At 38.4% G+C, this 127,469-nt stretch overlaps 9 protein-coding genes across 19 annotated transcripts; 6 read left to right on the top strand and 3 right to left on the bottom strand.

Annotated features, from left to right (window-relative positions):
• Positions 1-10,207: 10,207 nt before the first annotated feature.
• Positions 10,208-38,490, bottom strand: mybpc2a (myosin binding protein Ca). Of its 3 annotated transcripts, XM_079457243.1 has the most exons (29): positions 35,131-35,330; positions 34,285-34,500; positions 25,872-25,923; positions 21,591-21,674; positions 21,161-21,309; positions 20,948-21,065; positions 20,001-20,049; positions 19,667-19,723; positions 19,417-19,589; positions 19,149-19,281; positions 18,922-19,046; positions 18,394-18,499; positions 17,273-17,433; positions 16,932-17,097; positions 16,611-16,717; positions 16,486-16,515; positions 16,255-16,397; positions 15,880-16,039; positions 15,502-15,606; positions 15,197-15,385; positions 14,895-15,029; positions 14,580-14,747; positions 14,329-14,417; positions 13,535-13,730; positions 12,648-12,787; positions 11,437-11,596; positions 11,134-11,270; positions 10,857-11,043; positions 10,208-10,722 (listed from the first exon to the last, which is right to left on the bottom strand). In XM_079457243.1, exons 4-29 carry the CDS (start codon positions 21,646-21,648, stop codon positions 10,691-10,693), a joined length of 3,273 nt encoding a protein of 1,090 aa, XP_079313369.1. In that variant the 5' UTR covers positions 21,649-21,674; positions 25,872-25,923; positions 34,285-34,500; positions 35,131-35,330; the 3' UTR covers positions 10,208-10,690. The 3 variants fall into 3 exon arrangements, with proteins under 3 accessions (XP_079313369.1, XP_079313371.1, XP_079313370.1); XM_079457245.1 differs by lacking the exons at positions 34,285-34,500; positions 35,131-35,330 and adding an exon at positions 38,242-38,490; XM_079457244.1 differs by lacking the exon at positions 35,131-35,330 and having other exon boundaries at positions 21,591-21,720; positions 25,884-25,923; positions 34,285-34,392.
• Positions 38,491-39,505: 1,015 nt separating this feature from the next.
• On the top strand, positions 39,506-43,419 carry emc10 (ER membrane protein complex subunit 10). Of its 2 annotated transcripts, XM_079457414.1 has the most exons (8): positions 39,506-39,658; positions 39,821-39,887; positions 39,973-40,085; positions 40,172-40,285; positions 40,492-40,676; positions 40,866-40,959; positions 41,479-41,580; positions 42,174-43,419. In XM_079457414.1, exons 1-7 carry the CDS (start codon positions 39,563-39,565, stop codon positions 41,563-41,565), a joined length of 756 nt encoding a protein of 251 aa, XP_079313540.1. In that variant the 5' UTR covers positions 39,506-39,562; the 3' UTR covers positions 41,566-41,580; positions 42,174-43,419. The 2 variants fall into 2 exon arrangements, with proteins under 2 accessions (XP_079313540.1, XP_079313539.1); XM_079457413.1 differs by lacking the exon at positions 41,479-41,580 and having other exon boundaries at positions 39,518-39,658; positions 42,174-42,911.
• A 3,239-nt stretch (positions 43,420-46,658) lies between these two features.
• LOC306894279 (tripartite motif-containing protein 16) lies at positions 46,659-54,005 on the top strand. Its single transcript, XM_079456695.1, has 5 exons — positions 46,659-46,782; positions 52,103-52,138; positions 52,681-52,743; positions 52,829-52,968; positions 53,070-54,005. The coding sequence occupies exons 1-5, from the start codon at positions 46,728-46,730 to the stop codon at positions 53,478-53,480; spliced, it is 705 nt and encodes a 234-aa protein (XP_079312821.1). The 5' UTR covers positions 46,659-46,727; the 3' UTR covers positions 53,481-54,005.
• Positions 52,276-58,402, bottom strand: akt1s1 (AKT1 substrate 1 (proline-rich)). Of its 6 annotated transcripts, none has more exons than XR_013786678.1 (7): positions 58,225-58,346; positions 56,970-57,648; positions 56,623-56,860; positions 56,449-56,532; positions 56,087-56,256; positions 55,256-55,445; positions 52,276-53,452 (listed from the first exon to the last, which is right to left on the bottom strand). XR_013786678.1 is itself a non-coding variant. In XM_079456694.1 (6 exons), exons 2-6 carry the CDS (start codon positions 57,360-57,362, stop codon positions 55,308-55,310), a joined length of 1,023 nt encoding a protein of 340 aa, XP_079312820.1. In that variant the 5' UTR covers positions 57,363-57,648; positions 58,244-58,400; the 3' UTR covers positions 54,166-55,307. The 6 variants fall into 6 exon arrangements, 2 of the variants coding, with proteins under 2 accessions (XP_079312820.1, XP_079312819.1); XR_013786676.1 differs by lacking the exon at positions 52,276-53,452 and adding an exon at positions 54,166-55,072 and having other exon boundaries at positions 58,244-58,402; XR_013786677.1 differs by lacking the exon at positions 52,276-53,452 and adding an exon at positions 54,166-54,793 and having other exon boundaries at positions 55,205-55,445; positions 58,225-58,387.
• A 510-nt stretch (positions 58,403-58,912) lies between these two features.
• tbc1d17 (TBC1 domain family, member 17) lies at positions 58,913-66,021 on the top strand. Its single transcript, XM_079457145.1, has 17 exons — positions 58,913-59,041; positions 59,722-59,817; positions 60,070-60,147; positions 60,529-60,646; positions 60,810-60,996; positions 61,103-61,214; positions 61,305-61,475; positions 61,575-61,700; positions 61,804-61,907; positions 62,140-62,234; positions 62,442-62,558; positions 62,637-62,737; positions 63,074-63,173; positions 63,340-63,437; positions 63,534-63,650; positions 63,765-63,851; positions 65,022-66,021. The coding sequence occupies exons 1-17, from the start codon at positions 59,015-59,017 to the stop codon at positions 65,205-65,207; spliced, it is 1,920 nt and encodes a 639-aa protein (XP_079313271.1). The 5' UTR covers positions 58,913-59,014; the 3' UTR covers positions 65,208-66,021.
• A 4,723-nt stretch (positions 66,022-70,744) lies between these two features.
• ccndx (cyclin Dx) lies at positions 70,745-72,907 on the top strand. The gene is made up of 4 exons (XM_079455882.1): positions 70,745-71,181; positions 71,598-71,813; positions 71,894-72,214; positions 72,353-72,907. The coding sequence occupies exons 1-4, from the start codon at positions 70,963-70,965 to the stop codon at positions 72,494-72,496; spliced, it is 900 nt and encodes a 299-aa protein (XP_079312008.1). The 5' UTR covers positions 70,745-70,962; the 3' UTR covers positions 72,497-72,907.
• Positions 72,908-74,713: 1,806 nt separating this feature from the next.
• nucb1 (nucleobindin 1) lies at positions 74,714-78,623 on the top strand. Of its 3 annotated transcripts, none has more exons than XM_079457368.1 (14): positions 74,714-74,854; positions 74,925-74,984; positions 75,084-75,208; positions 75,287-75,394; positions 75,489-75,621; positions 75,743-75,846; positions 75,938-76,123; positions 76,206-76,296; positions 76,379-76,437; positions 76,664-76,756; positions 76,984-77,073; positions 77,212-77,385; positions 77,740-77,866; positions 77,965-78,623. In XM_079457368.1, the coding sequence occupies exons 3-14, from the start codon at positions 75,095-75,097 to the stop codon at positions 78,051-78,053; spliced, it is 1,368 nt and encodes a 455-aa protein (XP_079313494.1). In that variant the 5' UTR covers positions 74,714-74,854; positions 74,925-74,984; positions 75,084-75,094; the 3' UTR covers positions 78,054-78,623. The 3 variants fall into 3 exon arrangements, with proteins under 3 accessions (XP_079313494.1, XP_079313495.1, XP_079313493.1); XM_079457369.1 differs by having other exon boundaries at positions 74,922-74,984; XM_079457367.1 differs by lacking the exon at positions 74,925-74,984.
• A 6,275-nt stretch (positions 78,624-84,898) lies between these two features.
• ppfia3 (PTPRF interacting protein alpha 3) lies at positions 84,899-113,288 on the top strand. The gene is made up of 31 exons (XM_079457454.1): positions 84,899-86,106; positions 92,603-92,704; positions 93,336-93,500; positions 93,860-93,934; positions 94,026-94,085; positions 94,172-94,300; positions 95,293-95,385; positions 96,176-96,228; positions 96,411-96,504; positions 97,196-97,330; positions 97,534-97,617; positions 98,023-98,154; positions 98,727-98,789; positions 98,896-98,975; positions 99,083-99,248; positions 99,338-99,531; positions 99,645-99,885; positions 99,983-100,116; positions 100,914-101,065; positions 101,718-101,811; positions 101,905-101,986; positions 102,253-102,453; positions 102,773-102,835; positions 103,429-103,455; positions 103,607-103,782; positions 103,984-104,081; positions 106,860-107,035; positions 107,401-107,469; positions 108,225-108,387; positions 111,434-111,492; positions 111,807-113,288. The coding sequence occupies exons 1-30, from the start codon at positions 85,774-85,776 to the stop codon at positions 111,478-111,480; spliced, it is 3,681 nt and encodes a 1,226-aa protein (XP_079313580.1). The 5' UTR covers positions 84,899-85,773; the 3' UTR covers positions 111,481-111,492; positions 111,807-113,288.
• Positions 113,289-115,027: 1,739 nt separating this feature from the next.
• On the bottom strand, positions 115,028-125,435 carry ntf4 (neurotrophin 4). The gene is made up of 3 exons (XM_079457229.1): positions 125,345-125,435; positions 125,062-125,248; positions 115,028-117,783 (listed from the first exon to the last, which is right to left on the bottom strand). The coding sequence occupies exon 3, from the start codon at positions 117,762-117,764 to the stop codon at positions 116,298-116,300; it is 1,467 nt and encodes a 488-aa protein (XP_079313355.1). The 5' UTR covers positions 117,765-117,783; positions 125,062-125,248; positions 125,345-125,435; the 3' UTR covers positions 115,028-116,297.
• Between the last annotated feature and the right edge of the window lie 2,034 nt (positions 125,436-127,469).

Genomic DNA, 127,469 nt, shown 5'->3' with positions numbered 1-127,469 from the left:
CTCCTTCCCTCTCCCTGCAAAGATTGCATTCAGATTCGATTTATTGGCAGCTTGTGTTTCCATGGCAACGGCTTGAAACCATGGCAACTATTTGAACTGAGCCAAACGCTCTTTCAGAACTGCTGCATTCATTCCCCCTCTCTCTCTGAGCATCTAGTCGGGCAGGGACCGTGTATGCATACGTCTGTGTGTATAAATGAGTATGCATCTTGGTAGCGTTTCAACACTTAAGCGTCAAGTATACTGTATGTGCTCATGCAGAGATACTACATGGATGCGTTACTGGCGCCATGTTTTGCGGAAAATGTGTTAGCCATTGAATTGCACATCATCAGGTGGATATGTGCACCCATAACCATAAAACTGAATTGAACACATATTCATAGCTCAGGATGATCATTCGCATGGGTTTATGGGCCATATTTTCCAGCTGAAAATAATTTCCATGCTGTCTTGATGCTCTGGTGAATTTGGAAACACCAGCATCTTATGCTGTGGTCTGGCATTCAGAATACAGCATTAACTTCTTCTACAGTATGCTTAACTTCACTTGGATGGTCACATGTCATACAATAGATTCAACTTATCATTTCTCATTTCATTCGTTATACTTCTGGGACAGGCCCTCTTTGCTCACTCTTGTAGTTAGTCTAATTCTGATCCACACTTCTCCTTGTACTCCCGACAACTGGATGTAAACCTGCTGTTCATGCAAAGTCACAGTGTCTGGGGAGAGGAGAGAACCAGCTATGACCCTGCCTCCTTTCTACTCATTAACATGCATGAACTCTTGCGCTACAGTATTTATGATTAAGCATGAAGGTGCACTTACTTACTTCATTTGTCCCAAAGCACGGCATAATGGATGGGAAACCGCAGAACTGTGTATTATGTTTTTGGCAGCCCAATTAGTGGAAATTTGGAGAAAATGTTGGAGTTATATTATTTAAAAAAAAAATTAAACGTACAGCTTGCAATTGTGATTTTTTACTAAATCGCACTTCTTGTGTCGGTTTGTTGAAGTGAAAATGTGCAGCCAAATTTTTTTTTTTTTAAGTATTTCAAGAGAATTTGCATACTTAGATTTCACTTTGTCTCCACATTGAATGACCTCAGTGGCAGTCTTCAGGGCGCTGGTTCTTCTAAAATCAGTTTGAAGAGCATTAAAAGATTCTAAAGTTATTTCCAAATTGCTCGTTTTTTTATATCATATTTCATGTACTTTATTTCAATCCCAACAATGACCCCGTGCACAAAACAAGGTTAAAAAGATATGGTTGATTCAGTCTAGTGTGGAAGAACATGACTGGTCTGCATAAAACCCAGACCTGAACCCAGCTATGACTTCATCACCCAAACCCATAATGACTTATGAAAAAGACCCTTCCAAAACTGTCGCAATAAAGATGGAAACAAATCAACAAATTAGGGAAGCTTTCACGTTGAACACTTTTTTGAGTATGTAACATCAGATGTCCATACATAAATATGCATTCCTGTAGCTCAAAAAGTTCAGCAGATTTGATTCCCAGAAATTACTTAATAAAATGTGTACCTTGAATGCAATGCAATTCACTTTAGATAAAAGCGTCTGCCAAAAGCATAAATGTAAACATAAATATCTCAAAAGTCACCTTTAATCTCCCAAAAAAGTGACAGTGAAAAAGAGCTGTTAGCACTTTAAGAGCATTTTGATGTGTCCCATCATTAGTGCGCTTTGAATAGGTGCAGTGTTTAAACTTGGGCTGGTACTAAATCAGACCCCCCATCTATTAGATGAGAAGCACCATGCAGACACTTTCAGCATTAGTGCAACAGACACATGTTAGAACAAATGCTTCTCTGATGTTATAGTGTCTTTGTTTGCAAGTTAAAGTGATGTAACCAAAACAAAACCTAAGATGTAGTTTCTCCGTTGAGGTAACCAATCATGAGCCACGAGGATGCAAACGCTTTTCTTTCTAACACTCTGCCAGCACTAACAGCACGGTACACAATTTACAAATTGCTCATAAGACTTGCATAAATGTATTGCTCAGCGTAATGTGCTGAGATCAGTGAATGTTAGATCCAGCCAGCAGTATTTAACAAAACAAAAGTGAGCATGAGAGACGCCAATACAGGATGTTAACTTGATGTTCTCCATTTGCACAGGTGGGGAACCCAAGTTACACGCCTTCACTCGACTGAATTTAAGCATCCTGATTCCGCTGACTGTCTATGCACACAAAACTAGACAACACTTTCTAGGTCTGGCAAGCTCTACTCGGATTGGCCGGCTTTATTCAACATCCAGGAGGGAAGGCATACAGATGTCTTTTTCATTTCATGATAGCAAGTCGTGCTTATGGGACCAGCTTGAGAAACGTTTGGCAAATTAGTTCAGTACACATTTTTTGTTTTGTTGGCAGCACTAGGAAGTTAAACAGTATGTGAAATGTTCAGTACTTATTTCTTTTGGACAGGTACAAATTCTGATCCTCGAGTCTATATACATGTTCTGCTATTTTAAATCTCCTATTATGATTACAGTTTACTTGCCAGTTTGCTGTTTTGTATTGCAAATAAACCTAACCTAAATGGGTTACCCCTTACTAGAAATCAGCGACTAAAAAGAATGATGACAGTGTACTCAAGAGGTATTATATCTGAAGATAAAGCTGAGAAAATCAGGTCAACATTAGACACAAAGCCATAATAAACCTAACATCAAATATTGTTGTGTTTTTGTATACCTTGCCTTACGATGTATCAACAGTATGTTTGTTCTTAGCTATGCACAATTCAGAAAGTTCATAATTCCTGGGGGGATATCAATAATACAACCTCTACAAGCTACTGTTTGGTTCTGAGACTTGTAGGAGTCACTTTGAGCTTAGCCACTCACCTGACATGTCTAGCTTTAGTTTCGTGCACTACAGAATTACGCTTGAATTGAGACTTGAAGGTAAAGATTAGAGTCTTGCTTGTGACTTGCATATGTGTGACTTACTCCCACCTCTGCTGTTTCCCCACTGCGCCTGTGAGTGCAGATCTAAATTGGGTCCTGAGTCCCAGCATGATGCCTGCTGAAAATGAGGATGTGCTTGTCTGTATGTACTGTGAGACATTTCTCTGAGACAGATTGAATATTTAATGATTTCTCTTTTTCTCCTTAAAATTCAAGATATCAAATATTCCCTGTGACTGTTCTGTTACGACCAAGTTTCAAGGAAACGTACAGATGTAAAATAAACTTTTAGGGACATGTTTCTTCTTTGTAATTTACAGGTAGACATTTAAGACAATATGTTTTAAAACACTATTCAATGACAGCTCATTAAATCTATTGCTTTTTGTATACTGAACAGTTCACTCAGTTTTGTTACAGGTTTAGAGGGATGACCAACGGATAACCATTGACAACATATTTTTGCATCACACCCAACTGTTTTAAAGGTTTCCTGCGTTTTGTTTTCCTTTTCTCCCACAGCCACTAAACTGTAATTAGCGTGATTCTTTTAATTAAAAGACCTCAGAGCCTTTTTAGACACTCTGTGATAGCAGATGAGCCCACACACCTAGCAGACGTGTCACTGACAATTAGACAAACACGGCACAACCACGCAGTCCTGCAGTCTTCACAAAATGGAAATGAAGAATTTCAAGGACATATGGCAAGAGAGTGAAACATTTTGAATAAGCTGATACCCCTGTTTGGAGTAAGATCTTTTCCATTTTAAAGGTCCAATGTGTCATTTTTTGGAGGATCTATTGACAGAAATCCTATATAATATAAATGTCTTCAGAGGTGTATAAAGACCTTACATAATGAAGCGTTATGTTTTTATTACCTTTGAATTAGTTATTTCTATCTACATACACCGTGGGTCCCCTTGCATGGAATTCGCCATGTTGTTTCTACAGAAGCCTTAAACGGGCAAACTGCTCTACACAGCACGTTTCGTAAATATTTAAAACAATTATCAATAATATCAAGACTATAAACAATAAAATTGTACAGATATTCCAGATATCAATAAAACATATTGCCAGGTCTCCGCTTATACCCAGCCGATATGGAAATAATCCATTTGTGCCGCAACTGACACAAGTATTAAAGATATACAGCAGTCATTTTGTATTACTAGAGTATGAAATTACGAATAAACAGATGTTGTGAGTATCCTCACCACGGTGCGTTAAGCTCTTTTTCCGGGTCATGAATTGAAGTAAAACCCAGCCACATTAATGATCAGAACAGCAGAAAGAATACATCGCACCAGCATCTAATAAATATGTGGGAAAATGTGTAAATTTTCACATAGCAGTAGCCGACTATGGGCCACTGCATGAGGCTCCAGCTCGTGCAAATACAAAAATATCTGAATGCGCGTGTGTGACTGTTTGCCACAAATGAGGTTATGAGGTGGATAATGTTACAGGGCTCAAATCCACAGTTCTCTCAAGTTTCTATACTGTAATTACATGCATGAAAATCTGCCTCTGTTCTCTCGTGAAATTCATGCATAATTACTTGCATAATTATATCTCTCCATTCTGCCGTTATGATTTTGTCTCGCTCGCCCAGGCTCTCTTTCTCCCTGTCGTTCTCTAGTTTCGCCTGGGCCGTTCTATTGCGACATTTACAGTATTGAATGGCGTACAGCGCTTCTCGTTAGACCCCTCCTGAGCACAGTCAAAATAAAGAGTGTGAGGGGCCCTGAGAGTCCCACACACTATCCGATTATATGTTTGCAACGTTTGCATGGTGCTCTGGAGTTAAGAGAGCTAAGAGAGACGCAAAGATGTCAACTTTACCCATTTAGTTTTTATGGAGGGAATGTGACATCCCAGCAGGTACAATCAGTAAGATTGCTAAGCAACAGAATGTCATTAAAGAGGGTGTAAAGGAGCATGGAAGGCTAAAGTGGAACATGGATAGGACCACCGGTTCCGTACAGATATGTTGTGCTGAATTGTTGCCTAAATATATAGTAAAACATGAAATCGCCCGGAATGCGGGACCACACAGTGTTGTGAACAGGGAATGCATACTGTATGGTCAAATTCCAAAATTGCAAACAGGTTCAAAAACAAGAGTATTGGTATAAATCCAACAAAGGTGTGTTTGTACAGATTACTATTAACCATCCTAATTTATATAATAAACAAACTAAATGAATCGTTATTAACAAATAAAAAATGCTAAAAGTTGTATGGTCATAGAGCAGGGTTAAGGGTTAGAGGATATAAAACACAGTTTGTACAGTAAGTATAAAATAAAAAGGAAATTCCCCACAATGTATGGAATAGAAACAAACTTTAGAGTGTGAGAGAGAGATGGTGGTGGGTAAAGACGTGTCATAGGCCTATGCAAATTTGTGCTCACGTGGATAGGATGCAAATGTAGGGCTTGTCTGTAGATGTGAATTCATTCCGCAACAGGTGGAATTTTGTTACCGTTTTAAAGTCTAAATAACACTTCATAATGGCTAATTATGTGAATGGCCTGAAGCTATCGGTTCACTTAGTTAGGTGCGCTATCTGCTGGTCACTCAAGGTATGTTTGTTTCGTTTCTGAGATGTCAAACTCTTTATTTTCTTCCAAGTATAATGACACGTTTAACGAGAAAAGCTTGTACTCGTTGACGAGCACACATTTTGTTCAGTGGTGTCGTCGCAAGTCGCATGGATGAGGATGTTACAGCATCATGGTCCTGGATAGAGTTAACGCGAGGTTCTCCCGGCGGAGCCGCGTCGGTGTGTTTGTTTTACGTGTGTGTAAATTAGCAGTAATTCGTTTGCTCAGTAATGACGCGGGAGCGCGCTAATTGGGGCAGTGTTGATGGGCGCGTAAATGAGCCTCTAGTGTGTTATGCTAATGAGACTCTGATTCTCCAACTCTTCTCCTGACTGAGCTGGTGCCATAAGCAGACGTAAGTAGAAATGTCAAATAAAATGTAATTTTGTACACCAGCCTGTGAACAAACGAATATAGACTGCACAATCGGGCCAGTTCGGGCGGGGCGTCGGCTCACTCGGCTGTGTTCTGGCAGTACCAAAAGTACCCAACATTTCAATTCATAAGTAATGAAATGTTAGCTGATTGAAGACTTGCGATAGTTCTAGTTATATATGTATATAGTATTAATAATTCTAAACATAACTGAGAGCAAATTTTTTTCCCATTATGAACAAGCATCAATATGATATTAAACATCCAGATTTGGAGTCATATCTACAAAAGAAAAACTCCCATAATTAATATTCAAGATTTTACATACCCAGCCTTAAAGAAATAAAAAAATAGGGACCAGGTTTTCAAATATATATTTTTTTCAATCACTGTGTTCTAATACATTTTTGATAACAATAATATTTTGGACAAATTAGAGGCTGCAAGTTTCTAGGCATGCGCACTAGGTGCGACGTAGTGACAACATTCAGCAGGCTTTTTTACTCTGGACCTAATGGGATTGCTGCAGGAATACAGCAGTGCTATTTGCTGAGGTAAGTATTTTTTGTTAATCATTTAACATGCTTTTCATACATAACATGTTTATACTCTGCACATAATGGATCAGTGTGAACTATAATATTCTATCTTATGAATATTCAACATTATGACAAGCTTATATCGACAAATATGTCATACTGTAGTGTGTCTAAATAAAATTCTTTAAGAAAAATAGATTTTTTCCCATCATATGATTACCTTTACCTTCACAATTATACTGATTTGTCAGTGCCTCTATTTGTCAATGAGGTGAGTCATGTCATGTAATTTGTAATTGTAATGTGATGACGCAAGAAACAAACGTTTTCAGCGTCTTATAATGATTCAGTTGAAGAATGAACTTTTTTTATCCTGCCCTTCAGTAAACTCAAGCCATTTGTTGTAGATTTACTCTATTTCACTATAACATACTATGTGGCATTGACTTAAGTGCGTTTATATCCTAATAAAATAAAATTTGCTTCGAATACTACCAAATGATATAGGCTAACGTTACTTGGTAATAATATTGAGTTCTTGAGTTCTTTATTTTGCTGGTATAGTATCATAAGATATGTTAGGGGTTTGACAACCCTTCTGTCCACTATACAACTTTACATCTTTTTGTGATTGTTTTTGTCACATTTAGATTTCTCAAGATCATCAGTTTTGTTGAGCATCTGGGAAAAATGTATCTGTGGCATGTAAGTAAAAGGATTTTTAAATCATATGTAAACTAAACTCAATATATTGAAACATCCGGAAAATATCAGGCTATAGGCCTACACGTCATTCCTATTTAAAATGAAAGCACGGCAACATACTGTACTTAGTAGCATATATTTAAATGCACAAATATATGTTTAATTGTGTATTAGTGTATGATGATTTTGATTTTCATCATTACATGAAACACATGTATGCTTTTGGTTATTGTTCTTTAATAAAGCAAAGGTTCTTCTTATCAGCTACTAAATAGTGGAACGATTCGCCCCTGTCTATAAGACATTCATCTTTTCTCTTTGGCTTTTAAAACATGTTGTTGACATTTTGATTGTTTTAGTGCATGTGATGTACTGTATTAATATCTCATGTTAGTGTACATTTTAATTAATTAATTTTTCTTAACAGCACTTTGTGCTTTATATATAAAGTTTGCTTGATCGCTACTTAACTGTTAATTAATATAATTATTATTTTGTAATACTTTATTAACCACTGAAGTGTCTGGAAACGCCTAGTGCTATTCGATGTGTTGATGTAATTTAAACTGCAACAGTGCAGTAAAACAGTTTTTTTTAAATCACCAATAGCGTCACAGCAAAGCTGCATACGAAATACATTTCTACTATTAAAACGAATGGTTACATTTAATAAATTCGTTTTTAAATGAGTGATTAATTACTAATAAAAACAAAATAACACTTATTTTAATCTACAGAGGCCCGCTTACTTTTCAATGACATAATATTGCACACAAAGGTCAACTGAAATGAAACACATGATATTAAAACAGTAACACTACACTGTTCTCCTGGAGATATAAAGTGATGTAATAAAATACATTTAGAAAACAATGCTATAGTAAGAAAGAAGCAGGTAATACACAATATTTGGTGTGTTTTCACACATTTTAATTTTGTTGGTCAGTAATGATACATTCATATGTACAAAATTAGAAGATTAAGAATTAATAAAACAATGTGAATTAAAAAAAATATTAAATTGAGGTTTTTTTTACTACTGGCACTCTTGGTCATGGAGGCTGTGGGTGGCAGCTTGATTGAGACAAACTGTCTGACAGTTTGTGTGTTTTAGTGGATACCTGTAAATAATAATAATTAAATAATTAATAATTATATCCCAAGCCTGATGTGTGGTTCTCTGTGTATCCTTGTAATGCATAGAAATACTATGGTTGACAATGATGTCTTAAATAATTAAAAGATAAATAAGTATTAATATTAAATAAATGTTTTCCTCAAACAGCTGCTGACAGAAATTATTTTATTTCAGTGGCAGGCTGGTGATCAGGACTTGAAAAGTATATAAACAGATGGCTTCAGCTTGCATCTAACAAGAGAGGGCCCGAAAACAAGCAAATACTTTATAAGGTATTTCAAATGCATTTACCAGTCATGCCTTCAGTCTGTCTGATGTATTGACAATGAGTCATTTTCTGTCCCCTCTCTTATCTCTTTCTGTCAGCCTGTCCTTTTAAGATACACTTACTTGAGGAGTGTCCAGATGTTTTATTGATCACTTCCATTTGTTTATGTAATGTTACAATTCAAATAAATATTTAAACTAAACTTGAAACCTCTGTGATAGTCTATTCTCAATGTTTGTGCGCTTTAAACACGTGTTTTAAGAAGGGAAAAAGTAAATTACATCTTAATAATGTTTTTTAAAATGGCTTAAAGCTGGATTTTTAAATTAAACTGAATGTCTAATACACATTTATTTTAGTAGATTTTATGAAGAGCATGATTAAGAATAAATTCTATACTTAATTTGGGCAAAAAGGCAAATTTTGCCAAAAGTTTTGTTGTTCTACCAAAACAGGTTTGCCGGCAACCGCAACTGGGCCGAGTAATTGTTTCTGGCCAGCCGATTTTGGGCAATTTTTAGGCCAAACTGTTTTGGCTACCTGTAGGGCTGTGGAATTAATCGCATTTTGATTTCGATTTCAGCTCCCAACGATCACAAAAACTATTATTTAGTTACATTCCGTTTCGCAAGCTATTTGGCCTGTGTTCTGTTCTAAATGACTCGCATGCGGACTTCGCCCCTCCCGAAGCCAGTGCTCCCTCAGCCTATACTGTCAGCGAACATGTGTGTGGTTTCTGGTGGCATTTAAAAATCAGCTCGGGTGAAGATGACAATAAAGGTAAAAGCAGTTCTGTTGTTAGGGAACATATTGGATCAAGCGCAAATGATGTGCAAGATTTGCTTCACGGTTATTATTACTGTTAGATTTTTTATTTATTTAAACAGATCGATCTATGACTAACTAAATGGTATAGAAACAGAAAGTGCAAAAAACACCACAACGACAGTCCTCCATTAAAGACACACTCTTCAGTGCAACTTCTTATCCATCAGCATAAAAAAATAACAGATGCTGTTGCATACATCTTGGCCAAAGGCATGTGCCCCCTTAGCACGGTTGAAAAAGAAGAAATTTATATCGACAATATTTCACAAGAGTTTCTCTGCCTGCTTTATATGAAAAACGCTGTGCACAAGTGGCTAGTGAAGTTTCTAAAGCAGAGTACTTCGCCGCTGCAAAATGTATGCATATAACATAAGCTTAACAATACACTACATTGACGCAGATTTCAAATTTGAACACGAAATGTCTTCAAACGGCATTTATTCCTGAAGACCTACCAGGCAACACATAGTGCATGGACTGAGTGAAGCTATAGTTGCATGGGGTTTAAAAGATAAGGGGCTTCTTTAACGTCACCACAGACAAAGCTGGAGGACCTCTTCTCAAACAGGATCAGGCCATTGCTCTTGTATCTGCAGACAGAGACACTAGATGCTGAGGAAGACCTGCTGAAGTGGCGCAGAGAATCTCAGAGGCTCTACCCACGGATTTCCAACCTGGCAAGGAAAGATCTGTGTATTCCATTATTATGATTTTCCCCATAATCGAGCAGCCCTAGCTACCTGGATAGTAACCTACTTGTTTTCTGGGGCTGGTGAAATAACACACATATTGAGTTTTATGAGCTTTTATTTCAAGCAATTTGACCCGCAAAAATCTGACATACTGTTGGCTACTCGCAAAGCCTACCTAAAGCATAAACAACTGACTACATTATACTATACGTTAGGCTTTATATTATACTATAGGCCTATGTCTTATTACTATACTCATTAGTTCAATATCACTAACACTAAAATACTAAAACACCATTGCGTTAGTTGTGGTACCGTGGTATTGTTTTAAGTGCTTTGAAGTACCATGTAAATGACAAGGTACATTAATAAGATTCATTCAGCAATACCATCTGATGCCATCCATGTACCATACAGCAGCAGTACTGTTTTGTAAGGTTTAATTTAAGAAAAGCAGAAAACTGCATAATGACTTATTTTTATGCTAAATCAATTTACTAAGTGTTGTTGCTTTCCTGATACACACTTGAAGCCCATATCACTACTGTACAGACATCTTCAGTGTCTTTCTGGGTTTTGCATTTACTTCTTCATCTCCTCTTTTTCTTTCATGACTATAATGGAAAAACAAAAATATAAATGTAATTTAAGAATGTAAAATAAACAAGGATCATGAAAAAACATAACACTAATAGTAAAGTTACAGTCGGCACTCTGGGGGTGATGAACTTGGAATTTTTGACCATACCTCGGACCTCCAGCCTGCACTCCACTTCATCCACTCCTAGGTCATTGATAGCTCTGCATGTATACTTCCCTCCATCAAACAAGCTTGGCTTACGGATGTTTAAAGTCAGCACGCCCTGGTTATTCCGCATGAGAAACTTTGGGTCCTCCCCAATAATCATCTTATTTTTCATCCAGATAATCTTTGGCTGGCAAGAGAACAAGTGAAAAAGCAGTACTGTAAAATTCCTAAAAACATATGCTAGCGTGGATGAGTATTTATAGCTACACAAACGTACTTTGGGGTAACCACGGACTGCACAGCTGATGGCGGCGCTGTAACCTGCGATGACACTTCTGTCCACAAGAGGTGCAATAAACTTGGGGGAGCTGTTCATGTCTTTTTCCTTGTAGGGCAGTTTATTGCATTTAAGTCCTAAGAGAAAGTGACAAGACATTTTGCACATCTGCACATTTTGTACAACTCCCTTGTCTAACACACCTGTCTCAACTTCACAAACTGAAAACCACTGCAATAACCATGAAGCAATGCAGTGTGAACTGTAGTGATTCACAAGAACTTTTCAAACGGTATAGCCTACCTGTTTTAGTGATGATAGCTGTGTTTTTGCTGATGCCGGCATCATCACTCAGGCCACAGATGTTCTCGCTGAACACACGGAACGAGAACTCGTTCCCCATCACCAGATCGGACACAGTGCAACTTGGTCTGCGATTGTGCTCGAGAACTGTGAACCATTCCTGAAATTCACAAGTGAGTGAATGAGAGATGATCAAGTGAATGAAGATGTGCACAGAGCTTTCTTAAAGGGGTCACAATCTGTTTCTTTATTATTATGTTGCCAGAAAAGATACAAAATGAAGAAACACATATGCTTGTGTAGTGTATATTTATTTAGTGTTATCAGTATGCTGGTTTACCTTCAGTCTTGCGCAATAAAAACTGATATGAACCATGATATGAACTGGGACAAGAATATGCATAAAATGGCCAAGCACGTCCATATTGGCCGTAACTCAAGTTGAAAGGCTTTCTGCTATATGTTGAACTTGGTACTGTACACGGCAGCAAGGATTTCATCCCATTCATCTACACGAAGTCAGGCACTGTCTGGCTAACAGTCTGTCTGGCTAACAGTCAACATTGTAATTCATCCTAAAGGCGTTTGGTAGGATTCATGTCTGGGCTTTGTGCATCCCGGTCAACTTCCTTCCCAGAAGACTCATCATTAAGTTGAACAAAATACTACTGTATGATGCGGAAGATTAGAAGGGACCACGTGCTTTTGGTCACATATGGCCACGTGCTTTTGGTCACATATGGCCCTGTAAATCTGTCTGGTGCTGTTGAAGATTTTATTAACCAAAATGTAAAGGAATCATGTACCCATTACTTTAATATTATAAATTTTTGTTAGTATATCTCTAGATGTACATAGTAGAGTCTTTGTTATCGCTTGGGGGGGGCACCAGATAGGAAAGACATCTGTTCCAAGTTATCACGAGGGCCTCATTGATAAGGCATGCTAAGGAAAGATCTGTTTCAAGTTATATGGTAACCCTCGAAATCTCAGTTTGACGTGTGTGCGGGAAGACCCCTATAAAGGTCTGCACCGCCCAGACGGAGTTCAGTTGTTCTGTTGTTGTTCTCACTTGTTCAGCAGGCAACTCGCTTTGATTGCATCTTTGATATTAAAGCCTTCTTTTGGCAATGGAACACAGAAATAAACCACAACTGCGTATATAGAAAGAAACAGAAATAAAGAAAGAGATGTTTTTAGTTCAGGTTTACCTTGGTTTTCATGTCAGCCTTTTGAATGGTATAGCCAGTGATCTCACTGTTGCCATTGTCTTTCGGTGGTTTCCATTCCAAAGCAGCATTAAAGCCCCAAACATCAGTCACAGTGACATTCATCGGCGGCCCAGGCTTGTCTTCAAGTGTATGTGTGTGAAGGAAAAAGGACAAAGGATAAAAATATGGTAGGTATTGCTCTATAGCTTGACACCGATACACTGCCCTAATTTTAGCCAAGAGACTAGTTAATGTGTGCTAATCTGAGAAGGGCAACAAGTGAGCAAGTGAAAGAATGATAAAGATGAAAGAAGTAGAGAGAGGTAGAGAAAGTGAGCTCAAGCTCCAAAGGAAAGAACAAGATTGAGAGAGAGGCAGAGTTTGCGGCTGGAAGCGTTTGGCATTAATCCTGAGCAGGCTGCTGGGATGCTGGCAGCAAACTGTGACTAAATGGATGTCTGGCTCATCTGAAGGGTTTTTGCACCCTCATTAGTTTACCTCCCAGCGGGAACACAGAGTGAGTGTCTCCTAATACTATTCTAATCCCGTTCAACACCCTGAAGAATAATCCCAGCCATCGTACTGACCTATGACACCCTCAATTTTGGTAAGAGTAAGTGTATAATTTGAAACCTTTATATCAATTAAGAAGAAAAAGCATCACATTTGAAAGTGATCCTCAGGGGTAACAAAAGACTCACAGCTAACTTCAAAGAGAAACAAACCTCTTGAACTGTACCTTTCAATCCTGTAATTTGATCCTTAAAGTTGTGTTCCCAGTGTTGTCTATAATGTTAATGTATCTCTACAGATAATTGAGCAGAATCTAGCATATTTTCGGTTACATGGAACTGTTCTATTATTCAAATCTTGCCGTTCATACTAACCCACAATCTGGATCTGAATATTCGCTTTGTCATCCATATTCTCGATCTGCACGGAGAGTGTGTACAGTCCAGAATGTTCTCTAACCGACTGCCTGATGAACAGGATGGTGTCCACCTCAGATGTGCGGATATTCACCCCTGCTTCTTCCAGAGGTGCACCATCTTTGAACCAGGTCACTACCGGACGCGGTTTGCCCTGAGAACAGAACAGACAAAATTATTTTGCAAAAGCAAACCACAACATGGTTTTATTTCATGTACAGCCACAGAAAATTTTTAAAAACATTCCAAATGTTCATTTAATGAACATTTCTAAATGTATTACGGCCGTTTCAGTCATGTGTCTGTTGAATTTCAACAAAATCAAACCTCAGGAGTGACAAAGTCATCCAACAGCAATGTGAAAGATGGACAGCATGACCAGACATGAAAACTGGCATAAAAATTCAGGTTATCAAATAAAATTAATCAATAAGCCCCAAGAAGCAGTGGGTCACAATGCATTTTATAACAGCTAAGGGCTTATTGCTCAACCAATCAGAACCAAGGACCAGAACTGACCGTTTTATAAAGTAATTTCTGAACTTTTCCTAAATGCATGTATTAATATTACTGTTATATTGGACTTATCCATATTCTCTGCAGTATTTGATGTCTGAAAATATACAGAGTAGGATTTCTGTTATTTTGACCTGTTTCTAGAAAAGTATTTTAACAAAGAGCTAAGGTGTCAATTCTCCAAAGTTGGACAACACTTCTGGCAGTGAAAGGGCGAATGATTGTGCATTACGGACCTGGAAGGGAATAACAAGGTTGATCTTCTCGCCCACCCTTTTGATGTATTTAGTCCTAAGTTGCCGGGGGAGACGGATTTTAGGGCGTTCTGAGAACCAGCAAGGTAAGAGAGGGTAAGGAAAGAGAGAAAAATTAAATGTTGAACATTACAGAAACTGAAATTGAAGTGCAGAGACAACTGTTAACGTATGTTAAATATTGTATATTTAAGTAATCAATGCACACCCTTAAGAGATGTGTGTTACCTTACCGACAATCTCCCGGATAGTGACAGCTTGCCCTGTCACAGCTGGAGGGCTACGGCCAGCAATGTTCACAGCTGTCACCCTGAACAGCATCTTCTCTCCCACAGGCAGGCCTTTGACCCTGTAACTGTTCTTCTCAACAGGGGTCTCGTTGGCCTGCACCCATTCAGTGCCTGTGAGTCCCACCGGGGACAAAGAAAGAGCCACACCAGCAAGATGTGTAAACATGTCAAAGAATGATAAAAATAATACAACTATGTGACCTCCTATAATAAAGCCATTCTTAGTCTTTAGCTTACAAGTTTGCTTTTAACGCTTACCTCCCTCAACACAATATTCAATGAAGTATCCGTCAATCCCACCGGCTCCAATCCTCTCAGGGGGAAGCCATTTCAAAGCACAGCTACCATCAGTGACGTCATCCACCAACAGTCGTGTCGGTTCACTGGTTGGAGCTAGGATGGATGAGGAAAACAAGATGAAGGCTTTAAGGTGTAAGAAAAGTCTGTGTCTATAGCCAAATCTTTTCCTGTCACGTCTAGACTGTTCTATCAAACAAAAGCTATAAAGGCCAAAAATACAACTTTTGGGTCCCAATAATAAAATCTTAATTGGGACCAACCAATGGGCATGAAGGGTTTGGAGGTGGCGCTTGGCTGGGAGATACCAATCCCGTTAACAGCAAACACCCTCATCTCATACAGCACGCCTTCAATCATCTTCTTGGCTTCGTATGTTGTGGATTCATAAATGTCAAAGTTTAGCTTAGTCCACCTGGAAGAACCCTTCTTCTTTCTTTCCATTAGGTATCCTGGAATTAAAACCAAAGCTGCAAGTCAAATTCTATAAATACATTGAGAAGACAATGCATAACTTATCCAGCTGCTGAAAAAATTAAAAAAGACAAAAGTTGATGATCTGTGTGACCTTTTACTGGAACGCCACCATCAAATTTGGGTGGCTCCCACAGGATAGAGGCAGTGTCCTCTCCCACTCCATTGCATTTCACATTCTCAGGTGGATCAGGCACATCTGAACACAATGCAGAGCTCGGTCAGATAAAGAAGAAAGAGGAGAGAATAATGGAAACAATGTGGGGTGGGGGGTGGCTCAAAGGAGAGACAAGGTTACCCTTATGAAAACAAATTACAAATTAGATCTTAATTCATGTTTCTCCTGAGAAAAATAACCTAGTCATCTCAATATAATCAAAGTATAAAGTGTAAATGTCTTTACTCTTGTCAGCAATTATTAAATATATATCTGTGACGTTATTGAAACTTGCTTTGTCCATTTTGACCCTACCAACTATCTTAACAAAGACATCAGCCTTGTCTTCTCCAGCAGGGTTGGTTACAGTGATGTGATACAGGCCCTCATCAGATCTCTCTGCCCCTTCGATAACAAAGCAGCTCAGGTTCTTCCTGGTCTCCACTCTTACGCGCCCCTCAGCCTCGCTGATCTCCTGCATCATACACACGTCACATCCAATATATACGTTTGTTTGAGAATATGTCACATTTCTTTCAAATGTTTTGCAGTGACTCTGTGTAGGAGAATCAGTAAATTTTTCAACTGGAGAAAATTTGTCTGAGCAAACGTTTGTGTCATATGCCCATATGGATCATTTGGTCCGAATTAATATGGAGGATGTGTGACAATTTGGCAGCGGTTCCGCACCGTATCTCCTTTTTTCCAGCAGACAATGGGTGCGGGATCTCCTGTGATGTCAACATCAAACCGGAGTTTGTTTCCCGCAACGACGATAATGGTGTTTTTGTTGACCATGCTGCCGGTGGTGTCCAAGTGGATTTTGGGAGGTTCTGGATGACAGAGTTCAAACAGTAAAATAATTAATACAGTCTCAAATCTACGCATAGAGAGACTTTTTAATGTAGGTGACATACTTACCCTGACGAGGAACATAATCGATCTTAATCTCTGTGGAGGAAAAGGTATAGAGCTCAGGGTCATGGTTGAAATTAACCAGGTGAAAAACAAAGAAACAAAAACATGTTTCTGATTATGTCCCTTACCCAAGAAGTTAAGTTTGGCTGAAATGGAAAGAGCGTGACCATCAGGTACGAAGGTATAATCTCCTGCATCCTCAGGCTTGACATCATCGATCACCAATTTGTGAATCCTATATGACAGCAATGAACGCTACCAGTGTTGTTTGCATATGTATCTCTCCCCAAAAAACATCTGTATTTAGAATCTCTGCCTAGTAAGGGTGAACACATTCCTAAAAACTATGTCCTGACATTAGAGAATACAAGGCTATCAGAGAAGTCAAGGTTAAGGTGAGCTTGTAAATGTGTGAATCGATAGGGACCCTAGTGAGTAGACCAATATACCTGCCAATGTGTGTCATTTTGATGCGGTCGCTGGGAATGACCTCCACTCCATCCTTGAACCATTTGCCGGTTACTTTCTCATCAGACACTTCACACTTGAAGACTGCCTGTTCTGAGGCCTTTAGTGTCAGATCAGCTATATTCTGGAGGATCTCCAGCTCCTTCTCTGAAAAAGAAAACGAGCAAAGGACAATGTACCATTACCAATACGTAAAATACACACCAAACTATTGCTGTTTGGCCTCAGAGTGGAAGAATGTAAAAACGAATCAAGAGAATAATCATGGAGCAACTGATGAATATTATCATTAGAATCACATTCCACTATTTTAAAGAAGTACCTTCCACTTCCAGCTCTCCTTTGGACTCCCCCCCACTGGTGAACACATGGTACATTCCAATGTCCTCTGAAGTCGCCTCATTGATGATGAGCCAGTGCTTCGTGCCATCTTTCTTAAAGCGATACTTTCCATCTCTACTCAGTTCCACTCCATCCTTCATCCTGAGTGAGATGAAGAGAGACAGAGGGAGAGAAAAAAAAATTGAGATTAAAAAAAATATTAATACGAAAAAGCAGAACAAGGAGATCTATCGCAGGACAACTGAATATAAAATTAGAAAGAATGGGGGCTGTGTAAAAGGGAGCAAAGAAGGACAAAAATAAAACATGAACGAAAGAGAGAGAGAGATAGAGAGATAGAGAGAGAGAGAGAGAGAGAGAGAGAGGGTGAGACAGAAAGGGGACAAGAAAAGAGAATGCATATCCAGGCTTTTGATTCAGCTAAATACTGTAGGAATGGATGGACTGATCTTGAAATACTGTATACTTAGGTATTCTATTGAGATGACTGATTCTTTAAAGGGTTTTTTCTGGTGTTTTTAACCAACATCCCGATGATGTGGTTTATAGAATAAATAGGAGTGAAAGCTTTCAAACGCATAGCATGTAACTCTCTACTTCAGCTCAGTTGAATACAAACAGAGATGCTGAAGAGCACAAGTACTCACATACTGTACTAAATATTAATCTAAATTCATCTTAATCTAAATATTTCAATCTAAATATTAATCTAAATTAATCTTAATCTAAATATTTCAATCTAAATATTAGTGCCTTTGCGTTATTGCAATTGGTATTTTTATAATTAGAATATAGTCATATTTTGGAATTTATTGTACAGGTAAAGATTAATAGCAGCAAAATAGAAAATAGAATAGAAAATAGATCATAACAAAACAATGACCAAACCTTCACAGAACATTAAACTTGCATTTGCCCTTGTATTTACAATTGTTTTTTTTAAATGTGGGTCAAGAAGTTAAACTTTTATTTTATTATTTTGTATTTGCAAACATTGTTTACATTGCTACAAGGCATTCCAGTCCAAATCGATTTGAATTAAAATGGAATTGTTCTAAATTATCTGGTCGAAAAACTGATCGGTTTGGTGTGTTGCCTCACCATTTCACATTGGCTCCTTCTTCAGACACCTCGACCTCAAACTCCACCTTCTCCCCAACAACCACATGGATGTCATCCAGCATTTTAGTGATGGTGACTGGGGGCTCTGTTGATAAAAATTCCCCAATAAGCAGCTATTATGTAAAAAAAATTAATAAGGGAACTGTGAAATTGTCATAAATGTCATTTGCATAAAAGCAGAAAATATAACACAATGGGAATTACTATGCAAGTACAGGTGGTGGCCTTAATGCTATACATTTATGAAGAACTTACACAAATCCAATAAAACATCCTTCCGAGAACTAAAACAGACAGAAGCAGATATTTTAAAATAAATAGCCAAAAGAAAACAAGGGAACGTAGGGCAGCAAAGACAGAGCTTTAAAATAATCAATAGGACGGATGGCTACCAGTCAAACCGACTGCGGGAAGAAACAAACACTGCAGACGGCAGCAGATAAGCAGACAGAATAAATGAATGAAAATGACAAACTAATGATGCCGGTGATGATGATGACAATGTACCTTGGACAAAGACCTCAGTGAAACTCTTCTCCTCCCCAATCACACATTCATATGCTGCATCGTCGGCCAGAGTGCACTTGTTAATAGTGAGCTTACGGATACCACCCACACTCTCAAAGATATATCTAACAGAGAAAGACAGATCACAAAGTATCAAAGGATCATATATGAGAACTCAAGTGCCTTACAGTCATCTCCTAACTTATACACAAGACAAAGTATCTCACTTGGCGGAGGGTTTGATCTCCTGTCCATTTTTCAGCCATTTGACTTGAGCGTTGGGATCAGTGAGCTCCACAGAAAGCAAAATTTTCTTTCCTTTCTCCACGGAATAAGATTGTTCCATTTTTCTCAGAAAGGCTGATTGAAAAATAATATATAAACACAATGGCTAAACACAGCCGTGCTTACATTAAGTATGACTGCACACCGGTACTGGTAACACTTTACATATGAATGTATGTGGAGGCATTGCGTATCTTTTGTGTATCTCACCATCGCTCTTTTTGGGCTCAACCTTCTTCATCTTCTTTAGTCTTTTGAGCATGCCCCGGAGGTCAGTGATGCCGTATTCAAATGCAATCTTCTCATAGTCGCATGGTTTAGCAGTCTTCAGGATCTCCCAAATATCTACCTCCTCCTGGGGCTGCTCCTTTTGCTTTTTCTCTCTGAGGAGCAGATCAAAATTATTCATGTTAAGACAGACTAGAAAAAAAAACATGGGGGTGTGGACATTGTACCCAACCTTTTCTTGAGTAAACCACTGAAGTCAAGCTCTCCTGCATCCTCTCCTGCATCTCCTCTGTAAATAGTTGAAGGTAAATGAAAAACAAATCAAAGAGATACCAGGATTTTGCAAGCAAAACAACAAAATTAAGATATTACATTAAGTTTATAACAAAATAAAACAATATAAGGCAAGGTTACATTATGCTTATTGCAGGACACAGATGCCCCCACACACACATAGCCTTACAAAAACACTCCAAAGAAAACTATCATAATAAATAAAAAACTACCAGTAGGCTTCAAACACACTCAAGCAGTCTCTAATGACACAGACACCCAAATAAACTCACGATCGTTTGAACGCCTCCAAAATATTTGTTTGCTGAGCATCAGGAGCAGCTGGGAAGAAGATGAAACAAATGATGATGAAAAATCTTGAGTTTTATTTGCTCACTTTGATTGCTGTCAAAGCTAATAAATGTGTAGTGCTGCCTGACTAAGTGCTGTTTATCTAACAAGGATGATCTAATCAGTAAAAATACATGCTGAATAATGAATAAGATCATAGATGTACAGTGCATACATACACTCAGGTGTGTAAACTCTTTTTATGAGTTGTCAAATTTTCTGAATGGGATTTTCAAACTGGGATCTGTAGACCCCCAGTGGGTCTCAAAGGGTAAATGTAAAACATTTCTTATTTATATCTCATTCTTTGTGAAAAAGCTTTAAATGTTCAATATAGATTTAAACGTTGGTTCATATTTTTCTTTTTAGTGTTTATATCTTATATGAGTGAAAGTGATTCAAAATGAAAGATCAGGTCACATATTGCTACTGTCCTTCTGAAACCATGTATCTCCATATTTCGTAATTTTGCCGTAAATCATTATTAGTCACACTTTAGGTTTGTGTCTGGGTTTTGCAGAAATCTAACCAATAAAACTATTGCAAAGTTCTTCATTTTAAAAATGTAATCATTTAAAATGTACAGTTTTTTCCAATTAATGAAAAGGGTCATCACACATTTGGGGGTTTTAAGCATTAAAAAAAAGTTTGTAATCCCTTTTTATCATGTATATCAATAAACATTAAAATTATAATGATGATGATTTTTATTGTTGTTGTTGAACCACATTGTACCAAAATATCCTGTAAAAATATGTAATGGCATGACAAATTGGCAGTTTATTTATTTATTTATTTACCACATATCAAAAATTTGAAAATTCTGTAAAATAAAACAGTAAAATTCCATAAAACTACAGTTTTTTAACAGTGTTGTGTGATGTTTTACCTTCAACAGTCACATCAAACGTGCAGCTGTCACACTTGTCTTTGGCTGTGACCTCACAACGATAACCTCCTGCACACCCATCCTTAGCCTTAATAATGGTCATCGTATAGGTGTATATCTGTCAAATAGAAAGTGCAGATCATTACTCTGTTTTGGAAACAAACAAAAAGTCCAGTGAATCTCCAACAACCAAAAACACAATCCCTAACTCACCTTGGTGTTCCTGTCATAGGTTTCTTTGAACTGCAGGTGTTTGCCAGCCTTGCTGCCTAAATCCAGCCATTTCCCCTTCAACCACTTCATGGTTGGCTTCCTAACCATCTGTGAGGAGTCCACCTTAGCCACAAATGCCATATCTTTCCCTATTGTCAAGTGTGCAAAGAAGAGACATGTTTATCAATATACTGTATGTGTGTCATTAAATTAAAACAATCTTTTCACTAGGACTAGGCCATGGGTCTTCAATCCAGCTCTCAGAAGAGAACTGTTACACATAATTAATGGAGCTATACTCATGAGTGGATTTGAAGAGCTTTGGACTTTGTCCTTATGTTAAAACATTTTTATACATACAGTTTAGATCCAAGTGTTTGATTAAATACAACACCGAATCTGAGGAGAGTGTTGAGTTTGAGAATCTCACCTATTTGTACCGTGGCACTCTGAGGTTTCTCCACAAACAGTCCAGTTATTTGAGACATCTCTGGCTCTTCTCCCGGGACATGTTCTACATGGGGTCAGAGAAACAGTGTAAGCTGATGCACTTCTGACAGCTTAAAAGAATAGAAATTAAAGACAGGCTAAATACACAGACAACAAGAACAGAACTAAAGCATTCATCATGATACTTGAATCAATTCTGTATTTGACATATGTAAACCAATGATAACAATGAAACAAAAGTTTGTGGCATTAAACTTTAACCCTTTCCAGTTGCACTGGGATGTGAAAGACATTCACACAATTTCCTTTTGCATGACAAATATTTGGACTTTTTTCATGTATATGTCATTGACAATACATGCTTAAGGATTTGTGTGTCTTACCATCCTCAGGCAATTCTGTATCAGAGAAAAACAGAGAGACAAACTATTAAAACTTAATAATACAGGCCAAGACGTCATTGATCTTCTAAGTTTGGCTTATTAAGAGGCATTTATAAATACTAAACATACTAACATATAAAAAAGATGTGCATAGCCATTAATTAAGTTATTTTCTTTATTAAACAGTCCTACAAATTAAAACCTAACCATATAGATTTTTCTGCAAACCATCAACAAAGTTGTATTCACAGTATGAGTATTTTAATGCTGGTTACGTTAAAGTTAAATGGATGCCTTTGATGGGTAATTATTTAAAATCAATTTTGCATTCTCTTCCCTCTCACCTTCAGCTCTTAAGAATAAAATATTGTTAAGTAAATATAAAATAGACAATATAAATAAAAAGGGTACTTTTTTAAATGCATAGCATTTTGCTGCAAAAACGGTCCGTGGTGGGACCAGGGCCATCATGCATTTCCATAAAACCAGAGAAAGAATGTTCCAGCTCATTCGCTCTCTGTTTTATGTTTATGCAGGTTAATGTGAACAGTAAAAATCACAGTGCAATACATAGTTTGGCTAATACTCAAATAAGCTGAGCAAAATTCATATTTTAATACTCTTAAAGGGATACTTCAGCCAAGAAACAAAATTTCTCCATGTTTTACTCTCCCTCAAGGCATCTCAACTGAATAAGCAGTGGGAGTTATAATACCATGTATCCTTTTTATTCCAAGTGGTAGAATGGAAGTGAATTGGGGGACATTTTTTGAAGCTCCAAAAATGTTCATCAATCGATCAAAGAATGGCTCAACATGGCTCTGTGGTCTTGACATAAGTCTTCTGAAGCAAATCGATGCGTTTTTTTAAGAGAAAGATCCCTATTGACAACTACTGGGTGAGATATTGATGATAATGTCAAACTTCTGTTATCCCTTGACAGGCTTGTTTTTCCGGCAGATGACGCAGGTAAGTTCTGGTGACGAACGTGGCATTTTTTATTTTGTTCCAATAGGATACCATCTCCTCCGTGCAGGAGCTTTCGTCACCGTCATTTGCCGGAAAAATAAGCCTGTGAATTGCGTGCAGCCGAGGGATTACGAAAGTTTGAAAACAACGTTAATAGCACTTTGAATATGGACATTTCACATTAAACAAACACATTGTTTCACTTCAGAAGACCATTCTTGAGACCAGAGAGCCGTGATGAGCAGTTCTTTGATCGATGGATACACTTATTTTGGAAATTGCCCCGCATTCACTTCCATTCTACCGCTTGGAAGAAAAAGGATATGTGGTATAACTCATTATTCATCAAGAAGAAAGTCATATTCAGATAGACTGTAAAACATTGGGAAGTTTGGTTTCTTGGCTCAAGTATCCCTTTAATGAGGTCAACAACCCAAGTATAAAGCTGGGTATATAGTTAAAATACAAAAAAATGACCTAGATACACTTAACCCAAATTTGACAGACACCTAACAGAAGTTTAACACCAATGTCAGCCACTAAACATATGCACTGTGAAAAGGCTTAAAGCTTGTGTCCAGCAACCTACATTCTAACCTCAAGTTGCTAAATGTCTTGACCTCGACACACACCCACTCCTTCAAAAACAGATCCAGACGGTGAAACATTCAGGCGGACACACTTCAGAGTATCAGTATACTACATATTCCTGGATTCTTGGGACTGGTCTACCACACCAAGAGTTTAAAAATAAAACATGGTTGCATCTGTGACATCAAAATGAGGGTTATGGTAAAAGATTCATGACAGGGTTTGTAGTCTTAACCTAAACCTATTGATATTTTAAACATCTAACAAAACATGCAAAATAAATCTTGTAAAAAGTGGCCAGAGGTGGAAACAACTTTTTGTTTATGCACGCCAGCACACATACTGTACATTGATATATACCCACCATAATAATTAAAATATATATCCAACTTATTTCACCTGAAGTAAATATTTGCTCATTTATTTGAGCAAATTCTTTATCTGAACTCAACAGTGCATCTTAAACCAAACTAAGCTGGTTTGCTGACCCTGGTTGATTTAAGCTGATTTTAGCTGGTTTAAGATGCCTAGCCAAGCTGGACTTCAGCTGGTCTCCCAGCCTGACCGGTTAAGATCTGCAAACTGAATCAAGTCAATAAATTAACAAAGTTTTGTTTTTGGTCTCATTTTAGCCAGTCAGAACCCCTGTGACAGACCTACTGTATAGGCTACCGACAGAGACAGTGACTGACGTTTGTTTATGTGCACAATCACGACGACGCAACTAGCACATTGACAAATAAGCAAACGCACACATGGCGAGACAATAGGAGGATTTCTTTCTCTTACCATCACGGCCCTCATCCGCTAAATGACAAGAAACAATGAAAGCATAATTAGGATAAAGCAGCACATAAGAGAGACGTGTTACAAACACCAACATACAACACAGCATAACTACTGTACAACAATGAAGACACTTGGTCTGGGCGTCATGTACTCAGTCAACTGATAAAGAAAAGAAAAGAAAACAACGGAAAAAAACCTGTTATGCAAACATTATGTTGAATCGTCATATTGAACCAAAGGCACTGGTTTGAAATGTCACAAAATATTTAAAATTTAATAAAATTCTGTCTGCAATATATTTTCTTCTTGAACTGTATATTTAGAGAGTCCAATGGGCCCTCGAACTTACTGAAAACGCCTGCTTAGCTTACTAAATTTCAAACTAAAATATTTTCTAGTATCTCTGTATATGTTTGAAAAGTTCCTTTGCAAAAACAGATAATTACATTTTTATTTAAATGCACAATAAAGAAATCATGATTTGTGAAAATAAATAACAACAGAGTTATCCGTTTCTGCTCTCTTCATTTATACAGTATTTCTGTTGCACACCAAAACAACACATTTAAAAGAAGAGCCCTATAGTCACACATTCACACTCACCTTCTCATTTCATCATACCATCCTACCAAGTTCTTTGGCACTGCTCCAAAACATAAAACAATATCTGCCACAATATCTTCTACAGTGCACATACTTCAACACGGTGTACACTTTTAGAACAACTGTTGCATTATCATAATCAGATTCTATGCACATTAAGTGCAAACATTACTGAATTAAATTTTATGAGCTCTAAACCTTACAGCTTAAAAAATGATCAGAATATAGTTGTGAATATATTTAACAAAAGAATGTACAAATAGCAGTGTGCAATTTAAAAAATAGATTTTTTTTAATGAATATTGCAAATATACTGTTGTTTCTTTTTGTTATCCACGCATACATTACAGCAACAAGAAGATGTCCTGCTGGTTTCACAATGTACTCGCAGCAGCAGTGAATTAAGTTTGCTCTTTTTATGATGATATGCATTATGTAGACATTACCGGTCAACCATCTGAGTACGTCTTTATGCATTTGCCATTATGTTAAGTCATTTTACTGTTGATTGACTAAATGCATTATATGAACTTTGGGAATATAGTTTGTTATTAAAAGGTTCACTTCACAGAGAATTGCGAGTTGGTTCAGGTGTGGTTGCTGAGTGATGTTTATGTATAATTAAGGGCAAATTTCAGGTCTAAGGTTTGGAACAAGTATGTTCAATTCATATATAATAACTGACTTGATGTTAACCTAATGCACACACATACAAACTCACATACAAGCAATGCAACCTCTTGTACCCCTGACAGACTGAATTAAGACAAAAGGCATCTGGAGAATACGCAGGTGACTCACCTTCTGCATGCGTATCTGTAAAAGAAGAGATACAGAGAGTGAGTCTGCCTGCTTCCAAAAAAGGAGTTAAATCTTAATGGTTAATACTGGGTGTCCTGGAGGAGTATTAAGATTGAAGAGATCACAGTTGCAGTTACTCACCAGCAGGGGGAGCCTCCTGCTTCTCTGCCTTAGCAGCTGAAAAATTAAATGTAAAATTAGTATTCAAAGGAGTCATAACATTTAGAAACAAAACAGTCCTACGATTTTTAAATAGCAATACTAAAAGACTAATGCATTTAGTCAGAGTCAATCTAAATGCAACCATCATGAACATACAGGCAACTAAACACAACAATCCTACAATATGACCCAGGGCGCTCTTATTTGCTAGCATAAGCTAGATAAAACATTAAATACTAAATTATTTATTTTAGCTGTACCTATAAACCATAACGAAAAACAATTCCATGCGCTTTTATAGCTTTTCTAGTGACTAGTAGTAGGGGTCAGGGTGGACCCCATTATGAACATGAACTGTGTTTTAAAGTGCTGATATGTTTTACAAACAGGGCATTTGAGAATCTCCTCTATCCTCTGGTTAACATTAGGTGTGAACAGCTTTGCTGCAGACTGCCAGCCTCCTCCTGCCACCTCACCATCCATGTGTCTCTCTGTCCTCAAGACACAACCTTGGCCCCAGATTGACTCCTAAAGACCTGAGGGAGGGGTCGCCCCTTTACTCTTTAGCATTAGGATATAAGACACCGCACTTGGCCTTGGCCCCCAGGGTCAGATTGCGTGACTGACCTCGGGCTCTGGTCTCTGCCGGCATACCCACGTCCCGACACGTCTATTTTTGATTAGGTTTGTCTTTCAGAGGGCAACATGTTAATGGTTCTCAAGCAGTTCTGGTATATCTCCTTGTCTCAGAGGAGTAAGATCCAGCGAGTTATAAATGCTTCTCCTGCCTCAGGATCTAAGACCCTGGCTGAGATGTCCATCCAAAAAAGGACACGGGTCACCAGAGCGCGTTGTAGGTCACTTTTTTACACGAACAGGAACATGTAACATCTTGGATAATTACTGTGAAATACACAAGTGCTCTTAGATGATATTATGGACTTGTGAGAAATAGGTCTGTCAGCTTGAATTCACTTAATAGAGTTTAGTTAAAATATGAAAATAAGACATATATCCTTAATCATTGCTAGCACTGCAATGTGTCCATGTAGCTTGCTGTTGCTATGGAAACAAATCTAATTCACACACTTGAGTAAACATCTATTAATCTTTTTTTATTTGTCTGGCCTCCTAGCCTTGCAAAAAATGTCCACGCCTCTCCACTTTGGTTTATACTCCTTTAGCTCACGGACCAGCGGAATTCAGCTGATAAAGGTCAGGCAAATGGCTGGTTGACTACGATTCTAGGCTACTTGTTTTTAGACATCATTTTAGGGACAAACATCCAAGAATATACTGGTATTAGTCAAAGGGTACGACGATAGTTGATTTATACATTTCTCTGTCCTGTTGAACAAAAAATATGATATTTTGAAGAGTGTAGGAAAGCAAACAGTTATGGGGCACTATTGACTACCATTGTAATATGTCCTACTATGGTAGTCAATGGTAGTCAAGAACTGTTCGTTTACGAGCATTCTTCCAAATAAATCTTAATCAGTGTTCTTCAACACTAAAATAATTATACAGATTTGCAACAACTCAAAGTAAATGATGACAGAATTTTACTTTTTGGGTGAACTGTCCCTTTAAGTCAATATGTCGGTCAGTTAGTTGAAAATGAAATAGCTAGTCAGCGTGACAAGCTGTTAAGACACACCTGGACCCTGGTTATGTTCTTCAGGCGCAGACAAATTTTTATGATTTTTTACATAAATTCTGTAAAGGCTTTTACTATGTCACTCCACCCTTGGTGGCTTCTTTGGTTACCATTCGTCAGCAATGCCTCTGTCATTCAAGTCTTGGTTCTGATCACTGATACACACAATCAAGGTGCTAAAACACAAACACACACACACCTTCTAAAAGTGTGAGTGGAGGCTGATGTGACCATTTATAATGTAGGCCCACTGCCTTCGCAAAACAACTGATGCACATAGATGTGGCCATATGGGACAGTTCACCCAAAAATGAAAAGTCTCAAATCATTTCTCATCATATTCACTCTCTTTTCATTTAAAACCTGTCTGACTTTCTTTCTCCTGCAGAACAAAAAAAAGATATTTTGATGAATGGTGAACAACAACTCATGGACATTTTTTAAAATATCTTCTTTGGTGTTCCACAGAAGAAAGAGTCAGGTTTTAATGATGTATATAAATGATGATTCCTTCTGAATAAGGCGAGGCACAGACCAGAGCCAAAGAGAGGCAACCAAGAGGGCTAACAAATTAAATGTGGCCATGTTAATTTAGCACAGAGAAGATTCGCGTATCTAAGTGTATGTTTCATGAACATCACATGAGAGAAGTGTAAACGAGTTGGTCTTAATCCCTCTCCTCTCCTTTGCCTCCTCTGTGGCTGCAATAACACCCCATCTTCACACATAAATCTATAAACAGACTGGAGTATATGTCTGTTTTCTTTCCTCTTCGTTTCAGAGGGATACAAATATGGAAGCGTCTGAACACTAAAGCACAATAACCATTACTGTTTCGCCTTGCACCAGGCTCATGGATCACACTGCACTGAAATTGAGAACAGGATGAAATTCCAGCATCAGCACTTTAAACTCTATCGTATATATGTGGCTGCACTCTGAATTTGCTCACTTTAGTTAAATAAACCTTCAGCGCTTCTCTCTGCTTTGCTGACACTCTCGCTCTCTCTGTTCTGTTAGGAAACCTCTGTGGAATGTTCACCGAGTAAATCTATTGTGACATTTACTTCACAACTGTCTGCATCTCTTCCTTCACCGCTGCTCCTGCAGTGGCCGTGACTGTATCGCAATAGGAAACTGCCATCTTTAAGCCATAAGCTTTCAGCACAGTGAATACAGATGCAATCAAAGATAATTTAATGGATAAGGTGTGATAAGAACAGACTCTAAGGCCTTAGAAACCATCACACTTGATATCTACAGTATAAAAGGAAAAACTCGTCCTCCTGTTTGCTGGAATCCGCGAAGTAGTTAAAGGGGTTGTTTATAAAAGAAAATTTGCATCATTTATTCACCCTTGTGACGTTCACATTTTACTTCTGCAGAACACAAAATACAATATTTGGAAAAATGTTTCATCGGTTTTGTGTACATACAATTGAAGTCAATGGGGCCAATGTTGTTGGGTTACCAACGTTCTTAAAATATCTTCTATTGTGTTCTGCAGCTTTTGGATGCCATCGAGGTGAGTAAATGATGACAGAATTTTTATTTTTGGCCAAACTATCGCTTTAATGGTGTCAAGTTTTCCAGACATCTTTGGATGTGATAACTGGGAGCAGGGGCCCTGAAGACTCTGCGTGTCTTAAGTAAACATGTCAATCCAAACTGCCCTGCATTAATGTTGACAAATATTCTTCTTATAGCACCCTATACTATATATGGTCTTGATGATTTTCGACTTGTCACATACAGTGTTATACAAACAGAATCTAAAAAGATGCTTGAAGTGTTTACAATCAGCCTGTGATGTGTTTGAGGTGAGAATAAACATGAAAACTGTGATCTCTGCCATTTGAAAGCGTAGCATAGTAAGGCCTACTGCCAACCCAATCCAAAAAGGCCTTTTAGCATGTAAAAATACATTTTTCAATGTGTGTGACATTTTTCACTGATCACATATAAACAATACAAATAAAATAAATAATATTTAAAACGTCTATGGGGTCTTGGTCTTGAGGCTTAAATTAGTTTTCCATGGGTCACAAGCTAAAAGTGATAATCACATGAATAACAGGTGTCTTCAGTGAATTTATAACAATGTCATGGCTCCTTACAGTAGTAAATGAGCGAAAAACTAGTTAAGTAAATAAAGGCTCCAATAACTTTCAGTTCATTAAGATGGGCAGACAATTCTTTGACCACCAAGAATCAGGATATGGGCCTTGAGAGGTCTAGTCTTGGTCTGAGTCTGGATTTTAAGAGGTCTACGGTCTAGTATTGCTGTGTGAGTCTTTGGTAGTCTTGTACTGTTGTTTCTAAAATTATTCCAGCAAAAAATAAGATTTCCCTTCGTTCAACAGGGATCCAGATTGAAAGCAGCTATTTTTACAAGCAGGAGTGTGATGAAGTGCCACTGGCATTAGAAACATTTGGAGTGGATACAAGCGTACGGAAGGGTCATCGGCAAATGATGAAGCTCCCTCTTTTATGGCGATGGAGAGTGATTCTTTTGGCAGAGAGGGGGAACACTTCAGTGTGATTCTGCAATAACTATCAGTCTCCCACTGTGGGTGACGGACATGATGATATGAGTTATAGACTTAGATTGTAAACATCTCCTTCCTGAATATTTGCATGAAATGATAGATGAGAGGTTGAGGACAAACATGGAGACTGGGATGAGAGAAAATGGTGACTGTGCAGGAAGAGGGATTTACACTAGTTAAGCAGGGTGAATGTTTATAATATCTGGTCATGGCTTATGTAGCCAGAGAATAAAAATAAAACCGGTTGCTATGCGTTATTATGTATGTAATTACAGTACAATCTATATAAAGCTATTAAAGATGTCAAGTTAGACTGAATATAACTTCAGCTATACTGTTATATTTGCACAACTGTCTAAAATGACCAAAAAATGCTAGTTTTCCTCTCTCTCATCTTTGATTGGTTGACCAAACAGATAGCTCCGCCCCAGACTTGTGTAATTGACAATGATGATGTATTTTGATAGTGCTACAGAGTTCAAGTTAAAAAAAATCTTTAAAAAGTCTTCAGGCTTACACATACATAAATTATAAAAAAATATTTATTCTGTTTAAAATATTATTCAAGTAACATTTATTATAACATTTTATAATAAATTAGTCTCACCAGTATTTATGAACTAAAGACAGGCTATTGTTATACAATGACAAACACTGTAGTTTATTTGATGTTGAAATGAATAACAGCAATCTCTCTCTATCACCATTGCACATAAATGGATAAGATTTATACCAAGGACACTGGGGAAGCAGGAGATGTTACGCTATGATGGAAATGTAGATGATTTAACAGAGATAAACAGATACAAATTGGCACAGTGGATGTGATTGTTCTGGTCTTATCTTCATTAAACAGGATCACGGTCCAGAGCAGGGGTGCTCAATCCTGCTCTTGGATATCTACCTTCCTGCAGAGTTTAATGAAACACTCCTGAACCAGCTAATCAAGGTCATACGGTTCTTGAATATTTTATGATGTATGATCTCCAGGAGCAGAACTAAGCAGTGCTGGTGTATGGAATATTGAATGGAAGTTATGAATACCGTCATAGCACACATAGTACGATATTAGGTCATGCAACACATATCCCGTTACGGTTATGTTGGAGGACATATTCCTGAACCTTTAAAAGTGTGTGCTCATACATCTGCGTGCGATCCATCATGAATAAGACACATGCCAAGGAGAGCATTGTGATGATGATGGAATAAGGTCAGGCTATACCAGAACAGTAAGAAATGAGACGTTGAACGCCAAGACACCCAATCCTCCCTGTCACTGTGTGTATGTGTGAAATAAAAAATTAGACGAAAACATTGAATATTTCTTAATAGTCTTTGTTTGATTATAATGGGTTGTAATGGATTATAATGAGTCAATGGGGGCCAATGTTGATTGGTTTTCCACATTCTTCAAAATATCTTCTTTTGTGTTCTACAGAACAAAAACCATCGGTAGCACTTCAGTATAGGGGGCAATTCTCACTACTAACTAGTTGTTAGTAGCATGTCTATTGTTGGCATATTGGCTTATATAGCACATATTCTGCATGACCATATTCTACATCCCTAATCCTACCCAATACCCAAACCTAACAACTACCTTACTAACTATTAATAAGCAACAAATAAGAGTTTATTGGGGGGAAAGTCGTAGTTAATGGTTTGTTAATAGCGACTGAAGTGTGACCAAACAATCATACAGACTTGGAAGGACATTTGGGTGAGTAAATGATGACAGAATTGTGACATGACCTGACACAAGCCAGTCATTTAACTGCCATGCTAAATCAAGTCTGTGCAGTCTTACTTCACTATTATAGCACTATTATTACAAAGTGTCTATTATCACAGAGCAACATGCAGGGGCACACCCGTCTCCAAACACATGACCACTGTCAACATGTCCATTTGTAAAAGTTCACACCCTACAGACTGCTCAAGGCTGCGAGGCTATTTTGGAACCTGTTTATTAAAGAATCGTGCTCCCCTACAGTCACAATGGTTCCATGAGATCCCGAAAGACTTATCTTGACATGCTTTTATTTACAGCAAAGAGGTTTGTTTGTGGGGTGGAAAGAGTGGGTTTGCTAGTGTCAAATTTAAGAATCAGTGAATTGAAATATCGTTCTTATGTGTGGTCCCTGAAGAGTGAATATGGGATAAATTAGGGAAACACATGAAATTATAAGAGATTAAAGGAGACAAAGTGGTAAGGGGGTAGCAGGTCACAGCTTACTTAAGGGGCAAGATATTTGACACTGCTGATGTCATGCTCTCAGACTGGCCGTTACCCTTAATACACCACATGTGAGGTTAGGGGGCGAAGTTACAGTAGAAGGAAAAAGGGAATCATAAGAGACACCGAAGACATGGAAGGAATGGTGACACAAGACATAACAAAAATACTGACATGATCCAGTGTTTTTAAAAGGTCATTCTGGGGAAACAACTTGCTTAAGCGTATGTTAAGTGTGTCCTATAACTTACTACTGTTGCATAGATCAGTTTGGCCAGTTTGAATGTCTCCGTTTAAAAAAAACGAATATGTTTTTGGAGCATAAAGAGCATAAATTCCTGAACATCACATGTGTAAGAATTATTGCATTTGTGTTTAACTGGCGTTTAAATGTTATCTTCCGTTTTCCACAGTTAAGCAGCTTAGTAAAAAACCACTGTATATTAATTTCCAATGCATCAAATGCATTTTCCTTACTATTCTGCTGTCATATTATAATGCTGACTTCCAATAGGAACACAAAACTTCCTGGGATGTCCAATTCTGTTCATGTAGAGCCAGTGACTTGCAGAGTTTAGCTTCCACCGTCTGGTCTATTTGGTCATCAGTCATCCTTACATCCAACCAAATACAAGCAGTAATAATATAAATATCTCAATGTCACACTGATGGGATTGATTTTGAATTGTACTGTACTGAGAGGAGTTTAAAGAATAATCAATAGTTTCCTTTTTTAAATCAGAATTTCACCCTCAGGGTAAATCAACCATTCAATGTTTACATAAAGGCCATTATTAGAAAACATCTGAAGGGCAAACACAAATTTATCTGCCACCAATGCATGTAGCTTTATGATCTATTCCGGGAGTATTCAAAGTAATGTTTATTTGTAACTGAATTTAGAATAAAATTATATGTTTTCCTTGGAAGTAAAATAAAGTTTTTCAATAAATCTATGTGTTATGCAAAGATATTTTTATCACTGCTTGATATTAGATTAGATTAGATTAGATTCAACTTTATTTTCATTTCACATATACAAGTACAGTGTAACGAAATGTAGTTTAGGTCTAACCAGAAGTGCAGTAAGCAAGTGCATGGTAAACAGTTAGAATAAATACAGAATACAATATGAGAGAATATAATACAGTGGGCATGGACTATAAAAATATTTTGCAGTAGGAATGTTCTATGAAAATATGACAGTAGGTATATACTATGAACAATATATACAGATGGCTATATACTATGAACATTAATGTACAGGTGGATATGAACAGATAATAATTTAGACTAAAATAGTGCAAGTGACTTAGGTATGCATAAATAATTGACATTGGCTATTAAAGTTGCAGTGCAATAGGTGAGTTAATGCAGATAAGTTAATGCAATTATTGAAGTTACAGTGATATTTACTGACTCAAGAAATCATAACCGAGAAATAAAACGGTTTAATATCCGGGTGTAGAGTATCACCAGTGTTTAGTCACGTTGACCCATTAACATCCACTGTTAGCTGCCAAAGTATAAAACTGACATCTCACTCCTGTTACTGCCAACCCAGCCTATAAAACTAATCTTTCACCACCTGTCAGAGCTAAGATGGTGTAACCATTTCCTTACAATAAGTAATACATTCAGACCATTGATTCAGACACCCCTAACCAGATGAAACTGTTTTTCTCAGGTTTAACAAAAAGTATCAACAAAGGATGTGATTTAATTCTTGACTGACCAGTAAATGAAATTGACAATGATCGCATCTTGTTGGAATAAACTATATTACAGAGAACACAAGTGTGGGCCATACACTTTACAATACAGCAGCAAAAAGGCATGATTTCTATAAGTGTAATGTTAATTTATTAAAAACAGTGATGATGAAGATACATTCTTGTTACAAATGCTGAATCATATGAAAGGCTTACCTGGCTTCTTTGGTTCAGGCATGGTGGTTTGTCATATGTCGGTCACTCTCACTTTTCCTTCTACTACACTTCACAAATCTGTCATCCCTTTTTATTTACTCCTCCCTTGGCAAGCTTGGCCCCACCATCCTTAAGAAACATTGAGGAGGGTGGGCAAGGAGAAAGAGAGAGTCACACAACAAGTGTCACTTGAGATCCTATGGGAATCCAATTTGTCTGTAGCAAGAAGACCAGAGTAAAGAAAGAGGCCAGAGTAAAACAAGGATAGACATTGTAATGAAGGCAAAATCTTTCTGTTTATCTTCTTAAAGGGCCAGTTCACCCCGAAATGAAAAAAAATAGTAATTTTTTTTTAAATGCATTAACCCTAAAAAAACGTTTGTATGCTCAATTTAACTTTCCTGCAGCTCACTGGTTAGAGCATGGAGCTAGCAATGCCAAGATCATGGGTTCAATCCAAGAGATTGCACATACTCAGAAGCAAATGTATAGTACAACGCAATGTAAGTCGCTTTGGATGAAGCGTCTGCCAAATGCATAAATGTACATGTTGTAAATGTACCCCTCTATGGAAATGGCAAAAGGTTGTTTGAAATGCATTACATATAAGGTTGAAGTTGTCTGACACCTGTGATCACCAATGAAGTAATTCTCAATTCGGACAAATATACTGATATAGAGATTTATTTAAGATAAGTAGGAAACCTGGACCCAGGCATGCAAAAAACATTGCTAGAATCTGACTGTCAGAGGTTAAGTGCATCTGAGAGCTGACCATTGACCCCATTACCCAATTCTCTAACCATCCATTTTATTTAAGAGAACATGAATTAGGCTGGTACTTACATTCTCAATACTGATCATGCGAAGTATGTTTATTTTTCCTTTCACACTTCCAAAACTGCAGTTTAGCAATACTTAACCAATCTTGAAACTCCAATAAACCTTCTGAATCAACTTTAATTTGAGAGGGAGAGGACTCTGCTATATTTAGCAAGTGCAACTTGAGGTGCAGGTATCAAAAGGAGCAAGAAACAAATGAGTGCAATAAGGGGATTGCTTCACAAGTCCACACAGACCCTAGAAGCTATATATAACTTCTATTTCCATCAACTGGACCTCAAAGAACTGCAAACAAATGACACACTATCTACCTCAGCAAATAATTTTATACATTGATTCATTCACTTTCATCAATATGAATTCCTGGTTTTTTTTCAAGCTATAGGATAACAATACTTGGTGTGATTTTTATATCATGTATCTTTTGCTTCTGCTTGTGAAGCACTTTGGTCAATACTTGTGTTGTTTTAAGGTGCTATAAAAATAAACCTTGACCTTGAATATTTAAGTAGTTTTGTGTGGGTTTACAGACATGTTAAAAGTTCTGTGTTTAATGTTTAGGAAGACAGAAATGCAATATAATATACATAACTATGTCTTCTACGGGTGGGAATCACAGGGTACCTCAAGATACGACACAGATCGCGATACATGGCTCATGTACAGACAAACTGCTCTACAGAGCGCATGTCGTAAATAAGTTATCCTTCAGCAAAGAAGCGAAAACGTGACAACATCCTAGTGCTGTGTCAGCCGCCGTAGTGCTTCAAAAGTCAGGAGTGAGCCGTTGGTTGCAACCGCTAGAAGCCGCTGATTTTCATACACTGGAATTTAAAGACGCATTTTTACTTGAAAATCCTCAGCAAGGACCTTGTGGAGTTTAAAATATTAGTACAACTATACTTCTTTATGCATGTTTGAACAAATTGCGTCATGAAAAGCACTAAATATTTTAAACATGACTTGGCTCCCTCATTGCCATGTATTAAATTAATTTTATTGAGTATACATTTGCTCAACCCTTTGTCTCAACCTAAACCTCAGTAATTCTACTAGTTGGTTTTGCGTCATGTTTTTCTCTATTCTTTAGAAAAGAACAGCAATGTAACAAGACACCAACTGGTTCAAAGTGCTATTCTAATCTATTTGATTTAATAACAGCTTAAAAATGGGCTTGATAGATAAAGCATGCATTAAAAAGATGCACAGCTCCTAAACAGACTATTAACAACTGGTCCATAGTGAAACATATACCGTATAAGACGTAATGCGCCTTTACATTAAAATGTCAAAGCATGAGTCTTATGACACACATGCCTTTATGATAGTGAGATGGTTAATTATAGTTATGAAGGCGTGTGTTACCATACTATTGTCTGATGGTGTGCTGACAGAGAGCAAAGGCTGGATGGAATAGATATTAGTTTCAAAGTAAGAATGCCTTGGAAATCACATGAGAGTTCATGGAGAACTTTAGCTCTCCAACTGAAATGGCCTATTAATCAAACAGGCTATCAGAGAGACATGTTTAGTTAGGGTAATGCCAATACTCCACGACATATCACTTACTCCAGTGTCATCTGATTAATGTAATGGAACGTATGTGTATGTGTGTGTGTGTGTGTGTGTGTGTGTGTGTGTGTGTCTTGCCATGGTTCTTAATGGTAGTTTGTGGGTTCCTAGATGCCTTACTGTGTGACACAGTACAGTATTGATTTGAGGGCAATGGTGTAAAGACAATTATCGACTTTGCTTTATAGAACAATAGAAATAGAGCAAGAAGTAATCGTGGGACACATATCGTAATGGATTGTTATCGATCTAAGCATTGATCAACCTTTGCCAGTAAGCGTTCATCCTGCAAATGTTTGTATGCAGTTATTATCATATTGAAAGTTAATTACATTTCTCACAAGGACTGTTTTTGGATAATTACCAAGTTGTTGGGAGGAAAATATTTGTGTAGACATATATTTTTTAAAACTCTTGAAGAACTAGAAAACATACACTACCATTGAAAACTTTCATTTGAATTTGATTTTTTTATTTCACAAAATTTAAGAATAACAGTAAACTCGTCAAAACTACAAATTGCGACAAAAGTATATTTTCAAATAAAGAAATTGCTGAAATATACTCTTGACATTTTATCAGCCAGTTTTTGAGGCATGCCATGCTATTTTAATAGGATTAAAGAGATACTCCACCCAAAAATTAACATTCTGACAAGAATTACTCCCTCCAAATTGTTTCAAACCTGTATTAATTATATTTGGAAGATTGTAAGTAACTATCAGACCTAACATAGTAGTAAAAAATGTAAGTGGTAGTCAAAGGTGCCCTAGAAATGTTTGCTTTACTAAATTCTTAAAACATCTCACTTTGTGTTCAACAGAACATCCTCAACAGAACTCCTTCCTTGTGGACGCGGTCTGGTCAACCACATCATCTCACAACCTTGAAAAAACTACTCAAAACCCACCTCTTCTGTGAATACTTGACAGACAAATGAAAAAAACAGGTAGTGGTCTAGCTTTTGTTGAAACTTAACTTTGTATTAGCACCTATTGTACTATTGCTTTTTTATGACATATCGCTTATTGCTCCCCGAACTCTTTGGATAAACGCGTCTACTAAATGACTAAATGTAAGAACAGAATATGATACAAAAATTGATGTCCCAGAAATGTCAGTTGTTATATTTTTCTCTATTAGCTTTGTTTGTGTTCACCAGAACGAAGAGATTTATACAGGTTTGAAACAACTGAGTAAATGATGACAGTGGATGGAGTATCCCTTTAAAGAACTATGCTTGACTCCTATAGGCTGCTTTTCTATATCATTTAGTCATCTATTGGAAGTGTAACCTACGAAGGAAAATGTTTACATAATAAATAAAGAAAACGATTGTATACACAAAATTCGAAAGATATGCATAGCATGACTGTGTGCTTTTCAATTGGAAATATATATTAACATAGCAGGCATGGCAAATGGGAGTAGGCAACTGTAGGTGTGCTGGCATGCGTTACTAAAGCACTCTCTAGAGTTCATGTCTTGCCATTGCATCCATTTTTGTGATTGTGACTTCTAGATGTATCAAGAGTTACTAACCTGTAACACAAACGGACAGTACTGAAGATAGGCCCACACATCCACTGAGCGTTCATGCTAATATATGCTTGTCATGAGTTTGGCCTGTGAACGTCTTCCGGAAATCATTGAATGGTGAAATCTGATTCATCTTTGCTAAATATAAGTATTTGCACACAAACGGTATCTTTTCATTTCAAAATACATCTGTTTGACGAAATTTGAGCCTCTGAGTTGGAAACGCTGTGTGGGTTATATGAAAAATTGTCAACAAAGACGTGAACAGCGGCTCCAGCTGGCAGGAAATCATGTTGCATACAATTCAGGTGTAATTTCAAGGTCAAAACAGTAGGAGGCAGTGCATTACTTATTTCCAAACGATTTTAAAGTTGTTTAAATAAACCAATTTTAGGTTATTTTATTTTTTAAATCAAGTTAATGTATTTTGAAGACATAGGACGTTGTATAATGCACCACATTGAGTTGTTGCTTAAATCAATAAGGTATAAAATCGAATATATTAATTCAATCATTTAAGTAAATCCATCTTAAAACTTAAAATGTAATGCAAAACACAAAAGACTGAGTCCCGCTGTATCGCTCAGGCTGCACTGCAGTGTCTATTCACAGGCGCGATCCCACTACTGATCGACACGGGGGCTTTGACCTGCTCCGTTTCCGACCTGGGCCGGTTCACCCCTCCTTAGACGACCTGGTAGTCCTGAGCTCCCCCAGGAGCACCATATCGATACCGAACTTAGTGCGGACACCCGATCGGCATAGTCCACAGCAGCCCAGAACCCCTGAGCTCAAGCGGTCCGCCAGCCTCAGCCTCCCAGTAGCTTGGATTACAGGCACACGCCACTGTGCCCGGCGATAGAGCGAGAGATTTGTGCTGCTCTTCAATGGAACTGTGTTCACTCACGCTCAGTGGCGCCTCTAGTGTTGAACGGATAACATTTTCACTGTTAAGAGTCTCACTTCGACACATTAATAAATATAACTTTATGTATATATTTGACTGAGATTATTTTGTTGATGGTACGATTGTAGAGAAAATAAAACAAAATATTGGATTTAACATATCTGAAGACCTTTATTGTAAATTCTACATTATCTACATATCTACTGTATTGTCTACTGAAATAAATAGTAATAAAAACTCGAAGACTTGGATAAACTAAATGAAAATACTGAGAATGTCTAGACTCTAGAATAAGAGAGAGGAAAGGGCTGCTTTGGAATGAAGTGTAGTTTAATTAAGGCACAACGTTCATGTTTCTAAGACTTTTGTTTTGAAAGACTGTAGTTCCGGCTGGAGTCTCTCAAGGCCCGCGACAAAATGGCGACGACGAGAGCCTTGTCTGTTATCCTGTCCGTGCTTTCAACTATAACGTTATTATGGCCAGAATCTGGCGAGTGCAATAATGGTCGGAGGGTGAGTTGTGCGTGTTTGCAATATCTTATGCTTATATTATTATTATTTGACACGGGCTTGCTTGCGTTTTGCGTGGTTAGCTTTCTGCGTTGCTATCAAATATGCTTGGATGCAACTGCAATTGTCACAATGGCTAAATAAGTGATGATATGTCTCTGTCAGTCAGGAGATGGCCTTGACACAGATTTCAGCGGATTGTCTGTGCCAATCGAGCACTCCTTTGAAGTGGGTGAGTAATAAGTCAATCCTTGTTTAGTTTTGAGAAGTTGACTATCTAATTGTGTTCTAAAATCATCACTGGATCTGTATGTTAGACGATGTCCCCAGATTTCGCCTTCGTGGTGCTCTACAGTTCAGGGGTGGAAGAGAGAGCAGCGTGTATCTAGCGCAAAACCAACTCTCAGAGAAGGATAGGAGTATACTAAAGGTAAGAAGATACCTCCCATTTGTAGGAACGTGAAGATGTTAATTTAATTCTGAGACGGGTTGAATAGACGTCTTTCTGTCTTTCAGGACGTGGCTGCAGTTGATGGTTTATATAGGATCCGTGTGCCTAGAGTGTCTCTGCAGGCAGATCGGCAGTCAGAGAAACAACACGATGGTCACCTCACTGCATTTGTCAGAGCTGTAAGTTAACTCTCCCTCTTTCCAAACATAAATGTTGGATTCACATTAAGTTGGTTGCACCAAAAACTAGTTCATTTTTTAAAATATGTAACTTTAGCTGTGCACTTTCATACCATTTTACTTTGATATCGATTGTTAATTATTTTTAAGCACAATAGTATATATTTCAGCTAACAGCATTGTCTCTATCTTCCCTCCTTTCAAAGTGCTCATTAGTGGAGTCCCATCTCAGTGATGTCATCACTCTTCACACTGATGTCAGCGGATATGTTATCGGTATTTCCATAGTGACCATCCCTGGGTCATGCCGGGGGATAGAGGTGGAAGATGAAGTTGACCTAGATGTCTTTAACACAACAATTGGTGTTGTGGCACCAGTCACTGCACCTGTGTAAGCGTGCACACAAACACAAACAGCTACGTTCATGCAGGAAACCTTTTTTTAGGTATTTTTTCATTAATATAAAGGCAAAATGTAGACTTAATGAGTAATTCCTACTTTTGAGAACACTGTGCTCTTGTATTGGATACATGCCAGCATTTGTGTTAAGCTTGTATGGAAATATGTTTGTTTCTTTAGACCTGAAACAGCACCTTTCATTGAGAGGATGGAACAGGAAATGGAAAAGAAAGGGAAAAACCCACAAGAGCAGAAATCCTTCTTTGCCAAATATGTGAGTATTTCTTTATTTTTGACTTATGATGAGTTCACCCACTTTAATTATTAATGAGACCTTTTCTCCCAGCTATGTAGTTAGAAAGATCCCCTCTCATCCTTTATATGACCTTCTTCTGTGGAGTAACATTTTTTCCAAAGGGCCTTTATTACTGCTACTAATTCTGTGTCTCTTTGGTATTAATCTACTTATTCTTTGTCTGATGTATTTTCCTATCAGTTATTTATCATATTGGTGGATTGCAGTTCCCAAGCTGACCAAGCTTTGATTGTTGGTGTTTTGTTTTGTGCTAACTGTTTGTTTTTTGCTGTTTTTCTTAATGTTATTGGTTAATTCTGTCCAGAGTGTCCAGTCCTGAACTGCCACAGCCTTGAGATTACTAGTACTAACATCCCTGTTTTAACTTCCTTCCTTAATTCTGCAGCAGCGTGTGTTGTGGTCTGCTTTTCTGTGTTCACCATACTGTGACTCTGCTATGTCTGTGTTGACTTTGTGCTGGTCTGTGCTGTGTTCCAGTGGTATTTGATTCTGGGAGGAGCAGTGTTCCTCATGGCCACCAATTCAGCACAAACCCCACCAGGGGGCGCCAGAGAGCAGAGCTGATTTCATTCATTTCAAGTACTGAAATCTCATTTTAGTAACTCGGTTACTCTGTCACTCCAGCTGCTTTCATTGTATCTTGGTGTGTGTGTGTATTTGAGCCTGTACACGCACCCCGGAGTCCTCTGATTTCTTCCTCTTTTTCAGCTTGATGTTCAGTTGTCTGTGTGCCTTTTTATGTAATTTTCCTTCTGGGTCATGATCAAATCAGAGGTGTCAGAATGTTAATGGTTTTAAAGATTCCTTATGGCTTCAACAATCAGGTTGTCCGGTTATATTAATCGGGTGATACAATCTCAAGCTGGTGAACAGAGCTCATTTCCACTTCATGTTCATGACCCACTCTGCCTGCTTCACTTTTACCTTTTTTTTTCAGTCTCATTTCTCCTTTCCTGTGGAAAATTATTTTTACAAATCGGCAATTGGTGGAGGTTGAACAAGAGAGTGAGGAATGATGAAACTGAAATTTGTTTGCCTGGGAAAACTTAATTCACCTATTATTGCCCTGCACCAAATTATGACACGACGGATCATAATTTAAATGCTTTTCCAACTGACGGACAGAAATGTTAAAACCCTCTTTGTTTTTCTCTGTTTTCTTTCATCACCAGTGGATGTACATCGTCCCTCTTGTTCTTTTCCTGATGATGTCTGGAGCTCAGGATCAGTCTGGAGGCGGAGGCGGAGGAGGTGCCGCCAATGGTGGAGGACGATGATTGTCATGGCAACCGAAACTTATGTGTTGTACATAATAATTTAAAACCGATTTTTGAATTCATTCACACAACTAATTACTAATTATTAAATGTAGGAAAATGGATTGTTTATGGAGAAAAGATGTTAACTTATAACTGCATTCTCGGATTGCATTTTTACTACTGATTTAATAAAACTTTTCATGACTCAAGTTGTCACCAAATTTATTTCTGTACGTATTGTAACAGAGTAGTGATAAAATATTAGAAGCATTTATAAAGCTTCTCCAGATCATCTTAGTACTGTATAGTAACAGTTTGTAATCCAATGGTCTATCTATAGCTCTGGTTTTCTGACCCAGTGACATTTGGTCTGTTTTGTTTTAAGTCATGATTATGTTGGGTATCCTATACCCCTCAACATCTTAACCCCATACATTCCAGTGTGTGCCAGAGTGATAAAGTTATCTGCTTTGTCCTAAATTAAATTTGCCTATATATATTCCTGGTGAATTTAATCAAGAATGTTCTGAATGCATTTCACAGTTAATTATTTCTACCAGTTTCACAACAAAGCTTCGGCACCATATAAATTGTATGTGTAACTAGAGGTTAATATCATGTATCACTTCTGTTTTTCCCCATAAACAAACCAACAAGAAAATCTTTTTTGTGGAAATTATTATTATGCACTGGGAGTGTCAGTAGAGTTGTATTTGTTTTGAACCGAAATCTGTGGGTTTAAAAGCATACGAAGGACAAAATGAACTTAAGCTATGCCATACAAAACAAAATATTTATTTGTTTAAACCTTCAACAATATATAGATGCTTTACAACAAATTAGATTTGGTTCTATGGCCTTTTTAAAAAAAAACACGTTTTTCAGACATAATATTGACCTTGCTAGACATGGCTCCCTTCTGAGATTTTATCGGTCATCATATTACTCAAAGTTCCCTTGATTTGGCTATTAGAACGTGTACTGTTAACATAACCGATCTGAAATTATAGAATGTATATATTCATGTGCCCTCTCTCAGTTTCTATCTTTGTCAGCTGACAGTCGTTCTCAGCTTGTGGGCCTGTTTGTCTTAGGGCTGTTCGTGTGTAACCTTGGCAGCATGCATTAAATCCGAATCTTACAAGGTTTAGTGCAGACCACACACATTCTCTGAGTTTTCATAGTCTAGTTGAGCCTCATGCCATTTCAAGCCAGTATATGTATGACACAAAAGAAGGTGTTTGATTTTTACTGGATGCTCTTGCAATTACAATGAGCTGCGAAAGAGCTCTTCAATAGCACCATGACATTTGTGCACCACAATAGGTCCAGGCATCCACCCTAGGTCTCTATGTTTATTGAAAAGTAATTATGTCTGATTCTTGAATTAATCATTTTTTAAAATCAGATTTGGTTCTGACTACAGTTATAGAGACCGTTCTGGAGAGACACAAAGTCGGTTGTATGTAAAATGATCTGCTGGCATGTGAAGGTCTTGCAGCTTTGCGCTTACAGGCCTTTGTAAATATACACAGTACACAGCAGTAGTGGTTACCTCATTTGTTTTTCAGCTTTAGGGGTGAACTAATGAGCAGTATGAATTTGTACATCTTACTAGGGATGTGAGAGTGTTTATCTTTGAATTGAATTTTTGGAATATTTCTAAAAATAGATCCTATATTCAGTGAAGAACTATCATCACAGCACTGATGAATGCCAAAAAGCACATGGTTGAAATTGAGACAGACAGCGTTGTGTGCCATGGTAAGGGCATCCCTCTCCTCTCTGTCTCTCTCTCTCTCTCTCTCTCTCGCTCTCTCTCTCTCTATCTCTCTCCCTCTGTCTGTTTTTCCTTTTTCAGTTAAAAGAAATTGGCATTCACAAAAAAGTCTAGCTCATAATTTCTCTATAGACCACTTCGGACGACGTAAAGAACGCTGGTCCAGAGGAACCTCCTGTTTCTGTTTTTAACACTACATAAATATTTTAACAAAATACAATCAACAGAGTATTTACAACCAAATTTAAATGTCGAATATCTTTAAGATTTCATTGCGTGTAAGATGTAAAAATAAAACTAAAAAAATGCTTCTGGACCACTGTTTACATCTTGCAAAGTGGTCTATAATAGTAGTAATGTAGTATAACATAAGTAATGCATTCTGGACACAAAAGAAACAATTGTTATGAAATCACATGGCATGAGACACAAGGACACATAAATATCACAGGAAAAGGAAACATAAACCTCTGTTCGGAGAGACCTCCGTGAGTGTTCAGTCATAAATCTCACATTCTGACACTGTCTGACCAGCCATTTCGTCATGACAACCAGAAACACCTTCCAGGGATGCCACTGTGATTCCGAGCTAGTGTTTACATCAGTTTTTGTGTTTGCTCTTTTAATAACAATAGAGAATATGGGTGTTATACTGTAAATGTAATTCATTCACTGCAAAACGTAACTATTGTTATTTAATATAAGCATCTTTTAAGCATATTCGGTGTGCATATTACAATATATGACTGTAACACTTTACAGTTTGTTTGTTAACTTTAGTAAAAACATTAACTAACATACACTAAAAATGAGCAATATTGTTTTTCAGGATGTATTAATCCTTTGTTAATGTCAATACAAATATGAATTATTATTAATATAATATGAATATATTAATTATGAATGGCAATTCATTAAAATACAACATATGATTTGATTGTATTGGTAAATATATTTGTAAAGGATGACATTTACATGAACTAAGATGAATAAATGCTGTAGTGTTGTTCATTGTTAGTTCATCCATTAACTAATGTGAACAAATGCAACCTTGTAAAGTGTTAGCATATGATTTAAACATATTATTAAGTTAACATAATATCCCCTTCATGTCATTGCAAACATTTATGTCTTTTTTCTGCTGCAGAACAACAAAGATCATTTTTTAACAATTCTATTTTATGGACTCAAAATCACTGAAACTTACCTTTTTTATATCACACAGAAGAAAGAGGGACATACAGGTTTTAAATAACGTGAGGATGAATAAATAAGCCATCAGTTTTGTTTTTGGATGAACTTATCCCTTTAATTATCGTTTTTTTTTTCATTGTTTACTTTTGTTTCTGCTATGCATTTTCTTTAATACTAGTTACATGTGTTTTATGTAGCTCAGACTAAAACAGTTCAACACGTCTTCAGGTTTACATGTAAATAATGTGTAATTCCATTGAGGCTATTTCAGACTTGTTAGGATGTCTCATAAAACGTCCGACACATTACTATACACACACAATATACTGCTTTAGCTAAACATAGCATACAGTTGACATCTTTCAAAATTCCACCACCTAACTTACAGATCTTCAAAGAGAGAGAAGCTAATGAAACAAGAGGACTGCGTGGAAGGGAAGCTATTTCTAATTACGATGTTAAAGAGAGAACAGACGTGTTAAGCAGAATAGTGTGAAAATAGTTAGAGGTGAGGGGACGAGGGATACACCTGTTTCATTCATCAGGAATTAGGACACACTGGATACTGACTTAATAACAACAGTCTAAGCATTGAATTGACTAGAAGCATCCTGATGTGATTGGAGATGAAGCCTTATATCTGTCTTAGGCCTTCTAGAGCTTACTATTTCTCAGACAACGCAGCCGTTGAACTCCATCAAATATCACATTTACAGGCAATTGATGTGATTAGATATTTGGAGACCCTCTAAGATTTCGCATCTAGAACTCATGACAAATGGTCTGCTGCCATGTGTCAGTACCACTTGATTTCAGTGAATCATTTATTACCTTCAACAATTAAAATGGCTCCATACCGTGAAGGTGTTTTTAGAGATATGATTACTTTAAATCTTTGGCTCCGTACAACACCCTGCACAAGGCCAAACTGTTCTTACTGTTCAAACCAAAGTTGCTGTGGATACATAACATTTGCCACAGCATAAAAGATGTGCTGAAAAAATGTCCTTCAAATGTGAGAGTAATGCGAGCCCAATGTCAAACCCTCTGCTGAGCTACGGGGTCAGAGAACCTATTCTTTCTTCTCGTGGTTTAATGTGTTTCACTTATTTAACTTTGCTTAAAGGCTTAAAGTTTTTAAGTTTCAAGGCTATAAATCACGTGCCATGTCTACTTTGAGTTTTCTTATAGATTTTGATCACAATTGTTTGTATATTTACTCTTTATCTTCAAAATAATTGTTTTATTTAAAGGTAATCAGTCAAAGATCAGATTTATATTGTATGTATAGGTTAGTAAATGTGCACTATGCAAGTAGCCCTATCCTTTTATTGACTCTTTTGATGTTAAACGCATGACATGTCAGCCACATGCTCATCACATACACCCCCCTTATATGCCGTGTGCTTGACACCCCCTGTGTCAGAGTGAATAAGAGGGAACTCTAACACTGAGAGAACCTCAGAGTCGAAAGACGCTCAAACATACCAGCAATGCCCATCATTACCCCAAGCACCAACGGAATCATGCCTGAAGTAAAGAAAGCAGGTAAGGTCCGCTGTTATTTCATCACTTGTATTTTGGATTTTTTTGGTCAGGTTCACCAGTAAACCTCTTTTTTTTGAAATAGCATTTTTAAATGAATGAAAATAAGAAGTTGAATAGCTTTAAAAGTAAGAGTAGATACTGATTTATATTTTAAATTGATAATATACTATAATAATATGCATTATATGTCAGGTTGTTTTGATTGCTATTTAAATAATAAACATAACCTGATATATCATTTATATTATAATAGTATATGATCATGAAAAGATTGACATGGAATATTTTATATGACATTACATTTTTATTCTAAAAGTACGTTTACAGTACTTTGCATAACATTCCTGATCATAACATACTATAATCCGATGTTTTACATTGGTGCAATTGAATAAAAATGGAAATTGTTTAAATCGTTTTGATGTGTTAAGGTAATGAAAAACATTTTGTCATGATTTATTGATCACATGCATCATTTTTTGCAGTGAATTTTCGTATATTGAAGCTTCATGACAAAGTATTTGTCATCTCTTCTAAAGTGATACTGAATCTCACTGACAAATTAATGAGTTTCTTAATGTAAAGATATGCACGTTCAGTAGTGTTAATACATAATAAAACATTAATCATAATTTAATTCAGACTATCATATGCACCTGACACAAACAGACATCTCAAACCCCGCAACCCCAGCTCATGATGATGTACAGTATTTACAGCTCTGGTGACAGTACCCAAACTAAAAGTGTCACCACAATGCTGATTTGATTGAAGGATATTATGACAGTTGTGTGTTCTGAATTCTCAGAGACAATCAAAAAACAGAGGGAAACAGAAAAAACAAGTGCTGGACAGCATGAGGAAAGGGCACCTTGTGCATTACTCTCATACTATTAGTCATCCAGCTCTTGTGTAGAGCATAAGGTATCACAGAAAAATAATAATAGTCTTTAAAGAGTAGCTCTTTCCAGCTGCTCCTTTCAATCTTTCATCAACAAACGGTTATAAATCAGGCGGAAAGTTGACTACACTGCACTCTCTTTTGGCCCTGAATACATTTCAGGATAAGCATGTTGTCAAATATCCTTTAGGCTTCATGAAGACTTAAAGTGTCTTTTCACCCGCGTTTTATTTCAAGTAGAACTACATCATTAGAACAGAATGTTGTATCGACACTAATACGTGTATCTATAGTACATTAATTATTACAGTTATTGCATTATTACATTAATCATTCATAAATGTAATAGTTAAATGATATGGGAGCATTGGTGAATGAAACTGACAGACACTTAAAATAAACTAATGCCACAGTGAAACGAACCATTAGCATCAGATTAGCAGATTAATTTATTATTAAATTACAGTTTTTCACATGTTGTTCTCTAAAATGATAATATTGTTGTGTCGTATCACTTTTACCCATCACCCTCAGCGTGTCTAACTCATCAGTCAACTCAACAACAATCTCATACACGCACACACAACTTCAATTTCAAGTCCAAGTTCAATTTCAGTTTACTGTTCATGAATGGAATTACAAAAAAAACATTTATAATTTGTATCTCCGAAACATTTGCAACATACCTGCGCAGAAGAACGTCTACACAAAACAAGCAATATTTAAATAAAAAAATATATTTTTCCAATGATTGCTAATGTTTAATCTCTTTGATAAGACCCTCATGCACATTTTATTTACTTATACTTATTTATAATGCCAAGGCTAGAAACCGCATGTGCATGTTACACCATGAGCGTGTAATTCTTAGCAATTTAGGTCAGCATGGAAAACCAGCTCTCTCCAATGCTAAAAGATCTGATCTAACTAATACTTGAGAACTTCTCCCATATGTCGGGATAGAGTGTCTTTCTCCCGACTGTCTCTGATAGATTACACCTCTAAAATTTCCCCTAACAGACATGAATCCCTCTATTTGTGCATCTGTCTGTTCATGTCATTTTCCGTCGGGCCTGTTTCAAGTAAGCAATCAATAGAGGGCCGACACTCACCATGGGGTTCTCAACACTTGGCAGGTATCAAAATCAAATCCATCTCCTTCATTCTTAAATCATCATGCATATCACATCGATCTAACTATCAAATGAGCGGCTGCATGGACGGAGTTGGCAAGGCGCACTACAGACCTGTCCAACCCAAAGCCTAGGAAAGACCCTGAAGTCATCAACATAGCTGCCAAAGCTAAAAAAAGTTGAAGTTCAACGGTGTTACACGACAGTCGAAGATTCTTAAGCCGATCATGGTTGTTCAGCATGTAATGCCAATATTATGTTAGGAATGGTATGAATCCGCTGAAGGTTGTTCAAGCACAAAACAACATGTCAACAACTGATCTGACTATGATTAATGTTTCGTTTACAAATTTAATTAAATAATTGCAATAGGATTTCCCATGGTGCCACATTCTGGAGAAAAATAGGGAATGTGGCATGCAATTAAATAGCAGAATATATACATAAACTCTTAATCCGTGATTTTTATATAATAACAACATTGTTGAGCTCTGTCAACAGTCTATAAGTCTAACTATTTGTCTTTTACAATGTGTTGGCATCCTCTTCTCACAAAACACCAGGGTAAAGTATCCCACAAGAAAAACGCATTTATTTACTTATACTGTTTATAATCAACCTTTTTTGTAATTATCGATTTTTTTAATACTTTTATATTTTTAAATATACATACAAATATTTTTTTAATATGTTTATGCTTTCAATATTTTACAATTCTTATATATATTTTTTAATAATATTTGAAAATATTTATATATTTATTTTGAACATTATTTTGATTATTCAGTATTTTGATTATTTTTAAATATATGTTTACATTTTTAACACATTTTTATTTTTATTTTTTTAAATAATTTTGAATGATAATAAAATCCGTTCGTGGATGGATGTAACAAAAACATTGCCTTTCAAGTCAACATATTGTATGGTTTTTGCCAATTTAATCAAACAAAATATGCCACTGCAAAATATGCCACTGCCCACATTGATTAATTTAACTTAAAAACACATCTTGAGACCCCGTGGCTTAATATTTTGTCTACACTAACTTCAATCAGTGTCCTACTTCATATGTTTGTATGTGTAATTTTGGAGCCGTGCTCCATGACCGTGAATATAGAATGTAGTATGTTGGCTGTCATGCACTGCCACCCCCCTCTTGTTCTGAATGATTCACTCCATACCAGCCCCTATAAGGAAAGTGCCCTTAGAGAGGATGAAATGGGCTATTACTGATGGAGAGACCTGTCAACAGCAGATGCTTATCTTCAGCCCTGATCTCTTTACCACCTTCAACCCATCCTGTACACCAAACCCATCCCACTATTTCGATGGAATGCACATTTGCATTTGAATTACACCTTTAGATTAACAGCATGAGCAACTGGATTAATGATCTCAGTCCATTACATGACAACGAGCCAAATTCTCTCTGTCACATTTAATTAACCTCAACTTGTACTCGGCTGTATCTCATAACTTGATGGCCTAATGTCCCTGTCATAACATGTATTGAGCGTCTCATTGATAACGGCTACCCACAGATGTTCGTCTCTCAAAGGTTTGTGACCTTGTTGAAGTTTGGGATAAAAGTGGTGACAAAAAAACAGTCTGTTCTCAGTGATTGTCAACAAGGCCACAAACCGTGGTGGAGGTCTTGAACAGGTGTAACAGCTCCCCGTCCTAAAAGCACTGCATTGCAGCTGACCATATCACTTATGGGTGTGCTCTGTCACGAAAACCCATTATACTGATGTCAGTCACCCTCACACTGTACAACTATAGTTAGTCAAGAAATAGGAACAGTTCACCCAAAAGGTAATCATGCCATTTAAAACTTGTGTGATGCTTTCTGCAGTGGAATGTAAATTTTTGTAAACACAAAACTACTAAAGCATTTCTCATACAGTAATAGACTCGAAGTCAATGGGGTCAATGTTTTTTTCAGCGTTCTTTTTAAAATATCTTCTTTTGTGTTCTGCACAAAAAATGCAGAGAATGTCATGAGGGTAAGGGGTTAATTTTTAGGTGTACTGTCCCTTTAAACACATTGCTTACGCATGACCCTTAAGATATGACTATATTCACACTATTTTGTGTGTGTTATCAGATATCACTGAAATGAATACAAACTGATAACATGCTTTTATTAGACTCTTCTGATTTAACCGTACACTTACAGTATTGCAGAAACAATCCAATATGAGGTCATAAGGGTGATAGAATGATGCACACTCTCAAAAACAGGTGTCAAGAAGAGGATATTTTTAAGTGATATAAATAAAAGAATCATTTCATATATGCTTTTTTATTATTTTCAGAGCCCTTTTTCTTAAAAAAAAAAAACGTTTCATTTGAGGTTTTTAAAGAGAAAGTTCAACCCAAATTAAAAATGCTGTAATTATTTAGCGTATTCATGCTCAAATCTGTATACATGTCTTTGTTCTGATTGACACAGTGAACGATATTTGGAAGAATGCTTCTAACCAAACAGTTCTTGGCCACCATTGGCTACCATAATAGGAACAATTACAATGGTAGTGAATGGTGCCCCAGAACTGTTTGCTTTATTACCCAAAACAACCTTGAGGCCCAATGACTTCCATTGTATGGACACAAAACCACTGAGACATTTCTCAAACTATATATTTTTTGTGTTACACAGAAGCAAGCGTCATACACAGGTTTTAAAGGACTTGTGACAAAATTCAAAAAAATTGCCAGCCAGCCCTGTGCTACACAACACATGAACACATTTGTCACACTAAAACTGACATCTTACATGGGCACCGAGAAATATTATGACCCAAGGGAGTGGTGTGACAGAGATTTACAATATCGAAATGAAAACAACAGAGCTCAGACATGATTCTGAGAATGTGCTTGACAAAACCAACTGTGGATAGAAACTTGTAATGCGTTAAACCTGTAAGCAGACTACTGGGCATAAACATGCCAACACCACTAACACTTTTGAAATGAGGCACAGCAGAAAGAAAAAGTATTCTTGGAAACTGCTGTCAGAGCCTGTGACGTGAGTAAGTTTAGGCCTAGCGTGCTTCATAGATGTAACCTAACCCTTGACAGGCATGGGTAAACTATATGATTCAGTGCTAACAACGGCAGGGGTACATAAATGACATACCTCATGGTGATAAATTACACACCAGAGGTATAGAAGGGGGATGAGAAGGTATGATGTGGAACTTAGGACACAAGGAGTTAATAAAGGACAGCACTGTTTGTTTCTTTGATTCGACTGACCTTGCTATTTTCATCTCCGCAGGAAGAAAAGGATCAAAAGCTGATATAAAACCTGAAGGTATCTGAACTATCTGACATCTTCAACATAGAGCAAGATCATTCACTCGTGAAAACGGTATTTTAAATTTGCTATAAGCAACTTTAGCTATTTTGTTAGAACAAAACTTTTAATATCATTTAGACAAACCCAAAACTATTTACAGGCCTAGTTTTTTATTGGTTAGGTTGTCGGCCGCTCCCAGATTCCAGGAGACACATTGCTTAAAGCATATTTTTTCACAAGTTAACACACTGACATACAGGGTACATAGAAAATACACTATTTTTATAATAGAACAGATGTCCCGCTTGAACTCTTGCATCAACATAACACGTAAATCTGCTAATACGGTTTGCATGTGTGATAATGGCCATGACATTTTGAAGGTGAAGGCTGCTGCTGTTTTCACAGTGATCTTAATGGTGTTAATGGGCGAGGGGGTAATAGCACAATGGACGTCGCATGAAGCCTGGGCCTCCGTTAGACATGTGCTGTCAATAAAACACAATTTTGCGCTTACAGTACACCATAGCGTGACCTCTTTCTTCTCTCCGTTACAGAAAAGGCACCGCCATATGACCCCAACATCCCAGAGCCCAATTCTAGAGATGAGCTGATGAAATGTACGTGTGGTACAAACAGACCACATCAGTTTTATTAATTGTTTTTGTTATAAAGTTGTTGGACATGTACTTTTCTCTTTTTCAGTTTGGATGAACGTCTCTCTGGATGACAGAACTGCTCAGAAAACGTTGTGGCTCTCAGAAGGTGGAGCCAAGGTGTCACGTATGTCTGAGGAAGTGTGTCCTGTTCTGGACAGACCTGAGAGATATGAATATTCACCACAGGTATATAAGAGTCCGTATTTGTCTCTACATGACATTTTATGTTTAATGTATTGTATGGATAAAATAAATATGTTGCATCTTTCTGCAATGTTCCCCTAAAGGTGCTGTGTAAGCAGGGTGTTTTGGGCAACCGTGGGTATTGGGAGGTGGACTGTGAGGGCTGGGTGGTGCTTGGAGCAGTATGTGAAAGCACAGGACGGAAAATTAAGGATGGTCCGTGTGGCATAGGAGAGAATGACCTGTCATGGGGTTTTGGCTGGGCTGGCTCCTGCTACCATGTGTGGCACAATGGAGAAAACATAGAAGTCCAAGCTCCCCTCTGTCCCACCATTGGTATCTATGCAGACCAGCCAGCTGGAATCATCAAGTTTTACATTATTGAGGACGGTGAGAACGACTCCAAGCAGGTCAGACTGATCCATCGGTTTAAAACAGCCATCAATGAGAAGCTCTACCCCGGTTTCTGGGTGGGCAGGCAATCCTCCTGTTGGATTCGGAAGAAGGATCAGTAGGAGGGTAAAATCATGAAGGGCTGGGGAATTGTTGGGAGGAAAAGGATTAGAAATACAAGGGTTATTTTCATTTGTAATATTTTAACGAACATCAGAATACTTTGCTTGTATGTAAAAGTCTAAAAGTGGTATGCTGTAATTCAGTTAACAACAATATAATGAGAAACACTTCTGTAAATCTAGACTCCTGTGCTCTAACATTTTATAATACCAATTTGAAGTTATTGCCAGCCTGTTTTAAATTCACTTTTATTACAATCAGCTGGGTTGGCAAAAAAACTAATAAACAACACTTTTGCAACAAAAACAGTCATGTATGGTGAACCTTCGGATTAAATCTCATTGTTACACCCAAATTGCTTTATTTGAACAAGTTTCTTTATTGGTGTAGTTTATACTATTGATTTGAATAGTCATTTTGTGTTTAGGATCTAAATGACTTTATATTGTTCCATAAGACAAATATATGCAAGACATTGTAGTATCTCTGTTCATAAAGTACTTAATAAAAATAACTATTTGTCTAATCGGATTATAATTTATTTATTAAACACAATTAATGTTTGGGGGATATACTACACCCATTGAAAACATTCCAAGACGGATGAGCACTGCCCTCTTCTGTGCACATGAGGCATTGTCTTTTCAAAAACAAAATGTAAGCAAGAACTTCAGAAACTTAAAAAACAAGACAATTCAACAACTGTTTTATTCAAAACGCATTTACTTAAACATCAAACAGCTGTGAAATGTTTGAGAGGGACATATAGTTCACTTTTGTAGTGTTGTAAACACTGACATTTACACATCTGTCTGTTTCAGAGAAATTATGACACTGATCAACAACATAACATTGTGCGTCCTTGCACATTAAAATGCAAAGATGCACTTACAGAGCCAGTTCACCTAAAAATGAAAATAACTGATGCGGTTTCAAATCCATAAAACTTTGGAATACAAATTGAGAGTCTTTCTTAACTTTCATTAAACGGAAAATGGGTTAATGTTTGTAAAAGCGTTATTTGGGTTCCTCAAAGTAAAGTCATACAGGTTTGAAACAACATGAAAGTGACAGAAATAGATTTAATTGGGAGAACTGTCTCTTTGTTTTACAGTTTAAGGTGTCAGTTCATTCAGAACTAAACTAAACCTGAAAAAAATCCATCCTCTCACTGTCCTTTCTTAAAAAGCATTGATTATGAAAATCTTCAGTACAGTATTTGAAATAAAGGGGAGTGCACACATGTAAAGATTACATCTTTAAGCATTTACATCTAGTCAGCTTTGGCAATCTTGCCAGGGAATATAGACTACTGAACTCACCTGAATTCAGTAGTCTATATCTCCAAGTACATGTAGTGTGCCAAATGCACCCCTGTTGATAGAAGTGTTTTGAGTGTGTAAATAAGCTCACGTACGATCAGTAAATTCCACACTGCAGAGGACAATTACTGGGAGTGGTTAGTCATGCGGTGATGTACATTTGCTCAGTTAGTGTTTCTCATAATAAAACTCCACAACTAAAGTCTGCCACAACTGTTTGATCTTAATCCACCAGAAAATACTTCGTTCAATTTCACTCACTCGTCCTGCTGCAAAAATAAACGTTTGCTATTAAAAGGTTCTGTCACTTTCAATGCGATATAAATACTGTGATATTCAAGTGAAGTTTAAGGTTTTGGCAACGTCTTTTGCTAAAAATATCCATCAATAAATTTATAGACTTCCGCTCAATTAGCTTTTACACACAAACAAGCTTACAGCTGGATACCCACCCATTCTCATGCAGACACACATTCGATCCTACATACACACAAACGTCTTCTCTCAGTGCTTGAGAGAAAAGTCTCCCGTGTTAAGGCGAGGTCGCGGCAGTGCGCCAAACATCTCTGTTCCATCGGTGGCCCCCGGGACCAGCAGAGCTTTCATACTGGCAGCTATGTGGTCTAAATCTGCACAGCCCACCTAAAAGACAAAAGCAAATTTCCATCAAACTGGACACAAGTGTAAGTGTGATTTCATGGCTACTGAATGACAGGAATACAAATCTATATACATATCAGGCATTCTGACCATTTTTTACAAAAGAGGCCAAACATCTATGTCATCATGTGAGTTGAAAGGATAGTTCACCCATTTAATCACTTTCATGTAAATCTAAACCTGTATTAATGACTTTCTTCTGCAGAACACAAAACATATTTTGAACGTTGGTGACCAAACAACACTGTTCCCCACTGACTTCCATTGTATGGATGGACACTAAACCACAGACATTTCTCAAAATATCTTCTTATGTCTTGAAGAGTCATGTACAGATTGTAAATTACATGAGGTTGAAAAAACTTTGGGTGAACTTTCCCTTTAATATATGGCAATTCTCCAGATAAACAGCACTAAGACACAACTTGAACACCTAGTTAATTCTAATATGTTTGTGACAATGCAGACAAGTCAATATAAAAAGAATAAAAATATTGATTGAAATGGTGCATTTTAATTTATATGGAAAGTCTTTACTGCCAAAAATGTTGGAGCCCATTTGGGTTCAAGACACCAAAGCTCTGTTTGTGACTGAAGACTCATGTAGTCAGTCTGTTACTGACCCGTTCTCCACTGTGGGAGTCACTTTGCGGGGCATGGTTTTTCCGGTAGCCCCACACTGGTACAGACACAGGCAAAGAACGTGCCAATGCCATGGGGTTTGAAGAACGAGATGACATGTGACCCATTGCCAAGCCACGTGAAGGGGGAGGGGCTTCTTCACTCAGTGACCCTGACAGCAGCAAAACAGATGAGATAATTAGAGAGATGAAATAATAAACAAAAAACTATTGGCCATTCAAAGAAAGAAATGTAAATGCTATAACTATCCAATCTTGCTGCTAAATCTATCTTTATCTTTTTTATTTCTTGTTCAAAACTTGTACTTATTGATTGAGCACTGAATGGTTGGTCACTTTCTTACCATCGGTGCTCTCCTCCTCTCCATCAGACTCAAAGAAGGGCTCGCACTCCCGTGACAGAGAATCCTCATCCATGGAGAAGACCCCTGAGAGCAGATGAAATTGATCTTACATTCAGATATCGCTGCAACAGTACATAACATCTCCCCATATCAGGACATGACACATTAACATACCAGCCGATTCATTTAAGTTATGGCTCCTTCCATCCTCTTCTTCCTCATCCTCTTCCTCCAAGTCCACAATGTCTGTTCTTTCTCTTGCCTTCTCACATTCCTCCATTGCTCTTTCATGTTCTCCATTCCCATGAAGCCCTACAGGCTGACCAATGGCAGCAGCTGAGCTGTAGATTGACGGGTAGCTCTGCGAATAAAGTCTTGTATTTGGACTAACACTCCCGTCACCAGTCAGGCTCTTTGTAAAAGAACAATAATAAATCATGAGTTATCATGAGTTCATTTTCTCAATTCCCACAAATCGAAATAACACTAACAGGCACTTGAAGTGAACAATCACCACTCACCAGCCTTCCAGAGGGCACGTCCACGGCCAGTTTGGCTCCTCCCTCTTCTATATTCAAACGTGCATGTCTCTGCGCCGTCAGTACAGTGGTGGAGTGCAGCACTGCGATGTCATCCATGTACCGCCGCGAAGACTCAGCCAGTGCCGCTTGACCCCAAACGTGATATGCATAATCGCACTTCCTGCTTGCAGGTGACACAATTCCTCCTCCTCCGCGATTCCTCACTCCATCCCCTTCAGCCCCAGTGGATCTGAACTTCTTGTATGCGGTCAGAATAGCCAAATCACATCCAGACTTTTGACTATAAACCTCAGCTGCAGCAAGCAGTGCCAGCCAGCTCTCCTTGTGATTATCTGGGATCTCAGGATTAGTGGATTTGGTCACCGATGCCATAGCGGGTGCAGAATAATCAAACGATTTTAGCCGTTTTTGGAATGGGGACACTGTTTGCAATGTTAAAATGCTGGTGTCAAATCAGGAAGTGTGTTATTTGCCTAGCAGCTATTTGTTTTGTCTCTCTCCTAGAATTCTTAGTTTATTATACATGTATTTAACACGCAATGGTAAAGAGAACTTGGTTTTGCTGATGGGACATCTAAACGAGGCACATTTGTAATGAAGTGACAGTGTCTGCGTGCATGAGAGAACTAGGGGAGAGAGGAACACTTGCTGGTGTTACCTAGAAGAAGAAAAAACATTAATAAATAATGTGTGAACACATATAGATGATCAAGAGTACTGTTTTTTCATGCACAATTCATATGTATTACTCATATGGGTAACTTAAACCATTTTGCTTGACACCCCCCCCCCCCCTTCACTTTGAGGGGTAAACCACACCTCCACACGTACGCGCTTTAAGAATTCTCTCGTTCAAATGCTGAGCTTTTGTGCAACGATAAAATCGATCTGTCGGCCTGTTGTGCATGCAGCCAATCCGTATGTCTCTCGCATTGTCGAAGCGACGTGATATTACACAGCCAAGTCTCCAAGAATGTTTTTTAATGGCAGCTTTTTATTATGTAACTGTCAGAATAAGCTGCAAAACAACAAGGTGTTTGCATTGCGCCATACGCTGATTTAAAGCTTGTTAAATCGCTTTACTGGAAACGTTACCAGTCAAGTCCAATTCAGGCCAGCGGGCTCCACCGTTAGCATCGCAGCTAATAGCAAATCTCGCGTTTTCTCGTCTGTTTCAACGCTTTGCATGAAGAGAAAAGCATTTGATTCATTATAAAAAGAATGAACGACTTACACTCTTAAAATCATCCCACCTCTGTCACAGTCGTCATTCAGTCCCAAACTTTATTAAGCCCTCTTTAGATCGGAGCCTCTTGCCTGTTACCGTCTCGTCTCTCCCCTAGACTCCAGCGGAGCGACGTGCACAGCGCTGTTTACAATCGAAGACGCACGAACGCGCGATGGGCGTGCGCGTCCACATGCATATTCACAAATAACTAAAGAAAGAAACATTATGTACATTTATGTCACCTGTATCCATCTAAATGCACTAATAATGATTTATATGCCATCAAATGAAAAGTATTATTTTCTGTTTTGTGGCAAACACCAAAATGTTTTCCAAGCACCTGCTGGTGTTTATGAAAATACAATTGATCCATTTCTGTCCACACAGTTTTACTCAGTCACATCAATTTTAAATTGCTTATATAGACTGTTATGATTAGTATTTTACTGTTTTGCACTGTAATGATTCTTTTGTATTACTCTTGTAATTCTGTATTTTACTTGTTTTATTTTCCGTAGCGCTTTGGGTTTTAGAAAGGCGCATTTATTATTATTATTAACGTCTAAACATTTGGCAAGTGGGATTCTTGACCTCAAAACGACCACTTTCTTTCATTGGGACAGACTAATGAAAAGACGTGTGTATGTATTAGTAAAACGAATAAAGTCACAATGGTTACAGAAAAGACAAGTTTACACGATCCGAGTAAGCGATTGGCTGCTGCAGAGGGGGGCGGTGCCCTAGAGGAAAGAACGGAAGTGAGATTGTTTTGGTCGAGCTACGTACCAGCAGAGGAATGGAGGCGAAGCCAGAGAGTCACAAGGTGAGCAGAAAAAGTCTTTGCCAGCAACATTGAGTTTATGCGGTCGTTTTATATGTGACATTATATGAGCCAACATTCTACGTAACACTTTGGTCTTTTCACGTGTTTACATTCACTAAATGTATGAGTTTTCGACAGCTTTAGCTAGTTAGCTAGTGCGCAGTCTGTTGACTGGCTTTTGACAGGGTAAGCTCGAGTTTGATGCTTTAGTCATCATTGTCATGGCTTCGTCATCATCACTGTCACAAGTGTAGCTTAGTGGAATGTTATTGATACACAAAATATATTTGTTGTTATGGAGAGTTGAGTGATCTACTGTCGATTTCTCTCTTTGTTATGCACGCTATAAATAGTGTATGTTATGTGGATATGTTTAAAACATGTGTTCATCATTAATACAAGTATATCGTTTTTACATTTGTTTTCTTTTCTAGCTTTGTGATAAAAATGCTGAAATGTCAAACAATTTAAGTATATCAGGGAATCAATAAGATATTTTAGAATTAGTGATGCCTTATTGTTGTGGTATTGGAAAACACAACATTTAAATGGTTTGATCTTTTTTTTATTCTATTAAAAGTAACAAACTATCTTATCCTCGAAGAGTTAATGTTTTAAATCCAATCTGTGTGTTTTGTTGACATTTGATCTTTAAAGTTTTGTATTGTGTCATTTATCAGCTGATTTTTGAGAAGGAGGGGGTTTATCTCCACACCAATGCCAAGCGAAGCAATCAGGACACAACCATCCCCGGCTTTATTCGGATAGTTGAGCGGGTAAGATCTGCATGTATCTGGATCAACAGTCTTTAATTAATAGTTTCCGTATGGGCATTCTGGATAAGAATCAAATATTATCATCCATGTTAGTCTGGATATAATATGACTCTAAAGGGATAAAAAATCACCACTGTTTACTGCCGTGGACGCCTTGAATAAGAGGGTTAAGAGGGTCTTTACACAATAAAAAAAGTAACTGCATTTGATTTCTTGGCTGGATATATTTATTTGACATTTGAACTCATGCAGGATGGAGAGCCAGCGTTGGAATGGAGCCCTATTGAGGATGATGGGAGAAATCCTCCTGCTGTCTTCTACACCAAAAAAGTTTGTAAATTAAGACTTACAGAATAGAACACATTTTTAGCTTGTTAGCATCAAAGTTCACATACTAGATTTGGATGGCAGTGAAGTTCATCTTAGATCAATAATAAATAAAGTTTTTTTCCATTTACTTGGAAGCACTGTCTCCTATTCCATCCTAATATTCGAGACTAGAAATAAGCTTTAGGTTGATTTCCCTAAGACTGTTGCACCACTTTGTGTTTGTTTGAGATTGGGTTAACCGGCATGTGACTATTGTGGAGGGGATTATGTTTGTACGATCGATAGCAGATTCGGGGAGTGTTTGGTTTGCCACATTTTGCAGTTCAGAGTATTGTGCTATTTTACCCAGGTATCTTGTAACTCTCATTCTGCTTTTGAAAGGATGGGGAGGGAGGTGAAGAAGAGACTAAGTTTGACCCCGGCTATGAGCCAGACTGGGCCGTCATCAGTACAGTCAAGCAGGACAGACAACAAGTCCGTCCACCAGTTATGAAAACAGGTGCTGTGTTAAACAAATATTAATCTGCAATTTAACTTCTCTTTTAGCTGATTTTTTGTGGCCATCTTTTTTCCCCCAACACACTAAATGTAGAAGAAAGTTGGTGATTTTTTTAATATGCACTTACATTTCTAAACAGTGTTGCACTTTTATCTGTTGGCAGGTCACTGGAGCTCCTTCTCCCTTCCCCTGTCAGAGCTGTCCTCCCTGCGAAGAGCGCGGTTCTCTCTAGGCAGGAACTTCTTGGTGCTGACCAGCAGAGCGGGCGATCCTCTCCCTCCACTACACTTCCATCGAGGGGGCACAAGAGAGCTGCTCTTATCCATGCAGCGGTACATCAGACTGGCCCCGTGAGTCGCATTCAAATCATTCATATTTCTCCTCCTTAGCATCAATTTTACTATCTACAAACAGGGACTTGCTTACTCAAATGTTGAATTTTGGCCCACGCTGTAGGTCTCCCCTAGATGGTAGACTCTTTCTGGCATACCCGCATGATTCTGGAGCCCTGTCGCAGTCGTTTGATGAGCTCCACCTTTTTGACGATACCAGTGCAGACCTTGTCTCTGTAAGTCTGTTGCCTGTATGTTACGAGTTAATTTTATTTTATGTGGTTTTCTAAAGCCAGAAACGTGGCTTCTGATGTTTGTACGCACAGAGGTTCATGCAAGACCCTTATGCCACCACGTTTGGGGGGTTCTCCAAAGTGACTAACTTCTTCCGGGGAGCACTCAGACCACCGGAGTCGCCCCACGGTAACCGCTCACCACAGGGTGGGCACGGTCCCCACCCGAGTGACGAGGAGCCTGGCTTTGAGCTCATCACTTGCGTGAGTCTCAGGGCGTCTCATGTGTCATCAAGTAGTGTGTGAATATAAATGTTGATTGGGTGTATAATCATAAATAATGAGCATTTGATGTTTCTCAAGGGGGCGGAGCTCGGCCCTAGACCGGTTGTCAAAAGAGGAGAACCATTGGATGATTTTGATCAGTTTTTGGATTCAGAGGGGCGTGTCACAGATCCACAGCGAGTCAAGGAGCTGGTGTTTAGGGGGGTGGGTCAATATTTCAATGCATAAATGTATAAAATAATTCTGATATGAACTAAAATGCAATATTACCCCATGAAAAATATTTCCTTCACATTTTTTTATCCAGGGCATTGTTCCATCTCTGCGGAAGGAGGTGTGGAAATTCTTACTAGGATTTTACCCATGGAATAGCACAACCAAAGAGAGAGAGGAAATTCTGATTGTCAAAACGTGAGCTTTACATTTCCGTTTTATCTTTAAAAAGGCTTCAGAATTGATAATGCATTTCTTTGCTCAATTAATTATTGTAATGTCATAGCCTTGTTTCAGCACATGACATGTATTTCTAGCAACTTGCTAAGAATACACTGATATAATATGCATTCTGTCGTGCCGTCATACAAGTGTATGTAAAAATACGTTCTTCTAAAAAGTTTAATGTTTATTATTCTGTTTTAAACAGAAATGAGTATTTTAGAATGAAGGTTCAGTGGAAATCGGTTAGTGAAGAGCAGGAGATGAGGAACTCTCTTTTCCGAGGACACCGCAGTCTCATAGGTCCGTTCATTTGTCTGTCGTGCAATGTGCTGGTCCTGTCCTAAATGTCTCAACTTGAGAATGGGTTCTGCACCAGCCTTTAAACCTGTCAAAGAACATTGATCTTTAACCTAAAATGAAGAACATAGTAGCATAATTTGTTGATTGGTTAAGTTGAAAATTACCAATTTTTGTATTTAATTTGTTGTCTTTTATTGATTTGGACAGAACGGGATGTGAACCGAACGGACAGACAGAATTCCTTCTTTTCTGGCAATGAAAACCCAGGGCTATTACTGCTACATGATGTACTGATGACATACTGCATGTTTAACTTCGATCTAGGTAAGCGGGAGTATGTCTTTCCCCCTAATATCCACAAGAGGACAGTGTTTCGTAAAATTCTGTCTTATTTTCTTCTAGGTTATGTCCAGGGGATGAGTGATCTACTATCTCCTCTCCTTTTTGTTACTCAGAATGAGGTGGAGTCATTCTGGTGTCTGACAGGCTTTATGGATCTAGTGGTCAGTAAACACTGTTGTTTAAACTGTATTGTAAAGTCAATGCAGGGCTTCTCAACCTTTTTGACCACAAGACCCCCCCCCCATTGTATTCAACACTATTCAAAGGACCCCATCCCACTCACCAAAAACTAAACATTTCTACCCAATGAAATATATTAGAGCTTGATGTTTACTGGGGAAAAAAAATTATTCGTTAAAAAATAAGAACTATATAAATGCTCATTTTAATATATTATTCATCTTGAGGCCCCCATGGAAGTCATCTGGGGTCCCCTTGTCGGCTGCGGCCCCCCCTGTTGGGAACAACTGAGTTAATGAGAGTTTCTGTGTCCTCAGCACCAAAACTTTGAAGAGTCTCAGGAGGCCATGAAACAACAACTCTTTCAGCTCAGCCTCCTACTCAGAGCAGTTGATCCAGAGCTGTGTGACTACCTGGGTAAACACAAATATTGTATATAGTACATAGTTTTATTTTATTTACATACAAAAACACACAGCCTTAAAATCCTAAAACAATTAGCATTCCTATCTTTCTCTATCTGTCAGATTCTCAGGACAGTGGCAAAACCATTAACATTCCTATCTGTCTATCTCTCTGTCAGATTCTCAGGACAGTGGCTCGCTTTGCTTTTGTTTCCGATGGTTACTGATTTGGTTTAAGAGAGAATTCTCTTTTGAAGACATACTAAGTCTCTGGGAGGTAAGAGAAGTCAGATTTGTAAACCACAACACGCTTTCACATTTTATTCACACTTTATTGTATCAGGTTTAAAGATCCTCCTACAATGTTTCTCAGGTGTTTTGGACACGTCTGCCTTGTGAAAACTTTCACTTACTAATGGCCTGCGCCATTCTTGAATCACAAAGAGGAGAGCTAATTGGCTCAAATCATGACTTTAATTCAATACTTAAGGTTTGTATAGAACTGTTTTAGTCTCTGGAATTAGAAAGCCATTGGAACATAAACAGGTGAATCAAGTTACCCAGATATAATCCTGATTCTGAGTGTGTGTATGTTTGTTTACAGCACATTAATGACCTGACCATGCAGCTGAATCTGCACACACTGCTCTGTGATGCAGAAGCTATTTATTTGCAGCTGGCCCATTGCAAGGTGATTCAACATTTCTTTGCAGACACTAAGTCCGTTAGCAAGACACAATTCACACATAATCAATACAAACACTTAAAAAGGCTTAAGGTTTGACATTAGCATTATAATGAAATTCTGTATATCATAATACATCAGATTTCTTATTACAGCCGGAAAGGACTGAATTTTTGCCTCACAAAACAGTTAATTTACACTGCTCCATTTTGGCTTTTTTTTGCAAAATCCCAAAACAGTCATTATTATAGCCATTTCCTTTATAAATTTAACCCACAAATGCACCGTATAAAGAGATGTGCTCTAAATAGGTTTATCTTTACCCATCAGAACACATATGACATTTTCTAACCAACATACTTGCAACATATAGCATATAGCGTTGCATATACATGTCATCAGGGCTCATATCATCCATAATGATGTGTCCCAGATATTTAAAATAAAAATCTGGAAATTTTAATTCAGCATTCTCTTTTGTTCTGCATATTATGGCATATTTTTTGGTATTATACAGCACATCGAATCGTACACATAATCGGAACATACTTTAGAAGTTGTTGAAAACCAGCACTGCTTGGAGGAAAAACAACTAAATCGTCGCATACATAAAAGTATTTATTAAAATGTCACCAAGGATACATCCAGTCTTACAATCACTTAATTATTCACATAATTCATATATACATTAAAAAGGGCTTTCCAAAGTAACCCCCCTGGCTCACTCCATTACCTTCTTTAAAAGCAGCTGACTTACTATTAGCCCATTTTATCGGCATACTTTGGTTGGCATACCAATATGTCTATTAGCTTAACAAACTATTAGGAACCTCCCTTTGTTTTAATTTAATAAACAACTTTTCATGATTAACTCCATCAAACGCCTTTCAGGCATCAATAAAACGTATTATGGCCGCATCATTTTGTCTTTTATAAAGTTTTACGGCTTCTTTCAGGGAATATATACACATGTCAGTACTTTAAAATCAAATTGATTATCGGTGGAACAAGATAAACAATTGGTCAACGTAGTAGTATTCTTTCCAGAACCTTAGAGAGTACACTGGCCAATGCAATTGGTAGAGATGGGACAGTGCTCAAAATAACCATATACAGTACTTATTATATATTATGTAATACATATCATTCAGTGCCTAATAGCTTCTCTTTTCTCAGGAGCTTCCTGTAAAAGTGCAGGAAGTCCTTGGATTACATGTCCCGTCAAGTTCAGCAGAAGAGAGTCCAGACTCTGAGCCAAGTGAGAATGACACCCTGCTCAGCCAATCAGAGGTCAGAGGAGCTACAGCCTGCCAGTCTGATAATGGGCAGACACCACAGCGCCCGCCTCCAACATACCCTTGATTCATGTAGTGAGCATTTCAATTTCAGTCTAATTACTATATATTCCAAAAGGATGTTAATTAACACATTAGTTTCTGAAATTTTGGTCGACGTAATCCAGAGAGAAATCTACAACTGCAGCAACCTAATTCAAAAATGAGAGTTTTATACTGTACTTTCCTGAGAAGGGCATTTTCAACGTGCTCTCTGTGGTGTGTGAATGACTGTGGACATTGCAGATAAAGTCATGAGACAGGGGAAACACATACATCCTGAAATGCTTTGAGTGTGTGCGTAATTTTGCAACTCACATATTTTCCTCATTCATATTTTCTTGATACAAAATAATTGTATATCTTATTGTGGATGTGGTTATATGTTTTTGAGTTATTTTTCTTCATGCATTTGTATGTTATTGTATATTCTAGTTTTTCTCATTACCTTTCTCACCTATTTAATTCTTCATAGAGATTGTAATGTTCACTTTTATTAACAATGTAATGCTGTGCATGTAATGTGGCTTAAACTTGTAATTATATCAAGTAAATTACATAAAGGGATTGCTTGTTGTGTTCCTTGTTTTTAACCATAGTGTGTTTTTACATGAATAAAACCTTTAACTGTTGTAACTAACGCTTTGTTGAAAAACAGCCTTGTTAAGCAAATCTGACCATTATTTTTCATGATTGATTCATGTATTTGCGCATACCATAAATCTGCTATTATATAAAGAGATTAAAAAGGATAGTTCACACTAAAAAATTAAGTCCTCATTTATTCCCCCCTAAAACCTTGAAGACAAAGTAATTGAATAAAATTAAATTTATTGCGCTTTTCACAATGTGCATTGTTTCAAAGCAGCTTTACAGGAGAAAAACACAAAAAAGGTCAAACACAGCACAGTGCATGGGGATTATAGAACAAGCAAGATTATTCTAGTAAATAATATCTAAAATATTCAGTCTCCTGCTGGTTTATTTAGCATATTATGCATTAAGTGATGGTTGGCTGAAAAGATGTGTCTTTAATCTATTTAAATTGGGAAAGTGTGTCTGACCCTCAAATAGTATCGGGAAGGCTATTCCAGAGTTTAGATGCTAAGAAAGAGTATTGAGATCTTAGCGAGCGTGATGGGTTGTAGTGTGATAGAAGCTCTGTTATGTAGGTATAGGGGCTTAACCATTTAAAGCTTTATAAATAATTAAAATAAGTCAATATGACATTTAATAGGTAGCCAGTGAAGGGTTGATAACATTGGGGTTATGTGATCGTATTGTCTGGACCTTGTAAGAACTTTGGCAGCTGCATTCTAAACTAACTGTAGTTTGTTTATTGATGATGCAGGACAACCAATAAGTATTGCATTACAGTAGTCAAGTCTTGAGGTCATAAATGCATGAATAAGCTTCTCTGCATCAGCAACAAATCGAATATTTCGTAATTTGACAACATTTATAAAGTGGAAGAATGCTGTTTTTGTGACATTTGAGATGTGATTTCGAAATGTCTGGTTGCTGTCTAATATAAAGGAAGGAATCATCTGGTCTTGATAAGATGTATAGATGAGCATCATCTGCATTACAGTGGAAGCTAATTCCATGTTTTCTAATAATGTTTCCAGCAAGGGTCTTAAAACCGATCTCTGAGGTAATCCACAATTTACTTGCGTTAGATTTGATGACTCCCCATTTAAATGGACAAATTGATGTCTGTCTGATAAGTAAGATCTGAACCATTGTAGTGCCTGTCCGTCAATACAGGTGTAATTGTGTAAGCGATCTAGAAGTATGTTATGGTCTACAGTATCGAATGCAACACTAAGGTCAAGCAGGACTAGGACTGGTACTAATTCATATAGCACAAAAACAGAGTTTTTACAAATTTGTCTTGTATGTTTTCGAAAATTTTTGAGAACATTTTTCAATTCATTGCTACCAAGGTGCGGCAGAATAACCAGGTCAGGTGATATCTGTTTGTTATTTTAGAAACTGTACTAAATAAAAAACATTGGATTGTTTTTGTTAGTTTCTATGAGGTTACGGAGGTGCTCAGCCTTTGCTGCTTTAAGTGCCTTTTTATAACAGTTTGCACTCTCTTTACACGCAATTTTAAAGGCTTCTGATAGGGTTTGTTTCCATTTGCGCTCCAGCTCACGTGTTTCTCTTTTAAGTGTATTGTGGCATGGGGCTATGTTTTTCTCATTCATCTTTTTTGATGCGACAGCTTCTAATGTATTAGAGAAAATAGTGCTGGTCATGTCATCATCACATAGAGAAGGTTTTGTGTTCATACAATGGAAGTAAATGGGGTTCAATTTGTAAGGTTATCAATATTGATTCAAATATCTTCTTCTCTGTTCTGCAGAAGAAAGTCGTACAGGTATAAAATTACACTAGGACAGTATTCTCATTTTGGTAAACTATCCCTTTAAGACTCAACCCGAAAACACCTTAGCATCACTGACAATTCAGATAAATGTAGAAGTGTAGTTTTTTTGTGGCTTTGTTTTTCATGTGCTTTTCTTTTTATACATTTGTTCCAACAGATCCTCCTCACCAGTGCGGGTGAGCAGAACTGATCTAGGCTGGGTTTCCCGAAACCTTCGTATCTCTACGTCGTTCTTAAGAATATATCGCTTCCACTCTTAAGGTAAATCATAAAAATGACGTAGTGTTAAGGTTTCGGGAAACCCGGCCCTGTTCACAGAATTTTAAATGATCTTCCGGTTACCACTGAACACATTAAGAATTAATGAACTTTTATATGTATAAGATGAGAACTTAATATTTATGAAATTTTGAAGCGTTATTTTGAAATTAATATTTAAGATGAGTGCTTTTGCGTTTTGTTAAATGTAGTAAAACTGAAAATTATTAGTATAAGTAGAAAACTCTTTTTCAATATTTGACATATGTTTTGTTAAACCATGAAAATGTATAAGTACACTAACCCTCTCTCTTCTCTCAACAGGGGTCTAGCTTTTGTTGAAACTAGTAACTTTGTATTAGCACCTATTGTACTATTGCTCTTTTATGACATATAGCTTATTGCTCCCTGAACTCTTTGTTAGTCGCTTTGGATAAAAGCGTCTGCTAAATGACTAAATGTAAATGTAATGTTTGACACTGAACGACACAGTCCATGTGTCACAAAGACAGCACCAGTGGAGTCCTCGCATAGACAAACACATTCACACACTCCATCAGCAGGTGTCTGACTGGGGTTAAAAGATCAGGCTAAACAGGGTCACTGTTCCCCACTGTCCTAGCAAATGAGGTGGAAAATGAGGGGAGGAGAACCACGCCTCTCTTTCAGAGGCCTTCTCACTGCTCTTTCTGCTGTCCATCCTCCTTTTCTCTCTCTCCATTTCTTCCTCGCCCTCTTTTTTATTTTCCCACTGTGTTTCTTTGAATACAGCTGCAGCTTATGAATTTAGCATGGCACTTAAACAGCCCTGCGATCTGCCACCCTTCATTGTCTCATACACAAACACACACTTTCACTCCTGAGACTCATCTTGTTCCTTTCATGACTAGCGTGACCTTGCTTTTACTGGGGTAAAGAAAAAAAGTCTAAGTGCCTCATTCAAACTCAATCTGCCCTGAGTTAAGCTCTAGTTTTCAGGGGATAAGACTGTTTGAACAGCTCTGTAGTCTCTCAAGTCACTCTTTGTGCATTTGAGAATTGTTTTGGAAAATAATAGATGTATGATTGAGCCTCTTTGGCTTTGGTTGAGTTAGATCTGACTGTTGACTCTTTTTTTACTCTAAGGGCCAGATTTACCAAACAGTAATTTTCACTGCGTGTCTTTAGTTAATACAGACAGTCCTTTGCGTTGCCGTAAGCTGTTAGTAACTCTGGCCCTAAATGGGGAAAATATGAGCGTGACAGAGCATAGCCATCTTTTTTGCCAAATAAATAAATTATATATATATATATAAATACATATACAAATATAAAAATCTATATTCATATTTTTTATATATATATTCTGCAATACATCCATTCAAATATATCATATATTTTATTTTAAATATTTAGTCACCTGACAAATCCAGTCCTCAGCTCTTCACTTTATGTGACCTGCTGTGACTATGAGGACCGTCCTGTGTCGAGTGTTTGTGAGTGGGAGCAGAAGGCCAGGCACTGGTGTCTGACAGTGATTTGTAAAGAGAGACAATACGCCTCATTGACATGCCTGGCTCCACTGTCTGTTGCACATATCTCGCCCAGCCCTCCCATGAGGACTCACCGTTCTTTAAACATGACACCATATTGCCACAGGGCCAGGGAGGGGCTGAATGTGTGTTGTGTGAGATTGACAATGTGATTCCTCAGAAAGTGTGTAAGTGGGGGTGTTATTGGATATTAGATGGCACGTGAGTAAGTGCCAATGAAAACAAAAGCCGCACACTTCGGTTTTACTCCTTCGTCTCAGTCTCTGTCTCACACTCCTGTGTCAGATTTCAAAGAGCTTTTCCATCTGCTCAGAGCCTGATGTCATTTATGACCTCAAAAATCAGGTGTTCTGGCTCAATTTCATTGTTCAAAAAAGTTTAGTTTGAAAGCTTTATCACACTTTCTTAAAGGGAGAGCCATCCATGAGTCAATCTTTAAAAACAATACTTGTTTAAGAAACAACAAATTCAGTTTTCAGATCAATGCGACTTGTTGTGTACATGCTTTAACTTCATTTTACTATTGTTCAAAATGAGTTTAAGTTTCTCAGAATAACCACCTTATGAACCACCCAACGATAGCATCCACCCAGCAGTACCTTAGCGACAGCATAAAGAAACACCTGTCTTAGCATCACAGTTTTAGTCGTTTATTGTGGGCATATTATTACATATCCCGCAATTTAAAATAACAATCTAGTTTAAATAACGCTGCTGTCCTTCTGAAACCTCCATATTTCTTGATTTTTCTTTTTGGTCATAAATAATTGTATTAGTCACCCTTTATGTTTGTTACTGCAATGTTGTTTTGCAGAATAAAAGTATTCAAAGTATTAAAGTGCTTGTCAACTTTGTCCTTTTAAATGATTGAATACTGGGGTGTCAGTGTTTTTTTTCCATTTCCTAAAAAACTGTGAATTTGAACATCCGAGTTTTAGACATAGCGAAGCTATATAGATCTCTCTAACAATTTTTCTTGTACCCGTAACTGTCAACAAACACCCCAATCTTTTTGTTATTCATTCTCATTGTCACAGCTTGGAGATGACCTTTTTCTCTCCTCTCTCTCTCGCTCTCGCTCTCTTTTTTCTTCGCTCACTGACGGTGACAAGCTGTTGCGCTGTCCTTCTGGGTTACTCCCTCTCTCCTCCCTCCCTCTCTCGCTCATTCTCTCTCGCTCTCTCTCTCTCTCTCTCTCTCTCTCTCTCTCTCTCTCTCTCTCTCCACCTGTTGATGCCATTGTTACTCAGCCAGCATCGAAGTCTTTTATTCTTTTACTCATCTCATTTTACACACCCCTCTTTTATTACTTCACTTTTTTCGTCAACAGTCACTCCTCCTTGAGGACGTATAAAAGAGGAAACAGGAGAGAAGAAGGGTAAGAACAACACGAGACCACAGGAGAAACACACACACCACACAGACACTAACCAGCACACATTTACATTTAAACACACAATTCAACCACTTTTAGGAGAAACTGCACTCTACATTTTATTTTAAAAAGTGTTTTTTTCTCAGGGCAGTGAAACTAACTTGATACTTACACGGTTCACTCACACTTAAAATATCTTGGAACACAACTGCTGGCAGGAGTGATGTCTGTGTCTCTGTGGTGTGAAGAGGAAGAGGTTCAGGACAGGTCTCAGGGTCGGGAGTCTTCAGTCAAAGCCCCATGGGACCCAAGCGCCTCTGGGCTGAGGGTCATTCAGAGACTTCTGCAGTCAGAGGGAAGATACCTGCCCTCTCCGCTCTATACATCACTCATCCAGAGAGATCCTCAGCGCAGAGAGGAGCTGGCTAAGTGGACCATGGAGGTAGATTTTGGATTTCTGTGATGTCTAAAATTCTTTGAAAGCTGATTAACCCAAGGATATTGAAATCTTGTTAAACTTGATTTCAGGCTTTGGCATCTGGGTACGTTTCATACATTGCTTAGATATTTTCTGAAACTCCAACCAACCTGACAGCCAAGAATAAACGAAAGAGGTTTTGTTTGTGATTTTTGGTTGCCATGGTTGTCCTTCTGACTATTCTTTAATGGTATAAATGCTATATTGTTAGATCATGTACAGCAGAGTTACTTTTTTGTAACGATTATTGAAGTATAGTTGGAGAACTAACTCGTGACAGTAACTTGGCAACAAAGATCTCCAAACCAACAATCTTCAAAAACTTCAGACTTAAAGTATTTCTGTGTTGTTTAAAAGTTTATTTTTCTATGTTTTTGTAGGTTTGCTGTGAATGTGATTGCGATGAATCTGTATTTCCCCTGGCTGTCTCACTGTTGGATCGATACCTGTCTGCCACTCTATCCCTGCCTGTCTCTCCTACTTGTTTGGCTGCTGCTTGTGTCCTGGTGGCCTCCAAACTAACAGAATGTGACACAGTTATTGCCGATACCCTGTGTGCAGCAGCTGAATATGACTTTTTGTCATCCAACCTCCGAGTGAGTTTATTACATTATATCTGTAAATATTTATTGTTTATTTGTTTGTATAAAAATCTAATCTGTGCATTTCCTAACAGGAAATGGAGCGTGTTGTCCTGGCCACTCTGCGATGGGATGTAGCAGGCGTAACTCCTCAGGACTTTATCCCACACTTCCTGCTTACTCTCGGGGAACTAAAGGATGGGGAAACACATACAGGAGACTTTATCACAACACTTCGACGCCACAGCAACACACTTGTCGCCATGTGCGTGTGTGACTCTCGTTTTCTGGGAACACCCCCATCTCTGGTAGCAGCAGCTGCGCTGAACTCTGCCCTTCGGGGGTTAAGGACCAAAAGTGCATGGGAATTGAGTGTTATGACCTCCGCTCTGGCCACGCTCTGTCAGACTGATCTGGTAAGCGAAGCGTATGTGCCTGTGTGTGTGTGTGTGTGTGTGTGTGTGTGTGTGTGTGTGTGTGTGTGTGTGTGTGTGTGTGTGTGTGTGTTTGTGTGGGGAAGTTGCTAACTACAGTATTTCTGTGTTCATCTACAGGCCGTTTTGCAGTGCTGCACTGAGCTGATAGAGGGCGCTCTCAGGGAGAGACTGAGAAATGGAGCACAGGAGGGAAAAGATGGTGTTATTGATGAAGATGAAAGAGCCAGCACTCCCACTGACTTGAGAGAAATAGACTTTTAAAACAGGGTTAATTTATGAGTAATATTTATTGTGACTGTTTGTCCGGAGTCTCCATTTTATTTATCAGTTAAACTGAGTTAAACAATGTAACATTTATGTTTTGTCTTATGTAACTTCTGAAGTGTTCTTATTTAAATTTCTATTTATTTGTTGAATTATTTACTTGTGCCATATTTATTACTTATATTGCCATAACTGTGATTTTTAATGTATTTCAGGTTTATTCCTTTCACATGTGTTACATTTTCACATTTTATACTTCATTTATTATCATATTATTTATTGTGTGCAATTTTGGTCTTTAATTTATTGTGTTTGTCAGTGTTTCAAATTTGTGTAATGTTTGTAATCGTGTTGGATAAATGAAAATCTATTTTTCGAAAAAAATTTAATAAAGCGTATATTGGTTGTAAGCATTGTGCGCATCTATAAAAAACATAACACATTTACTATATGGTATAAATAAAACTAAACTAAATTTCAACTAAATGACGTAGAGTGTATTACAATCGCTGCTTTTTATCATTTTATCAACACCCCAATTAATTTCTCGTTATTTTAACTTATTTATCATAACAAGACATTACAATGTTTAAACGATATCTACATTTTAGTAACGCATGTCACACCAAACTTTGCGAAATCAAATAAATAAAATCCTTTTCGTATGGCTGCGTCCATTGTGTCCTCCAGAGGTATCATCATTTAAAGGATGCGGTATACAGAGGATTCTTCTAGAGGACAGAAGGACACAGACCTACGAAACAATAGAGGCTGGTTGCAGCCGATGGAGAGAGTGGAGCTCCATTCACCTCCACTCGAAGCCCGAGCCCGACATACGTCACCATCCCTATTCTTTTTAAGTAATACAATACTGTGCTTAAAGCTATTCCTACAGGTCTAGTGCAACTGGTCACTTATTATACAACCAGAATGATACGAGGGTGTCGGCTTAATTATTGTATGGCATTAGCCTTTAGTATAAGAAATGCAATAATAAACATATTCGCCAGGTTCTTCAAAAAAAAGAGATCTCTGCACTAGAGGCAGATCACATTGTGCTGCCTTTATGGGCAATATGGAATGGGGAAGGTCGTGGTTATTACCACATAAATATTTTATTCCCAACAAGACCAAAAAAGTCCACGTATCTCCTGTTCGAGAGTGGAGCTCCACTGGCCCCATCGGCTGCAGACAGACCCCACCCTTTTTTTATTAATATCATATAAAAGTTTACATACAAAAAAGTCATTGAATAAACGATATTAACAGTTTACAATTCTAAACTGGTGACATATTAGCAATTACAATATGAAATACAATTTTTTACATTAACTGTATAATCATGAATATCAATGACAAAAAAAACATATATAGGCCTACAATTTAAATTATAATAACAAATAAATAAATTGAAATAAAAATTGTGAAAACATTTATAGAAAGTAAGTTCAAGGAGTAGCAAGGAGTGGCATAGCTCACTGAAGAAAATGGCTACTGTAGCTATTACATTTGAAAGGACATTAAGATAGGCCGCTAAAATGTTAAGTTCATTAGAAAAATGAGGGAAGGGTGAAGGGGTTTCCAGAAATCTGCATTTATGAATGAAGTATTTAGCAAATTCAAGATGTTGCTAATCAAGTAATCTTGTGAACAATCTTTCTTAAGCACACCAAACTTAATTAGTTTATATTCAATGGGATATAGCCTACACATGTAATTATACATGACATTTTACTGCACATGCAATTGAGTCCAAAACAACTTCGAGTAATCACAGTAAAATAAAATAACTTCAGTGGTTTCAATATCGATTTCACAGAATTGACAAGAGTTTCTTTGATAAATTCATTAGATGAGTATATATCATTTATTATTTTAAAGTGAAGATCTTTCACTATGGGGAGACTTGGAAAAGTAAGATAATTCGTTCTCGCATCCTTTACCTCCTCGGGGTTAAATTCGTTGAAAACATAATATCGTTTGAGTCTATTTGAAGGAAGTTTATATATGAAGAAAATTTTAGACCACTCTCTTTCTTATATATATATATATATATATTCTTTATTGCTTAAAACAATATACAAATGTTAACAGTCAAAAACAGAACAAGAACAGACAAGAATAAACAAACAAAAAAAAACACAAGGGGGGGAATCATGTAATTTAAACATGTTGATAGACACAGACCACTCTCTTACGAAACGACACAGCTAGTGACGTGTGCTGAAAGCGGTCGCGTCTAGAATACGTCATAAGTCGTGGCCGCCTAGTGTTGTAAGCAGCAGAGCAGAGCAATTTGTAGTCACTGTAGGTTTATTTCACTGACATTGCGCTGAAGTAGAATCTGAGCGGAGGGTAAGATGAGTCGCTAATGATTTAATGCGGATAATATATATATATTTAATACAAATTACATTATAAGCAGTGGAAGTACGTGTTGTTTTCCTTCATGCGGTTGCTTCTGTTTTGAAACGTGATCTGCCAGGTGTTTAATCTTATATAACTGTGTCTGCGTATAGAGAGCGTTTCTCACACATACCTTATGGATGAACCTCAACGTTTTGTAATTTCTGTAAAATCTCAGGGTCTACAAGAATGACAGCGGGGTTTAAAGGGCTGCTGCTTCTGTCTCTCACTCTGGTGGTGTGGACATTGCCGATAGATCGCAACGCAGATCCTCCTCAGGAAGAGAAGCTTGAGGAGAATGCTGTGAGACTTGTTTTAAATAATGTCTTCCAGACAAACGCTCGTTTGTTCCCTTATTCACTCCTGCCGCATGTTTCACAGGATACTGGTCTGTACTATGATCGATACTTGAGGGAGGTGATCGAAGTGTTGGAAACGGATCCTCACTTCCGAGAAAAACTCCAGACAGCCAACACAGAAGACATTAAGGTTAACTGCTCTCTTAGTTGTCTTTGCGCTTTTGAAGTTTGAATATGATTTCACCTGTTCACCAAGTCCCTAAGAGAAAAATAATGCCTTTTAGAGTGGACGTCTCAGTAAGGAGTTGGATTTGGTGGGCCACCACGTAAGGACTCGACTGGACGAGCTGAAGAGACAAGAAGTGTCACGCCTCAGGATGTTGCTGAAGGCGAAATTGGATAGCACGAACGCCCAGAGTGAGTGTGTTTGGCTGTGACATGCATCTCCCCTGTATTGCGCAAGTGACGCTGATGAGCAAGAAATTCTGTTGACATGACTCCCGCTTCTGTTCACTTAAATGTTTTGCTGTGATTACAGGTGTTCAGATGGATCACGCCTCCTTGTTGAGGCAGTTTGAACATCTGGATCCTCACAATCAGAACACATTCGAGTCCAAAGACCTGGAGCTGCTTATAGCCACAGTAACAAACATTCAGAGCATGCCATTATTGCAAAAGTTACCACCATAGATAGATAACTTACCTCACATTGTGTGCACATACTTATTTTCAGGCCACTAAAGATCTTGAGAATTATGATGCAGAGCGCCATGAGGAGTTTAAGCGATACGAGATGCTGAAAGAGCACGAGCGCAGGGAGTACCTGAAGAGTTTGGACCAGGAGAAGAGAGAAAAGGAGGAGAAAAGAATTGAGGAACTCAAAGATAAACACAGACAGCATCCCAAAATTAATGCTCCGGTGAGAGAGGAGATTGCGAAGAATTCCCCATTGTTGTCTTGCATTAGATATTAGTGAGTAAGGTTTGTCGCCTTCCTTTCAGGGTAGTGTGGATCAGTTACGTGAGGTGTGGGAAGAAACAGATGGTTTGGATCCGCAAGAGTTTAATCCCAAGACTTTCTTTAAACTACACGGTCAGTCTTTGTTGTTGTGTGTTTTTTTATAATCAGGCCCCTATGCTGGCAACATTAATTTAAATGATGTTTCTACCCTTAGACACAAATGGTGATGGTTTGTTGGATGAGCAAGAGCTTGAAGCCCTCTTCACAAAAGAGGTAAGGAGGACATTTCAGTGTGTAAGGCTAATAAATCATGACAGTCTGTGTATGACAGAGATGGGGCCTCTTTTCTACCTTAACTGAGTTTGTTAATACTCTTATTGGCCTCTAGTGGCTGTCCTGAGAAAAACATGCAGCCTGTAAAATTGATGTGCAATAACCGAAAAGGTACAAAATGATGTTTTTGCAACACCTGCAAATGCATGTGTTTTTGTTATCCTAGCTTGAGAAGGTCTACGATCCAAAAAATGAAGAAGATGACATGATGGAGATGGAGGAGGAGAGACTAAGGATGCGTGAACATGTCATGAAAAATGTAAAATCTCCTTTTTATTCAGCATTTTTGCCCATAATTTGGCAGTTATCAGAGATCTGGTATCTCCTTTCTGCCTTCACATTCATTTATTTCAGTTTAACACTCATTAGTTGTGCTTGCAATATGTTCATAGCGCAAGTATGTTTTTCTTTATTGCTACTTTAGTTTCTTAAGTGCTCTCTGCTGGTTTGAGTTTTTCCCATCTTTGCCGTTTTCTCACACTGCAGGTGGATCTCAATCATGACAGGCTGGTCAGTCTGGAGGAGTTTCTCAAATCAACAGAGAAGAAAGAATTTAACAACTCAAAGGAATGGGAGGTTAGAGTCAAACATGGATGAATGGTTGATATTTAAAACCTTTATTAGATTAGACAGACACTGTAGACATTCACAGTCCGAATAATGATGTTTGCTAACTGCTTACCTTTTCTTACTCTCAATAACTTGTCGTTTAAGATGTTGGATGACACAAAGCCAGTATATACAGAAGAGGAGCTACAACGCTTCGAAGCAGAACTGCGGGATAAGGAGTTGGAGCTTGGCAGAAGGGCGGATAAATTGAGACAGGAACAGGAACTTCTTTTAGAGAGAAGCAAAGCTCTGCAGGCCCAGAAACGAGAATATCAACAGGTATAGGCGATTAATACAGTGTATATTATACTTGATTCTGATTGGTGTATCACAGCATAATGTGGGCAACTATTGTTGTGCAAAACTATACTTGTTTTCCCACCAACCAATTTTCAGCATAGCTGTAATAGTTTGGTGCTAGTCTGTTGCTTTTCCACTGTTTCCACAAGTTTTATTAACGGCCGCCTTGGTTTTTCTTTTTATCCAATATTTCATATCCATTTATTGAATGATGATCAGGACCCAGACTATAAACTAATATTTATAACAGCATTGGCATGTCACAATGTTTTTACATTTTCAGGATATTATTTTCCTGCCGGAGAACTGACATCTTGTTTTACTTTCGATCAGGCAGTGATGGAGATGTCACAAAAACAAAAGGAGCAACAGGACGTCAATAGGCAACCTCCCTCGGGTCCTAATGGAGAACTCCAGTTTCAGCAAGAGATCCAGAAACTAGCAAGTGAAGATGGTCCAGGTAAGAAGAAAAAACATGAGTGCTTAAGTCTGAAGAAATGTTGCTGGACACCTTTGTGGGATTTTCGCTTGGTAAACAACAGCTGTTTTGTCTTTCAGTGGTTAAAGTCCCCGTTGATCAGAATGGAGACGTTCAGAATAATCTACCAGCTGAGCCTCCACAGAATCTGCCTCAACACACCTTATAACATACTTGCACACATGCCTTCTACCTGTTTTTAACATGAAAAGACTTTTGATCTTGCCTTTAATGTATAGTGCACATACACAACCAAACCAAACTCGACATGAACCTATCAGACCATCCTTTTCCCACTCACACAGTCATGAAACACAAACACTTGTGTTTGCCTCATCATTAACTTAATCTGCTCATAACCCTTATACCGTGGCATCAATGTAAACCATTAGCATGCTGCTACTAGGAAAACAGGCAAGTTTAGTGAATAGTAAATGTGTGGTTTGGTATGGTTGTAGTCCGTTTTTTTTCTCTGCTGAAATTATTTTATTATTGAGGTTTACTGCCTTGCTTTAAGTTACAGAGGAGCTCTTAAAGGTGTCAACATGTTATTTCTAGACAACGTGTAATAATATGGTTGTTTTCTGTAGTGAAGATTATGTTGGTAAAACCTTCTCTGATGTGAGGTTTTCTGATAGACTCGTGAATGAGCACAGATCCATAAACCAAATATAATAGATACCACAATGTGCAATAAATTCACTTAAATTTTTTCAGGCAGGCTGATATAAAATCCTGATTTTATGAGAGTATTGTATTTCTTTCTTCTTTTAGTGAAGGATATTTAAAGAATATCTTGTGTCATAGGTAGCTTTTTTGCATTATCACACACTTTAAAGTTGCAGTGTGTGAAATTTAGCGGTGAGGTTGTGAATTGGAACTTCGGCGGTAAGATATCGAAATAACGTATTTACAAACACGCTCTATAGAACAGTTTAGACCTATTGTAGAAACGACATGGTTAATTCCATGCAAGGCGACCCATGGTGTATATAGATAAAAATAGCTCATTCTGAGGTAATACAAACATTATGCTTCATTAGGTAACATATTGGACCTTAATATATTGGAAGTCCACCGCACAACTGTAAATGTTTAAAGCTGCAACATGTAACTTTTGTCTCTTTATCGCCATCTCCTTTTTGAAAATAAAATATGAGTTTACTTTGCGCACTTATATAATATATACATGTGTTTAAAAGTTTAAGTTCTCAAGTTATAAATCATTATTTTAGATTTACCCTTAGGTAGAAAAAGACAGTTTTCAACACCGATAGGTTTATGTAGTGCTCAGTAATTGTTTTTTACAGTTACAGTTTTCTGGTGTCATGACGAACAATGTGGTCAGTTTTATGTAGTGTTATAGAAGAGATTGTGTTGTTTTTAGATCACCTGATCACACAAAGAGTGAAATAACACTGGTGGATAATTCAATGATTTAAATTTGTATCTCCGTCAAATACACTCATTTGTTCCTAAACAAAAGCTATATCTCTTGGGTCCAAATGTCGTTTTCAGCTGTTCTGCATTTCTCTTTAAAAAAGTCAATACGTTTTTTTCCGCATCTCTTACCACACTCCAATTTTGAACACTCTCTGATTTGACAGTGGCATTGTTTTAAGTGTGTCCTTATCTGCACTGAAAATAGTTTGTGCACATTCTTTGCCACATGGCCCATAGTTGCTGTAAATTCCATTCCAAATCTGTCAGACACTCCCTAACCTCAGTGACCTTCTTGCTCCGCCCGCTGCAGCTGTCACCTTTCAATCACACTCTGCAGGGCACTATCATAGCATTGTAAATACTGTCAATACACTCAAGCATTGTCCATGTTTAGTTTGATTTTAGCAGGAAGAGTTTGTGCTTCAAGAGATGATCTAAAGTCTACATAAAAATGTATTTAAAACCAAGAGATGCAAAAAGTTGCAACATTTTATGGTTAAAATGTCAGTTATATTTTTTTCATAAGTAAAACATTTTTTAGTAATGTATCCAACACGATTACAAAACATTACACACATTTGAAACACTGACAAACACGATAAATTAAAGACCAAAATTGCACACGATAAATTAGTTTTAGTTTCAACTGTGAATTTTCCATGATAAAATACAAAACATTTATTATTCAAACAGAGTAAACGGGATTACAAATGTACATTAATAATGCAACTATTTAAAGTTATCTTATTTCTTATACTGTTAATAATTGATTTGTTTTATTTGTGACAAAGAAAATCTTTGCTGCTGCTTTGATGCTGTCTCTCAAAGACAAACAAATCTGAATTATGTCTTGAAAACTGTTGTTTCTAAAAGACAAGTGGTATAAAATAAAGAGCCAAGAAATATGAGTCAGATGCTGTGGGAAGAGTCTGATGAAACAAGTTCTTGATTTGGATAGTGTGAAAAGGGGCTTCTGTTCGGCTCATTTGCATCATGAAGTGGGCTGACTGCTGCTGAATCATTCACTTTTCATAGTAGTTCACATCCTTTTTGATGCTAACCCCAACAAAGCCAGTAGGTATTTTACTGTGTCTTTTGACCATTGACTGTCTGGGATCCTCATCCTGTATGTGCATACATACGCTTAAAATGAGACACAATAGAGACTCTGGCAGTGATTTCACGGTTTCACTCCTCTCTCACCCTTTACATGAGCAGGCTCACTATAGTTCAAGACTGATGTGTAGCTTAATCTCTTAGGTTCTTGCGTTAGTTTCAGCAGGATTTGTGGAACCGGCATGGAATTCTGGGAAGGAGGATGATAAATAAATATTATAGGATTGAAAATCATTTTAATAGAAAGCCAGGTATTCGTTATTGTCTGTGCTCCTTTCTCTCTCGCTCATTCTTTTGCAAGTTCTTAATGAGCTATCAATACCCTTGCTGTCTCTTCCCTTGATCTTTCCCCCTCTCTGTCTCTGTATAAGCCTATGTGGTCTGAGTGATGAAAAGAGACAACTACTATTATTCAACACTACATCACCTCTTGGTTGTGTATCTGGGCCATATTGCAGTTTCCTTGATGAACAGCAGAGGGGGCTAGAAACTCACAAACGTCTCACTGCAATCTTAAATCTGTGGCGAACATACTTGGGTTAGTTTTCTTTTCACCCCTTGTATCATAGGCACATATGCACAATCTCTGCCCTATACACTCGGAAAGTATCAATAAGAGCATTGGTTTGCAATCTGATGTATCTGGCAATTCTCAGGTGATCTAGGAGCATCATTTTGCTATCATGTGATAACCGTACAGCACTTCAAGCCACCACCAAACACAAAAAAGTAAATGTCTTTACGTTTACTCATTTTTATCTCATTTTGGTTATTAGAGCCAGGACATAGAGAGATAGAGTAAATAATGTTAATAGTATTGTACTACAAAAAGAACCAATCAAACAAAATTCATGTTTTCGAAGTGACTGTCTAATTCCATGATCTAACTGGCATAACTGAAATGATTAAAGCTTTTATACATTGACATCTGAACCTGACCTGCACCGGTTTCCACTTTTCTGAATGTACACATGTTAGGAAGGCTCTGATGCTGCAGCTCCAAAAGACACCATTAAACACCATGTTGCCTCTGTTGCCATGGTGATGGGATGTGTATTGGGTAGAGATGCTAGTACCACAAGCTATGTAAGTCACATATACATTTGCAATGCTTAAAAGCAGTGTGTTATATCTTGAAATAAAGCACATGAATAGTTTCACATTCACAATCTATTTTTTTTATTATGGATGTAAAGGTTCTCAAAGCAAGAACTGAGGGTGTTTGTTACAAATCATAATTAGTTCTCGTTAAAGGTTGCTTGACACGAACTGAGATAAAATCGTCATCCCCATTTTGCGCTTCTACAGCATTTTGCTCCAGCTGCAAGTTGCAGGCCTACAACAGCGCAGCTGTGTCTTTAAATCCTCTCCCTGTGCATAACGATGACATCATCCTCTAAAAATACATTACGTCATCTCTTTCGGGACACTTCTCATGGCTCCACCCAGTCCTGCCCCCGCTGCATTGGTTCTTATCAATGCTGGAACCATCCTCGTCGTCTGTTTTATTGGTGGAGAAGTCACCGGTGTCTGTTTTTAATTGGTTCGGCGGGCAACATTGATGCCTGTGGCCTCCACCTCTGAATGGGGATTCTCAGCTCGAGACGGGTCGCGGGTAATTTGTTTTTTTTCGCAAGCGCTCACACTACGTCAAACGGATAGCTTTTTTATGAATACTTACGTGGATGAACTGCGTATGAAATGTGTATGAGGTATGCGATTTAAAGAAGGGACCAGTGCTTTAATGCTAGCCACGTTTGTGGAGATATTTGTGTGTTCACAAAGAATAAATACTCGTTTAAATGTTTTAGCATTGCTTCATTAGGTGGAGCTATAAAAAAGGCATCATAGTATCTATTTGTTTTCAAAGTATTTTAATCCGAACAAAATCATAAATCGTGCATTAAGGAAAGCACATTAAAAATGATGCGATAATTGCTCTAACAAGGGCGTTGATTTAAGGATGGTTCATCATTGCGAAGTGCAATACCGCATGTAGCCTGTAGAGGGGGTGGATGTTGCGACAGACAGAGTGGACCGAAGTTGTCAGGTACCCACTCAGCGATGACCGTTTCGATCTTTGTCTATAAATGCTTGAGCTCTGCTTATAAAATAATACCGTTATCCCTATATGAAGGCGGGGGGAGGGAGTGGCGACGAACCGTGTAACACACGGAGGCTACCTGTTATCACGTAGTTACAGTAGCCCTAGCAACAGCCTATGTTTGTGATCCCTGTGGTGGTGAAGCAGGCGTGAATGTTTCTTTAAGAGCCAGCTCCTTTACATCGACAGAGAGAGGGAGAGGGGAGGGGGGGAAGAGAGAGAGACTGGGGTTGTCTATGGTTAGGTGTAACGTTTGCTCGCTCGGTGCCGTCGTTACATGTGTGAGGAAGAGGGAAGGGGGGAGGCTGATAACTGGGCTTTACCGCTAATTCGGCACCCGAAAGCGCCGCGCTCCGATGGGGTCGACAGGGATGAAATGACGATGTCTAACGTTTACTTCCGACGATGACAACGGTGAGCGGCGGTTAAGCCGGCGTGCATATTTCAGCATCGCATGTATTTTCTTATATATGCATGTTTGTGTGTGTGATATCGCCCAGCTGTGGAGATGAGGAGGGGGGATGGAAGGACTTGGGAGGAGGGGGCGAGGCGAAAGAAGGACGGAAATAAGAGAATAAAATAGCAACACATGATGAAAAGACACGACGTGTTATTCGTTAGATAAAAATGCGATCGTTTGATTTCGACGGCGTGTCCAGTCGCCCATCTGCAGGAGAGAGACGGTACATATATCATGGTGGAGCGGATGGAAAAGCAATACGTCAACACATACATTCAGGCTCCACCGATGCACGCTGAAACTATAAACGTCATTTTGCTTGATCGCAAAAAAGCGATGCTTATTTCATTGCGAGCCCTACATTGTTGTATTGAAGGCATGTGGGTTTTTTCTTCGAGAATTACCCTCAGATCAACAGCATCCAATGCACTCCCAATGTAATGATGGCTGCCTGGTATTTACACGCACCCGTTCCCTTTAAATGTTATTCGACCACGGACACACAAAAGCACTGGCCGGCTACATGATCGTTACACACCGTGAATTTCATTTCCGTATATCATGCGCATCCATTGGCCTCATGACTAATCGCCTCCACAAAGCGTAATGAGAAAAAACAAATAAAGCCCATCGAACTGCAAATAATACAGACGCGATATTGAATTAGTAAATCGTCTCACCTGTTCCCGCTGGGTGTCTATTTTAGTAGACAATTTGAAATAGGTGTGTATGTGTGTGTCGGGAAGAGGGAGGGAGTAAGGCAGAGAGACAAACCAAATGAAATTGGCTGTTGATTTGAATGTTCTGCATGACAGTCGTTGAAACGAGGCTTTCTCGTTGATACATTGTGTTCATTTGCCTCGACGTCGCTCGCATTGAAGACAGAGTATTTAGCACGATTTGTGGCCTGTTCAAGGAATCACTGCCTGTGTCTGAGCGCTATTGATTCTTCTAAATTCCTCTGTGTCGACATGCACTGCTTTCTCTTGTTGTTTCCTCGTTTCTGTGTGGCGGGACACCTCAATGGACATTTTTATTTTTAGTTCCATATGGTCCCCAACGTGTCTGCCACCATCTCCGGCTGACTCTTGTGGAAAAACTATTTCAAGATTACTCCCTGTCTTACAGTTTCATCTGTGTTGAGACCTTTCCTCTCACGCCGGTTTTCAGTTTTTACCTGTGTCATGATCACAGTATGTTTCAGGAAATGCAAATTTAAAGTGACAGCTGCTACCCAAAAGGACAGACGCTGCCCCACTTATCCCTCCCAAGGCAACTTCACAACTTGTATCCCAACATTTTAAGCAGTAAATGCCTGTGCTTGATGCATGATATGCTAACAATGGCAACATTGTGATATTCTAACCCTTTTCTCTCACATTTTGATATCATTGTTGTTTTGTGTGTTTTATATTCATTTTTTAAGTAGCTCTGTATTTTGTGATGTTGTATCCCTCTCAGGGTTTGTCAATAAAAAGCATGATTTTAAAATACTTGAAAATTCCCATCTAACCTCTTGAAAGCAGAGCTGTGTGTTTTCTCAGCGGATGGTGCATGCAAGTTAAAGGGACCAAAAAAATGAAAAATCAGTCATCATTTACTCACCCTCATGACATTTGAAACCTGTATGACTTTCTTTCTTCTGCAGAAGACAAAAGCGGAACATTTTTCAAAATGTTGTTAAACATTTCAGTTTCTTCAAAAATTTGGAATTGTGATTTCCAGTCCGAGATAGCAAGGGATATTTGTGAAATTTCTTTGTTACTGGAAACGGAAATTCATAGATGTAAGAGACCTGTGTTGGGTTTAATATGTGAACCAAAAAAAAAAGATTTCCTGGCCACCTTTGGCATTATGTGCTAATTCCACTTTCCTTTATTTCCCTCTTCAGCTCTCCTTTACTTGAAGTATAAACCCAGTGGGTAGAAGACTCTCCTCAATGCCCACCCTTCCTTTTACCCAATCCAGTCCCTGTAACCCGACGACTTTCCCCTCCTACTTTATCCCGCCGCTTTCACCCCTGCCGAGACCACACCCTACTGCTCCGCCCAAACGCACCCAAGCCAAGGATTTTCAACAGCACATACTAAAAGCAAATCAGGAGCCTTGAAGCCATTCGGGAATTAACAACACAACTCATAACCTACCTGAACATTGAGGAAAAAGCTGTGGATAATAAACCCACAAAGAGGAAAACAACAGAAAAATTCAGATAAACTGGCACGTGTCTACCTTTGAAGAAGAGCACAGCAATTAGGATATTCCGCCAAGGTGGAGAAGAAGGCTGAAACGATTAAATAGGGGGGGAAACAGAAAGAAAGAAGATATAAAGGAAAAGAAACGAAAAATTGCACCGTTTACACATTTTAGCTGCGTATACACACACACCAGTCACTCAAACCAGGTCTGAGCACACACATAGTATATTATAAAATATCTGCAATACTTTAAACAACATTATATGTACACATCAAACATCCACTGAACACACAATATCCATCTGTACTGCACACATTCCCACACACTATTATCACACTCTATCCGACTCCAAATGCTCATATTAACACCCGCATATGAACGACAACATTAGAATCCTGAACACGCAAACACCACCGGATCTGACGCGTAAGCAGTCCACGCTGTGAATCCCGCAAATCCCCCTTTTGGAAACTTGTGGGGACCAGACATAAAAGCTCAACCCTTAACCTCTCTCACGCTATCAGATAACAACTTCACGCACTCGTTCACACCTTCCACGGCCTCAAGATGATGTGTGAGGTGATGCCCACCATCTCAGAGGATGGACGGGGAGGCGGAGGAGGAGGCCCGTCCTCTCCTGCTGGAGGAGGTGGTGGTTTGGGGGGCGGTGCAGGGGGCATGGGTGGTGGGTATGGAGGCCGAGAGGCTCGTGGTGGGGACGAGGGAGGGAGCACTGGAAACTTGGAGTCTCTGATGGTGAACATGCTGACGGAGAGAGAGAGGCTGCTGGAGAGTCTCAGAGAGACCCAGGATAGTCTCGGCACGGCACAATTACGTCTACGAGAGCTGGGTCACGAGAAGGACTCGCTACAGAGACAACTGTCCATCGCACTGCCACAGGTACGCATCAGGGCTTTGTGTGTGCTCCAAACCGTGTTTAATGCAGAATGTCTCTTGTGGTTGTGCAGTTTTATATTGTCTTGTTAGAATGTTAGAAGATTCGTTTAAACAAAACTTGGTCACTATCTGTGTAGTTTTCTATTGTGGAGCGCAAAAGATGAAATATTTTTATGCAAATACAATGAATAGGGAATTTATGTTTTTAAGCTTCAACGAGAGTGCAAAATACCATAAAGGTTTTATAAAAGTAGTAAAATAGTAAATAGGAATGTCTTTCGTGAATTTTGTAACACTTTAGCATGAATGTGCCAAGGAGAGCAAGGGAAGATTTTTACTTATTTAATACATTAAATACTGCTATATACGACTTCAGAAGACATGGAATGTTCAGAAGACAAATTTTTGTAGCAGCTATGTTTGGGATGCTTCTGAGTCCTATTAAAAGTGCTTGAAAAGCCCCAGTCTCATTGTAATTATAGGAAAAAGCAAAAAGTATAATGTTTTCCAGTACAAATCTTGTTTTGTGTCCAACAGAAAGAAGGAAATCATACAGCTTTTTTTAATCGTTAAGATGAGTAAATAATAACAGCATTTTTATTTTTGGACAAGCTGTTTCAGACCTTAAGAATAGTCTTTTTAGATTCAGAATAGCATGTTTTAAGAATTTCTTGAATTAAATATTGGAAAATGGATGAAATCCTGTGATTGCCGGAAGCGTGAACTGCCAGTATAAGTGATGCAACAAAGAAGAAAAAGTCAGGAACAAGAGTAGGAGAGGATCATTTCAGTTGGGCTGAACTTTGGTCATAACTAAACGTCAGTTTTTTTGTCAATGCATCTCAGGCAGTCTTTACGTGTACCTGACTGATCTGGCTAACATTTAAGCCAATGTTCCAGACTAGCTAGGGGCTGATCTGATCACCTTTGCCTGAGGTTTGTCTCTTCTGATCTAATTTATGGTGTCCTGCATATCTTTTAAAAATGTCCTGAACTGTTTTTATTATTTTATGCGGTTGTCTGAGGTCAACTTATGAAGTTCAGGAAGTTTTTACATTCTTAAACATCAGAATCAATAAGTAATAGGTTCTTTTCTACCCGGGTTTTGAGGCTAGCTCGACAAACGCTCTGTTTTATGGGCGTGCCACATCGAAGACTTGGAAGTGAACGCCCACTGCTACGACGCGACTGTGTTCTTCCGCAACCAGGCAATGCACAATCTTTAGCGATCTTTTTACAGCATGTTTATTGCTTGTTCGCTCTATCTTGTGTTACTTCAGTACTGTCATTACGCAAACCAGTGGGTGGGGCTAGAGAAGTAGTCATTGATATTCTTCTGTGGAGGCGGTGTTCAATTTATCTATGGATAAGTGCATTCCAGATCCTGTCGTTCGCTGCGCCTGGTGTCAATAACAGTTCTTTTCAGTAACAAGGGAGTTTTCAGTTCTGACACTTAAAGGATCTCGCTTGAATACGACAACCTCTTATATAACAAAAGCACAGGTTAAAATGTATGTCTTAATTCATCGCCCCTTTAAAGATTATCTGGTTATCTACAATTTTGTGACCTGTTTTACACAATGGGGCTTCTTGTGATTGTGATTTCTGAACGGTATAATCTTTTGAACAGCTCTTGCACTGCTAGATTTAGTCAAATAATGAGTTTGAACCTATAATAACATCATATGAGCTTAAAGTGATGTAATGAGCTTGGGCTATGAACAGAAAGAATGCAAAATCTCTTGTTCAAAATATGTGGGGAGTTTCATTTGCATATGGGGTCAGAGAAGTATGAAAAAACGAGTATAGAATTAGAAATGTGCAACCTTATTCACATTTACAAAATATGATTCCCTAATGCGAAACACGCTTCATGAATATATAAACGTGTTCATATATATATATATTTCTTTAGGAATAGAATCTTCATTTGCAAATGATTTGTGGACATGATAGTCAATCCTTGCATGGCTACATTTAGCTCACATCAAAATGTCAATGCTGCTCTCTTTTTCTTTCATTTGTGATCAGTGAAAATGAAAAGCAGTATTTATTTAATAAATTTAAGGTATTTGCTATACCTTTATACTGACCACTTTACGTCATATACTGTTTGTTTTCTGTAGTGCTGAACAATACATCTACCACATACTGTACATGCTGAAGTTTTGAGATTGACGTATTTTAACTCAAAAATATATCCTATTTAGTGTTACCTATTTTTATGAAGATAATATTGGCAATATTAGCATAGAAATGTCTAATGTGAGTTAAAAGCAGCATAAAAATGCGAAGTTAGAATTTTGGCTTCAGAATTTCTGTAGGTTGTAAATGAAAAACAATATCATGCAAGTTTGTTTCCTTGTCATTATGACATTTCAACATGACACGAGTCATTTTCCATAGCCAAGGTATCGGGTTGAATACAGTCGCACTTTTCAGATTCACAGATTCAGTTACGTTTTGCCATCTTGAATTGTATTTTGTGAATCATAACTTGTGAATATATTTGATACTGGTAACATTTATAAATCAACTGCCATTTACATTTGGCTCAAAATAGCAGATCTTTTAGAGGCCCATTCTGTGGGAGAGGCTGGATATTTAGGGCCCATAGCATCACAGAGAAGAAGAGAATCAATATCACACATACACGCCCAAACACACACACATATGCAAACACAAGCAGACAGAGATTGAGAGGTGCGATGCATTAAAAAGGGTTCATTCGGTGCATCCCACTAGTATAGAATGTATGAGAGAAAAACAGAGAGCATTTCCAGAAGAAGACAAAGTTTCAAGCTATTAAAAAGGGGTGAAAACCCATTGTTAAGATCTTTTGTGTCAGTCGAACTAAAGCAGGAGCTTGAATGAGTGAAAGAAATAAGGCAGGACATTATCACGCAATTGTGTTTAGCATAGTTGTGCCAAACGTAATTCTGGTCCAATCTCAGCACGGTACAGTTCTAGAATGCCAAAGTCCTATGGGCCCACTGAGTTACCATCTGTGTACCACTATACCACTATACCCCACTCCCCTTTCTTTTCCTTTGCTCTATTTTTTTTCTTTCTTTACCCTAGTTTTGCTTGTTATTAAAGAAATCAACATAGATGGACACTGGAATTTTAGGTGCCCTGCAAAAAATCTGGATTGTTATTTAAAAGTATTAAATATTTTATATATAATAATATTATAGTTTTAAAAAGTATTTAATAGTTTTCTAGAAAAATATTATTAATTATAATTGCAGAAATTTGTAATATACTTTTAAGTGTATTTTTGTAATCTTGTTTTCTTGTTTTAACCAAATATAGAATAACATTACAATACGCATGATAGAAGGCATGTGACATCATATGACAACCTAGGGTGTCCGTTTTTATAAACATTAGATCCAAAATAACAAATAAATAAACAAATAAAATTCAAAGTGTTAAAATGAACCATCTGCTTGCATTTTTGCAACAACGTTTTGTACATATGAATAAAAATGTAAAATACTGTAATAAAATGTGCCACAAGTTGGTCAGCAAGTAAACTTAAAGCCAACAAAATGTTATAAATCAGATGAATGGAAACTTATTAAGTTGTACATGCATTGTGATTGGTCTAAATATTTTGCAAAGAACATGCTGTTTGATGGGTTGTGGGTTGGGTTTGCATTGCAGAGGGAACGTAATTGCTTAGCATTTTGCCACGTTGCTTAACGTTTGCAATGTCAGCTCTCACACATATTTCAACATCATCTAATAAAAAAACAAACATCTGCTGTGGATTTGAGCAAATGAACACACAATGCCTAATACATGAGTACATAGCAACATGTACATGTAGTCTGGCATGGTGACTGTCTGCGCTTGACAGAGAAGTTGTGCCGTGTGTTTCTCTATGAACAGGCCCTATCACATATAGGCAGCTGGGAAGGGATGGTGCGGTTTTAGGTGTGCTGAATTAAGCATGTCAGGCCATATGTCATCTAAGACAACATGGTGCCTTATGGCACCCAAGAATTGTTTATTGGAGTATTCAGAACGTGTTTCACACAGACACAAACTGTGGAAACCAACATTCACACGGTCATTGAATGTTTGCTTTTGTTGAGTGTGTGGATTTGTGGCAGTTTTTTTGTGCTTGTGTCGAGCGTGTCAATGTGTTATAGTGTTTGTGTGATGATGTTGAGTGTGCAGATGAGTTATAGTGTTTTTGTGAACACGTTGGGCGTGTAGTTGTGGTGTAGTGTCTGTGTGATAGTGTTGAGCGTGTAGATATATTTTATTGTTTGTGTGATGCCGTTGAGCGTGTGGTTGTGTTATAGTGTTTGTGTGATGGTGTTGAGTGTATGGATGTGTTGTATTTTTTTTGTGATGGCGTTGAGCTTGTAGATGTGTTATTGTGTTTATGAGATGCCATTGAGCGTGTGGTTGTGTTATACTGTTAGTGTAATGGTGTTGAGCGTATGGATGTGTTGTATTGTTTGTGTGATGCCGTTGAGCGTGTAGATGTGTTATTGTGTTTATGAGATGCCATTGAGCGTGTGGTTGTGTTATACTGTTAGTGTAATGGTGTTGAGCGTATGGATGTGTTGTATTGTTTGTGTGATGCCGTTGAGCGTGTAGATGTGTTATTGTGTTTGTGAGATGGAGTTGAGCGTGTGGTTGTGTTATAGTGTTTGTGTGATGGTTTTGAGTGTATGGATGTTTTGTATTTTTTTTTGTGATGGTGTTGAGCTTGTAGATGTGTTATTGTGTTTATGAGATGCCATTGAGCGTGTGGTTGTGTTATACTGTTAGTGTAATGGTGTTGAGCGTATGGATGTGTTGTATTGTTTGTGTGATGCCGTTGAGCGTGTAGATGTGTTATTGTGTTTGTGAGATGGAGTTGAGCGTGTGGTTGTGTTATAGTGTTTGTGTGATGGTTTTGAGTGTATGGAAGTGTTGTATTGTTTGTGTGATGGTGTTGAGCGTGTAGATGTGTTAGTGTGTTTGTGAGATGGTGTTGAGGATGTGTATTGGTTACAGTGTTTGTGTGATGGTGTTGAGCGTGGGATTTTTAGGATGTTTGTGTGATGGTGTTGGGTTTGTGGGTGTGTTACAGTGTTTGTGTGATGGTGTTGAGCGTGGGATTTTTAGGATGTTTGTGTGATGGTGTTGAGCGTGTAGATGTGTTAGTGTGTTTGTGAGATGGTGTTGAGGATGTGTATTGGTTACAATGTTTGTGTGATGGTGTTGAGCGTGGGATTTTTAGGATGTTTGTGTGATGGTGTTGGGTTTGTGGGTGTGTTACAGTGTTTGTGTGATGGTGTTGAGCGTGGGATTTTTAGGATGTTTGTGTGATGGTGTTGGGCTTGTGGGTGTGTTACAATGTTTGTGTGATGGTGTTGAGCGTGGGATTTTTAGGATGTTTGTGTGATGGTGTTGGGTTTGTGGGTGTGTTACAGTGTTTGTGTGATGGTGTTGAGCGTGGGATTTTTAGGATGTTTGTGTGATGGTGTTGGGCTTGTGGGTGTGTTACACTGTTTGTGTGATGGTGTTGAGCGTGGGATTTTTAGGATGTTTGTGTGATGGTGTTGGGCTTGTGGGTGTGTTACAATGTTTGTGTGATGGTGTTGAGCGTGGGATTTTTAGGATGTTTGTGTGATGGTGTTGGGCTTGTGGGTGTGTTACAGTGTTTGTGTGATGGTGTTGAGCGTGGGATTTTTAGGATGTTTGTGTGATGGTGTTGGGTTTGTGGGTGTGTTACACTGTTTGTGTGATGGTGTTGAGCGTGGGATTTTTAGGATGTTTGTGTGATGGTGTTGGGCTTGTGGGTGTGTTACAATGTTTGTGTGATGGTGTTGAGCGTGGGATTTTTAGGATGTTTGTGTGATGGTGTTGGGCTTGTGGGTGTGTTACAGTGTTTGTGTGATGGTGTTGAGCGTGGGATTTTTAGGATGTTTGTGTGATGGTGTTGGGCTTGTGGGTGTGTTACAGTGTTTGTGTGATGGTGTTGAGCGTGGGATTTTTAGGATGTTTGTGTGATGGTGTTGGGCTTGTGGGTGTGTTACAGTGTTTGTGTGATGGTGTTGAGCGTGGGATTTTTAGGATGTTTGTGTGATGGTGTTGGGCTTGTGGGTGTGTTACACTGTTTGTGTGATGGTGTTGAGCGTGGGATTTTTAGGATGTTTGTGTGATGGTGTTGGGCTTGTGGGTGTGTTACACTGTTTGTGTGATGGCGTTTAGTGTGTTGCTGTGTTGTATAGTTTGTGTGATGGTTGTGAGTATTAGATTAACAGCAAATTTATACATTTCTTAGGATTCCTAAAATCAATATGTGATGGTGTTTGTATGCTGGTTTATCGTTGACACATTATTCCACATAATGTGTGTGTGGTTTGAGAGTGTGTATGTGATGTAGCACATGTAAATATATTTTAGGCTGACCACAGCACTGGATATGCACTTTTTGGTCTAATTGTTGCGTTGATTGTCTGCTAAGATCGCGTTTTGTGTGTGTGAGCAGGAGTTTGCGGTGTTGACCAAAGAGCTGAATGTATGTCGAGAGCAGCTGCTGGAGAGAGAGGAAGAAATTGCTGAGCTCAAGGCGGAGAGGAACAACACACGGGTCAGTAACTCCATAACCATCATCTATGTGTATGTGTGTGTGGTCCTGGTAAACCCTTCAGTGTGGCGACCAAATGTCCCCACAAAGTCCAATTTTCTTTTAAAACTGCTTATTATTTAGCTTAACTTAATAATGTCTTAATAATGAAAATGTAAAAAAGTTTTCTATGAGGACTGGGAGATACATTGTACAGTTTGAATGGTATAAAAATCATTAGGTATTTGGAAATCACCATAAAACATGGAAGCCCAATATGTGTGTATAGGTGTGATTGTGCAACTTCATATGAAGAGTTTGGTTCCAAAAACAGAACTCAAAAATCATGTTTTTTATTATGTAATCATGTTTTTATTGTGTTAGTTAGCTGTACTTATGTATGAGTTATTAAGGCTTAAATCAAAACAAACCAACTGTGGTTTGATTCACTGTGTTTGTGATTTTTTAGTTTGAGGTGTTTGTTTCTTTGAATATTACAGTTGGAGTGTAAATCTTAAACCTTGCTTACATATGGGACTGATTTTCCCTATGTATATTTCGTGATTCGTGACAATGAACTCATGTGACAACTAGCCCCGGTCTCCTCTTTATATTCTCTTATCTCACTTTCTCTGTTGCGTGTCCTGCTGTCTAGCTCCTGCTGGAGCATCTGGAGTGTCTGGTGTCTCGTCACGAGCGTTCTCTGAGGATGACTGTGGTAAAGAGACAAGCTCAGTCTCCTGCAGGAGTCTCCAGTGAGGTCGAGGTTCTCAAAGCCCTCAAGTCTCTGTTTGAACATCACAAAGCCCTGGATGAAAAGGTCAGCCGCCCCATCCCTGTTCTAAAAGATGATGATGTTCATGTATTGTTCATTGTAATTTGCTAAAGTGACCACAGCTATTCGGCTCCAGAAAGTACCAAAAGTTTGTGTATTTGAATTAGTGTGTATTTTGTATTAATCGAAAGTTGAGATTTATAAATAAATTGTTTCCTGGTTCTACAAATGAAACTGGAAAAATAACAAATTACTTGTTAATAAACTGTGACTTTAAAAACTGATATTGTTCCAATGCACATTGCTAGATGTCTGTAGAGCAAGCGTGCCTGTTATAGGAAATGTTTGTTTTTTTGACAGGCTCTACCGGCTGATTCATTGTCTATTGTTTCTCTGTCCCTCAGGTGCGTGAAAGATTGCGTGTGGCTTTAGAGAGAGTTGCTGTTTTAGAAGAAGAGCTGGAGACGTCTTCGAATGAGGTGAACATCATATTATCATAATGCATGTTTGTGCCGTTTTCTCTGTCTGGTCTGTGGGTCTCGAGTGCTCAATTTTGTTTGTTGTATTTAGGTTCTATCTTTGCGGGATCAGATTAAAAGGCGAGAACGGGGTTTGGACAACGGAAAGGAAGTTAGTCAGAGCAATGATTTGAATCTTGTTTTAAATCTTTTCACGTTCATTTTCCTCATGTTTCTCTTTTGAACTGATTCACACAGCGGCTTCCCAACGGCCCCTCTTCTCTCTTGGATGAGGGAGAGATCGACAGACAGAGAGATGGAGAGATAGAGAGACAGAGAGCAGAACTTTCTCAGTTAAAGGAGAGACTGGCTCTTATGTGCAGACAGGTGAGTAGATGTGTTAATGTGTGATGTGTATGTGTATGCAGTGGGATCTGGTGAGACACATTGAAAATCATTTAAGGTTTAAATCCACTTTAAATATTGAAGAAAACAATAAACTGCTTTAGCCATACCATCACATATTTGTCATTATGTCATGTATTGTTTGAAATGAGAACAAGCAGTGAGCACGTTAGGTCAATAATAAAAAAGTACATTTGTGGTAGGAACGGTGTTAATGGTGTAGCACACAGGATGCTTTTCTACAAATCTCTAAAGCGATGTGCGTTGTCAAAGCACTATGCAAATAGAGGACTGGAACTGATGCACTTTGAAGCATTCATCATCAGGTTTTGCATGACTTACGGAGTCAATGGTGAGCTTGAGCACATGCTGTTGTTAAAGCAAACGGAGATATTGTAAAGCTAATAAGAATGTTATTAATTTTCAAATAATAAGAAGTACTTATATTAATATCACTTAGCTTCAGACTTTAAAATTAAATTGTTTTGCTGATAAAATAGTTTGTAATGAAAGAAAAATGTTTTATAAATTATTTTATAAATATAAGTGTTATGTTATATATTTAATTTAATTATAAATACATCAAACGTGGTTTGACTGGACAGCATTGCAGCTATTTCTCTTGTGGTGTATGAGTTTGGACCCCATTGTGTACGTGTTTTGTGCATTTTGTCCAGATGGAAGTAAATGAAGGCATACAGTATGATGCACTCTGTTAACTGACACATTTTGCATGAGAGGGTTCCAGTTAGCCAGGCAGATGTAGAACTGGCATTCCTGTGGTTGCCATAGAGAGAAAGGCTCAGAGATGGTCAGCAGAAGACGGTGTCACGTTTTTGCTGCCCTCTGGTGGATTTAAACAACATTGCAAGCTTGCAAAAATATCAAAAATGATTGTACGAAAAAGCATTCAAGTTTTGTCATGTATGTTTGTGTGCACATCTTAATATTTGAACCATGTCTCTGATGCACAGGTTGGCGAGATCGAGGAACAGCTCACCACGGCCCGGAGGGAATTAGCTAAATCTGAGGAAGCCAATCAGAAACTTCAGAGGGATGTAAAAGAGGTGAAATCTCATTAAACCTCTCCAAAACAAACTCAAGCACCGCACGCAATCACGGTTTCACATCGTCCCCGCCTCTTTTCTCATCTAGAAGGGTTTCCTGCTACTGTGAACAGTTAGTGGTGAAGTGCTCTGGTTGTTGATGGGTGTGCCCGTCAGCTGAATCAAGACCCATCAAACTGTCAACAAAATAATCAGCTGTCTATCTGACATTATTCAGTGGAAGAAGTCTAATTTTCAGTATAATAGAAGCATGCAGTTCTCTCCCGCGGTAACACAATGACTTGCCAACTTGGCAACAACGTCTGTTTCATGTCACCGACTCGCAACTTATGGAATTTTCCGGAATTGCCGGTAGCTGTGCTGGCTTGGCGTTCCTCTTATCTTGGATGCCTCGAGCTGATTTTTTTGTTTTTAATCTGCTCTGACTGCCGTAAAGCCCAGACCCTATAATGGAGATTGAATGGGTTTTCCTGAGTTACCAAAACAAGTCCTGTTGTTCTTCTCGATGTGCTTTTGAAGACTAATTTCCACCGCCAGTTTCTACTCCCTTAGAACAATTATGTAATGTACGAAATAGCCCTTTTTGTTTTGCAATAACTGTTTACAGTCAGCTCTGTTTCTTATTGTTACCGTTATAAATTTTTTTTGCTGCTGTCTAGACACTCGCCCATCCATAAATGTTGCTGCATGTACATAATGTTCTGTGTGCGTATTTGTATCCCGGTCTACCATACCGAACGTTCTTCCTTTTTTTTATCCCATATATTATCTACCGCTCCCTCAACCCCAGGCGTTGTGTCAAAGGGAAGACATGGAAGAACGGATCACCACTTTGGAGCGCAGGTAAACTCTCTCACCTGCTAATGATTAGACTGGATCTTTATGTGCTCTCTCTATCATATGGAATGCTTGCATTGCTCCCAGCAAGAATTCGCCCGGACGGCACTTATGAATGAGACTGTTGAAAAACAGTTTTGATTTATCAAGCGGCCCGCTTCAGTTGCTGTGTGTGCTCTTGTCTGTAGGTACCTCAGTGCCCAGAGGGAGGCAACATCTCTCCATGACATCAAAGACAAGCTGGAGAACGAGCTTGCCAGCAAAGACTCTTTATACAGACAGGTACAATAGTGAAATCATGTACACACACACACAAAATATGTTAGAGCGAGTTCAGAACCTTTTCACGGTTTTGTTCATCAGTAGGAGTCTATGGGGGCTATTGTCAGTAAATGAACATTTTAGAAATGTTACATTTCTCTGTTATTGGATATCAAAGAAATACTGTTAAACATTTTAAAAAACATTTCCCACTTCAGGCCTAAAGTAAAGATATTACCACAATGAGAAGCTTTTATAGGAGTGTATGCATCCCTTTCAATATTCAGAAAATAGACTAAATGTTCCGATAACAGTTGAGTTTTAGAGGGTCTTCAAATATTATTGACTACATATAGAACCACAGAATTATTTTAGTTTTGTATAGTTTGTGTTTCCATGGTGTTTGGTATGTCTGGACCTTGTGAGATTTCATTGGGTGGTTCCACACATTTGATCAGTATCACCAAAATGTAAAATGTCTACTTTAATGAGCCCAAATGTTCATCTCACTCAATGTGATGCTTGTTCGTTTCCTCATTATATTGTGGCATTAAATACTGAATGACTCTGCGATGCAGTGATTTACTAGGTGATTTTCTACCGAAAACTAAGCCCCTTCGCTCAGAAGACCTTGTTTATCATGGTGTTTTTTATTGTCTTGTTGCCTCATTGTTCTGTCATCCTCATCCTCTCATGCCTTGTTTCCCCGCAGAGTGAAGAAAAGAACCGGCAGCTCCAGGAGCGTCTGGATGATGCTAAGCAAAAGCTACAGCAGACCTTACAGAGGGCTGAGACGCTGCCTGAGATTGAGGCGCAGCTCGCCCAGAGGGTGGCGGCACTTAACAAGGTGTGTGCTGTCCTGTTCTTGTCTGTTTGTCAGCCTTTCTGTGATATGATTTAATGTCAGAAAGAGAATACGGTTGTAAAATGTATTCAGCAAACAGTTTAATGATGATGTAACCGCTTAGCACATTTACATGCTGAATATTTAATTTCTGAGCTATTCATTTGTCAGGAGTTGTGATCAAGCTCTCTTTTACTTTTGCTTAGGCGGAGGAACGCCACGGCAACTTTGAGGAGCGACTGAGGCAGCTGGAGGCACAACTGGAGGAGAAGAATCAGGAGTTACAGAGGGTGACTCCTTTTTTAGAAGTCTTTTTCAGAGTCTTTAATATTTGAGATTTATTAGGTGATTTTATATTTAAAAACGTGAATTTGAAACTTAATTATGGTAATTATGGTAGTAACAATAACAAAAGCTAAAATAATGTTAAAATAGATTTAAATGAGGTATAGATAAAATGTTATATAAAATGGCTTCTTATCTAAATGTTAACTTTCCTGTAGCTCAGCTCAGTAATGCAATTGAATTGTTGAACTCCCCAAAGAGAAAATTGTCTTTGGAAATATTTGCATACACTGTACACGAGATGCTCAATTCAAATATTGGCACTCTGTAGTATCAATGAACTGTATCTCATCTTCACTGTACCGTGTATGTAGTATATACTCGATATCCACTCTATGTTTGTTCTTCAGGCGAGGCAGAGGGAGCGGATGAATGACGAACACAATAAGCGTCTCTCCGACACGGTGGACAAGCTTCTGTCAGAGTCCAATGAGAGACTTCAACTGCACCTGAAGGAGAGAATGGCAGCCCTGGAGGAGAAGGTGTGATGATTTACCCTGTCACAAAACCTCTGATTCATCCTCAATCCAGCATTTTTCGCAAAACCACGACTGCGCATCGGAAATAGAAAAAAGAGCCTTGACATTTTACAACATCTTTGATGTTTCCCTCAAAATCCAGATGTTGCTTAAATTATGTCCGCCTCTATTGAAGTTCCAGGTTTCCTAAATGTGTCCTCCCTCATTATTTCAGTACAAAAGCAGGTGTTTCATGCTCATCATATTCTCACCAGGGAATCTAACACAAATAGCTGAAATACTATGTTCTTAATGTCAAAACCAGAAAGCCAAATGGTAGAGCATGATGCATGCGATACCAAGGCCATGGATTTAATTCCCATGAAGACTTCCTGTATGGTTGCTTTTTTAGTTTCTAGAATTCCTGCTTACATATAATTGCTAGCAAACTGAATTTTACGGCACTCGGTTAGTAAAGGTTTGCATAGTGACCTACAGTATTACATTTATAACATTGAAACGGTTATACAGTATGAGCTGTAGGTCACTTTGTATAATTTGAAGGAATGTAAATATGAGAGTCCGTTGTCTTTCAGAATGCTCTCTCTGAGGAGCTGGCAAATATGAAGAAGATCCAAGATGATCTCTTAGCAAACAAGGTACATTTCTCTTAAATCTATAAGGCCATTAAGCAAAAAACCCTTGGTTACTTGACTTGTTTCCAGATGGCTACATTATCTCATGCTAATGTCGTATTCCTCCCAGGATCAACTCATTGCAGAGCTGGAGAGGCTTCAGCTAGAGCTGGACCAGCTAAGAGGAAGACCCGGTTCTTCATACTCACGGTAAGCACATTTTATTTCTACTGTTTTAACCCTATAAATCATCTATGACAAGATGGGATAAGCGTGTATCTGATTCATCACTTTGACCTACACTGTTGATTTATTAGGTCTCTGCCTGGAAGTGCTCTGGAGCTCAGATACTCCCAAGGAGGTGGGTCACTTCCTGCCGGCTCCACCACCCACCTGGATCATTATGGGAACACAGGTACTGGAGGTGTGGTCAGACGGACACATCGTGGACGTTGGGGCGGGGCCCGAGAGGATGCTAGCAAAGTGAGAACATCTCAAATGAATATTCTTGCGAATGGATGAACAATAAGGTTTAATATGAAAAAACGATTTCTGCCCTCTCTCTCCTGAAGTATGGAGACTGGGACAGCGGGGCTTTGCTGGGCACTGGCTTTGAGGGCGGCGTGGAGGACAGGTGTTCTGATGATGAAGAGGATCGGGAGACGCTCTTCGGCTCAGAGCTGCTCTCACCGAGCGGCCAGACGGATGTGCAGACTCTCGCCATCATGTTGCAGGAACAGCTGGAGGCCATCAATAAAGAGATTAAGTGAGTTTACTTTACACACAGGAGGAAAAACTAGTGCATAAAAAGATTTTTCATTTAGTTTTCCATTTTAGTGTTAGGTAAACATCCCCTTATACTCCTTTTACTATGTTCAGGCTTATTCAGGAAGAGAAAGAAAGCACTGAGCTCCGTGCTGAAGAGATCGAGAGTCGGGTCAGCAGCGTGGCTATGGACGGCCCACCCATCCCTCCGACCTCTCTTGGGCGGGACAGCACAGGACGGGGCTTCATCCCCTCCTCCCTCACATCCTCCACTCTGGCATCACCGTCTCCACCCAGTTCTGGGCACACCACCCCCCGTCTGCCCCACTCCCCAGCACGCGAGACAGACAGACAGGTAGGTGCATGCGTGTGTGTGATTATACATAAGTGTTGGTCTCATACATTCAATATACGGGCGTAACCAAGTAACTCCATTCCCTTCTGCACATCAGAACAACAAAGAAGACGATAGGTCCCTGGCCCTTTTGGACTCCACCCCTCCACCCACTCCTCGCGCACTGCGATTGGACAGGATGACGCACACTCATCCCGGCGCGATGTTGGATGACAGCCGTGAGTTCCGCAGGTGAGTTAATTTAACAAACTTACAATGAACCGACGTAGTCTGTGCGACTAGTGCAGCATGTGACCGTTTAAAGTATTCTGTCTGAAGTTTAATCTCCCGCCATTATGAAAATTTATGAGGATTGGGATTAAATTTTATCGGGAGGTCGACCTCTCTCCCAGGCCTGGTTTGTAAGTTTTAGTACAGGCAATACTGTGGCATGCGGTATCCCCTTCTCATAACCGACACAGGACACTGTTTTTGGATGATGTTTTTCTTGGTCGTGGTCCTGCTCCCAATCTCATTGGTGAATAAAATCATGTAAAACTTTGCCCCATTTCTGCCTCTCTGTTCATTAAATATGTTTTTATAGTCGTGAGCATCAGCGCATACGATTAAATCCGGTTTTGTAAGGGCAGGGAATAACGGATGGCCAACTTCAAGATTATATTAAGCGAAGAAGTCAGTTTTTGCTCACATGGTACTCTTTGTTAACAGACATTTATTTTGTATAATAGATGTAGTATGATGCATGAAACATCAAAACCCTCTTTGTTCAAGTAAACTATCATGCAACTCAACCCGCCCATGTCCTCTGATATGCTGCACAGCATCAGCAATTTAGGACTGAGTAACTTAGCACTGATATTCTGTTCAGTGTTCTGTTCATATTTTGCAGTTCATACTGCAGAAAGAATTCAGAAAAAACTGTATTTTCTCACTCCCTCTTCACACGTCACTAATATCACTGACCCCTCTTGCTCTCTCACTCTCTTTGACCACACTTTCTGATTTTTACTCGGTTTATCTCTCCCCAGCCTCTCAGCTGATGGAAGCAGCTCGAACAGCAGTCAGGACTCCCTCCACAAGGCCAGCAAAAAGAAAAGCATCAAGTCTTCCATCGGCCGGCTCTTTGGAAAGAAGGAAAAGGTCAGGATGGGTCAGCCTGGACGTGAGTCAGCATCTCTGGGTGAGTGCTGCCCAAACATCTTTGTAATTGACCACAAAATAGAATATGGACAAGAATAGAAATTCAAAAGAAAATATTCATCAAATGAATGTTCCAGGTGTCAAACAGGTGTTCAATTTGCTCAAAACCAGAACGTAGAATTACCCCAAATCAAAATGAAAGAAATGAAATAGGTCTGACCAGGCCAGGAGACCTTAGTCAGGTTAAAGCCCTTTCCCTGCAAGCGTCTGTGGCATGCTGTCGATTACAAAAGAAAATAATTATAAAGAAATAAATATTATGTTTACAGTAATACACTTACTGTACAGAAGTTTAAGTAAAATTGTATTTATACAGAACTTTTTAGAAACAACCAGTGTTTGCCAAAGTTCTGTACAACCTGAGCAATACAATATCACAGACTAGAATAACAAAAACACAAGTAAAATTAAATAACTAATTCAATTTCATTAAATTAATGCTGTTTATTACTATAGTAATTGCTTTTTGAAACCCGGTGAAAGGCCCCACAGGCTACAACTGTGTGTACAGTGTATTACTGTAAACACATTTGAGTTTTTTTCCAAAATCTAATAGTTTTCTAGAATATCCGTTTTATGTTCATTTAGCCTTATATCACTTTTCTTATTTGTACCTCTTGTGTCTTTAATAGCCTCCACTCCTTCTGATGATCTGGGCTCTATGGATCCTCTTGGGCTCACTAAGATGGCCGGTCCGGTGGATAAGGACCGCCGCAGCAAGAAAAAGTAATTTTACACATCTAGGCATTTTGCCTCCCTTCTGTTTTAACTCATTTCACCTAATTCTTTGTACAAAAATTCTGTTTTGCTTTTTCTTAGGCATGAACTTTTGGAGGAGGCATGTCGACAGGGTCTGCCCTTTGCATCCTGGGATGGACCCACTGTTGTCTCCTGGCTGGAAGTATGGCTTCACTTCTGAGCATATGCAATGAATCAAAGGAGTTTGTTGAGTTCTATATTGACATAAGCTATTAGGGTTGGCCTGCAGTGGGGCTCACAATAATTCATTTAGTGTTGATGTAGGAGCCCCCGAGCTACACACAGTACAGTGAGGCTGTCTGCGACATACACATTGAAATTTAAAAATGTGACATTTTTGCAAGTTGTCTCCTCACTTATTCTCGTATATGAATTATCAGTGTTATCACCTCTCTGTATCTCTCTCAGCTGTGGGTGGGCATGCCGGCATGGTACGTGGCAGCATGTCGGGCTAACGTCAAGAGTGGAGCTATCATGGCTAACTTGTCAGATACAGAGATCCAGAGGGAGATCGGCATCAGTAACCCACTGCACCGCCTCAAACTGAGACTGGCCATTCAGGAAATGGTGTCCCTGACCAGCCCCTCCGCCCCAGCCAGCACTCGCTCCGTAAGCTCACAAACGCTCATCTGCACTATGAAACAATGAAGATTTCTTCATAAAAACTGTGGAGTACTAGTTTTCTAACATAATAATTTGTATATACATTATAAGTAATATCATAAACATATTATATCAAAAATTATACTGTGTAAATTTTAATTGAGAAAGAGTTCAAATGAATTTTTGAAGTTCTTAGTTTATATCAGCATGTTTTGAGAATGATCTTTAGAGAATGTGCTTTAATGGAAGCTTTTGTAAAATAGTTTACAAAAATAATGTCACAAAATTATCTCATCATATTTTTTGTGATAATGTCTTACCACAGTCGACCAGTAACGTGTGGATGACTCATGCTGAGATGGAGTCCCTGACCGCGGCAACCAAACCAGTTAGTAGCCGTACTTTCAGTGTTTAATGCTGATCTGATGGGTGAAGTAGATGTATCAGACCCACATACACAGTGACAGTCCATCAATCCAAAGCTACAGTTAAATTCCAGCTTTGACAAATGTTCTTAAATTTGTAAGATTCGGTATTAACCTTGAATATTGCTGCCATTTACTGAAGGTTCTCAAAGTAAAACTCTTTAATAAATTAGAAACATATATTTGGATTGTATAGCTCTCTGCCCCCTAGTGGACAATATGAGAGGCGGCATGAAAAGAGAGCTGAGTGATTAGTCGTGTGTTGATGGTCTCTCTCTTTCTCTCTTCCCCTCTGTGTGTCTGGCTAGGCTGTAGCATTGAACGTCCTCAACTTTCCCCAAACTTTTTTCTGTTTCAGTGTAAACTGCTTCCAAACTAATGACCCGGTCACTAACAAACTGTTCCTCCCTTTGTGCCTTTCTTCCTGCTTTTCCTCTCCACTCTTCTTTCCTCTTCCTGTTCAACGATGTGTCTTTCCCGCTGCCCCTCTGCTGCATTCCTTATCTCCTCTTCTTCACCTCTCCGCTCCTATCTTGCTATCGCCTGCGCACTCAAGGAGCTGAAAGAGATTAGCTGGGATCAGGTGAGTGATGTCAATACCTCCATTAAACACTTTCCAGTGCTGCTGTGAGATAGTTGGCACAGAATGAACTTATTGCAAAGCCTATATAACGTGCATATGTATCAAATGTTAATTGCATATAAACATGATTTGATTTATTTTACCGTGGTAGATCCTGGCCTATGGCGATATGAACCATGAGTGGGTGGGCAACGATTGGCTCCCCAGTCTGGGTTTGCCCCAGTACAGAAGCTACTTCATGGAGTCACTGGTGGATGCCCGGATGTTGGACCATCTGACCAAGAAAGAGCTACGTGGGCAGCTCAAGATGGTGGACAGTTTCCACAGGTCATTTATTCCCCATTCTTGGTCATTCTATTTAACACGAATCAATTATTCTCATTGGGCAGGTGTGTGTCCTTAGGCCTTTCACATCACTGATGTGCCTGGGGTCAGGTCTTTTAACATTCTGTCAGGGTGGAGCGCCCTAATGGATTTAGATAGCCCTGTGACCTCTCTCTTCATCCTTGTGACCTTTTGACCCCACAGGGTGAGCCTGCATTATGGCATCATGTGCCTGAAGCGCCTCAATTATGACCGCAAGGAGCTGGAGAGGAGGAGAGACGAGAGCCAGCACCAGAATAAAGGTATTTTAATGTCTTCCTTAATCTCTCTATTATACAATTTCCTTGGGTTGGGATCCCATTGCTTACTGAAGCATTTCACCTCGCTAAATAGCAGCATTTGTTCTCAATGTTCTTTGTGGAGGTCTGATCCCGTGGTTAAAAAATGCGTTGCTGGTCACGAATATGTTGTGTTTTGGATATAATTTCCTTGCATGGAACGTTGGTGTCATTATTTACATCACGCTAAATAGTTTTTCCGGTAAGATATCCTCAGTCAGTCAGTTTTTACTTCAAGATGCAATTGATTTATACCATTTATAATCTTTGTCTCATAAGCATATTATGTAAAAAAGAGTCACGAATGGAATGCACGGTTCATCAAAACATTGAATGCTGAATGAAAATATGGCAGGGAGGGAGGAAGGGTGTTTACACGGAGTGCATTTGTTAATAATAACATACATTACCAGCAATGACGTCTGGAAATCGTTGCGCGGCCTAGCCTTCCATTATGCACGGGATTTAAAAACACAATAGAGATTTCACATTTGTAGATGAAGTTATCACAATACGCAGATAGCATATTTCATCTGGTAGTCGTGAGTTGTTTCAAAGGTGCAGCTCTCGCTTCATTCAGTACCTTGATAAGAACCAGATGTCTTCACTGATGTAGAATTTATTCATCGCATAGCAACGCTCATGCCTGCATGCCATCTGAGGCTATATTAAGCGCCAGTGAATAGCTTATCATGCGCACGGCTCTCCCCGTTAGACTGCAAGGGCACTTCAGTGTGCTGTGTGAGTAACATGCCAGTATTTCCCTGAAGCGTGTGTGTCAGGTAGAAACAGGTGTAGTCGAACAAACATTCCTGCATTGATTTAATGAGATGAAGTCATAGTAAATACGTGTGCAAATAACGTTACGCAAATACAGTCTACGCATCTGTTTGGGGACAATTAATATGGTTACCATAGTTACCCCATCATTTGTATTAGGGAAGACATTTACAACCAATATTTGTAAAGAAATAAAACATCAGATGAGGCAAAAAATTAAGGAACAGTTTTTATTGAATTTAAATTGAGGCCGCGACTAGAATGCTCCATTCGAAAGTTATTGAAGAAAGATGAAATCAAACTTTTTTGGTATGACTGAGATGCTCGGATAGCTTCCAGCCCTCTCACAGCCCTGTAGAGGACAAACGGGTTGGAAAATTAATAATCAACCTATAAAAATGACATTAAAGTACCACCAAATAACCGCCATAGAAAATTACATGAATAAACACTTAAATTAATAGTAGAGCTGTCAATCTTTCTCTTTACACCTCGTCCGCCAATTGTAATCTATTAATAATAATACAAACCCTTTATATGCCAGCTGTTTTCAAACTAAAGACAATTTTTCCATGTTTTCAAGTTAGTCAGCAGTAATAGTTGACACTGTGGCTCTGTAAACTCTAATGAACTCTTATTGGGGGATTTATTCACTTTGTGGGGACTTGCAGAAAGCAAACCAAACTTATATTAAAGACAAACAATGTGGAAAGAATTTTTAACACAGAAGATAAATAAATACACGAATACTTCAACATCAAGAGAACAGCTGTATATAACAAACGCAGACTTAGACAGCGTGAGTTACATCGACCAACACATGGATCTGTGGTTGGGCATGGTGCTAGCAACACCAAGGTAATGGGATCGATCCAGGGAGTCTCGCGTACCACAGTTTGAAAACCACTGCTTTAGATCATTTTATGAACTTTAAAATGCTTTAATGTCTTTTTATGTATTACGATTGTTGTCATTTTGTTGTTTGGTGCCCCGAAGAAATAAATGCATTGCGATTGCATTATATAGTTTCTTAAAGGGACAGTTCACCCAAAATAAAAATTCTGTCAACATTTACTAACCCTCTTTTCATTTCAAACCTGTAGGACTTTCTTTCTTCTGTAGAACACAAAATAAGATATGCAGGTAACTGAACAACGGCGGTGCACATTCACTGCTGTTGTGAAACCAATGAGTACTGCCGTTGTTCAGTTACCAACATTCTTTGAAATATCTCCTTTTATGTTCAGCAGAAGAAAGAAAATCCTACAGGTTTGAAATGACAACAGGGTGAGTAAATGATGACAGAATATTCATATTTAAATGTAGCAGCCTATATAGCACAACCTGTTCCATTTAAATTCCAACTAATAATTTGAAAGGCAGCCAATTTTGGAATGTTTTATTTTGCCCAACCCTGTTAGAAATGAATGGGTAACTATGGCAACCAGGATTTGTTTTCCCCTACGCTTAACCACAACCCTAGCATCTGACAAGTTGCCAACTGTATCTATAGCTTTACAGCCAAGTACTGGCCGTTCTTATTCACAATACAGTCTGAGGCAGACGTCTGAAGAATACGCTGTTACCTGAAGTCAAGAAGGATGTTATTGTACCCACACCAAAGGGATTAACACCATGAATAACATGGGAGGAATGACCATTTTCCATGATTGCATGCCTCCTTTTCTTTTGATAATGTTTGAAAAGCTGACTTAAGAAATAACAAGTGCAAAATCCCATGAAGTCCCATGAAATTTCAAAGGAGAGACAAAGACTGGGTCTGAAGCGAAACACATGTGTACATCTGAAAGATCAAGAGCGATTGAAGGAGAAATGAGATCCAGAGGCATCACCCAAGATGGAATTTGTGATAGCGATCAGTGATTAATAACCTCCTGGAGCTCTTATCATTAAAGCGAGGACTTGTGTTTGATATGTGTTGTGGGTGTGCTTTCTCTGTAGATGTGATGGTGTGGTCAAATGAACGCGTGATGTGTTGGGTTCAGTCTATCGGCTTGAAGGAGTATGCAGATAATCTGACCGAGAGCGGTGTTCACGGAGCCCTGCTTGCGCTCGACGACACCTTTGATTATACTGACCTCGCCCTGCTCCTGCAAATACCCAATCAAAACACACAGGTACATCATACCAAAACCATACAGTATAAACATACGCCTAGTAACAATGAAAGTACAGCTCATAAATACAGCTGTGCAAATATGTGAATATGCAATCTGTAATTTTTATATAATTATAATGTTAAACTAATGTTATATAGTTTTATTAGAGTATATATCCTAAAGTTTTTAAATATATCAATATTTCTATAATTCTATTAATCTTTGAATCTGCTGAAATCGACTATATTAAATATATTTAATTATATATCTTTGAATATATATTTTTTACTTAACAAATTCTACTATTTAAATTGGTAAAAGCACATACTGCTCAAAACTAGTCGAAGCTGATTCCACCTAAAGTATGTTTATTTTACATCCAGGCTCGACAACTTCTGGAGAAGGAATACAACTCTCTTATCGCCATGGGAACAGAGAGGAGGCCAGACGAGGTGAGTGCTTTGGGACATGAGCACAGCTGGACATTAAAGGAACAGTTCACGCAAAAAAGAAAATTCTGTCTTCATTTACTCACACTCAAGTTGTTCCAAATCTATATTAACATCTTTGTTCTTATAAAATATATTTGGTAGAATGCATGTAACCAAACAATTCTTGGCCACTATTGACTATCATAGATAAAAAAATTGCTTTATACATTTATTCAGTCTGTTGAACACAAAAGATATTTTGAAGAATATTGGAATGTAAACAGTGCTGAGGCAACATTGACTAGCATTGTAATTTTTCCTACTATGGGAGTCAATGGTGGCCAAGAACTGTTTGCTTTCCTACATTCTTCAAAATATCTTCTTTTGCGTTCAACAGAACAAAAAATATATACAGATTTGGAACAACTTGAGGGTAAATAGAGACAGAATTTGTTTGGTTTTAATAACCATGCTTTGCCTCCTGATATACAGTAGTATAATGGCATTTCATTCTGCTATTGCCCTTAGAAAAGGTTTTTCTTCTACTTTAAACTGTATAGCCTCAGTACCAGTTATAACATGTACCTTTATAGATTCAGATATTCACATTTCAATAGTGTTTTGTGCAGAAAGGACATGGCAGATCATTTAATACATAATTATTATCTTTTGTGGTGCCTGATTGGACACGTATTAACCCTGTTTGACTTACTAACTGTATAAAAGTTAAACTCCTCAGCATGTGCTGACTTTTTTTGTACTGTCACATTATCTAGGATGGCACAAAGACGTTTACCCGCTCTCCTTCATGGAGGAAGATGTTCCGGGAGAAGGATCTGAGGGGGGTTACCTCTGACTCCTCAGAGACTCTGCCTGCTAACTTCCGTGCCTCAGCCATCTCTACTCCCTCAGTCACCCTGAGAAAGGTCCAGAGCGATGGTGAGCTTGCCTTAAAGACACCTAAATTAAAATTCATAATCCAAAGAAACAGACTAAATATATTGATGACTCACAAGTATATTGCACCATATATATATAAAAACATTAAAAAAGTTTTTATTGTGTTAGTTAGCTGAAGTTTGATTAAAATTAATTGGACTGCACATTAAAAAAAATGTGGAACCAAACTCTTCACATACATATAGCGCGGTCCAAACGGAAAAACAGAGAAAATGGCTTCAAAGTCACGTAGTGATGTCTGGCTTCACTTTGAAAAAATAGATGAATAAACAGTTCAGTGCAAAATATACAGCGCCAAGCTGTCACACAAATCTACCACAAGTACAATGCGTTATCATCTAGTATTTGTACATAAAATGTCTTCCGATAGCACCAAAGACGCAACTCAGACGAGCATCGCATCTTTTACCGTCAGCCAGAGGTGAAAAGATGACACAACTAATCACCGAAATGATAGCGAAGGATTTGCTGCCCATTCGTTTTGTCAAAGGAACAGGGTTTCAAGATCTGATGAATGATGTTGAACCCCAGTATAACGTCCCATCGCGCAAGACAGTCACGAGAAGAATAGAAGCTCTATATGAAACAACTGCTTCTTCACTGAAAGACAAACTAATAATAATAATAATAAGCTACGGCCCCCAAACACGCCCCTCCCCCCGAGTACTCGAGTTCTCGTTTTTTGAGATCTATCAATGTTCAAAATAAGTAATTGACAAAAATGCCCATCCTTAGTATAAAATAAAAAATCCTAGAAGATGTAGCACTCTGAAGTAGCTCACTGAAGTAATATTTAGTTGTATAGCCACGGTTTCTGAAAACTGCTTCGCTTCTGTGTTGCATGGAGTCGACCAACTTCTGGCACCTGTGAACAGGTATTACAGGCCAGGACAATTCCACTACCGTCAAAAATCCTCCGCATTTCTTGGTTTTGCCTCAGAAACAGCATTTTTGATGTCACCCCACAAATTGGATTAAGGTCTGGAGATTGGGCTTCAAAAAGTTAATCTTGTTGGTCTGGAACCAAGATGCTGCTCGCTTACTGGTGTGTTTGGGGTCGTTGTCTTGTTGAAACCTCTTCGGCATAAGGCAACATGAAGTATTTTAATGTACAGAAACTGATCCATGATCCCCGGAATCCGATAAATAGGCCCAACACCATAGTATGAGAAACATCCCCATATCATGATGCTTGTGCCACCTTGCGCCACACTTGTCTTCACAGTGTACTGTGGCTTGAATCCAGTGTTTGGGGGTCTTCTGACAAACTGTCTGCGTCCCCTAGACCCAAAACGAACAATCTTGCTTTCATATACAAAAAATACTGCGCCATTTCTCTTTAGGCCAGACAATGTGTTCTTTGGCAAATTGTAACCTCTTCAGCACATATTGTCTTTTCAAAAATGGGACTCTGCAGGGGCTTCTTGCCGATAGCTTGGCTTCACAGAGGCGTCTTCTATTGTTACAGTACTCACAGGTAACATCAGACTTTCTTTGATCACTCTGGAGCTGATCATTGGCTGAGTCTTTGACATTTTGCCCTTAAACAAGGGCCACTTGTTTGACACCTGTTTTTGCACAGAAGGATTTACCTCTCTATTTGAACTCCACACTGCTATTATTTAGAACACGCTCTTTACAATTAATGATTCAATTACACAGAATAGCAGCATACATGTAATGACTCTTGGGTCTGTAGGTACACCTATTATAGGTGTAAATATAATTTCTACCAAAACAGTGACTGATCTGGTTAGTGATGTTAGACTGCTATTATTTTGAACATAACTGTATATACAGTATATACGTATATGAAGAGTTTGTTTCCAAAATGAGAATTACATTTATTTGTCAAAAAACATGTTTTTTTATGATGCTATTATGTTTTTATTGTTTTATTTAGCTGTATTTTTTGTTATTATGGCTTAAATAAAAACAAACCAATTACATTTTGATTGATATTCATTGGAATGCACAATAAAAAACATAATTTTGGAACATTCTCAAAAACTGAGCTCTCATTTTGGAACCAAACTCTTCATATGTTATTAAATGCCTTTAGGAATGATGATATGCCTTATCTTTTAGAATTCCTTACTGTATACCACCAGCCAAAAAGAAGCAACTCATGGTTAATGGCTCTGTTCTAACTAAAGCCTACTGTAGATTTAAAATAGGGACCACCCGGTAAAAACACCCTACCTTAATTCCTGTTTTAATAGGAAATGTGTTAACACAGGAAAGAAACCAATTATTTATGTTAAGGTGTTTGCATTAATTGTTTAGATGTTTGTAAATGTATTACAAGTGCATCTGGAATGACATTTATCCATTCACCACCAACTTATTTTTTCTCCAGTTTCTATCAATCATGCTTGTTAATTTGAAGGACAAAGAAAATTATACTGATATGTTGAATACATTAATATATAAATAAATATATTTTAAACAAATATAAAATGATTACTATTGTTGTTATCCATAAATGTTCTAATTTTTGTTTTACAGGAAAGGCAAAAAATATTAAAGCACTATTATTCTTTTATATTCAGATGCCGTATGACAGTTATTTATATGCACTCATTAATAAAGCATTCAACATTTAACTTCTGAGAGATTTGAATGTGCCAGCTCAGATTTGGGTATAAAAACATGAAAAATACTATTTATTGTTTCATGTTATTGGTCGTGTTATTTGCCCAATATAGCAAATTTTTATACTATATTGAAAAATATTAGTTTTTTCTCTTTATTATGACAGGTGGTCAGCACTGTATGTATACATTTAATTAATAATATTTATAAAAGGCACAGGTCAGATCAATTTACAAATAATTTACAATGCAAAATACAACCTCCCAAAAAACACTTTAAGATATACAGAAGAGAAGCAAGACTTTACAGAATTAGAACAGTGTTTGTGTATGAGGCTGTTTTTTCCAAAATAAATTCAAGTGTGATATTACACAGGGCCTGTTAGAGATAACTAAACATCTTTTGTTGGTCTGGTTTTGTATCCCTTTAGCATCTCCAAGGGCAGAGTCTGGCTCAGTGAGGACGTACTCATGTTGAGACACCGCAAAGGTGAGAAATAATAGCTAGTTAGGTAACAAATAAAAATTACAAATTAAAGTTTACTCTTCGTTCTGCTTGTTTATGAGCTCTTCGCTTTTAATGTGCTGCTGGATTTTCTAATTGGGTCATAATGCATTAGGGACACAAAATTCTTTGTATGTTTGGGGTGTCGCTTTGTATGTTTTTATTGCAATTCCTGGTGTGCTTTGGGTTTTCAGTTGGTTTCTTTTGTTGTGTGTAAGTCATTATTGCTACTTTGCCTTGGGTTCATTTTAGGTCACGCAACCCTGACACTGAGCTGTAGTTCTGTCTGTCGTCCACAGGAGGTGCTGTTGTCAGAGATCTGGAATCGGCTTTACATTTCATTCACGGGGAGGAGGGGGGAATAAGCAGAAAAAAGCAATGAATATATACATTTATAAATATACTGTAACTCTACTGGTCTGACCATTCTGCAATAACAGAAGAGGAGAGGAAAAAGCGAAGGAGAAAGAAATAAAAAGAACCTACGGACAAAAGACGCAAAGAATGTACGACATGGAGAGCGGTAAAAAACGGGATGGAATGGTTGGAGGAATCGGATGACTGTTTAATTCTTTTTTCTGTCATACTCTCTTCTCTCTTCCTGTGTCTGTGCTGATGGAACATCTGTAGATGGACTCTCTTTTTGTCTTTCCGTCCTTTGTTTATATGGAGCTGCCTACAGCCCTAGTTCCTCAGAATGGGTTTTACTGACCTCGCTGACTGCCTAGAAACGTCCTCATGAAGTGGTCTTCGTTTCGAGTGAATTTCTTGATAGAAAAGAATGTTTACCGCACTAAACCCGGACTTCAGGGATGTTTATGTACAGAAATCTGTTTTAGGAAGTTAAGAGGAAATGTGCTTGAGGGCACAATCGAAGGGCCCGGGCTGCGTGCAGGTGTGCCGCAGCGAGAAGTTCGCTGTATATTTTTGCTCAGTCAAAAGGGCGAGCACAAGAGAAGAGGAAAGCTAGAGCAAGGCTACAGTGAGAGCTACATGTAAGGCATGATCAGAGAAACAGGGCACAATTCTTGTTTTATGTTCAGATATTTAGACAAAATCGCTCAATGGAGGTCATTGAAAAGGTCCGTCAGTGAATGGAAGCTGGTGGCAGGTAGATAGCAGAAAAACTAGGAGATAATGAGAAAGAGCTGCTTGCGGATGAAGCAAGTGACCAGCAGAAAGGAGTGCAGAAGTGTCCTGATGGACAGAATCATTCTAACAACGCAAGCCATAAATAAAACCAATTGGTGTACCAAGGAGGAAGAAAGGGGGCGGGAGGGTTCAGGGTTAAAACATGTGAGAGAAATTGTTTAGCTTCTGTGTTGCGATGCATGTCAAACAACCAAGACGACAACGAAAACTTTTTGGGGGAATAAGACAATATGAATTAAAAATAAAGATTATGTGTACATTAACGTATGAGGTTAAGAGCTTGGGGAACAATTTGTAAAATGTGTGTATTTTCATTTTTATTTTTTATTTTTATGATAACTATATTTATTTTCTTTATGTATGTATTGAATAACTGTATGTACATGTTCATTTAATAATTCTGACTGTAATTTAATTTGATCTAGTTTAAGGCGTAAATATGAAATATTCAGAACATGGTCATTAAAATATGCTACTTGTATGTGTAAATTTTGACAACAAAATTGTGTTATGATTTAAAAACAAACCATTACTGTTGATGAGGATGACAGTGACTCAAATTGAAAATGATGTCTGCAAAATAAACAATAATGATAATGATGATAACAAAATAAAGTGTTCCTAATGGTAATAAAGATTGCAGTGTGCTCGTGATTTTCACACAGAGCTGGAAATTATTTACCAGAAATGAAAGGTCCAACGTGTAATATTTTGGAGGATCTTTTGACATAAGTGCAATATTATATACATACCTCTATAATAATGTCTTCAGAGGTCTATAAAAGACCTTACATGCCGAAGCGTTGGCTATTTCTATCTAGTTTTTCTACAGTAGCAATAAATGGACAAACTGCTTAACAGAGTGTTTCTGAAATACAAAATGTGATGATATCTAAGTAGTTCTTTGAAAGACAGGGGGCAGGGGTGGAGTGATGCAGCTTTCACATATCAGAATGAGTATGAGTTCAGTAGGCCTATAGTCCTTTAATTTGATCAAAGTAGTAGAGGAGGGGAAAACGGCAGTGTCCATTAACACGCATACTGCCTATACCTACAACAAGCGCCACCTGACATGCCAACTTGAATTGACATCTGTCGCCATGACATAACGTTTTTCTCAATGTCCCTCTTCAAGCGCAAATTTGTATTGTGCTGTTCCGAAAAATCCGACACACAGTAGCTGTTCATCCCTTTTGTTTTCCGCGCATGGATGCATCGTTTAGATATTGTCCGTACGCGTAATCGTCACAGAGCGCAGCAGTAAACTGTGACTGCGGCGTACCGGTGCGCCAACAAACCGCCATTGAAATTGTAACGTCATAGCGCAGCCACGTGAAAGCCGCATGAGCTGTTGCTTGCAACTCGCATCCTCACCACTAAATGCCGCCACATTTACAACACTGGACCTATAAGCTGTGGGAAAATATTTGAAAAAGATCAGTGTTTACACCCACAAATAATAAACATCCTTGCCCCCGCGCATGACATTGACACATAGCATACTTAAAATCGAGTTTATAATATCGAACTAATAGGCTATTGAAATGGAATTCCTCAAGTGCAGTTTATTTCTGTGAAATCTACTCATGGTGGATTGTGAAATCGACAGCAAGGCTAAAAAACTGTCCTCACGAGGTTAAGTACAGTGCTCTGGGGTTAATTGTAAGTGGCATTGGGAAGTTTTTTCCGGAGAAATACGGTAAGATCCGCTCTTTCTCTTTTGAAATCCTGAGTGCGGTTCAGGTGGGTAAGAGAATGTTTAGAAAATGCATATTTGTGAATGCCAAATGTATGATGCACACTTACACTTGACCGCTAAAGACATCGACTTAGCTAAATAATTTACATAGACACCTTGCGCCGTTTTTTTTTTTAGAAAAGCATGAACTATGTTCGATTGTTATTTAGTCTTTAATTAAAAACAGGCTGTTTGTGTATCGCATTGTGACTTTATATACCAGTTTAGAAACTACTGCCGTACATTGTTTGACTAAATGTAATTCTATAATTCTCCATGGACACGACGTACAGCCTCTGTTTTTATTCTACAAAAACATAACTACAATCATATGAAAGGTTTGGTTCCAAAATTAGGTAACGCCATTTGATTTTTTTTAAATCATGTTTTCTATTATGTTAATATTTTGTATTGTGTTTTATTTTGTCAGATGTAGGCCTATTTTTTTGTTATTATGGCTCAAATCAAAACAAAACAACTGCAGTATGGTTGATATTTATTGGTCTGCACAATAAAAAACCGGAACTGAATCTTTAAAAAAACTAGTTAACTAATTTTTGGAACCAAACTCTTCATATAATTCCTCATTGTATGTTACTAAAGCCATTCTTGCTCATTTTCATTCACTTTAAAAAAGTTTTATTTTCATATACAAAAGTACTAGGCTATCTATTTTACAAAGATTATAATACTTTATTACAAGGACTCAATGTGAAAATAAACAATAAAATCAAACCCACATAAAATGAACTACGTAGCTTTCTTAATACAGTAAACAGGTATTGTGACAGTCCCTGTCATCTGTTTTGTTACTTCTCAGACTGGACAGTACATGTGCACAACCATATAACCAAGATGCAAAAGACACTGAATCTGGCACATGTTTTTGGTCTTTTGAAGTTCTGGCACCCAATACAACACCTTTTATAAAAATTCAGCTGATCACGGTAACCTTTTTATAAATACACATATTTTCATACTTACAATGATGAATATGTTTCAAACATTGTACACTTGTAAAGAAATATATTAATATCATAAGCTTACATACTAAAAGTAATAACTTATTGTATAGACAAAATACAAAACACTGGTATAAAAAGTATATAAAAACGGATCTGACCTAGTTTCCCATTATTGAGGTTTGTCGTGTTTGGGTGAGTTTACAGGTTTACAGGTAAAACACTGGCCTAGAGGAAGGTGGATGACGAGGACCAATGTGATGACAGAAAAGTTAATTTACTAACCTAAAGGTAAAGTGTGTTAATTTGGTGCTGACGAATCATCATTTGGAATTTGATGTTTATCAAACATCCACCCATATGCCATTGGTTGGATAAACAGCCATGAATGCAACCCTATTGGTTGATCAAATGTTAAGGTCAACACCAAATGGCTTATTTGGTCTATCAACATTAAAGGAACTCTTCACCCAAAGTTGAAAATTCTATCTTTGTTTATTCACCCTCAAGTTATTCCAAATCTGTATAAATGTCTTTATTCTGATGAACATCGAGAAATAATTCTTGTAACCAAACTATTCTTGGCCACCTTTGACTGCTATAGTAGGAAAAGTTACAATGGTAGTCAAAGGGGCCCTATAACTGTTTGTCTTTTGCTTTGTGACATATTCTTAGCATATTCTTTTGCAATTTAAACAAAACAAATCATAGGGCTTTTGAGCGACATGAAGCCGAGTATATTTCATTTTTGGCTGAACTACCTCTCAGCGAGACTGGGGTACAGCAATACATTTTTTGTGAAGTGAGATCATCTGGACAATACATTTTCCCCAAACTGAGAAGACCATGTGTGCACTGGAGGGTATTAGACACTTTCTCAAAACACTTTTATCCACATGTTCTTTCAGCGCTGTTCAGCTATCAATCCATCCTTCAGTCTATCCAAAAGATCTGTACCTCCTCTCTTCTCGATCTCTTCCCCTCTCTGTTTTCGTCTCTCTGTTGTATGATCCTCTAGTGAGCAGCACGCATACGCAAGTCGAGTCGATCCGAATCCATCTCCATCCTATTCTTTTATTGACATCAGACGCGAGTGCACGTACGTACGTCTGTTTGGTTTCACACTTGCTCATCCAGTATTTCTTATCAACTCCCAAGCAGCCAGCACCCTCCACCCCCAGCCCCTCGCCTTTACCCTTCTGAGATGGCTTACGGCACCTCGTCTCATAGAAGTACTGCTTCAGCGGCCCCGTCTGTGTCTGGACCATTGGGAGGATAGTGACGTTTTGGTTTTTCTGGTCCACTGCGGTTTTCTTGTCAGTGACCCACACGCTTTCAGCTTCACACACCGATTGTTCGCGGCCCTGTGCGTTGTGGCCAATTTGACGCTTGCGGCGGACACTTGGCTTGTGAGACGATGTGAGGAATGAAGGGCCATTGGAATCCGAGAGACCCAGCAGTAAGTTTCTGTAAGACTCTCCTTGTGTGGGTGGGGCAACGTCCATTGTCTGGCTTTCCTCAACCTCAACATCATCGGCCAGCAAGCCTAACTCCAGCATCAGAAGCAGAGGAGGGCGTTTGGGTGGAGAGAGGGCAGAAGAGAAAAGAACCCGGGGATGGGCATCCAGCAAAAACATCTGATCTTCTTCTCGCATTCCTACGTCTAATCCGAAGCCCAGTTTGGCTCCCAAGCCTTGCTTCAGTGTCTTCATTGGCATCTCCACCTCACCTCCAACAGGCTCCAGCATCTCTTCTTTGCTACTGCCACCCAATTGCATTTCATCCTGTATTTGAAACCTCTCCAGAGAGGCTTTAATCACATTTGAACGTTCAACAAGCCCATTGTTTAGCCTGCTCTGTGTGTCAACTTTAAGAAAAGTCTCATCAGCATCATTACTGCTTTCTTCGTGAAATGTACGTTCGGGTTGATAGTCTTTGAGAACGTTGTTGCTTTGAGAACTGGCATGTTTCTGTGATCTGTATTCTCTACGATCATGTGACTTGGAGGCATCCTCTCCACTAGTCCTACCTCCGTCTGTGTATTCCTGCTTTTTATTTTTAGCTAAAATGTTTTCTAGCTTCTCTTGGTTTGGACGTTTGGATATATGATCCTCTTCGTACGTAATCGTGCTATCCGTTACTTTGAGTTGCTTGTTGGTATCAACTGTCCTGTGTAGAACTTTGTTATGTGTACTGTCACTCAAATTGTGAAAAACAACAGCATCATGGGAAATTTTGTCCATTGTTAAGTTGACTGGCATGCTGATGTCAGCTGTTGAATAGCTGCTGCTGTTGCTGTCGTTTCTGCCAGGCTCTATCGTCGCGGCAACAAGCCTGGGTACAGGACTTTGAGGGAAAGGCAGAGCCGAGGCGATCACCATGGCAACCAGGGGAAGCCAGTGCATCACTCCCAAGACGTGTCAACTGCAATCCATAAACAAATAAAAGAGTGTAAGAATAAGAGAGGGCATACAGTGAATTTAAAGTCACGGGAAAGGGCTCAAGGCCAACTCATTAAATTAAAGTAAAATGAGCTTAAAGTGTTACGCTATCATTTTACAGCTTTGCCAAATGTCAGTGGAAAAAGATTCAAAATTGCAAGCAGCAGGATAACGTCTTTACATACAAAGAGAATGGAGCCGCAAACATGTTTCACTTTCAACTACTTTGATCGCTTGGCATAGTCATGAGGCCAATGTCGGGCAAAGCTTGGTTTAAAAAAAGCCACAAACAATGTTGGTATGATGCTAGCCTACTGTAACATAAAGCTGCAAACAACTCTGGTATGCATGGACATTTTTTTACATTTCACAGCTTACAAGTAAAGTGCCATAAATGCTTTATTATAGATGGAAGAGCAAAAACTCTTATAAGGAATAACAGGGGACAAAACTGCTTTAGGTTTCAAAGGATTGCTTTGAAATGATCATCTGGTTTGAACTGTTCTAAACACACATGTTGAGTTTGTGTTGGCCATGCCTTTTCTGTATGTTTTATTGCATACGATTGACCGGATGGTCCCACATTGAAACACTTCTGTAACATGACTCTCAGCAGGAGTGTGAATACCTAAGAGGTTTGGATTATTCATTGACAGTAACGGCAAAGTTCACCATCCTTCTATCTGAAAAAATCGTCTGGGTGGTTACGGACCCAGAGGTAGTGATTTATGTGTTTATTTAGCACAGGCTAGAGAAAACTACACTGATGGAAGATAAACTCTCCTCTCTTCGTCTCCCTTTCACTCTTCAAGCAAGCTCAGTAAGCATGTCAACCAGCAGGTGGAAGCAAAACCACCATCTCACCAAATGTAAACAGAAATGTAAAAGCAAATGTATAATTCACTGAAAAATGAAAATGCTGTAATAATTTCTTCACCCTTTTGTTATTTAAAACCTGTATGACTTTCTTTCTTCTGCAGAACACAAAAGAAGATAGCAAGACTGTAGACGGTTATCGGACCAAATTTACATATCAGTGCATCCCTAAAGAAAATTATGATTATTTTATTCATTGCTTCTTAATCTTTCATTGGTTAAACACCACTGGTTGAAGCAATCTTACAAAAGCAAATGTGTAGTTGTCTCTGCATATCAAGCTCGGATAAAATAATTAAATTTACAGATAATGTATGTACAGTATGCAAATCAGATAAAAAAGAACAGAACTGATCAAAATAGATCCTTGAAAAAAAACTCACAAATGTATAATATAAAGTTGTGGATTATGAATTACTTTTGTTACCAATTGAACATTGCCTCTCTATCTCTCTCTCTGTCTGTCTCTCATTTCCAGTGCTTACTTTATTGTCCTTTAAAATATAAATGGTAAGAGCCAAGAATAATAAAAGCTAAAATTACTTCACAGTATCCAACAAGAGTGTTGTCATAAAGTGTAGGGAAAAGAATTGTACCTCTACCAAGGTGAAAAAGGTGAACTAAAATACGCGTAAATGTAAATTAAGCGCTCTATTTTCACACACAAATGATATACTTAATATAAAATAAAATTGTCTTTAGTACTTTTTAAGATAAACTTAAGAAGATTTTTTCATACGAATGTAATTCTGCTGTAACTGCGAGGAAAGTTGAACACAGGCAAACTGTCCAAAGTTAAGGCCAGGTGTAAATCACTTACCATTCCTGTTATTGTTGTGCTGAGACAAGAAGGTGGGAGAGGCATTTAGAGAGAAAGAGAGCAGAAAAAAGAATGCTTAGAATGTCAGTGATGTGGCTTCAACAGAGAAGATTCCTACTGGGTTTCCCCAGGCGGGATACACCAGGATAGGCAGGGGGGTTACAAAGGGTGAGTAAACCATCATACAAAAAATAAATGGATGGTTTGTTTGGGGGGATAATCATTAGGCTCATAGGGAGAGAGTGGGTGGACAGAAAGGTTGACACGTAGTGCAAAATCACCAATTGTGACACACCACCTCGCCCCGGACACTGTTTTCTAATAACACTCTAGCCAAAAGAACACAGAACATGCTCGCCGACACGCACACAAAACACAGTCGAACCTGCGGACACACGCAGTTAAAGTATGCCACCGAATCCATATGTGTGCATGCTGGGACATGGAGCACTAAATGTATAAGTACTTCCTGTTTACTGTGAACATGAACATAAAAACAGGTGTGCTTGGTGCAAACAAGGCTTTGTGTGGCTGTTGGTCCTGTTACATGCAAATTACTTGTTTGATGGGGCTTGAGGGTGAAAAGTGTTCGCATGATACGTTCTGCAGGTATGTTTGGTCGCAGATAGTTTTACAGTCAAATTTCAGCTTTCACACGCACGCATGATGCAGGCAGAATCTTATTTTACGCAACTAACAGTCATTCAAACCGCCTTTGATTTATTATGAAAACAACAGGTGTCAACTTGGTAACTTGCATTTTCTTGAAATCCGAAAAGGTTAACTGAGTAACTAAACAGTAATGACCACTTTTGTCGTGGTTGAAGGCATTGTGTGTGAGGCTAGGGTGTAGCACATGTGCAAGTTAAGAGTCAGACTTGACGGTTAATATTTATGTTAGCTTTGGAGCTGGAACACTAGCAGTGGGCAGGCACACACATGTGCAGGAAACATATCGGTAGTCGACATGCAGAAGCACTTCATCAGCACGCTCCATTTGTGGCAATGACATGCTTGGCGAACTCTGCCATCCAGACCCGTTGAGCAGCGCTGCATTACTCCACGCCAGGGCACGTGCTAAAAAACAATCCCTGTCCCTCTCTGCGCTACTGCTATCTTCAAGCCCTTAAACACAAACACAATGAACCCGTATGGGATCAGCCATTCTATACACTCCACAGCTCCGAGCCCTACCTTACGGGAAGCTCTACTCGCACACAAACTGTATCTTTGATCTGAACCCACCACTTCCCAACCCCCTGACAACCATAATCTATGATCTTTCTGTCAAACAAACACCTTTAACAAACACTTACACTCTTCCACAGTATAAGTCACGCCACCGAAACCTTGAGCCTGCTAACCTCTTTCGAAGATCTTTATTGCCGCTGATGGTTTAAATCAGCCTGAGGATCTACAACTGTTTCACGCTGTCATAAAACAAGCCTTACAAATCAATTATTGCAAACGTATGGCTTTTATTATTTGTCCTCCAATTTAAAACAGCGTGACTTACAGTATAGATGTTCTGCAATCCCTCAGTTGAGTTTTGACATGTTTGACCATTTTGGAATTTTCCCACTCTATCTGCCATAAGTATCCAACACAGCACACTGTTACTGTAAATCTTTCATATGTCTGCACAAAGTACAAGATATAATATACAGATGACACAAGTAAAAATGTATACATTTTTTAGTTTGATAGTCTACGACAAACAGTACCTTTCAAAAATCGAAACTTGCCCCCTTAAAAGAGCACTTGTTCCAACTTTACTGTTGGGATGTACAAAATTGCTGTTTTTTCGAGAGCTCTGATTTACACACTTTTTTAATGGTTAGATTTTGGCGAAACTCATTGACAAACATAAAGGGTGATTAATAAAAATGATTAATGCCAAAAAATCACGAAATATGGAGATACAAGATTTCAGTAGGACACCAGTAATATGTAAATTTTTTATGTAGATGAATTTGATGATGACATCGTGTTATTTGGTGTTTAGTCACAATGAGATAATAATATCATTAATGATAAGAGTATCCCATATTAGGAGAGAGTGTTAGGAAAGTTTATTTTTTTGATCTCTCTGATTATTTCAGTCTGAGCTTTACAGTCTGTGTGGCATTTTTCTGCACTGATTCTTGTGATGCAGATTTTTTAACGTGGCTGTTAAAGGACTATATTCCAGACAGCGACTAAAGCGCATGTTATTGACAATTATACAAACGCAACATGAGCGCATTACTATGATGCGCTGTTTGCTGTGACAGATTTTAGTGAGCCAGAGGACGAACAATGTGATGCTTGAGACGTTTAAAAGTAAAAAACAATCCACAGACAAGTTCAGGGAACGTAATTTATCTGTCTATTACTTGAGACACCAATGGATCATTTCCAGTTATTGATCGGTCGTTTTAGCCTCGATCAACTGCATTAAATATACAGTATAGACAGGCAGCATTTTAAGACACATTTAACACATTTACACACAATTGTATTTGTGGAAAAATGTGAACACATTTGATACTATTTCACAGAATTCTGCAGATTTTTCCTAAATCTTAGAGCAGAATTAACATTAAAACTCTGCAGATTCCATTTGTACCTTCTTATGAGGAAAAACAACCTATGCATAACCTATAAGGGGGAGATGTAAATACAACAGGATAACTAAAAGTAGTTTCAAGTTCATGTATGTGGCTATAAAAAACCTATTGGCCGCCTGGCTTTTCCTCCATAGGAAATAATGGCTCCTTAATAGATTTTTTGTCTGTAGCCCTGAGTATATCCAAAAGTAATCTGGTGACTAATGAGTAAGTTGTTGTACTTATTTGACATAAAAGAGTATTTATAGGAATTTTAAAGGCTAGAAAATGATCATGTAGCATTAAATGAGAAGCATTAGCCTGTAAGTGACCTTAAAGGTCCAGTGTATAAAATTTTGCAGCATCTATCGGTGAGGTTGCAAGTTGCAACCAACGGCACACTTCATCCCTGCCTTTCAAAGCACTAAACACTAAACCTTTGACACAGAATTAAGATGTCGTCTTGTTTTCGCATTTTTGCTGAAGGAGATAATGTATTTACGAAAGTTGTATAGTTTGTACATTCAGGGCTACTGTAGAAACAACATTTCCATGAAGCATCCCATGCAAGAGGACCTGCGACATGTATACAAGTAGATAGAAATAGCTCATTCTAAGTTAATAAAAACATAACTCTTCATTACGTAAGGTCTTTCCACCTCTATAGACATAGTTTGGGGTATGTGTTGACATTGTATTGTTTGTATTAAATTGCATTTCTGTCAATAGATACTCCAAAATAATTACACGCAGCACCTATAAGGGGAGAAATTGTAAAATAAACGACATGACTTCTGTACAAACATCCCTCCTTAAATTATAATATTCTTGACATAAAGGGACTGCTGTTCCAAAAGAAACATTAAGATGCTTTCTCATGAAACATTTAAATCCAAACGTTTCAGCCCGCTGTACAGGTGTTTCTGATCAGGTGTGATCAGTAGCCTATCCACATCTGAAAATATCTACCACACTAAGCTACATTCCTCTCTCCCCTCACACTTTCAGATGGTCTTCAGATGGCAACTGCACTTCTCTTTTTATCTGAGAATGAATTTCAGTTTTAGTCTGTAGACTTTATCTGTAGTCATGTTCACATTTGGACCCAGTTGCCAATTGTTACTGTACTGAGGAAATATATATATATATATATATATATATATAATTTTTTTGGGACTAAAACGTACTACAGTTCTGTAAAGCAGCTTTTCCACAATGCACACCATGAAAAGCTCAATAGAAATAGTTGAATTGCTTCAAATCCAGGTGTGAAGGATAACCGGTTTCTTATTATATAATCTTATTTACAATCAGTTGTAGGTAGATGTTGTGGAAGTCTGTTTACAGGGCTTAGGAAATGGTAACATTAATGTTTTTAGTCTTAATAAACAAAGGCGTTTTTGCTTTTCATAGATAGGCTGTGCAAGTGACTGACAGGATGTGTACTTGTGTTAATTATTGCTTTAATGGCTGCCTGCTCTCACCCCAGGCTCCTTCACTCTGTAAACACATTAACACTGACCTACTACTCTCCTATATTTTTTCACACTTCCTTTATAAGGTAACCCTTATAATATTACAGCTGTACAATACAACAGATTATTTAACCTCTGCACATGCAAAAACAAATAAAACACACCTCCTCAGTCGCTTTCTCAATGAAACACAAGCCCTCATTCAGCCAATGCAGAAACTTCACTCCACCAAGGACCACACAAATAATGTGCTTAAGTAAACTCCAACATACAAATACTTGACATGTCTTGTGATTTGACATTGTGTACTCAAAATGAAGGTTTTTGTCTAAAACAATTTGCTCATTCTTTTGATTATGATGTACAGTGAAACAATTAAAGGATTCTTGAGGCACCATTTAGGATTCCTCAGCTGCCACACTGGATGAACCTTGTAAAGACCTTTAAAGGTCTCAAATATCATATTAATCATATTTAAGGGCTTTTCAGCTTGGAAACTTCTTTCAGGTTTTTGTAATACCGCCAATGGGACACTTTGATCTAAAAACTGTATGTTTGCTGGCAAGGGGTGTAGTGCATGAACTGTTTGTAAGTTGATAAATTCGTTTTTTTTTATATTTAGGTGGTATAACAAATAGGACAAATAAACCGCACATTGTGTCCTATTGTGTGATATAGCAACAATTTGAAAAAATCATTATATATACAAATATACATATTCATAATATAAGACACAATATCGTTATAATAGCCTTTTGTTAACAGTCTAAACAGTCAACATTTTCTCTGTCACTCACACCGTATAGGACACATTTATTTGTAAACTATATTTTCACAGACTCAGCCAAAAAGGTACTTAAAACTGTGAGAAAATTTGTTGACGAGTAACAGGACCAAACGATTTAGACTTTTCTAAAATATTTCTTTAAAAATATTATAATGAGCACGTTTATACGTCTAGTGCCTATATGCTTAAAAAAAGCATGCATAGACTTCTCCTGTAAATGTTATGCAGGAAACGTATAGTGTACAGGTAAACAAATAAGACAGCGATTATCTGGACAACATCCACACCAAAAACGAACGCTTGGGGCAAGAACGGCTACGCGGCAAATAAAAAGAACTCGCAACCTCGTTCACATCATGACTAACTTTAAACAAGCAGTTTAGATTGAGTGCGATCCGAAATACAGATGGTTGCCATGTTCTTCACTAAACATCTGCGATCAAGTCTGCGTTTCGTAAGCCCGAACTATTTTCACTCCATAACTTTTTCGGCCCGCGTCTCGCGCACATCTGAATTCCGACGCTTGACAACCTGTCAACACCTGACTCGCATTTAATTAATGCGTATAGAAAACAAACACGCACACCGCATCTGTCAATACGCCACTTTACGTTTTCTCAGATCAAGGGCGCGTCCGAACAGTTGTAGGCTACACACACCTGTATTGCGCAGATATTTTAATAAAAAAAACGACACTCGGGACGTGAGCACCTACCGTTTAGGTGAGTTTCGAGCCACGCGTGTTTTCGGCAAACACCACATTGATTCGACAGTCCCTGAGTGTCACGCAAAAATGAAGGAAATCTCCGTGCTCCGAAGCCACTGTAGTTTCGCGAAGTTCAAACTGCCGACGTCTCCCATATCATCTCTGAAGTTCAGTCCGAGGATGTCCACGTCGAGCTCTGGTCACACATGCCGGAGAAGTTATCAACTATGTTTAAGTCTCAGCTCTTTCAAGTGCGAGTTTCTGTAAGATTGACATGCACGCGGTTAATTACCATTCTCCATACAACTCTAACGCAGCGTGTACGAGCATGAGCCGCACTCTCCACAAGTCCACGAAATAACCGATTTGGAGCTATAAATTTCACTTTAAGAATAACTTATCTTCAATAAAAGTTAGTGTCGGTTGAGTGGATAGAGAAAATCCAGCGACTGGAGGGTCTGAGCGCTCGAGTTGTGCGGTAAGGTATCTTCATGAAAGCCAGATAGGGGACAAGAGCTAGTGGGAGTGAAAGAGGGCTGGTTTAGAAGAACAGGAATGGACACAGTGAAAGAAGACATTATGGTGGAGGGGAAAAAAAGGACGAGGACCATCTGCTGGCTGTGGGTGTAGAGAGTTCGTAATGAAAAAAACATAAAAAGAGTGGGAAAGACATGGCTCAAGTGTAATGTATAGTCTTGTGAAGAATTGATTTATTGTCACTTGATTGGGTTTAAACAAGTGCATCGCACACCTTTTGACCTTGTAGTTGTTAATGATTGTTAGGGAAGGCGAATTTCACCCGGAGACCATTTTAAACTGTTTCTGTCAACTTGTGGGGGTCTGCAAGGGTCTGGACCTACTTTTAAATTGGAGGCCAATTTGCTAAAGCAATTTCCTCTTTACAGCATTTACCACCACCCAGTCTTTGGATTTTATAGCGTACATGGCACATGTAAGATCTTTCTCTCCGTCCTCTCGTTCTCCATTCCTCCTTTTACCAAGCAGAAATTTCCATCCCACCAAAACCCATTTCCCCAGAAAGTTTAAAAAGATGAAAGGATAAGGACAAGAAAGGAAACAAAAGGGAAAAGTTTTGTGTTACAACCCTGCCCCTGTGAGACTGTCTGTGAAAGAGTTAGGGGATGAGAGAGATGGGGTAGAGAATACAAGAATAAGAGAATGGGGTACAGAAAAGAGGCTTTCAAATGAAAACGGGTGACTGTTGTGGAACTTCATATTTTAAACACACAACAGCTCATTGAGGTCTACAACGTGGTCCAGCCCCTTCATATCTTGATGCCTGTCCTCTCCAAATGTTGTTCCTCCCTCTTGGCATTTAATGTCATTCATTCCCAACTTCTGCCTCCTTAACACTATTCTGTCTCTGGTTTTGTCTGAACTTGTCTCGTATGCACTTAGATATTTCAACCCCAGGGCGTATTGGTGAGATTGAGAGTTCTCGAGAGTGAAACGAACAGAGAGAATGATTGAGAGAGCGAGAGAGTCACTGAGGTATTGAGAGAGATGACAGATGAACAAAGGTGGAGAGGGAAGAAGGGACAAACTCAAAATGAGGTACAAAAGTTATTTTCACACGCTCACGCTCCAACACCAAAACACGCACCCACACATACGCGCAGATACATGAAGTGTTCCACCAGCTTGTCATTGAAAGGTGAAAATGTGTATTTGTGTGTAAACACAAAGCTTTATCAAGAATTAGCGTGAACCAGCATTACTTGTTTTTGTATGCAAGCCTATTTTTTTACCACCCAGGGCAATACCAGAACCACAACGCGTGTCGTTTCCAGCACACCTGAGTCACAGAAAAACACTAATGATGAAATAACGCATCCCTCAGATGCCAAACACGAATCGCAGATTAGAGAGCTTCCTTCTCACGTAATGCCTCCCGAGAGGACACGCAACAAAGTAACCTCAAAAACAAATTTTTTTCATCAATCTTAATTAGTGATTATTATCCGTTTTTGTTTTCTTTGTGTCCCCTGCTCATAGTGTGTCCCGACATGGGATTTATTTCCATGGCAATGGGTATCCCACCTCAAACCTCAAATATCAAAGCAATTACAATCTGTTACACAGCCATTATAGCAATTATCGTAAATAGCAGAGCTGTCAAGGAGACCAGCACGCTGTCCGCAGACGCAATGCACACGCGGAACTCTCCTGCACCTGAGGTAAGACATATTGTCAATTACTAAATGCTTTTCGTTCCTCAAAGCGATCTCATTCATTCATTACATGATCTCCCAGTCTTTTCTGTTGCTTTTACACACATCAATTGCTGGGATCTCCTTCTCTGTTATTTCTTGCCCCTCATGAACTTTACCACTCCACCTTACATTACACCCATTTTCCACCCCCCCCCGGCCCCACCATTACCTCTCTCCTGGTGT

The sequence above is a fragment of the Barbatula barbatula genome (genome assembly GCF_947034865.1).
Source record: "Barbatula barbatula genome assembly, chromosome: 5".
Lineage (NCBI taxonomy): Eukaryota > Metazoa > Chordata > Actinopteri > Cypriniformes > Nemacheilidae > Barbatula > Barbatula barbatula.
This window is presented reverse-complemented; position numbering and strand designations above follow the sequence as displayed.

What these genes read in the sequence shown, in the direction of transcription:
- mybpc2a (XM_079457245.1), bottom strand. Translation starts at nt 21,648, where the DNA reads ATGTCTCAAATAACTGGACTGTTTGTGGAGAAACCTCAGAGTGCCACG. An exon ending in CCTATGACAGGAACACCAAG is followed by an intron (nt 21,066 to 21,160) that starts GTGAGTTAGGGA and finishes TCTATTTGACAG; the next exon opens with ATATACACCTATACGATGAC. An exon ending in GTTTGATGTGACTGTTGAAG is followed by an intron (nt 20,050 to 20,947) that starts GTAAAACATCAC and finishes TCTTCTTCCCAG; the next exon opens with CTGCTCCTGATGCTCAGCAA.
- emc10 (XM_079457413.1), top strand. Translation starts at nt 39,563, where the DNA reads ATGGCGACGACGAGAGCCTTGTCTGTTATCCTGTCCGTGCTTTCAACT. An exon ending in CGAGCACTCCTTTGAAGTGG is followed by an intron (nt 39,888 to 39,972) that starts GTGAGTAATAAG and finishes TCTGTATGTTAG; the next exon opens with ACGATGTCCCCAGATTTCGC. An exon ending in TCACTGCATTTGTCAGAGCT is followed by an intron (nt 40,286 to 40,491) that starts GTAAGTTAACTC and finishes CTCCTTTCAAAG; the next exon opens with TGCTCATTAGTGGAGTCCCA.
- LOC306894279 (XM_079456695.1), top strand. Translation starts at nt 46,728, where the DNA reads ATGCCCATCATTACCCCAAGCACCAACGGAATCATGCCTGAAGTAAAG. An exon ending in AGCTGATATAAAACCTGAAG is followed by an intron (nt 52,139 to 52,680) that starts GTATCTGAACTA and finishes TCTCCGTTACAG; the next exon opens with AAAAGGCACCGCCATATGAC. An exon ending in TAGAGATGAGCTGATGAAAT is followed by an intron (nt 52,744 to 52,828) that starts GTACGTGTGGTA and finishes TCTCTTTTTCAG; the next exon opens with TTTGGATGAACGTCTCTCTG.
- akt1s1 (XM_079456694.1), bottom strand. Translation starts at nt 57,362, where the DNA reads ATGGCATCGGTGACCAAATCCACTAATCCTGAGATCCCAGATAATCAC. An exon ending in TAACTTAAATGAATCGGCTG is followed by an intron (nt 56,533 to 56,622) that starts GTATGTTAATGT and finishes ATCTGCTCTCAG; the next exon opens with GGGTCTTCTCCATGGATGAG. An exon ending in ACTCCCACAGTGGAGAACGG is followed by an intron (nt 55,446 to 56,086) that starts GTCAGTAACAGA and finishes TTTGTCTTTTAG; the next exon opens with GTGGGCTGTGCAGATTTAGA.
- tbc1d17 (XM_079457145.1), top strand. Translation starts at nt 59,015, where the DNA reads ATGGAGGCGAAGCCAGAGAGTCACAAG. An exon ending in GAAATTCTGATTGTCAAAAC is followed by an intron (nt 61,908 to 62,139) that starts GTGAGCTTTACA and finishes TGTTTTAAACAG; the next exon opens with AAATGAGTATTTTAGAATGA. An exon ending in ACTTTAATTCAATACTTAAG is followed by an intron (nt 63,651 to 63,764) that starts GTTTGTATAGAA and finishes GTTTGTTTACAG; the next exon opens with CACATTAATGACCTGACCAT.
- ccndx (XM_079455882.1), top strand. Translation starts at nt 70,963, where the DNA reads ATGTCTGTGTCTCTGTGGTGTGAAGAGGAAGAGGTTCAGGACAGGTCT. An exon ending in TTTTGTCATCCAACCTCCGA is followed by an intron (nt 71,814 to 71,893) that starts GTGAGTTTATTA and finishes ATTTCCTAACAG; the next exon opens with GAAATGGAGCGTGTTGTCCT. An exon ending in CGCTCTGTCAGACTGATCTG is followed by an intron (nt 72,215 to 72,352) that starts GTAAGCGAAGCG and finishes GTTCATCTACAG; the next exon opens with GCCGTTTTGCAGTGCTGCAC.
- nucb1 (XM_079457367.1), top strand. Translation starts at nt 75,095, where the DNA reads ATGACAGCGGGGTTTAAAGGGCTGCTGCTTCTGTCTCTCACTCTGGTG. An exon ending in CCAACACAGAAGACATTAAG is followed by an intron (nt 75,395 to 75,488) that starts GTTAACTGCTCT and finishes AATGCCTTTTAG; the next exon opens with AGTGGACGTCTCAGTAAGGA. An exon ending in ACAACTCAAAGGAATGGGAG is followed by an intron (nt 77,074 to 77,211) that starts GTTAGAGTCAAA and finishes TTGTCGTTTAAG; the next exon opens with ATGTTGGATGACACAAAGCC.
- ppfia3 (XM_079457454.1), top strand. Translation starts at nt 85,774, where the DNA reads ATGATGTGTGAGGTGATGCCCACCATCTCAGAGGATGGACGGGGAGGC. An exon ending in TGGAGACGTCTTCGAATGAG is followed by an intron (nt 93,935 to 94,025) that starts GTGAACATCATA and finishes TGTTGTATTTAG; the next exon opens with GTTCTATCTTTGCGGGATCA. An exon ending in AAGACTCTTTATACAGACAG is followed by an intron (nt 96,505 to 97,195) that starts GTACAATAGTGA and finishes GTTTCCCCGCAG; the next exon opens with AGTGAAGAAAAGAACCGGCA.
- ntf4 (XM_079457229.1), bottom strand. Translation starts at nt 117,764, where the DNA reads ATGCACTGGCTTCCCCTGGTTGCCATGGTGATCGCCTCGGCTCTGCCT.